Raw genomic sequence first — 125,989 nt, forward strand, 5'->3', positions numbered from 1 at the left:
GTCTGACTCTTTATGACCCCATTTGGGGTTTTCTTGGCAAAGATCCTGGAGTGGTTTGCCATTTCCTTCTCCAGTTCTTTTTACAGATGAGGAAACTGAGGCAAACAGGGTTAAGTGACTTGCCCAGGGTCACACAGCTAGTAAGTATCTGAGGCTGAATTTGAATTCAGATCTCTCTGCCTCCAGGCCTGGCATTCTATACACTGCACCACCTAGCTGCCCTTAAAATAGCTTGCCATTTCTTACATTTTCTCTGGCTCTCTCTTACGCATGGAATACTCTCCCTCCTCTATTCCATCTACAGACCTCTTTAGCTTTCTTTAAGTTCCAACTAAAATCCTTTTTTTTTTTTTTTACTGGAAACCTTACCCAATCCTCCTTAAGGCTAGCACCTTCCTTCTGTTAATTAATTCCTATTTATCCTGCCTATAGCTTGCTTTATATATATTTGTTTGCATGTTCTCTCCCCCATTAGATTGTAAGCTTCTTGAGGACAGAGACAGTCTTTTGCCTTTTTTTTTTGTATCCGCAGTGCTTAGCACCATGCCTAACACATAGTAGGCACTTAATAAATGTTAACTGTTTGATTGAATAAATAACTAAGAATATCAACCTGAGTTTTTACTGAATGGTAGACTCTTCTTATTAAGATCATCTTCATATTTTATATCACAAAAAGAAAGCTTCTTTCATACCCAATTTTTTTTTGTTATGACTTACAAGTATCTTCTCTCTGTAGTATCTAGAATGGAGCCTAGTAAAGGTCATAGAAGTTTAATGCAGGAGAAGTTGGATATAATGGATAGAGAGCCACCTAAGGAGTTAAAATGATCTGAGTTCAGAACCAGCCTCTGACACATACATACTGCCTGTGTCATCCTGGGCAAGTCAGTCAACATTTTAGTCCCCTTGCTTAGGTCACTCTCTCAGATCAAATGTATTTGGAGGCCTGCACTTGTAGAGGGAATTTCCACATTGGGAACCCTCTGAAGAAATCCAAATTCCTCCACTTACCCTCAAAATAGTAAAGTCTCATTTATGCTATATTATTTTTTACTTTGGATCATCCTAGCATTATAGATATTATTCCCATCACCCAGTAAACTTTTTTTAAAATAGCATTTGAATACACTTAAGTTGAATTTACATATAGATTAAAACCATTTCGTCTTTTCTAAAATACATTCACAATTATTTCACAAGGTATTGCTAAATTCCAGCTATAAATCTATGAACTCCCCTCGACTTATCTAAGTCAAGGGCTTGTGATGAGTTATGTGGGTGGAGGGAGCCCCCTTTGTAGCTGAAATCATGGCACATGTATTAGCATTTACAAAGGATGAGCTCCTCTCATCTATTTGATGTAACTGGCTGTGTTTGCTGAGTAGGGCTTTAGTGTGTTCAGTTTAATAAAGACTGGATGTGATCCAAAGCCTATTTTAGAATTTCAAGAGCATCAAATTCATGATGGACTGTAGTCAGTGATTTTCAGATCTTCGTCCTTTGATGCATCTCCATTTTCTCAAAAAAACCAGAACAAAAAGTTATCACAGCTGGTATTGCTGTGCTGAAGAGGGAAAGGTGGGAGACCAAGTACAAGAGGTGAGCATGACCATAGGAAGGAGGTGATAAGGGGCATTGTGTTGGTGATCATAGGAAACAGAGCAGCAGAACAGGGAAGGGCAGACATAAAAGAGGAAAAGGAGATTAAAGTTCAAAAATACTTGTCATACTTCTTAAATTATTCTGGCTTTCACATCTTCAATCTCTATGATTTTCCCCTTTGAGAACTGCAAACTGTCACGATAGATCTTGTCAGAATATGATTCAGCAATGTACTAGTTATGTGACCCTAGTGGGCTGGTAAATATTTTCTTCAGGAAAAAAAAAAGTTCAAAAGACATGCTTTTAAGTTTAATCTGAATAATTAACATTTTTCTCCATCAGTTTCTTAAATCTAGACACCACAGTTCTGATCGAGACGAGCAATAGTGCTAATGGGAACTGTGATAAGGGACTGGAGGAGAAGGTGATTAGAGTGGAATGATTGATTTCCGGAAGGGGGCATTTAGAGGCAATGAAAAAGGAAAGTGAAGAAAAAGAAGTCAGGGGGAATGTGGGTAAAGGAGAAAGAAAATGAAAACAGACTGGCAAAAAGAAAAAAGAAGGTTAAAATATTTGAAGGCCCCCCAAAGGGATAGCACAGAAAACAGGTCACTCTATTAGAGTGGAACAATGGAAGACCAGACCGCAGCTCAGCTGGTGCCAGGAGGCGCTGAGACTCCATGCTAGCACCCATTAGAAAACTCATATACACCCTAGTAGAGACGAGTGAGGGTGCAGCTCTCACCCGACTTTTATGGCCTCCCGTTGGCTGTATTTTCTCATGGTTCATTACATCCACACAACTGAAGAATCTAGTACAATCGTAAATTAAAATCTGGGTAGATGGAGATTTTTTTCCCCACGTGGAAAGCTCTTAAGGGTTCATTTCTTCAACAAATGTTTGTTAAAAATCTACTACGTGCAGCAGATGCTTAACACTGTGCTAGTTTCTATGGGGGCTTCGAGACTTTCTCCCCATGGGATTTATAATCTATCCAGGGAGCTGATAGGCATATGTCATACAAAAAGGCCATACCTAGGGGGCAGCTAGGTGGCACAGGGGATAGAGCACCGGCCCTGGATTCAGGAGGACTTGAGTTCAAATTCGGCCTCAGACACATAACACTTACTAGCTGTGTGACCCTGGGCAAGTCACTTAACCCCCATTGCCCAACCAAAAAACAAAACAAAACAAAACAAAAAAACAAAAAACAAGGCCATACCTGTCAAAATGAGAGGAACGAACTGAGGAGTGTGGCAACTAGAAGTGCCACAGGGAGAACTTTAAAGGAAGGCTCTCTACTCTGAGCGCTGTCCTTCTATCATGTACTCGGAATATTCTATTTAGTGTTACAGCTATTCAAGTGCATGTCCTACCTCCCCTATTACTCTTTCAGTGCCTAGCACAATGCCTGGCACATTTTTGCTATTGTTCAGTTTGTTTTTCAATCACGTCTGACTCTCTGTGACCCCATTTGGGGTTTTCTTGGCAAAGATACTGGCATGGTTTGTCATTCCTTCTCCAGCTCATTTTACAGATGAGAAAAGTGAGGCAAACAGGGTTAAGGGACTTGCTCAGGATCTCACAGAGAGTAAGTGTCTGAGGCTACATTTGAACTCAGGAAGATGAGCTAACTCCAGGCCCTGCACTCTATTTACTCTGCCACCTAACTGCACATACATGCTACTTAATAAATCTTTGTTGAATTGTGCTAAATTGTGCCACTTAAGACACATGACAGTATAATTCTGAAATATTTATTAAGTGCCTTCTTTTTGCACCTCAAGATAACCTCCTTGAGGGCAAAGGTGATGTCTATCGCAGGAGCAATGTATACCAGGGTCCCTGCCATATAGGCTGAGCTAATTTTTTTTTCTATGAAAGGCAGGGAAGCCATCCCTAAGACACAATTAGTCCAGGATGCTAAGGCTCCAATCGTTGACAGAGCTTCTCCATAGCTAAAGACATAGCCAATCCATGAGAAATCAAGTGCCTCTTAAATTTGGAGGATGTCTCCCTGTGGTGGGGAACCACACCACGCTGCTCAACTGTGTTTTCTTTGGACTTGTTTCCCCAGCACCTCTCACAGTGCCTGGTTCATAGTAGGTGCTTAGTAAATATTTGTTGATTGGTTAATTGATTTTTGTATGGACACAAGGGGAACTGCACCACCCTGGACCATTAGGAAAAGGAAAGTGAAGAAAAAGAAGTCAGGAGGAGTCAAGGCAGTAGCCTTGCTTTCCATTCTATGGCTCAGCCAATGTCTTTCTGTTACCTGTTAGAGAGTCTACAAATGTCTCATTTCATTCTAGCCTTGAACCTGAACTGCCAGATTGACCTGAGTCCAGACTGGCTCACAACAGCATATAATTTAATTTTGCACAAGTCTAACCATGTCACTCCACCTCCTCTTCCTTCCAGGGCTCACCCTAACCTCTATCCCACCCCCCAACCTCAGTGTCTCTCTCTCACTGTGAGGATCAAATGCAAACTTCACTGTTTGTCATTTAAAATCTGGTTCCAACCTATCTTTCCAAAATTATTTCCCATTACTCCCCCTCATGCATTCTACATTCCAGGCAAACTGGCCTACATCCTGTTTCCCATACACAGCATTCCATTTCCCGCCTTCTCAAATTTTCACAGACTGTCCCCCCATGTCTGAAATGCTCTATCTCTTCTCCTCTACCATCTACCCTTTGGAATTTATGACTCATTGAAGATTAACTCAGGTACCACCACCTTCTACACTAGGCCTTTCCTGATCCACTCCCACTTCCCAATTAGTCCTTTCTATCCCTGATAAAATCTCTTTGAATTTGCATCGGATATATTTTGTATTTGTTTCTCTTAACACTCCTTGCATACTTCCATGTCCTCCCAGTAGAATGCCTGCCCTGTGAAAGCAGGGAATATCTATTTTCATTTTTTTTTTTTAATCTGGTCATTCTCAGGATCTAGCACAGTCCTTGCAGTAGCAAATACAGGCTTCCTTGTTTTATTGTGCTTAGCAGATATTGCGTTTTTTACAAATTAAAGGTTTGTGGCAACTCTGGGTTGAGCAAATGAAGCGAAGCTCCATTTTTCCAACAGCATGTGCTAACACTGTGTCTTTGTGTTACATTTTGGCAATTCTCACAATATTTCAAAACTTGTCATTATTATTATATCTGTTATGGTGATCTGTGATCAGTGATCTTTGATGTTACTATTGTAATTGTTTGGGGGTACCATGAACCACACCCATATAAGACTACAAACTTAAACAATTAATTTGTGTGTGTTCTGACTGCTCCACTAATTGACCCATTTCTCTCCCTCTTCTCGGGCTTCCCCATTCCCTGAGATGCAACAATATTAAAATCAGGCCAATTAATAACCACATAATGGCCTCTAAGTGTTCAAGTGAAAGGAAGAGTCAATTGATAAGACAAACTTCATTGTTGTCTTATTTTAAGAAATTGCCACAGCTGCCCCAACCTCCAGTAATCACCACCCTGATGAGTTGGCAGTCATCAACACCCAGGCAAGACCTTCCTCTTCACCACCAAAAAGATTATCACTCACTGAAGGCTCAGATGATGGTTAGCATTTGTAGCAATAAAGTATTTTTTGATTAAGGTATGTACATTAAAAGATTGTAATATTTTCTTTTTTTCTAATTACACGTAAAGACAACTTTCAACATTCATTAAAAAATTTTTTGAGCTCCAAATTATCTCCTTCCCTCCCTTACCACCCCCTCCCTAAGACAGTTAGCAATTTAATATAGGTTTTATATGTGCAATCAAGTACATTGGTTTTTTTAGACATAATACTATTGCACACTTAATAGGCTACAATAGGGCTTCTTAAACTTTTTCCACTCATGACCACTTATCGCCCAAGAAATTTTTATGTGACCTGGGTCATATGGGTATATAAAATAGGTATGCAAATCAAACATTTACTGATAATAAATCATAAAGAAATTTATTTTAAAATAATTCTTTGGTGTACATATAATTTGTCATTTATTAAAAACAAAAGCAAATGTGCATACTAATGAGATGGATATGCTTGTTTATTTTTATATAAAGAATTAAATCTTGGCGGAATATTTGATATTGCAGGAAAGAGCATCTTCAACATTTTTCAGAGTTGATCGATATTTTGATTTTATAATTGTCAATACTGAGAAGGCCACTTTGCATAAATATGTAACACAAAATGGCAGAAGTATGTTTAGGGCCATTTCAGAAATTGGTGGAAATTCTGTCCTAATCCCAAGCCAAAATTCATTTAACAATTTTTTTTTTTTTTTAGGAAACTCAAGAGACAGAGAGAGAGAGCAAGCACAACCAACTGGAAGGGCAGCTATGCGGCGCAGGGAATAGGGCACTGGGCCTGGAGTCAGAAAGACTCATTTCCTAAGTTCAAGTCTGGTCTCAGACACTTACTAGCTGTGTAACCCTGGCCAACTCACTTAACCCTCAGTTCCCTCATCTGTAAAATGAGCAGGAGAAGGAAATGGCCAAACCACTATCTTTGCCAAGAAAATACCAAATGCGGTCAAGAAGATTCAGAACACACCTGAACAACAACAAAAGACCAGGTGGAATAGGAGATGGCATCCGGGCTGAGCTGGGATTGGGGAAGTTTTCCTGTAGAAGGTAGGATTTTAGTTGTGATTTGAAGGAAGGCAGGAAAGCCAGGAAGTAGAGATGAAGAGGGAAAGAATTCCAGGCGAAAAATGCCTGGAGTGGGGAGAGGGCGTCTCTCTTTTGTAAGGTGTATCAGAGGCCAGTGTCACTGGATCCTACGTGGAATGGAGTAAGATATGAGAAGACTGGAAAGGTAGGAATAGGTCACGTTATGAAGAGCTTTAAAAGCCAAACGCAGAATTTTCTATTTGATGCTGGAAATAATAGGGAGCCACTGGAGTTGATTCAAAAAGAGGTGCCATGGACAGACCTGTGTTTAAAGTAGATCAATCTGACAGATGAGTGGAGGATGAACTGCAGTGAGCAGAGCTCCCTGAAGCAGGGAGACCAACTGGCTTGTACCAAGGTAGTGCCAGCATTAGAGGAGAGAAAGGGATGTATATGAGACATATCATCAAGGTAAAATCAATAGGTCTTGGCAGCAGATTTGATATGGGAGTCAAGGGAGTGAGGAATCAAAGATGGCACTTGGGTTGCAAGCCTGGATGACTGGAAGGACAGTAGTGTGCTCCCCAATCATAGGTAATTTAGGAAGAAGGGAGGGTTTTGGGGGAGGGGAAAAAGAATGAGTTCACTTTTGGATGTGATCAGTTTAAAATGTCTGCAGGACATCTGGTTCAAGATATCTAATAGACAGTTGGAGATGTGAGCCTAGAGCTAAAAGGAGAGATTTGGTCTGTTTAAATAGATCTGAGCAAATCATCAGAGTAGATATGATAACTAAAGCCATGGAATGGAAAAGATCACCAAATGAAATAACATTAAGGGAGAAGAGAAGGGGGCCCAGGACAGAGCGTTAGGGGACACTCCTGGTTAGCAGAAGTGAGCTGGATGAAGAACCAGCAAAGGAGACTGAGAAGAATAGTCATATAAGTAGGAGGAAAACCACGAGAAAGCAGTGTCATGAAAATCTATAGAGGCAAGAATATAAGAGAATAGAGAGTAATCAGTAGTGCCAAAGGCTTCAGAGAGGTCCAGTTGGATGCAGATCAAGAAAAGGCCGTTCGTGTTAGCAATTGAGAGATCCCTGGCAACCTCGAAGAGAGAAATTTCAGCTGAATGATGAGGCTGGAAATCAGATTGTGGCAAGTTAAGAAGAGAGAAGCATCAGTTGTGGGTGGCCTTCTTAAGGAGTATGGATGGCCAAGAAAGGGAGAAGAAATATAGGATGAGAACTAGCAGGGGTGAAAGAACCCAGTAAGGGTTTTTTGAGGATGGGGAAGACTAATGTGTGTTTGTAGGCAGTAGGGAAGCAGCCATTAGACTGGGAGAGATTGAAGAGGGCTGGTCTATGATCTCTGTGATCCCATGACTAGATGCCCTTTAGATGCCTTTTAGCTTTAAATGTATGATCCCACGATCCTGAGAAGTAAAGACCTGAACAAAGGCAGTTGTAAAAGGAAAGGATGGATGCATGCAATGAATGATGGAGCTAAAACCATCAGAACATGCCAATTAACCGAATGTGTGAAATGAGAAAGAGAAGGAAGAATAAAACATAACTGAGGTTATGAGCCTAAGTAACTGGGAGAACATTCCATTCTTACTTAGTAAGAATGAAGAAGTTAGTGGAAAGGTCAGGTCTCAGGGGAGGAGATAATAAGTTCAGTTTGGAATTATATCAAAATTGAAGTACAGGAATGTACTCAAGGATGACAGGAAGGTCATCTAGGTGGAGACAACAGACAAATGGAAATGACACTGGGTGTAGAACAGTCGAGTTAAGCTCAAATAGGAACAGATCCCTGTGGCTAGCAGCATACTGACTTAGAAAAAATACAAATTAACATTATCTGTGTTGTATTGTACTTTAATTTATTTCGCCAAATTTTTCCCATTGCATTTTAGTCTGGTTCCAGCAGCACTTGGGAGTTTTGCAGGTCCAGAATCTGACACCTCTGGTGTAGAGGGTGGAGATACAAATGTGATTTGCATATCTAATTGTACGATATTTTACCCATAGTATTCATTTAATGAAGCTCTATCGGATTTTTGAAATATGTCACTCCACATTGTAAGCTTCTTGAGAGCATGGGCTATGTCTTATTCTTTTTTTTTTTTAATCCCCTATTCCTTGGTAGCATGGCACTTTGAACAGAGTAGTGGGTCAAGAAATACTATTTTGAACAAACATCTATTAAGTATCTAGGGCAGCTAAGTGGCACTATGGATAAAATGCAGGAAAACTCAAATTTGGCCTCAGACACTTACTAACTGTATGACTCTGGGAAAGCCACTTAACCCTGTTTGCCTCAGTTTGCTCATCTATAAAATAAGCTGGAGAAAGAAATGGCAAACCACCCTAGTATCTTTGCCAAGAAAGCCCCAAATGGAGTCATAAAGAGTTGGATGTGACTGAAACGACTGAACACTAACAAAATTAAACACCTACTATGTACGCTAGGTACTGCACTAAGTACATTGCAAATATCTCATCTTATAATCACAACAATCCTGGGAGGTAGTGCTATTATCCCCATTTTTAAAATGGGGAAACTAAGGCAAGGAGAGGTTGAGTGACTTGCCTAGGACTGCTCATAGAGCTAGTAAGTGTCTGAGGCTGGATTTGAATTCCTTTCTTTCACCCCCAGGTCCACGGTTCTATCTACTGCCCCACCCAGCTGGAGCTTTCTGAGCTGGAAAATTATGGAATGCTTTGGCACTTGAGCTCAGCTTTGAAAGACAGCTAGGATTTCAATAGATGGAGATGTCCAGAGAAGGCATTCCAGGTGCAGGAAATCAAATGGACAAAGGCAAAGAGCAAGAAAAATGAGGGACTGGTGGCTGAACTTGGTATAAAGCCATGATCCTTAGACTGTGCTTCTGTAGTCACAAATGTCCCTTTCCCCTGCAACTTAAATTCTTCAAAATCTCACATTTTTATGTTAGAGTCATTTTAAAAAGCACTAAATTTGAAGTGCAGAGGATCTGGATTCAAATCCTGGCTCTGCCACTTACTAAATAACGAGTGAATCTGACCTTCCTATGCTTTATTTTCCTAATTTTACAGTTGGACTATTAATGCCTATACTACTTCCCTTGCTGGGTTGGTCAAAGAATCAGTCAATCAACAAGCATTGGTTAAGCCCCAGCTGTGTGCTTAACATCTTTAGGCATTGACAATACAAAGACAAAAATGAAATGGTCGCTGCCTTTATTAGGGGAGACACTGTGCACGTAGATAAGTTTACATAATATCCCCCCAAAATTACAAGGTAAATTTTTTTAGGGGGAGGCACTAATATCTAGAAGACGAAGGATTAGGAAAGGTTTCACGTAGAAGATATCACTTTGAGGGAAATTGAGGGATTGTCATGAGCATAAAATGCTATATAAACATTAGCTATTGTGGCTTTTCCCAGGAGCCTTATCTACTATCACCTTCCCCTCTAAGACTACTTTCCACCTACTCTGTATGAATCTTATATGTATCAATTTATATTTATGTGGGCTTGTCCTTTGAACTTAGCACATTGCCTGGCACATGGTATACACAATAATGCTTGTTGATTGACCAACTGTTGTCTCTTACATTAGAATTAAAACTCCAGGAAGGGCAAGAATGATTTTTGCTTTTTCTATGTATCCCCAGCCCTTAGTCCGGTGGCTGGCACCTAATTAATGCTTAATAAATACTTGTTGATTGATTAATTAATTATGATTATATTTTATTAGACTATCCTCTGGGGAATTAGGAAGGTAATGGAAAGTTGCATAGTAGACCTGAATAGGTAATAACAAATATTAATGTTGATTTATATACAAGAAATGGTACAAAAGATAACCAGTAAATATATAGTTGGAGGAGGAGGTAGGCTAATCATGTACTGTGAAAGTAAACAGCCAAAGAGCTGCACTATTACCCATGAAATGTAAAAAAGGCCTAGAGGAAGGCTTTCAATGTAATATATCCTCTATGGAGATATGGAAAGGGCAGGGACAAGAATCCCATAACATAAGATAGGGATGGATTGCAAAATGCACACTTGAATGTTCATACCGATGAGATCGCAATACCTAAGTATTGAAGTCCCAGATTTTAGAGAACATACAATACTCATATGACTCTTTTGGTTAATGTTAGTAATGTCCATTCATTGTGAATGGCCCAAAACCACATAATTGAGTCCTGCTATAGACAGTGGTTTACCACCAAAGAGAACAAAGTGATTTATATTGTGACGTCAACTCCCTAACTGAATCTATTAGTGGGAAAGCTCTGTTACCCACAGGAATAAATGGTATCCTTGTCTTTCACATGCCTCCAGATGGTTCAGCATAAAAGATATTATTTCAGGGATAATTTCAGCAAAGGGTCTAAATTTAGGCCATACCCTTTACCCCCAGGGAGCATTGTTTTGAGCTTCCAGGAAAATAGACTGAAGAGGTACCCAAAGCAGGAGGCCTCAACCAATTTGGTGAGGCTCAAAAGGCTCTGGGTTTGGTTTTAGTTTAGATCCTTAAACCAAGTGTAATGTAAGCCTCTCCCACCTGCAGAACTGGCCTAAAAGTCTTGTAAATGATTGAGTTTCCCTCAAGACATCCGGGGCCACCAGGCCAGTTGGGCTTCTTGCCAGCAGAGGCTCTCCCAGCATGCCTGGCACTAATTTGAACCAGAAAAAGACAATAAACAAACACTTGAGAAATGTTCCTGAGATTCAGTGTCATTCCAATGGTCTTGCCATCAACTTCTTCTCTGACTTCTGGCCAAGTTTCTTATATGAATCAACAATATGACAAGATAGCCAAAAAAAAAAATGTCCAAAATGAGAGAGGCCAGATGACATCCAGCATATTGTGTCCAGCTGGAGCACAACTAGAGGAGAGTGACCAGGAAGGTGAAGGGACTTGAAACCTTGCCAGATAGCCATTGGTAAAATGAGCTGGGGATATTTAGCTGAAGAAAAGAAAACTTAGAGTGACATACTAGCTGTCTTCAAGTATTGCAAGCACAGTCATGAGGAAAAGGACTTAGGATTGTTTTACTGGGCTCCAGAGAGGACTGGGAGCAGTGAATGGAAGTGACAGAGAAACAGATTTTTGGCTCAAGGTAAGGGAAAAACTTTCTAACTCCTGTAACTGTCCAAAGCTGTAAAGAGCTGCCTCGGGAGATCATGAGGTCCCTATCACTAGAAGTCTTTGAGTGGAAGTTAAATGACCATTGCTTAGGTTTGCTATATAGGGCAATACTGTTTGGAGATCACTCAAGCCCCTTTTTACCCGGTGTCCCTTCTGACTATGTTTCCACGATTCTACCATTGATCTTCTTTGAATCCCAGTTTCATTCTCTTCAAAATACTTTCCCATAAACCTGTACCAATTGCTAACCATCTCTGAGAGGGGGGAAGGAAGAGAGTGAGGGATAGAGTTTGGAACTCAAAACTTTTTTTAAAAAATGGATTTTAAAATTGTTTTTACATGTAATTAGGGGAAAATAAAATATTATTTAAAAATAAATGTGCAATATTAAAAAAATACCCTTTCACATTAATATGACCCAATTCAAAATGTCTGAAAACTGATATATAAAAGGAAAACATGAAATGCATGTCTATGAGAAGTCTTACGGGATATCTCTTTTAAGAACAGGTCTCATATATTGCTTTAGATGTTGTCCCAACCCAAATAGGCCGTGTTCCTAAAGTTCATTTTAAAGTCAATCATTCGGCACTCAGGTCCATTAATCTATAGGGGAACAAGTTAAAATGATGTTTAGGTTCCCAAGCCTTTCCACAAATATCTATTTAACTTGTAGCATACCTGCCTTAGGTGAGAGAATTCCCATGGTGATGAATCATAGATCCTTCACATGTTCTCGTATGTGAATTGTGGCACTAATAGTTGGCTAAGGATGGTACTAGATTGTGATTTCATTGGAATAGGGACTTCCTAATAAGGAATCTCCCTCAAATAGTGAAGACTAGCGCCTTCTCTGTAACTTCTAGTCTTAGAGAATTGAATGGGGCACTTAGAGATAAGAGACTTTTCCCGGGTCACACAGTCAGTACATATCAGAGGTAGGACTGGAATCTGTTGTTGCCGTTTCTCAGTTGTTTTTCAGTCTTGTCCGACTCTTTCATGACTCCATTTGGGGTTTTCTTGGCAAAGATACTGGAGTGGTTTGCCATTTCCTTCTGCAGCTCGTTTTTGATGATGAGGAAACTGAGGCAAATAGGGTGTAAGTAGCTAATAAGACCATATTTGAACTCAGGCCTTCCCTGACTCCAGGCCTATCTACTCACCACCTAGCTGCCCTCAGACTTGAACCTAGATCTTCCTGATTTGGAGACTAATCCTCTATCCAATGTTCTCCACACTCCCTCTCATCATGATAGAACCTTACAGAGTTTCTATGAGAAAATATCTTCAGAGCTCCAATTTGGAATGCTTCATTGGATTGTAGCAATGTGGTGGTAGCTGGGGAAAAGAGAAATTGGAGGTAGGAATGGTGAGAGGAGTCCCACAGCGCCATAGGATAGGACTTTGTCTCCTTTCTTCCCTTTTGGCTCATGTAAGTGGTACTGGAACAAGGGGGAATGGTGGCTTTAGTGAGGTCCATATATGTGTACATATGTGTATAGTCTGCTATTAGTTTTTGTTATAAACACAATGTTTTATTGCAATCCTCTTTCTCTGGCTCCATTTAATAAGCCTATATATAGACACATCTTTAGCATTTCACCAGACTAGTTTTTGCTCTTGGTAAACATTTCTTTGTCCTTTTATCTGATAGATGAGGAAAGTATGACTGTTTGATCTTTTAAAGTTTTTGTTTGATGTCTTTCCTAGAGAAACTTTGGTCCTGAGCTAAAGGACAATAAATAAATTGTGAAGTTCATTTGTATAGAGAAAACAACTTTAATTATAGCTAAGTTATAATAGAGCCTATATTTAATGTAATAAATGCCTATTATTGTCTTCAATAGATATGTTAAGTAACATATCTGCATATAATAATAGCTAGCATTTATAGCTAGCACTTTAAGGTTTGCAAGGCATTTTATATTTGTCATCTCGTTTATTCTTCACAACAACCCCATAAGGTAGGTGTTATTATCTTCATTTTTGAGATAAAGAAAATGAGGTTGAAAGAGATTAAATGACTTGCCCAGGGTCAAACATGTTGTGAGTCTGAGGCAGGATCTGAACTCAGGACTTCCTGACTCCAACTATAGTGCTCTATCCATTGTGCCATCTAGCAGATACATGCATATCTGCATGTGGTCTGGTGCTTGATGCTATTTAAAGAAAGTGGGAAGGAAGGGAGGGAGGAAAGGTAACAAGTATTTTAAAACACCTACTAAGTGCCAACACCATGCTAAATGCTTCACAAATATTATTTCATTTGATCCTCACAGCAATCCTGAGTGATAGGTGCTATCCTTACTCCTATTTTACAGTTGAAGGAACTGAGGCAGACAGAGGTTAAGTGGCTTGCTCAGGGTCACACAGCTAGTAAGTGTCTGAGGCCAGATTTGAATTTAAGTCATGCTGACTCCAGGCTCAGAACTCCATCCACAGGTCTTATCCATTAGATTGGGAGCTCCTGTAAAGCAGGGATTGTCTTTTGTCTTTCTTTGTATCCCTACATTTAGGATGGTGCCTGGCACATAGTAGGTGCTTAATAAATACTTAGGGCCACTAGGTGATCAGAAGTCAGGAAGACTTATCTTTCTGACTTCAAGTCTGGCCTCAGACACTTAATAGCTATGTGACCCTGGGTAAGTCACTTAACACAGTTTGCCTCGGTTTCCTCATCTGTAAGATGAGCTGGAGAAGGAAATGGCAAACCACTCCAGTACTTTTGCCAAGAAAACTCCAAATGGGGTCATGAAGAGTCAGACACAACTGAACAACAACAATAAATGCTTATTGACTTACTGACACTGCACCACCGAGATGCATAGTTGGCATAGCCTCTGCCCTCTAGAAAGTCTGTGTTCTCAAGACAAATAATACCCTGATGACATATTTATATTCTTTCTACCCTCAACCTCTTTGCAGAGTTCCAGTTCTATATTTCCAGTTGCTGGATAGATATCTCCACTTGGATGTCCCGATGTTATCTCAAATTCAACATATCCCAAACTGAATTTATCATCTTTCTAGCCTCAGACAACTCCACTCTTGCTTAACATGTATTATATATGTAATATATGTATATATGTAACATATATGTATATATGTAACATATGTGTATATATGTAATATATGTGTATATGTGTAATATATGTGTATATGTTTCATATATATATACATATATATATGTATATATAATTGTTCCTTCCCTTATTTGTCTCTATTTCTATTGCTGGTGGCTCTATTCTCCCACTCACCCAGATGTATAATTTCAGACTCCTATTTGGTTCTTCCCTCTACTTCATACCATAGAAGTGTCAAACTTGGAGGCCACGGCCCTGAAAAACTCTCTAATATTTCCCCAACCATGTCAAAATATAATTTGGGAATGTTTAATAAAAAATAAAAGTACAATACAATACAGATAATGTTAAGTTGTGATTTTCTAAGTCAGTATGTTGCCTGTTTCTATTTGAGTTTGAAACCACTGACCTCAACTACCGCAATAACCTTCTGGTAATATGAAATGTGTGCCCAGTCAATATGTTTTAACTTAATCAAATGATCAGTTCAGCTAAACAAATGGTTAATTCTTTTTTTTAATCAACCAGATTCATTGTTAAATTGACTAATTATTTGACTACTAGCTGTGAGACTATAGTTTAAGTCAAAATATTAAACAGTTTTAGTTGCTGACTCTGAGATCCTTGGTGTCTCAGGCAAACTCTCTGAGTTGAGGTTAGAAAATTCCGTGTGATTCATTTTAAATCACTGATTGCAATGAGTCTCTCTTCCTTAAGCCTACTTCAAAGATTCTACAGGCATCTTAACTTTCCCTTCGTTCACCATGGCCACATGGGTTCCTGGAATGTATATTTTCATGCAAGTTTCCTGCCTCATATGTTCTCTTCATGCATGTCCTTTCCTCTGATTGTTTGGTTAAATTGTGAAAAAGTGTCCTCAATATGTACTTGGAGAGATATTTTCTTTTTGCTTTATTTGCTATGCTGTTTGATGAAATGTCTTGCCTTGAATTAATTTATCCTCTAACTGGAGAAAGTAAGCACATTGGTGGGGGCTTGTGAGCTTTCAAGTGGGTGTTGACCTACAGAGTGACTTCAACCTAGAACAGATTTTTAGGAAAGGTTGGAGCAGAGGGTGCCCCAGGAGCTAGATAAAATTCTTATCCAACTCAATCACAAAGTTTTGAACATACACATAAGCAGTCCCAGAAAGTGAACAGATGTGGGATAAATACCAAAAAGATACATGAGGTTAGTGCCTCATTGCAGTAAATGTTGTAGTAAAATATATAGTAAACATCATAGTAAAATATTTTAGAGAACTCCCTTGAAGCTCTGGTTCTAGTTGTGAATATAAAAGGAAATGTCTCTGGTTAGCTTGAAAGAACAGGACTTAACCACTAAGTTTAAATTTTCTTTGGTGGTGGTGGCGGCTTTTTGTTGTTGTTGTTTTTGAGTGAAGGAGTGCAGGACCAATGTATTATTGGATCACGCTTCTTCCTGTTCACTCTGCTACTCATTCCCCACGTGTGAGTCTGGATTATGCGTCCCCCAAATGGGGTAAGCAAAGCAACCTAAATAAATATTTCTTCCCCAAGTCTGGGAGAAATGATCTCATTCTGGCTCATTTCTTCCTGGCCCCCTTAACCGTAGAAAGTAAGTGCTTAAGAAGCAAATGAATTTAATGGTATCTACTGTATTCTGCTGGCAGGGCTTTGGGAAAGGTGAAAAAGACAATTTGGATTGGGGCAGTCTGTTTTTATAGAACAGTCACCGTATCTTCTCTTACTTCGGTTTCAGACTTCACATACTCCTTATTGCAATGTTTCTTTAGTCTCATTGTTTTCTGTTTTCATCTATAAAGCCAATTGCTTTTAAAGAATCATTGAAATATTTTTTTTTCCAAATGGATAGAATTGTCAATCAGTCTACAAGCATTTTTTAAGTGTCTACTTACATGTAAGCACTGAGTGCTAAGTGCTGGGGATACAAAGAAAGGCAAAAACAGTTCCTGCTCTAAGTGAGTTCCCATTGTAATGGGAGAGACAACAGTTGATCTTTACAACATTTGATCTTTACGATACCCCCAGGGAGATAGATAGTTGTCATAGACAGATATCATTTTACAGTTAAGGATGAGGCAGACAGGGGTTAAATGACTCAACCAAAGTCACACAGTTAGTAAGTACCTGAGGTCTTCCTGACTCCAGATCCAGCATTCTAGTTACTGTACCACCTAGAGAGGAATGTACAGGGTAAATGGAAGGTAGTTTCAGAAGGAAGGAAATAGAGACATGGGGAACATCTTTAAAAATAATATATTGAATTTATCATATACTCTAAAAAGAAAAGCATGGAGTAGAACAAAATAGAGATTTGTAGCTTCCTGTACAATTCTCATTTTCCGTTCTACTTTGTATATAAAATACTTGTTTTATTTTTGTGTTTGTTAAGCCCAGAATGAAAAACACACAACAGATTACTTTTTAGCATAGCCATGTTCTTCACTGACAAATTTCTAAATCCCTACTAGGAAAACATCCTATCCAACTTTCCTCTTTCTTCTCACTTCCCTCTTTCTTTCCCCCACTGGGCCCAGCCCTTAACTGAAACAGTGAATTCCCAAGCAAATGTCAAAATCAAATAGGTTTTCGATCTTTTTTTTTTTTTTTTTTGACCCAACAGCTCTTTGTGGGTGGAAAGCAGCTTTCCTTTTGTTCAAATGCTGGCCACTAGGGGATGCACTGGTTAAGCATACGCTTGGCTCTGCAAATCCTACTTGGAATCATTTTTATCGGAAAGAGGTAAACAACCCAGGAACAGCCTCTGATTTCATAGGATCCTAGATATAGAAGGAGAATGGACTTAGGGGACCATCTTAATTTTACAGATGAGGAAACTGAGGCCCAGGGAGATTAAGTGACTTGCCCAGGGTTCCACAGGTAGCAAGTGTCAGGCAGGGTAGGAACCCTGGTCCTTTGATTCTAGAGCCAGATCTCTTTGTATTGGACCATCCCTGCTTAATTTATTTCAGAACGACAGACGTGCACCTTCATTTGAATGCAACAGGGTTTCCCTTGAATTTTCTGTACCAAAGAAAAAAATAATAAGCCAGCTTGAAGTGCTATGATTCCAATACTCCCCCTCGCCGCTAATGAGTGTGTGTGTGTGTGTGTGTATGTGTGTCTGTATACACATGTACATTTGTATGAAAGTCAAACCAAATGACCGTTGTTCAGCCTTGACCAGGTAACTGCTTAGTAGTCACTGGATGTATTTGCCAGAGTACTAGAGAGGCCAACCTTTCCATGCAAAATGGGAGGCTTGGACTAGAACATCTCCAAGGTCCCTTCCAGCCCGACCATTCTATGATCCTGTGTGTAACATACTTACTTATATGTTAAGTGCCAAATCCTGCCGTGTTGGGAAGGGGAAAAAAAAAGAATAGCATATGTGCCTTTAGATGAATGATTGATCACAAGCTGTCAAAGAATCTGATTACTTGCTTTGACCTTCTTCTCTTTTTCTTGCTGAAGAAACAACTCCTTCTTTATTCTCTTAGATGTTCCTGTCATGAGTAAGAAGTTGAAGAAGTTACCTGTGAAATAATTTCTTCTGTTTAAGAACAACATTGGGCTAAGCAGACACTACGAGGAAGTTTTTAAAAGATGTGAAACAGAAGTTATAGCGTCACCTGGAGTGTTATTATTAGAGAAACTCTGAATTGAGCACCAGAGGCTACTTACCTGGGGTGGGGAACCTGTGGCCTCGAGGTCATATATGGTCCTCTAGGTCCTCAAGTGCGACCCTTTGAACAATTGAGAACAAATCAAGGATTTGTTCTGTGAAGTTTGGATTCAGTCAAAGGGCCGTACTTGAGGACCTAGAGGGCCGCATGTGGCCTCGAGGCTGCAGGTTCCCTACCCCTGATCCTAATCAAACCTGTTCATGCATGTGAATCCTTTTAATAGCATTCTTGACAAAGAGGCTTCCAGCTTCTGCCCAAAGACTTCCTCATGCCTTCTAGAGACAGCTGTTAGGCCAATGGATAGAGAAATGAGCTTGGAGTCAGGAAGACTTGAGTTCAAATTCAGCTTCAGATACTTGCAAGTTGTGTGACCCTGGGCAAATTACTAAACCTCTGTTTGCCTCAGTTTCTTCAACTGTAAGATGGAGATGATAATAGCACCTACCTCGCAGTATTCCTATGAGGATCAATGCACTTAGCAGAATGCTTGACACATAGCAAGCACTATATAAATGTTTATTCCTTTCCTTCGTTATGAGGTAACCATTCCACTTGTGGAGACCTTTGACTCTTAAAAGAATTTCTTTCCTTATAACTTAAATCTGCCTCCAATTTTCATGTCTTTACACTGGCTGTTTCTTATATCTGGAATATATTCCCTTCTCACTTTTGTCTCTTAGAATCTGTGGTCTCCTTCAAGCTCTAGCTCGCGCAGGCATTGCTTTCTGTAAGAGGCTTTTCCTGATTACTTTGCTCTCTCTCTCTCTCTCTCTCTCTCTCTCTCTCTCTCTCTCTCTCTCACACACACACACACACACACACACACACACACACACACTCACACACACACCTTCCCCAACTGCTAAATCTCCTTTTATGTCTTTTGAATATACCTAAGTAACCACTAGGGGTTGAAATAATGGAGTTGCTACTATCATAAGGCTAGGCTCCATGTGTCCAAGTAACTCAACTTTCTCCTCTTAGTGTGACTTCTTCCTTTCTCTTCAGAGCTACTTAAAACTCCAGCTGTCATGAAAAATCCTACCCTCCTCCAGGCCTCATCTCATGTTAGCTTAAATTTACAAGTTGGGAAGAAATAAAACTTCCAGGATCTTTAACAACCTTAGGACCCCTTGCAAGACAGCCAGTTCAAGCCTTGCCAGGACTATTAACATTTATATACACACATGTTGTCTCTCTCTATGGAATGTAAACACCTTTTAGGGGAGATACTTTCTCATGTCTGTCATAACATTTCCCATCACTTTGCACTGTGCCTGGCACCTAGAAGGTTCTTAAGAAATGCCTGTTGGGTAATTGATTGATTCTACTCATTACTCTCAGTTCAGTCCTAAGAAGAACAAGTCTAATCCCTTTTCCACATGGCAATCCTTCAAATATTTGAAGACAGCTGTCATTCATCCCTTGCCCCATGTGTTCTCTTTTGTAGACTAAATATCCTCAATTCCTTCAACCAGTCCATAGGTCTCATGGTTTCCATTAACTTCACCATCCAAAACATTACTTTTTTCTAAGTGTACTTCAGTTTGTCAATATCCTTTCTAAAACTGTAGCACCCAGAAGGAAATGGATTACAGATATGGATTGATCAGTGATGAATACAGTGGGACTATCACTTTCCTCAGTCTGACTGTTTATTTCTATAAATCTGGGCTCTCATAGATATTGATATAACATAACCTTTTTCAGGTCACAATTCATTCATGCACTCACAACCTATGTTTCTTGTCCAGGGTCCTTCCATAAATCATCCATAGAAGATCCATTAGGGAACTTCCTTTAGGTCTACTAATATTTCATAGATACCAGTGGCATACAATCATCCTTCATTCTCATTACTCAAATGGTTCACTTCCTTTTCTAATCACTAATGAATGAAATACCTTTTTTTTTTTCAGGAGCATATACTGTGCTAAGTACCGAGAATATAAATACAAAAGCAAAGACAGTCCTTGACCTCAAGAAGCTTGCCTTCTAATGGGAGAAAAAAAATACCTATAGCTGAGTAGTGGCCAAAAAGTGGAGTTTTAGTCCTGGAAGTTACAGAGATAGTGAATGGAACCAAAGGAGGGTAGGTTGACACACCCCATCCATGTCCTCGGTGAGGTATTTTATGCCAAATCGCTTGTCTGACAGGTCCTATTGAACTTAGTCTAGAGAGGTTCATTACCAAAAGGTTGACTGCTAAGTGGTGATTTTTTTTTCATTCCCATAGCAACTCATAAACCAGAGACTAAAATGGAGAGCGCTCCAGGTCTGTATCACTGAAGGAATTGCTCACATCTTTTGAAGTCTTGAAAACATTCTGCCAAACTACTCATCAGAACCTTGGTGCTCTTCACAATGTGAATGGGCAATCTAAGGGATTGCTGGTGATATTTTAGCTCAAACATGAAATACAAAAGTTAGGTATCAAGGATACTTAGGATATAAAACAGATCCCCCTTCCCCCCTAGGGTAGAAGTAGGGTAGAGTACTTTATTCTAAAATTTTCCCAAACTCGCTTTATTCTGGGGATATTTAAAATCCCTAGACTCCCCAAACATTTATTTGCTAATTAAAAAAAATTTCAATCCAGTAAACGTTTATTAAGCACCTACTTTATGTAGGCACTATGCTATGTGCTGGGGATACAATTAACAAAAAGTCAGTCCCTAAATGGAAGAGGATAAAATTTGCAAAAATCTAGGACCATGAGATTGACTTTAACTCCTGGCAAAATTTTAGTCAGTCAGTCAACAAGCATTTATTAAGTGCTTAGTAGGTGCCAGTCATTTCGCTAAATACTGGAGATACAAAGAAAAGTGAAAATAGCCCTGCCCTCAAAGAGATTTCATTCTAATGGAGACACAACATAAAGGGTGAATAAAAGGTAATCTCAGAGGGGAATAAACTAGCAGGAGGGGAGACAGAGAAAGAAAGGCCTTCTGCAGAAGGTGGTATTTGTGCTAAGTCTTTTAGAATACATTATTAGAGATATTTAGTGGACATCCAGAAAAGTAAATGGTAACCGCAGAGCCAGTGTGGTTTTTATCAAGAATAAGTCATTCAGGACTAAGTTCATTGTCTTTTTTTTTTGACATAGAATGGTAGAAGGGAGAATTCTACAGATAGCTTACTGAAAATCAAATCATTCTACAGTTGCATGCTTTTCTTAGGAAAACAATGTTAGCAAACAGCAGAGATATGGGCTAGACAGTAATCCAGTGCAGAACTGGTTGAATGATTGGACACAAAGAGTAGTTCACTCATGGCAGAATGTCAATTTGGAGAAAAATCTCTAGTGGAGCATCCTAGGGCCCTGTGCCACTTAATATTTTTATCAGTGGCTTGGATGAAGTTATAGAAGCATACTTATCAGATTTTCAGATGACAAAAAGTGAATGTATTGGATAACAGAGTGTCAACAGGCTAGAATTTGGGCCCAAACTAAGATGATGCCATAGAGATATTTGTAAAGTCCTACACTTGGGTTCAAAAATTTTATTTCATATGTTCAATATGAAAGGGCTATAATTAGGTAGCAGTCTATCTTAAAAAAAAGAATATCAGTGTTAGGGAGTAAGACTTGAAAGGTAGGAGGGGGCTAGGTTATGAAGGGCTTTGAATACCAAATGGAGGATTTTGTATTTGATCCTGAAGTTTATTGAGCAGGCAGATGACATGATTAGACCTGAGCTTTAAGAATATGGACACACCCACTGATGTAGATTACAAGTCCTCTAAGGCTTAGTAAATAATTTTATGAGGTTTTATGGGTATAAAATTCATTGCTTGATGGCCAGTCTGATGATGGTATAGAACTGGCCCCAGGTTCTCAAAGGCTCTGTACCAGGGTGCAAGATCTATATTAGGATTGTGGACCTAGAGCTGGAAGGGCCTTCAGAGTCTCACCTCTTTATTTTTCAAATGTGGAGACAGGCTGAGGAAGGCTAAGTGACCTGACACAAATCACACAGACAGTGAACGTCAGATCTGGCCTATTTTCAGTCTTCAGTTCAATTTAAAAAGCACTTATTAAACTATGTGCAACTACAGACTTGGGGAGAAACCATCTTCCAAAGACAAGCCTGGCTAAATTCAGACAGACTCATCTTGCTGGAAACTGAAGAAAATGCATATGTATGTGGCGGTTGTGATCAGGGCAAACTGCCATGCCCATTCCTGATCAGCTCCAGCTGGAGTGCACCCTGTGGAGCCGGCCTGGAGATAGATGCTATATAGTGCCACACAGGCTGTCCCTGGAGCTGGATCCCTTCCTAGGACAACAGTCCTGGCCCCTTCCAGGGGACCATGTGTGCTGGCTTAGTGCTAAAAGGCTAAGGGCAAATGTATTAGCAGAAGGGGCCTAGTTCCAAGTACAGTAAATGAGCCGGCTCCAGGCACAGCATGGGGTGCACTCTAGTCAAGAGGGAACAGGAAAGGAGGAGGAATCCTCCTGGTCACATGTCATACATGCAAGGAGGCAACAGTTAAGCTTGCCTCCCTCTTCCCTTACAGTTGGTATGTGTACTAGGAAATTAAATTAATACCTTTAGAGAAATAGTTTGTTACAGATGTAGGGAAGGGAGTGAGCAAGCAGTTCCCACATGTGGAGTGAGACTGCACGTGTGGTAAGGATGCCCATTGTTGTGTGTGACTTGAAGGGAGGCAGAATATACATCTTCAGCCTCTTCTGTGCCCACCCCTCCTTCTCCAAGGGAGACTTTGATTCCTGACAGTAAGGGAAGCAGGAGGTTGGGGCCAGAGTCCACTGCTCTATTCACCTCAGAGAGAGAGGGGTACCAAGCTAGAAGCACATCTATCTGCTCCCTTAAATATTGTTAGTCTAGGGGAATGATCAGGAATGCTTTGTTGTTCCTGGAGATAAGGGGAACCTTAAGCTCTACATCTATTCCTTTCCCACCTAATACCAGTTTCACAATGAACACACAGACAACAGCAAAAAACAAACAAACAAAGAACACCTATCCAAATCATAGCAAAATATAAATCAGACGAGGTATCCATGGGAGAATATATACCAGACAATACAGAATGAAGGAGCTCTCCCATTGGGAGCAAGATCACTCAGTTCAACCAAGAGAGAGATCCATGATCTCAGCCAAGGGGAAACTCCTCAAAGTCTCTAGAATAGCATGCTGAGAATAGGGACATGATGGAGACCTCCCACTACCCTTTCCTCTTTGGCTAACTAAAAGTTATACAGAATTTAAGCTAGCTGACTCTAGTCAATTATTGGGGAACTGCTTATCTGGGAGCACAAACAATTGTAATTTTTATTGGGGATCAGTGTTTTTGTAAACTCTCTGAACTAGCAGAAAATCGATGTCCCTCCAGTCTCTTCCTTCAGTCACCTGAAATGGAGTTAGACTCTTCCATCTTCTCTCTCAAAGCTGGAAGTCAGGAGTACCAGAATGATGAGTCCCCAAAAGGGCACTGTGAGAACTGAAGCTCTGAGTTTCTTACATGAAGGGCAGGGTCTTCATCTCTACTAATAAGGAGAAAGTCCTGTACCAAGAGGCTTTGAGACAGGAGTTACATTCCTTTCCTGAGCCAAAACTCTTTACAATCCCTTGCAAAGATCAGCTGGGGCAAATTCAAAACCTATTAAATATACAATGTAAGTTTTCAGGATATATTTACCAATATCAAGGTAAGGAAAGAACAGCAAGTGTTTATTTTGTAACATGGCTAATATGGAAATGTTTTTCATGACTTCACATGTGTAATTGATATCATATTGCTTGCCTTCTCAATGGTGGGAGAGGGGTTGAAGGAAGGGAGAAAATTTGGAACTCAGTTTTTTTTTAAAAATGAATGTTAAAGTAAATTTGCTGTTAAGTCATTCAAAATATATATATATTTTTTCAAAATTCGTTTCAAAATAAATTTGCTGTTAAATCATTCAATATATATATATATACATATATACACACACACATACACACACACACACTATATATATATATATATATATATATATATATATATACATATATATATAAGAATAGCAAGTGCTCTCTTGACATCTCTGAAGTCACTCCGGTTAATTCATAAGCCCAGCTCCAATGGAACCAACTCTTTTGCAGGTGAAGGAAGACAATGCCAAGAGCTAGTTAAGAATCTTGGAAATTGTAGTCCAGTGTCTTAATGAACAGACTCCTCAGCCCAGGCACTTTGTGACTTGGAATGAATGGGAGGAAAGGCTTAAGGCTAGCTCACTGTAAGCTTTGGATGGAGTTGAGGGAGGGATAGGAAAAGTCAAGGAAAGATGGAGTGGAGCTATGGCAAGGGAAAACCATCATACCAGAAGTGTTAGACTGAGCATAGAAAGCTGACTTCAGTACCATGTCTTTACTTGTCAAGAAAAAAGAAACTCAGACTATTTCTTACAGGAAATGACTGTCTAGCTAGATGGATAGAGCTCTTGGCCTGTTGTCAAGAAGATTTTGAATAAAAGTCCTGCCTCAGATACTTACTAGTTGTGTGACACTGGGCAAGTCACTTAACCCTGTTTACCTCAGTTTCCTCATCTGTAAAATGAGCTGGAGAAGGAAATGGCAAACTATTCCAGTATCTTTGCCAAGAAAACCCCAAATGGGGTCATGAAGAATTGTATATGACTAAAATAACTGACCAAAAATGAAAAGGACCTACTAAAGATTACAAAATATTTCCCTCTCAATAATTTAGTTCAATTTGATAAACATTTATTAAGTAAGGCATCAGGTGGTGGGAAAACAGAGGCAATTATGAAATAGCCCCTGGCCTTAAGGAGCTTATATAATGGTGTAGGGGGAAGGGGAGGATAGAATACATACACAAATAAGTATATATGTTATTTGAGGAGCACCAACAAACCTGTAAGATAGGCAGTGAAAATATAATAAGCCCCATTTTACTGATGAGGAAACTGAGGCTCAGAGAGATTAAGAGACTCAGCTATCAAGTGTTAGACAGAGCTAGGATTTGGCCCCAAGTAGCTCTACTTTTGTTATATCATCATGCCACTAACCAGCAGTGTGACCTTAGGCAGCCGGTTCCCTATCTCTGCTTTAGGCAAATCATATTATCTCTCTGGTTTAAACAATTGATAAATTGTGTCAGCTTTCCTTTAGGATAACTCTATGAATATTTCTTTTTTAATTTAAATTTTTTTAAAGTTTTATTCTGGACTTAAGAAATAAAACAAGTATTTCCATAATGTGGTAGAATAGGAAAAAATGAGTGTAAATGAAACTGCAAATCTATTATGTATAATTTGCTATTCTTTTAAATATATGATAAAGTTATCATGTAACCTTTCTTTTTTTTCCTTTTTTTCTTCTCTTACCCCACTCCCCGCCATAGAGATGGCTGCTATTAGACACAAATATGTGTGTGTGTGTATGTATATATATATATGTATATACACACATATATATATGTGTGTGTGTGTGTATATATATACACACACATATATATATATACACACATATGTAAAACCATACTTCTATTTATCAGTTCTTTCTCTGGATACAGATAGTATCTTACTTCATAAGTCCTTTGTAGTTAATTTGGGGGATGATTCTATGAATCTACAGGATTATACTTTGGAAAATGGCCCTTTTGTGAGGGATAAGCCAACGATTTTTCAGTTTACTGAATGACTAAGCAATTTTTTTATGATTCATTTATGTCACATTAAATAGCACACAGTACAAAGGCTGCTCATCAGAGACTGCATATACACTGAGGCTGAGCACAACCACTTCTCTGGAAAGTAATTTTGCAGGAAATGTGAAGGCTCTGTACGAGGTTCTACAGAGTGACAATTTGCCTTTGTTGTTATTGTTGCCTGTCAGGTTAAATAAACAGTCTTACAAAAGATGCTGCAATTGCCCCAGAAGATCTAGTAAATGTACTATTTAGCCTTTAATGTCTAGAGCTGCTTAATGGCTCCAAAATTTAAAAAAAAAAACAAATAAACAAAATGTTTTCCACACACCCAAGCCTCCCATTGAATGCTGCTCAATATTGAGAACTCACTGAATTTCTGCCAGATCACTGTATTATTCCAGCTCAGGTTTGCAGTGTTGGGGATTTGTGTTTTGGTTATGTAATTTGGCAGACACTAACTCATTCTCCACTATTCTGATAAGAAGAAAGTAGAACACAAGTGAATGCATTTTTCACAGGTCTAAAAAGTCTAGCAAGGGGCAGGCGCAGCTAGGTGGCACAGTGAATAGAGTGCCAGGTCTGGAGTCAGGAAGACTCAGCTCTCTGAGTTCAAATCTGGCCTCAGACACTTACTAGCTGTGTGACCCTGGGCATGTCACTTAACCCTGTTTGCCTCAATTCTTCATCTGTAAAATGAGCTGGAAAAGGCAAACCACTCTATATCTTTGCCAAGAAAACCCCAAATGAGGTCAGAAAGAGTCGGCCACAACTGAAAAATGACTGAACAACAACAAAAAGTCTAGAGATTAATCCTGAGACCTTGTGCTGGGTCTTCTCCAAGGAAGTTGCTATTTCAGCCTTCCTGATTTCTAATCATTGGATTATCGATTTAGTGTTGGACAGGACTTTAAAGGCCATCAACTCTAACCCCTTCATATCACAGTAGTCAAGTGACTTGCCCAGTCTCTGAGGCAGGATTTGAACCTAGGACTTCCTGACTCTAAGTCTAATGCTTCTTTTACTGTCCCAACTAACTACTTCTGTAAAATAGGTATGTCCACAGGGGTTGTCTAAATGTGTATAAGTAGCTTGTGTACAGCATGGATAGATACAATCTAAGACCTGTCCAGCTCCTGCAGAAAGGAGGAGAGCTAAAACACAGTGCCTGTATTGCTAACATGATAGTTAGGGGGTGGAACGTGAGGGAAGGAGAGAGGCAGGAAGTTCCCAAGAGTACCCTAACTCACTCTTGCCTCCAGTGTCTGGAGTATAAGACTAGAATCTTAACTGTCTCCACTGCTCAAATATCTCTGAACTGGTGAGCTCAAAAAGTCATTTCTCTGATCATTCCTAAGGGGAAGGACAGCCCTTAGTTTACACTTACCAGCTTAGGTTCTTCCCACCAAATGCTAGTTACACAAAAGACCATTACAAACAGTGAATAGGAAGTAAACCCATTTATCCAAGCAAAGAAAACAGTTGTGGGCATGGTGGTGGGGGAAGGCAAGGCCCAGCAGAAGGACATCATGGAAATGGTCTTCACTCTTCAGACTTTTCCACTATACTTCAGCTGCCTTCTCCCTCCACCTCTGAGTCCCTCTTCTCCCCTTGGTTTTAGGGAAGAGTCCAGAGCAGCCATGCTTCACTCTCCAAACTTTACTGCCATGCCCCCTTTCTATCTTTTCCTCACCCTTTTATAGTTTCTTGTTACAATATCTTCCCCCATTAGAAGGTAAGCTCCCTGAAGACAGGGACTGTTTTCCTTTTTGCATGTATTTTATATCTCCAAAGCCCGGCACAGTGCCTGGTACATAACAAGTGCTTAAGAAATAAGAAAGTGCTTCTTATCTTGCTATAGGACCTAGTGGTGGCTGGGGGCTCATGGAATAAAGACAGTCATACTATTTGTGGCCTGGGCTGCCTCAGGGAAGACTTCTCTTCCCCCTTCCCTACCTCCCTGCCCCCTCCATGTTTGCCCCCTGGATAAAGCCCTGATCCTTCTACCTTAATTATAGTTGTGGGCACCCTGGTGGAGTGGTAAGAGCATTAGACTCAGAATCAAAGACCCAGATTCAAAGCCCGTTTCTAACTCTCAGCTTCATTTCTCCATCTAAATAATGGGAATGATAATTCTTGCCCTTTTACCTCAAAGTATTGTTGTGAGGCAAGCCCTTTGTAAATCCTCAAGTGTTCTATAAATATGAGCTGTGATTATTGCTAAGGTGTAGGTGGCCTGTTATGTTGGGGTTCTCTTTCTAGTGGCAAAACAAAACAAAACCCTAACAGTCTTTAAATTGTGAATTAAAATAGAACATTTTTGCATCAGTGTCTCTGGCAATAATAATAATAATAATAATAATAATAATAATAATAATAATAACTAACATTTGTGTAGCACTTACTATATGCCAAGCACTATGCTAAGCGCTTTATAATTATTATCTCATGGGATCTTCCCAACAGTCCTGGGAGGTAGGTGCTATAATTATCCTGATTGTTCAGATGAGGAAACTGAGGTAAACAGAAGTTGTGACTCACCCAGGCTCATAGAGCTAGTAAGTATCTAAGGTAGGATTTGAACTCAGGTCTTCCTGACTTCATGCCCAATGCTCTATCCCATGAGCCACCTAGCTGCCTAGGTGATAAAGAGAACACAGTCTATCATGAAATATGGGTTGAATTTTTAGGACCTCTGAAACTATAAAAAAAAATCTCTGTAATGGCATAAGTACAGGAAAAGGTTATAAAAATATGCACATAATATTATACAATGAAATATAATAAGTAATACATATAATAAAATAAACATATTTAGCACATAATTAAATATATTTAATTTTAATTATTTTTCAAATGAATTGTTTGTATGTTTATGTTTATATTCATAAATTATTTAATATTTTAAATGTTTACTATATTTAAATATAAATACTATAATAATTATGATACTAATTTAAAATGAAATATAATTTATGCTTTGACATTACCAAATCACTTTATTATATTTTTGGCCCTCCTTTTTCATTGGTGTAGGGAACTCTTGGTGAGGAAAATACCTCCACTAATGCAAATTGATACAGGCTCTGGAACTGAGTCAAAGGCTTACCTGGTGCATTGAAAAGTTAAGTGACTTGCCCAGGATTATACAACCAGTGTATTTCAGAAACAGGACTCAATCTAAAGTTTCTCTGGCTTCACTACCAGGTTTCTATAAACTGCATAAGTGGTTTCCAAACTTTTTTGATCACATGCCCCAGTAGGAAAATATTTTATGGGATATGTATTATATGTGTGTGTGCATGCACACTTTCGCATGTGTGTATATATGTATATGTGTATGTGTATGTATGTATATATATATGTGTGTATATATACATATATATTTTTATATAGCCAAAACATATATAGCAGTTTAAGATTTGCAAAGCATTTTATAGATATTATTTCATTTGATTCTCTCAACAAACCTGAGAAGTAGATGTTATTATTATTCCCATTTTACTGATGAGAAAACTGAAGTTAAGAGAAGTTAAGCAACTTGCCCAGTGTCACACAACCATCAGAATTTGAACTCAGATAATCCTGTCTCCAAATCCAACCCTCTGTCCATTGCACCATCTCACTGTTTGAGTATATGTATAAATTTCATATATATATGACTATACTAGCATATTATTTGCATTAGAAAACATTCACAAAATGGAAATTAAAAAGAATGCCATAGAGGTGAAATGAACACAATTTTTAACTGATTTAAATTTTATTTATCAATGGCACAAAAAAACTCCCCCCACCCCAGTCAGGGGACTTTGCTGTGGTGGCCCTGAGGGTTAGTTTAGGTTAGGTGGGCAATGACTAGCTGCCCTCCTAACTGGGGGTGAGTAGGTACATAAGATGGTCCAGCACAGCTGGTGGGGAAGGAACTTGGGCAAGGGAAAGAGGGCAGGAGAGGTGACTAGCAGCTACAAGTGCACTGAACAGTTGTGCTTTTCTCTTTAGTTGTAATATTTTCTTCACGAAACCCCAGGGATCATCTTGTCCACTCCACTTTGGAAACCACTGCCCTGCACCACACTGTGTCTTAGGATGCTAGGATCATAGATTTAGAGCTGAATGGGACCTCAAAGGTCATCTAAACCAACCTTCTCATTTCTTACATAAAGAAATTGAACCCCAGAGATTGTGATTTGCCTAAAACTATGAGAGTGTTTACTTTCAAGTGGAATTGCTAAATCATGGGCTAACCACCTCCTCCTGACACACACTTGCACCCCCACCCACCAGGAGAGATTCTGTGGATCTGTTTTAATTAACACATATTTTGAAACTAGCATATACAGACTGATGTGTAAAGTGACTAGCAAAGTGGCTTGGAGTGCTTGAAAAATTTGATTGAAGTCTGCTAAATATTCCTCCCATCAGTCTCTTTATACTTTTAATTTTTTTTTTCACAAAGGAAGTACAGGTAAATTAGTGTTGGAATGATCATAAAATCTGAATTACTATAGTCTGAATTTAGTGATAACTTTAGCCCAGTCAATACTGGATTAAGAGAAACCATGCCTAACTATCCACTGGAAAATCTTACTCTTTCTGCCTACTTATCAACAACTTGTCAGTAGGATCATCTGACAGTTGTTGTTATTAAGTGTTTTTTTTTTCAGTCGTGTTTTACTCTTTGTGACTCCATTTGAGGTTTTCCTGCGGAGATACTGGAGTGGTTTGCCCTTTCCTTCTCCAGCTCATTTGACAGATGAAGAAACTGAGGCAAACAGGGGTAAGTGACTTGCCTAAGGTCACACAGCTAGTAAGAGTCTGAGCAAGCATTTAAACTCAGGAAGACTCCAGGCCTTACACTCTGTCCACTTCACCACCTAGCTGCCCTCATCTGAGAGTTATGAAGCCGAAGTTATTATTAGTACTTACATGATGGTGGGGGTCCTGGATTATCCCATCTAGAAAATGAAATGTTAGATTAAATTGCATCTGACACCACCCTCACTCTAAAAATCCATAAGTCTACGATTCTAGGCAAAATGATGGAATAGGAGATCTCTAAACTTCAATGTCCCACTTCTGTACTTTACCCTACCTAATTGTCTCAGCACCCTACCTACCCATCCACTACTTTCCATAGGCCAGTAAAAATGTTTTTCTTTTTAACAGCAGCACCTACTTGAAAGTCTTGTCCCTTTGAAATAGCTAGCATTTATATAGTGCTTTGAGATTTGCAAAGTAATTAAAAAATCTCATTATCTCCTCACAACAAATGTGTGAGGTAGGTGCTACTATTATCCCCATTTTATAGATGAAGAAACCGAGGTACACAGAGGGTTACATGACTTACCCAGGGCCACACAACTAGTAAGTGTTTGAGGCTGGATGTGAACTCAGGTCTTCCAACTTCAAGTCCAATGATATATCCACTGTGCCACCTAGCTGTCACTGTCTCTCCCAGTACCCTCTATTTCATTGGAACAACATACAAACATAAAGTATGCAGATTTTTGAAAGAGCCTCTAAATAACTTACCCATGCAGAGGTCTCGTTAGCATGGGAAGGAACTGAGAAATTCTCAGAAAGTGGGTTAGGGCAACCAGGAGTTATTCTTTTGTGTGTGTGTGTTTTGATTTTTTTTGGAGGCAATCAGGGTTAAGTGACTTGCCCAGGGTCACACAGCTAGTAAGTGTTATGCGTCTGAGGCCGAATTTGAACTCAACTCCTCCTGAATCCAGGGCCAGTGCTCTATCCACTGTGCTACCTAGCTGCCCCTCAAAGCTATTTTTTATAATATTAAGATGTCTGAATTTCTAGTATAGTAAATGTCAAAAGACATAACCCACATAAACAAAAACCCTCTGGGGAGATTCTCAACATTTTCAAGCGTATAATGAAGTCCTGAGACCAAAGAGTTTGAGAATGCTGATCTCCTTGAAATCCTTTATTTTAGAGTCTGTCAGTCAACAAGCATATAGTGAGTGCTTCCTCTGTGCTGGGTATTGTGCTATGTGCTGTAGATGTAAAGTAAAGGAAAAAACGTGGTCCCTGCCTAGAGGAAGATAACATACAAATAACTGTACATAAGGGATACATATAGTGTAAATGTTAGGTAATCTTAGAAGAAAGGAGCTATGCTGAGGGTGCAAACTGGTCATCTGGCCTTGGATCTAGGAGTGAAAGATCAGACCAATGACCCTGTCAAGAGAGAAAATAAGGTGTCGGTAGCAGGAGCTGGTCTTGATGAAGCCTGTAACTATTGTAACTAATGACTGCATCCATTTCTAGACAGTAGGAGACCATGCCTTTAATAAATAACACATCTAGAATGTTGGTACGAATTGTTGTCAGGCTCCCTAGCCTATTGTTTAGACTCAACTCCTCTTCCTTCCTGCAGAAGGGAAATTTGAACTGAGTCTTGAAAGAAGCCAGGAGGTGGAAGTGAGGAGAAACTTAGAGAGGCTATACAAAGGCCTACAATTCTCCAGGGGCATGTCAGCCCAGGGGATGTGATACTTTCAACAATGAGATTTTGAAGGTACGAAGAAAAAAACAATTTCAAAAAGATAGAAAAAAGTCCGTTGTCTAAAGAGATTGATGCTGATGCATAAGAAACCTGTCCACCAATTTCTATTTTAAAAAGAGGCAAGGTTGTATAATGGTTAGAGAGGCAGCCTTAAAGACAGGAAGACCTGGTTAACACATTCTGGCTTTTGGACCTTGGGCAAGTCATTTAAGTCTTCAATGTTCTAGGTAAACTCTCAAAATTGAAGCAACTTTCAGGTTGTGTGTTTGTGTGTATGTATGCATGTGTTTTAAATAAGTATTTTTTGAAATGTTTCTTTTCAATGATTGATTCTGTAAAAAGCTCTAATTTAAGTTTCTTCTAAATGTGTTTCTTCATGATGCCAGAGTAGAGTCAAGCTTAACAAGGTCTTCTTTCCCAGCTGATTTTACCAAGCCCTTTCTGTGGCCCTAGTTTCACGAGGTTGTAAAAGAGCCAACGGGAATCTCATTCATCCATTCACATGCATCACCAATTAGATGATCAGACATTTGGCTACCTTAAGAGGGGTATAGAAAGTTATGTTTACTTGCATTGGTAGAGGGGAACTCCCTACATAATAGCTAATAGTTAGCTATTATATAAAAACAGCTTGCTTTTATCTAACACTTTAGGTTTGCAAACTATAGGCTAGGGAGCTTACCAACATTCTAGACGTGTCATTTATTAAAGGGATGATCTGCCACTCTCTAGAAATGGATGCAATCATTAGTTACAATAGTTAAAGGCTTCATCAAGACCAGTTCATACTACAGACACCTGATTTTCTCTTTTGACAGGGTCATTGGTCTGGTCTTTCACTCCTAGATCCAAGGCCAGATGACCAGCTTGCGTGCCAGAACCTCTATGATCTCAGACATTTCCTAGCTGTATGACCTTGGACAAGTCACTTAATCTGTTTGCCTCAATTTTTTCAACTGTAAAATGTAGATAATAATAGCACTTACCTTGCAGGGTTGTTGTCAGGATCAAATGAGATCATATTTGTAAAAAGCGCTTAGCACAGTGCCTGGCACATAGCAGGTAATATAGAGGTGCTCATTTCTCCCTCTTCCCTCCCTTTCCCCTTCCCTGCTCCCTCCCTCCCTTTATGGATCTCCATCAAAGTTTCCTCTGACTTTTTCTCACCCAGGCAGAGTTCACCATCTTTTTGGGTCCTAACACAGTCTCTCATGTTCCACCTCCCTGGGACAGTTAATGAGACAAGCTGAATAGCACCTGTTGGAAGCCAGGGAAAGGCCTAGGCCCTTCATCAGGTTGTACAGAGTTGATACAGCACAGTGGGAAAAGTATCGGGTTTAATGTGGGGAAGACTTGGGTTTGAATACTGCTTCTGACACTAGCTATATGATCTGGGGCAAGTTACTTGACCTCTGTATTCGTTAAGTAACTCTCTAGGATTCATTAACTAATATCACTTATAGGCTATGATTTTCATTAGTGGAGGGAAATCTCTTACCTGAAGTCTCCTATGCTTGCTGATGAAATAATAGATCTTTCCATATAGTGAAATGGTAGGTTGAGTATAATATATATACATAGTTTACCCAGATTTTTAATGAAGCATTTGACAAAGTCTCCCATGTTATTCCTGAGGAAAATATAGAAGGAATGGGCTTGATGATAGTATAATTAGGTATCCTCAGAACTGATGGAATGGCTGGATGTAAAGACATTAACAATTCGATGACATCTCAGAAGGAAGGAGGTCTTCAGTGGAATACCCCAGGAGCACACGCTTGGTACCATTCTGTTTTAATATTTTGGTCAATAACTTGGATAAACTCTAAGGTCAAATTTAATAGGGCTAAATGTAAAGTGTTATATTTTGGTTTGAAATATATCTCTCCTGCCTTATATCTATGAAGTTACTGTCAAGTCTAAATAACTTCTCTGATAGATATGGGGGTTTTAATGAACCATAAGATCAGTTACTCAACATTATGATATTGCAGCCCACCAAACTAAATGTAGTCTTAGGCTGTGTTGAGAGGAATAGCATGCAGAAGGAGAGAGTTAACAATCCCATTGTACTCTGGTCGGTCCCACAATTGGAAGATTGTTTTCAGCTCTGGGTACTACATTTTAGGTAGGGCACTGCCCTCTTCTGGGCAGTCTCTTGTTTATCAACCAGAATGAGAGTCCACAAGCATTTATTAAGTACCTACTATGTGCCAGGCACTGTGTTAACCACTAGGGATAGAAAGAAAGTTAAAAGACAGTCCTTGCTCTCAAAGACTTCACAGTCTAACGGGGAAGAAAACATGCAAACAACTATCTACAAACATGACATATACAAGGTGAACTGGAAGTAATCAGCAGAGGGAAATCACTAACATGATGTCACACAAGGAGGATCTGTCAAACGAACTAAAATTTTTTAACTTGGAAGAGGACATAAAGGGGGTGATGAAAAGTTGTTTGGACGCATTTAAAGGTCTATGATTTGGAAAAGGGATTATATTTACTCTGCCTGACCCCAAAAGGCAGAATTAGGAACAATGGATGGAAGAGGCAGAGAAGCAGATTTTGGCTTCGTACAAGGAAAAATATCCTAGAAATTAGGCTTATCCAAAAGTCGGAGCAAAAATTGGATGTCCCCCTGGATGGGGCTCTTGTTCATAGCTGGGTTGAACTAGAACAAGAGTTCTTAACCAGGGGCCCAATGAACTTGTTTTTAAAAATATTTTGACAACCACATTTTAATGAGTGATTTTCTATGTCTTTTATGCATCTAAAAACATTATCCTGAGAAAGAGTCTGTAGGTTTTACCATACTGCCAAAGGAGTCCATGACACAAGGTTGAGTTCCTGCACTAAAGACTCTCTGATGTCCCTTCCAACTCCTAAATTCTGTGCTTTTGAGGCTCAGTGGGGTTAAGTGATACCTAAAATTAAAGTTCGTTAATGGAAGTTCAGGTACTAGAACTCAAAAGTCTTCTGTCTCATACTACGTCACTCTTTCCAAAATGCCACGTTGCTACTTTTAGCCTTATTTCACTCAAATGGTGCATCAGCAGGTCCAAGTTGATTTGAGTGGATCTATTAATAGTCTTCTAGAAAAGTATGTGCTCTCAGTGTACAAGGTTAGACAAGTTATAAAAAGCTACATTCCTCCAGCAGAATGTAAGCTCCTTGAGGGGATGGACTATCTTACTTTTGTGTTTGAATCCCTAGCACCTAGCACAGTTAGTGACACATAATAGGCATTGACTAAGTACTTATTGATTAAGTCATTCATAAGCCTAAATATAAATGAAATGTATCCTCTAAGAATTGGGGTGGGGGAAGCACACTCTTGGACAACTGTTTGGTCAAATCTATTATCTTCTGTCTCATACTACAGGTGGAAAAATTACTGTCCAAAATTACTCTGGAAAATTTTTATATTAAGTCTCGAATATGGCATAGTGGAAAGAGTTCTGAAGTGGGGGTGGTGAACTTGATGTCATTGGACCTCAGTGGTTCTGTTACTTAACTGTATGACCTTCGACAAATCATTTACTCTCTCTTCTACCTCTTTTCTTCTTTCTCTTCCTCCCTCTCTTTTTTTTTCTTTCTTTCTGGGCCCATTTCCTCAGCTTTAAAATAAAGAGTCTGGATTACATTACCCATAATAAGATCCCTTCCAAATATAGGTCTATTTTGAACAAACACATGGTTCTTTTTATATCATTTAGACAGAAAAAAATGGGAAATACACATTTGAGTGTTTTTTTTTACCTTAATTTTTGTATTCTTTCATTAGAATGGCATAAGGTACTCTTGACTTCTTTTTCAAAGTTCCAAATAAGCAAAAGCTAGTCGTACAGCTCATTTTAATTGGTTATTTTAACATCATGAGAGAATAAAGCTCATCTTTTAATCTGATTCTATTACAACCAATACTACAATACAGGGATTCTTACCTTAGGATCCACAGATCCCCAAGGAGCCCATGGATAGATATCAAGGGGTTCTATGAACTTGGATGGGAAAAAATTAACTTCTCTATTTTCACTAACCTCTAACCGAAATTAATCATTTTCTCCAATTATGAAAGTTAAGTGTAAATCATTGTTCTATAAGGAGGTCCACAGATTTCATCAGACTGGCAAAAAGGTCTATGCTACAAAAAAGGTTAAAGAACTCCTGCTATCACATTATGAAGTAACTCTTCAGAGTGGGGAATCTTATGATCATAAGTTCATGGCTTTAGGGTTAGAAAGGATCTTTGGAGTCATGTAGTCCCAACTCTCTCATTTCACAGATGAGGAATTTAAGCTCAGAGAGGTTAGGTGACATTGGAAGCAACAAGGCTAGGAATTTGAACTCAGGTCTTTGGACTATTAATGACACAGAATACACCTTGTCCACCTCCTATAAGCATATATATTGTATTCTGGTCTCTCTTACTCTAGTGAGGAGAATAGCATTCCAAGATGTGCCCTCTCCCCCTATCAAAAATTAACTCCAATGATTAAGGTAAACACAAGACTACTTTTATTTTTGTTTTTGCAACACAGAGAAGCTCACACTCACAAGAGAAATAAGCAAATCAACACAAATATTGAGTTCCATTTTCCCACCGAATACATAATACTTAAGAGTAGCGATCAAGAGATAAGCAACATTTTTAAGCAGTTTTCCTTAAAAAGCAGTTTCTGACAGAATCCATAAAACCAGGTCTTCAAGCAGGAAAGTGACAGACAGATACTGCCACTGACCCCGGTATCAAGAAGCACCTTAGTTACCTGGGTGTTCATGGGCACAGTGGGAATGGGGAGGACATCTTAAAATACCTATTTCCTTTTCATCATTGATTTTAAAGGTCAATTTTTGACTTCATGAAAACAGGTTAAACAGGTTTCACCCTCAGGATCTCTTACCTAGCTTTAACATTTAAGATACAAAGGGGAAAAAAGGTGGGGGGAGAAGAATAAGTAGAACAGAAGTAGGATTACACCTGAAAGCTCTTTATCATAATAAATGTTAGGATTTGAAAAAAATTATTTAATGTTTTTACATAATGCTTTTCCCCTGAAGACATGAAATTCAGGGGCCAAACCATTTAAATTCACCACTGACTGAAATCACATTTGATTTAGATCACAGAGTCTTTTTAATCTGCTCTTAGTCTTTGAACAAGACACCAATTATATACCAATTAACTCTGCTCAGCTTAAAACTAATGTGAAGTCACTGGTCTTGGAAGATTCTGTAGTTACCAAGGAGACAAGGTGGTGTGATGGAAGGAACACTGCCTTTGAGGGCAGAGCTCTTGGGTCTGATTCTTGCTTCTGTGATTTATTACTTGTGTGACCTTGGGCAAGTCACACCAGTGACTCGGTTTCCTTATCTATTAAATGAAGACAGTTGGACTTGATGGCCTTGAAAGGTCCTTTTGGGCAGCGAGGTGGTACAGAGCACTGGCCCTGGAGTCTGGAGAACCTCAAATCCAGGCTCAGACACTTAACACTTAGTAGCTGTGTAACTCTGGTCAAGTCACTTAACCCTGATCGCCTCCCCCCCCCCCAAAAGAAAGAAAAGAAAAAGAAAAAATAAATGTCTTTTCTACCTCTAACTTTATGATCTTATGATCTTTATAAGTGAAAATAATCTCAATCTTGGAAAATCCCAGAGCTTGGGTAATTATCATTGGCTTTAAAATTGAGCCCTCCTGAAAGGCTTCCTGTTAGGATCCATCTGACTGAGACAGCACAATATGCAATTAATACAATGTGCCATCCTGCCTTTTGGGACAAAAATCTTGGAGAGGACTTTTGGAGAGGAAAGTAAAAGGAAGAACCAGGAGGGAGTGAACATTTAAAACATGCTGTGGGATCACATATCCCTAATCTTGTCCTTTCCTCACAACCTCCAAAGACATTCATCAATGTTGGCTGACTGATGGTTTCAAAAAAACCACTGAGGATTATGAGGTAGTATTTCTCTCCCACCACTATTTGTTCTGACTGTGGAATTTCTATTTATATAAGAGAGACTGTTGGGTTGTACATCCAAAGGATTCTTCCTTTTTCTGAAAGAGATAACAGGAGATTCTACTCCTCTGTGTGCTCCTGTATTCTCTATTCCAAAATCTGTTACATTTAAACCTAGAGAAAAAGGGCTGGAGACCAAATATAATAAAATCATAAAAACAATTTAATAACTCATAACATTTTATCATCACCCCATCTGCTTCTCTGCTCAGTCTACACTATGGGCTATAAAAAAAATAACATCTGTACTCTTTCCAATTTGTCTGCCATAAATCATATTCTTCTTAAGTTGAGAAGCTTTTAAAAAATCTGTGCTTTTTCATGGAAACTTTCTGTTTTACATTTAAATGTCTTTTAACCTTTTTCTTTTCCTTCCCCAAAGCAGTAATAAGCAAAACACAAGCAATTCGTGGGTGAACAAGACTGATAGTTTTTCTATCTTATACATCAAGCTCACATTCATAAGCCTTGTAATCTGTTTCCATCTCAATTTAAAAAAATAAATGTCCTTAGCTTTATTTTATTTAAAAAATAAAAGTCCTTATACTTTCAAAAGAAACATCTTCTGCCCTCCTGAATTTAATCTTAGGTTTGAGAGGCAGGGGATAAGGTAGAAAGGGATGTGGGAAGACCGTCAAGAGTTAGAATCACAGAGCTAGAGAGGTCCTAACACATCACCTAATCTCTTCATTTTATAAACAAGTAAACTGAGGCTCCTTAAAGGTGATGTGACTTGCTCTAGGCCACCTCGCTAGTGAGGGGCAGAGCCAGTGCTAGAAATGTGACAGCTTGTACAGAATATGTAGCCGGGGGTGGGGGGCGGGGGGCGGGAAAAGCTCTGGACCTTTAGTCAGAGATTCAAATGCTGCCTTGGACACTTATTTTCCATGTGACCTTAGGCAAGTCACTTAACCTCTACAGCTCTCGTATAGCATGACAGAGGTTGGACTAGATGGTTTCTGAGGTCCCTTCCGGCTCTAGTTTCGAGCTCCTTTGACCCCCTGGCCAGGGGTCTTTCCACTGCCCCATACAGCCTCTCAATTCTTTATTACGGACGTTGTTTCTTTCCTTTATTATTCGGGACGACGAAACAAGCCTCGGCTATTTATTTAATGTTTTCATACTCTGGTTGCAACAGCATTTTTGCGGTGCTAGAAGAGCAACATCATTCCAGAAAAATGTATATCTGATTAAAGAGAGAGTCAGGGACTCTCCAGTAATATGCTGGTGTGTAATCTGGGTAGGGGGGTGACAACAAGTATGCATTTTTCAAAAAGACTCGCTTAAGATCACTGTCGTAACTCCTGCGTCTGTCAGAGAGGAAACATTCAACATCAAGTGACGCCTCGGATTGGCTCAGCGTGCTGCTGTTCCACGATTCATGAAAGCTTTTATTATTAAATAGTTAACCAACATTAGGAAAAGAATGTTTCTAAGTGTAGAACTTCACTTGCCACACAAGCAGATGCAATGTACAATAACACTTTTCTTGGAGAAATAAAACACAAAGAGTAACAGGTTCTGGGAGTGCAGGGAGGTCAAAGGACATTAACGTTTCAAGCAGGTTGCTTAAAAAAAAAAAAAAAACCAACTCCATAGCATGATAGTGGTGGAAGCAACCTCAGAGATCATCTTGTCCAATACTCTCATATTACAAATGAAGAAACTGAGGCTCGGAGAAGGGGCATGACTTGCCCAGAGCCACACAGTAATGGCAAAACTGAGATTCAAATTCAGGGCTCCTGACTCCAAATCCATTGTTCCTTCCACTAGACTATGCTGGTCTTAACATACCATCTGGGAGAAATTTAACATTTAACATGCTCACCCACCGTCTCTCTCCCTTTTTTCTTTGCTATATTGTCATTTTGATTGCATGCTAATTCTAAATATCAATGAAAAGTCAATGATCCACATTTAAATTCATTTACTATTCAGACAGAAAAAAGTGAGGTGAACAAGAACACCAACAGTGGCTAGGAATATGCTACTGTGGCTTGGGACTGATTGTTCATCTCCCATAAGCACTCATTAGCCTATCCTAACTTTAGCAAGGAGGTGTGAACTAGAGTCCAAAATACCTCTTAGAAGTAGGGACAAACTCCACCTGGCATCTTTGAAATTTTGGAAAAAACAGACTTATTGAGTTACTCAATATCTCCAAATGCTTACCTAGTGACCAAAAAAAGTTTTATCTTTAATGTGGGATGAAGAAACAGTTCATTCTAGGAAGGTCTCTGCTCAGGAAAAGATGGACTTATGGAAGACTTATGGAAGTCTTATGGAAGATGGAAATCTGAAATCAGCCAAAATATGATGGCTGAGTAAAATAAGATGAATATATTTCAATGAATTTTCCAAAATAGCAGACATTTTATTGATGAGATCCTATCTTTAGTTACAGATATGTATATAAAGTTCTTCAATGTTAGGGGTTATAAAACAAAACAAAATTAGCCTATGTACCCCAAATGGGTACTTGCTTACTTGGAATACTGAGATTTTGGTTTCTTCCTGGCTATAGGGTTTTCTAGGGCCAAAATGCACAGGTATGAAAAAAGCCATAATTTTTATAAAATTAGCAATGAGTTATAGTCCATAAACAATAATATTCAAAGATTTATTACAGAGGCAAAAATTGTTTCCAATTCTAGGATATGGCAAAGGTGCTCTTAAAGCTTTTGTATCCTTCTAAATATGAAACATTAATTAGTCAACCAGTCAACAAGCATTTATTAAGCGTTCTCCATGTGCCAGGCACTGTTAAGCATTGGGGATACAAAGAAAGGCAAAAACACAAAAACAAAAAACCAGCCCTCAATATGGAATAAATCCAATTAAGATGAATTTTAAGATAGTATCTAAGTTATTTATTCATACCTAAATAGTGTTGGATTGAAAATTTATTAAAATAAATGGGAGTAAAGTATTTTCAATAGACAAAGGATTGTCTGCTTTTAAGGGAGAGAGAGGGTCTTTTTTAATGATACCCATTAAAAGAACACTTGAGGTGTATTTCAAAATGCCAGCTATTACTTGGTATCAGCATTTGAAAATCAGCAATTGTGACTGATAGTGTGGATAGAGCTTGTCTTTAATAAATGGAACCTTTCCCAGGTAAGGCTTTGATCAATAACAGTTTTCATATTTGTATGAAATGATATAGATTTGGTGATGCCCACTGGTCTTCTCTGTCTCTGCAATTTCCAATCTGTAGTCTTGCGGATAACACTACTTCAAACAATCTGTTTCCATTTTCTTTCCAACAGTATAATTTTGATAGATAACGACACTGCATGGTTATAATTTAAGGTGTTTCAGGGTACTTAAAAATACTCCTACTTGTGCCATGTAAGTGCATTAATAATAGTCCTAAGAGACCTTTAAAAAGCCATTTTCCAGCTTTCAACACACATTTACAAGCAAAAACTATCTTAATGTAGCATTTAACATTTTGTTTCCTAAGTTTCATCCAAAACAAAGCCAAAGAACAATAGCAAAATTTCTATGAAGTGCAAATTTCAGTAAGTGCAAATTTCCAAGCCCACAGACCTACTCTGAAATCACATTCTGAAATTCTGCAACGTCTCTCTTAAAATTTGTATGCTTGACATGTAATTTTCAAACATGAATTACTTTAAGTGATCTTCAACATTTCTTTTCACACACTTTTTAAAGACTTCTTTCTTCATTAAGATTTCCCCACTAGGCAATTTTCAACTTTGTAGTTGAAAATTTTCACATGTGTGCTCAAGATTCATTTTTATAAGAAAAGCAACTTTGTCTTTCTTACCATGGAATTGATTTGACGTTTCAAATTAATAAAGTAAAGTTTATCTTTGAATATGGCCAAAAAAAATCTCAACAGCTCAAAGGGTAAATTTTTCACATATATGAAAGCCACCCAACCCAGGAACCTAAAATGATCCCTGGCTTCCCTCTAGTAATTTCTCAAGTGGAGGCTCTAATTAGACACAGAAACTTAATAGTCATTCCCAAGAAGAAGGTACTATATTTTAACCAACACTTTCCAACTCCGCCTGGGCTGAACAGAGAGATGCAGAATCATCAGTTATCCCAGGAGAATGTCTTCAGAAGCCTCGTGGACCTACACGGAGCTTGAAAATGGAACCACTTGCTTGCCGCCCACATACACTTCGTCAATATTTCGATCATCTCCTAAAACAAGAATTAATCCATTAATACCTAGTATGAACCTGGCACTGAACTGGATGCTAAGGGAGATACAAAGAAGCAGATGACACGGCCTTCTGTGTTACATGACCAGCATTTAAGGGTAAGGACCCTTCCCTTGGGATGGAAACCAGAATTAAGTTCAGCTGGTACAATTCACATAGGCAGTGCTAGGCTAGAGGTGATCACAGCTTTCAGTATCATTCAGGGCTTTGGAAGGGCAAAAGCCATTAAGTGTGGACTGATAGACAATTGTGACCAGTCCCTCTCAACCATAACGTGAGGTGAAGCAACAATAGCTACTGTATCGATGTCAGCTTCAACCGTGCTGTTTCACTTATGAGCTAGTTTGATCCAGTTTACAACAGTGCCTATCCTACTATATGGCTCCTCTGCGGAAATGCAAGCATCTTCAGCTGTTGCCAATAGCCCTGGAACTATGTAGAGAATCCCAGAGAAATTTCCAATGAACTACACAGAATATGACTTGCGCCCTCTTCTGTTCCTGAGCCTGGCAGCACCCCAGACTCCTGACCCTGCTTATAATCTAGCTGGGGTGACAAGACTAAGACATACATAACCACTGGGTGGAAAAAAGTGTGAAATGAACTAGTGTAATTGAGAGATCAGGGTGGGATGGAGTAATGGAAGAGTTGAGACTTGAACTGGATACTGAAAGAAGGGTAGACAAAGAGATTTTTAAAAATGGGAAAAGGACCCACATGCGGAAAAATATTTATAGCAGCTCTTTTTGTGGTGGCAAAGAATTGGAAATTGAAGGGATGCCCATCAATTGAGGAATGGCTGAACAAGCTGTGGTATATGAATGTAATGGAGTATTATTGTGCTATATGAAATGATGAGCAGGGTGGTTTCAAAAAAACCTGCGATGACTGGATATGAACTGAAACAAAATGAAGTGAGCAGAATCAAGAGAACATTATACACAGTAACAGCAAAATTGTATGATGATCAACTATGAATGACTTAGCTATTCTCAGAAATACAATGATCTAAGACAACTGCATAGGACTCATGATGAAAACTAAAATTGCTTCTCCTCCCATAGAAAGAACTGATGTTGTCTGAATAGAGACTGAAGCATACTATTTATTTTTCTTTCTTTCTTCCTTCCTTCCTTTCTCTTTTTTCCTTTCTTTCCTTTTTTGTTTGAGTTTTCTTTCACAAAATGACTAATATGCAAATTTTTACATGATTGTACATGTATAACCTATATCAGATTGCTATACCGTCTCAGGGAGGAAGGAGGGGAGTGAGGGATAGAATTTGAAACTCAGAACTTAAAAAAAAAAGAATGTTAAAAACATTTTTATGTGTAATCGGGGAAAAATAAAATATTATTTAAAAAAGAAATAAGAGTAGGTTTGAGGAACATGGAGACAGAGGGAGAGCATTCCAGGTAATAGAAACAGCATGAGCAAAGGCATTGAGGCCATATTGAGGCTGATGGAGGCAAAAGACAGAGAGTTTGGAAAAACTGGGGAGTAGTAAGGAAACAAGGCACAGAGGTCTCAAAAGGCAGAGAAGTTTGAACTTGATGCATTTGGTAATAGGAAGTCACTGAAAGATACAAAGCAGGGACATGCTATGATGAAAGTCTAACAGAGATATGTAAGAAGGATTGGAAAGAGTGAGTCTAGAGGCAGAGAAACCAATGAGGAGGTTGTTATGGTAGTAGAGGCCAAAGCTAGGGTGGGATGTACATCTGATGATTGTGTGTGCCCTAAATCTTCTTTAAAAACTAAAACAGTTAAAGCCTGGCAAGAGTCTCCATAATGGGATTGGAATGAGCTAAGATTAAAGTGAAATTTATGCAATCTGGTGTAACAGATAACAATGGGTAATAAATACCAAGGATGAGAGAAATCCAGGGACCTACCTAGATAGAAGAACTTCTGGATAACAGCCTAAAATGAACAATGAAAGACAATAATTAGAAAGCAGAGTTTGATATCTTCTATAGAAAAGGACATTTATAGGGAACCATAGGATTTACCACTGAAAGGACCTTGGAAGCCATCTAGTTTAGCCTCCTTACTTTACAGTCAAGGAAACTGACACCCTAAGATGTTGTGATTTACTCAACATCACACTGTTAGTATACAGCAGCTAGGTGGTAGGGTGCATAAAACTCTGGCCTAGAATCAGGAAGACCTGAGTTCAAATCCAACCTCAGACATTAGCTGTGTGGGCAAGTTACTTAACTGATGCCTCAGTTTCCTCAACTGTAAAACGGGGATAATTATAGCATCTACCTCCCAGCATTGTTCAGAATGCTAATTGAGATAATATTTATAAAACGCTTGGCACATAGTAGGTACCTAATAACTGCTTATTTCATTCCTTTCCTTCCTTCAAACTTGGATTTAAACTCAGAAATTGATTTAAATCCAGTGCTTTCCACTCCACCAATACATAGACCATAAGCAATTAGCAAGGCCAAAAGACATGAGTTTGTTTTTTGGCAGTGAACTTTTATTTCCATTTTTTTTTTAAAAAACTAGGGATCATTTGTTAGAACGGTATTTACTTTTAAAGTGTTTGACAATTTTCAGAGAAAAGATGCTCTGAAAGTTTAAAAAATAAGTATGATAAAATAATTGACCCATTACAGAAGTTGTATATAATAACACCATGGATTGGATGAATAGGGTTTGGCATTAGGAAGTACATTCTGGTGTGAGACTAAACAGTTAACAAAATAATGAATTATACCAACGTCAACTTACATAGATCTTTTCTTTAAGGAGCTCATAATATGTTATACTTATTCTAATCAGTTCAATTTATTCTTGGCCCTGTCTTCAAGGAGTTTATAATCTAGTCATCTTGCTATTATATTGATAAACAAATACTAATCCAATGTAATCCCTCAAGGCCCTCCCTAATGCAAAGATTTTATCATGCAACTTATGCTTTGAATGATTGTTTTTAAATAGCATGATTAGAAGGTTTTAATAGTAAATCCTTAAATTAAGCACAGGGTCCTACACTTAACTCTCCAAAGACTTTCTCTTGGCTTACCTCTGAAAGCTCACCAGGCAGATCACCACAGAAGACATCGATGGGAGAGTCTGAAGCCTTAGGGTTGATCAGGAGGGCATCAAATTCCTTGCCGACTTCAAAGTTTCCAATCACGTCATCTAGTCCCAAGGCTGTAATGGGGAGCAAAGGAGTGAGTTTATGGCATTTTGGAACCCCTAGAATGCTCAAGCGTCCCAAAACTTATGTTTAATTTGTGAAAAAATATATAGACTGCTGACAGTTATATCAGGGGGGGAAGCAGCCAAGTGTTTTAAGTCAAGCATAAAAGAAGTTAATTTTTGTGCACTCATTTCAGATAGTTACAGGGACAGTAGGTAGGTTAAGTACATTGAAAGTGAAGTCTAAGAATGAAATGTCTATGCCCTTTTTTCACTCAAAGTGGACTAACTGGCTGTGATTCCTGGAAAGTCACTTAATCTCAGTTTCCCCACTATAGAATAAGGAAGTTGGACTCGAAAGCCTTTAAGGTCCCTTTTAAATCTCAAATGTGTTTCTACATTTTGAAATTTTTCCCTTTGAACTACGCCAGTGTATTCTGCAGGCTGGTTTACTGCCTCCTGCTAAACACACACACACACACACACACACACACCATTGCCATAAACTACCTAAAATTTACTAGCTAACTGCATCCTCCTTGCAACCTCCTGCTCCCAACTTTGATTTCTCCTCTGTTCTGTCACATACTTATCATTTTGATCCCAAGGTCTATTTTCATGGAAGTGACATTATCTCTAGATGCAGTGTGGTATGGTAAAAAGAATGCTGAACCCAGAGTCAGAATACTTGTGTTCAAATCTTACCTTGGATGCTAGCTGTGAGGCCATTGTTGTTACCCTTCCTTAGCCTCAATTTCCTCATCAGTTAGGCTATCAGTAACCAATAAATTGGGTCAATGGCCTCTCTCAATGACCAAAGACTTCTGCAGTGCCTTTTGGTGATTAGTATTGAGTTTCATGTCCAAATATCCCTTACTACTAAGAGTTTTACCTTGAGCCTCAAAATGTAGTTTTTCCAAAACGTGGTTCTCCTGCCCAATGAAAGTACTAGGTTCATATTTAGAACTGAAGGAGACTTAGAGTTGCCATCTAGACCAATCCCTTGTTTCACTTATAGGAATCTAGGGGGCAGAAAGAGGAACTGACTTGCCCTGGGAGTGCCAGGATTTGAACACAGGTCCTTTTACTCCAAAATCTGGTATTCATCCCACAGTGCCATGCTGCCGAGAACCATTCTTTAACACCAACCTATAAATTGGTGGAGATGTACACACCAAGACAACTGGAGAAGTCTGGATTAAAAAAGTGAGCTTCTTTATTTCATTTGTAAAGGTAATTTCAGGAAACCAATACCCTCACGGCACTGCGCAATTATCTCTGAAATAACAAACTCCCAATGGGTGACTTTTGATCTCCAAATGCCTACTATGTCTGAGAATAATTTTGGCAAAATTACTGGGCAATGACTTTGTCTTTTCTTTTTTTTTTAATGATTTATAGAAAAGGTAACTTTTTCATTCTCAGAAATAAAAGTCTGTAAGCCAAAGAAACACCACAGCAAAAAAGGGGGGGGGGGGGCTGGTGCTAAAATGGTTAGAAATGGCCATTGCTAGATGACTTCAAATTGGGTTTTTCTTTGTATTTTTGTTGGTGTGGAGTTGAAAATAAGAACATTGGAGAACTGTGGAAATTCTTCCCTTGCTGAGGTATGTGACATCTGCCTCTTGGGTTCTAGAAGTATCTGTCCAGTACATAGAAAAATAATACTGTAAGTCAAGTCAATCTGTAAAGGCTGTAGACTCAATAAGCCAGCAAACAAGAATAAGGATGTTTCTGGTAATACCGATTTGGATATTTCATTAATACCTTCCTAGTCCTAGTAGATTTGGATGTGGTTAAACCATCTCTACATATGGTCAAAGAATCCAGATATTCTTTTTTTTTAAAAAGGATCTGATTGGTTTTACTAGATTTATAAATAGACCCAAATGTAGATGAATCAAAAGGCATTTATTAAATGCCTACTAGGGGTGGGTGCTCTAAGGTCTGCAGAAGTACCTAAAGGCTGGTAAATAACTCTAATCTATTTACAGAAGGTCTGTTTTACTGCAAACTACCGCCCTCTGGAGGAACATCTCAATTCTTTGGCTATATGTATAGATAATTTAACCATATCCAAATCTACCAGGAATTTTAAGCACTTGGGATGCAGATAAAACAAAAAGCATTCATTAATCACCTACAAGAGGCCAGTCACAAGAGGCAGAGGTATACCAAAGCTGGTAAATAATTCCAATCCATTTACAGAAGACCTGTTTTACTGAAAACTACTATTCTCTGGAGGAAAACCTGGATTTTTTTGGCTGGAGCTATAGATGCTTTAACCACATCCAGATCTACTAGGGAATTTAAGCATTGGAACAATGATGAGAAGAGTCCACCTTTAAGAAGTACAATAGCTTCCATTTACCCTCATTTCACTTCAAATTATAGCATAACAACAACCTAGGAAGAAGACATCATTCAACAATGGCCATACTGCCCTAAGAATTAGAAGTGAGAACCACATAAAAACAAAAGAAATGATCTGGTATACACCCCATGCTGGCCAGCTCAGAAAGTGGGAGAGTCCCTGATGAAGTAGCATCACAAGGAGCCTAGAGTGAAAGAAGCATCATTTAAAGCAAATTCAAACATACAATAAATTGATCTTTGAAAAGTCAGCCAATCTAAGCTGAGGTTTTTTTAAAACATGATTAGTGATAACCAATTAAGACATTAGGGTTGCTGAAATTTCTAAAATTTTAGATAATAAATCAACAATTTCATTCACAATTGATTGGCAGGGAAACCAGAAAAGCAAGACCTTTCTTTCTTCAAATGTTCCTCATGGTTTTCTGCATTCCAAGATATTCTTGGAGTGGAAGCTAGCAATCTTATAGGACCCAAAGTAGTCACTGACTCCTCACCACCATTCACCACTGAGACTCAGCACAGCAAAGATGTCGCATTATATTTATGCTTGTTTGTCAATCATATGTACAGGGTTCCCTGAAAGATAACATATTCACCTTTTATGCCAAAAATAATCACTTATTACTTTTAGGATGTGCCACATGAGGTTTCAAAGAATAACAAGACCTTCATGAAATTATGTTTTTCTTCTCGAATCAAGAGAATTTAGAGATTTAAAAAAAATTTTTAATTTAAAAAATTTTAAAGATTTCTGCTTTCCACACTTTATTTAAGGACTTTCAAGTCAACAAATATTTGTTAATTAGCTCATATACCTAGAGAACTGTGCTAGATGCCAGGGGAAATAAAAAGTTTGGACAAAGTTATATGCCTGCTCTCATGGAGATTATGGTCCACATAGGGATATAAAGAGATATGAAATGAGATAGATACGAAACGCCCATTACCTTGGCTTCCTCCAAGAGTTGCTAGTCTGAACACTTCTTTCAGAGTGAGGCTTTTCTCATTTGCTTTTTTCATGTAAAGGATGTTGGCTACCATGATTGTTTTTCTGATAGCATCAAGCATGGAAGATGAATAACCACCAGCAACATCTATAGAAGATTAAAAAAAACATTAATAGTAAACTCATGCAGATAAACAGGTGATTAAGTATTATGAATAAAACACGGTGTTTCCTCGAATTCTACCTTCTACAAGAAGCATTTCCCAGTTCTCCTTAATGTTAGTGCCTTCCCTTTGATGTTTATTATGAATAAACAAGGGAGTGTCATGTAATAAAAAGTGCACTGGCCTTGGAATCTGAAGTCCTGGTTTTGAATCCTGGCTCTGAAAGGTGTGTTGCTATGGGCTAGTCACTCTCTTTGGCTCCCTAAACACCATCATAGCTGGCTTATCTGCACCTGTTCAGCCAGCTGGCTTCCTGGACTCCCAGGGCAGCATTTGGACTGCATTCCAGACACTTCCTCTAGCCATTTAGGCTCCAGGGCAGTTGCGTTGCCTGGGTACCATCACCACCGCCCCTTTTCCCGATACACACTGCTGCCTGATGCCCTGGGACAACTCCACCCCCAGACTGAACATCTATCTGAACTCATTCCTTAATGATTAATATAACTCCACCACACCATTCTAAACCCATCTCAGTGATTTTGAGCCCCCGGCTGCCATTTTTCAAACCCTGTTCTTGGTCCCCCACTGACACCTCTCTCTTCTGCCTTTTGTGGCTAAATACCTTGAGAAGGCTGCCTATAATTGCCTAACCACTCTCCTAACCTCTAGTCCTACACTTCCAATTGCTGATAGACATATCCAACTAGATTTCCTACAGACGCTTTAAACTCAACATGTCAAAACTGAACTCCTTATCTCCCTCTCTCCCTTCCCTCTTACTAACTTCCCATCATCCTTTCTGTTATCCAGGCTTGTCACCTATGTGTCATCCTTGACTCCTCATTCTTTCTCACCCTCATATCCAATCAGTTGCCATGGCTTATTGATTTTACCTTCATACCATTGCTTATACATGCCCCTTTCTCTCCTCTGACATTGCCACCATCTTGGCGCAGGTCCTAATCACCTCACCCCTGATTACTGCAATAGCCTCACTACAGTCCATCCTTCACTCAGCTGTCAAGTCCAAATGTGTCATCCTCCCACACCCATTCAATAAGCTCCAGTAGTTCCCTATTACCTCCAGTATCAAATATAAAATCCTCTGTCTTTTAAAGCCCTCCATAACCTGGCCCCTTCCTTACATTTCCAGTCTTATACTTTACAAATCTCATGTACTCTGCAATCCAGTAACACTGGTTTCCTTGTTCCTCACACACAACACTCCATGTCTGGATTCCAAGCCTTTTGACTGGCTGTCCCCCATACACCTATGTCACATTTCTTCCGTCTCTAGCTTCATTCAAGTCTCAGCTAGAATTCTACCTTCTACAAGAAGCATTTCCCAGTTCTCCTTAATCTTAGTGCCTTCCCTCTGGTATTATCTCCAGTTTACACTGTCTATATCCTCTCTGTACAAAGTTATTTGTAGGTTGTCTTCCTGCTTAGATGGTAAGCTCCCTGAGAGCAGAGACTGTCTTCTGCCTTTCTTTGTATCCTAAACACTTAGTATCTACTTAGTATAGTGTCCAGCACATAGTAGGTACTTAAATGTTAGTTACTGACTGACTTAGTCTCAGGTTTCTGATCAGTAAAATGGAGTTAATACTTATACTGCTTCTCTCAAAGTATTATTGTAAAAGGAAACACCCTGTAAACCTTAAAAACACTATATAAATGGAAGTAGTTTTCATTGCAGACATTCCTGAGTAGTATATCAATCTCTGGTAAGTTAATGCAAAAATCCTATGTACAAATAACGGCCACAAATAACATACACTATAACATTCACTTTGAAAATAATGGTGTTAAATATGTTCTAATTTGGTTGGTAAGGTAAAGAGAGGAAATCATATTTATATATGTCCTTGGTAGAACTCCCAGGGAAAGCTTATAAATGTAGCTTTAGAGCTTTATGGATAATTTAGAGGGTATAATGAGTTTAAAACAGATCCACCATTCTTTAATCTAGAAACTTTTCCAAGTCCTATTCTGAGTACAATTTATAAAAAATTAAAATCAAAGTTCTAGAAAGTTAATTTTCAAGAGATTTTCTTTAGAAATGAGTATATTAGCACTGATAATAGATAACTATTTCATATGTACATCAGCATTCTAATTTGATTAACAAAGCATTTAAGTTATTAAAACAAAGTACTTTAACATAATTGAGTTGAACTATCTTTGACAAAAACTATTTAAAATATTATTTTAAGTTAATTTAATAAAGAAATGGTAGGAAAGTTAAAATACTGCTAGTGGGAAGAATATCTCTATATGTAGAATGAAGTATACTTTATAATTCATTGGAAACTTTGTCATTTGTAGCCAGAAATGTAAAATTGTGAATGCCTTTCCTCCAGCACTACTCCAGTGCCTTCTTGGGCATGGAGATAACTTTGAGTTCTCAAACATACAAATAAATGACAGGTCTCAAAGATTTTTTATTTACTTGTTTCTCCTTCTTTTGTGGAAATAAAAAAAAACAGAGAAAGTAGGTGATAGCATTGAATTATGAGGGATGGAAGACGGGAAGCTCACAATGAAAGTTAAATCATCTGCTGTACATGTCAGGGATAAGTGCTATGATTATGGAATTGGGAAAAGAAGGTAAAGCTTGGGACAGCTGTTGTGGGGAAAAGCACAGGAAGTTAATAAGAGTAGAGCAGAAGAACCGTCAAAGAACAGCACAGGTTTGGCTGAGGCTGGTGACCAATTTGTAAGTGAGCGAAACCAGCCTGACCTTGTTCAGTGACGATCAGTAACGACTGAACAGGAATAGAGAAATTGGATGGTGGGAGTTACCCAGGGATAAATCTTTGCCAGTCGAGAATGGCAGATGTTTAGGGGACCAAGGGATTCTAGGACAACTGGTAAAACAGTTATAAGGTAATGGAAGCAAGTGGAAGAGAGAAACGCAGAGAACATGGATCCGTGAAGGGCCAGAAGGTCACAATAAGGGCAAAGAGGTTTAGTGTGACTCAGATAGTGGGAAAAGTAGAAGAGAATATTATATTGGCTACAATACTTACATATTTTATATAAATTCTTACATAACCAATCATTCCATCACAAATTGGTCTTCTTAACTTTCTCACAGCAGGATTTTGCAAGCTTTCTTGTTTCTCTTTTTAAAAAACATATTCTCCTAATCTTGTAGATATTTGTTTCTTTCTCTGCCTCTCCCTGGACTTGTTTTACTTTTGCCTTAGGTTAAATCACATTAACCACTCAAGACTTTGACTTTGGTGAAGGTGTCACATAAACCAACTTTATGTTAAAGTATCAGCCTATCAACCATAAAGCTCTAAAGCTACATTTGCCATCTAAATAAAGTGAAGTGAATTGTTTGGTAATTTTTCACTTAATCTGGACACTACAGACAGGAAGGGCAAAAAAATTTTAAAACAAAAATCCACTTGGGTTTTTGTTGTTTTTGGGTACCTGGGTGGTACGGTGGGTAACAGCCCTGGACTTGGAGTAAGGAAGACCTGATTTCAAATCTTGCCTCAGACACTTACTAGCTGTGTGACCCTGAGCAAGTCACTTAACCTCTGCCTCAGTTTCCTCTTCAGTAAAACAGAGATAATAATAGCATCTACATCACAGGGCTACTGTAAAGATCAAATGAGATAACATGTAACAGCACTTTGCAAACCTAAAACTGCTACAGAAATGCCATTACATATAGATAGAGGGCACTGTGGAACAATTTCGAACTACGCCCAAAAGTATAAAACCATGCATACCCTTTGGGCTAGCAATACCACTTTATACTGTTTGTATCCCAAAAGAGATAAAAAATAAAAAAGGAAAAGGACCTAGATGCACAAAAATATTTATAGCAGCTCTTTTCTGGGGACAAAGAATTAGAAATCGAGGGGATGTCCATCAACTGAGGAATGGCTGAACAAGTTCTGGCATGTGATTATGATGGAATATTATTGTATATAAGAAATGATGAGCAGGATGCTCTCAGAAAAACCTGGAAAGACTTGCATGAGCTGATGCAAAGTGAAATGTATTGTATACAAAGTAACAGCAATATTGTAAGATGATCAGCTGTGAATGACTTAGCTATTCTCAGCAATACAATGATCCAAGACAACTCTGAAGGACTTATGATGAAAAATGCTGTCCAACCCCATAGAAAGAACTGATCATGTCTGAATACAGATTGATGCATATTTTTTTAACTTTATTTTTCTTGAGTTTTTTTGCCTATGTTTTCTTTCACAACATGACTATTATGGCTATGTTTTGCATGACTACACATGTATAACCTACATCGAATTGCTGGCCTTCTCAATGATGAGGTGGTGGAGGAGAGGAAGGGACAGAATACGAAATGTTAAAAATTGTTTTTACATGTAACTGGGGAAAAATAAAATACTAAATATAAAAAAAAATGTAGATAGAGTTAGAGATAAATATTAAGAATGATAGGTTTTGGGAGGCCATCTAGTCTACACTCCTCATTTTAGAGGTGAAGTAGCAAGCTAAACATATTAAGCAGAGAAGTCAGGATCTGAACCCAAGTCTTCTGACTTCAAATGGATAACCCAAATGCTATGCTGCCATGCATGAAAAATTAAAAGAAGGAGAAGTTCTCCAGTATATTGGTAGATAATCTATAGAGGATTTACAGGAAGATACAGACAGGAATCACAAAGAATAAGAAGATATCAAAGGGCTGCAGTTTGAGGCCATGGAAAGACTCTACTCACATCAATGAGATGACAAGTCCGTCAAAGTATCAGTACTATTGAAATGTCAACAAAATAACAGTAATACTATTAAGTCTAAGAGATTTCTGTAGAGATTTGGGTTAGACAGAAAAAACTTGGATAAATATCAGCAGAACAGATCCTAATGGTTTTATGCATGTGAAAAACAAATGCTTGCCCTCCTACTCATTCTCATTGTAGGTGGCTGGAATGGAACACAACAGCATTCTAAAAATCCTCCAAGCTTTTTTCCTTCCTTTTTATTTTTTTTTTTGAGTCACTTTCAATTGTAGAATTTTCAGTTTAAAGCCATACAGAGTAAGACAAAGAGGTGCCGATGCACTTTGCACCCAGACATCTGGGTATGACGCATGCTTCCTAAATGAACAGCTCAACACACAATTAGGAGAAACAACTAAAATGTACTGTTCAAACCAGGAGGCATCAGTTAATCCATCAGCCACCTAAAAGGTCTTGTCAACATCCAGACTGGTGGAGGGAATACAGAAGAGAATCTTGTTTTGCTGAATCTGTCAGTTGTCTAAATGCTTTGTTTGTTCATTCTGATAGGGTCAAATAAAACAACTTTAATTTTTCTAGAGTTAGCATTTGTGCTTAGACATCTACTGAGAAATAACATAAATAAAAACTGTTCAAACTTAAAAGGACAAGATAAAATGGAAGCAAAAGAAAAGAACAATTCCAGGATGTTTTAAATTATTCTAACACTAAAGGAATAGCAGCCTTTTATTTATTTGTTTGTTTGTTTGTTTTTGAGACTTGGTCTCCCTATCTAGCCTGGGCTGGAAGTGGAAAGACCCAATACCACATCTGATGCACAAGGACGCTCAGACCTGGACCAGTTCAACCCTGGTTCACTATATTGGTGCCAGACTAAGACTGCTCTGAAATCTTGAGCTCAATTGATCCACCAGCCTCAGACTACCTGGGTAGAAAGGATTTTAGGCATGTGCTACCATGGCCAGCTGAATAATAGCCTTTGAATGTCATCCTCTTTCAAGTAGTACTGTGAAGTCAAACATTTAAAGGCACTGCGGTATAATGGACACAAATACTGGACCTAAACTCAGGAAGACCCACGTTCTAATCCTTTCTCTTTCACCTATGAGCTATAAGATGATGGGCAAGTCCTTTAACCCCCACCCATCAGCCTCAGTTTCCTCGTCTATTAGTACCAACCTCACAAGGTTGTTACAAGGCTCGGACAAGGTGATGCATATAAAGTGCTTGGAAAACCAGAGTTAGTGACTTACTGACCTGTGCCTAGTCCAAGCTTCACCTTATGTTTCAGGACATTCAACACATTTAGTAATCCACTGGAGAGCCTAGAGACAGGAGAGAAAGGAAATCTAAGGAAAGAGTATATAATCTGTTCCTCCTTCCTTCCTTTTCTCTTTCTCTCTTCCTTTCTTCCTTCCTTCCTTTCTCTCTCTCCCTCCCTTCCTCTCCCCTCATCTCTCCCCCTCAGTCTCTCTCCCTCCCTCATCCTCTCTTCCCCTCCTCTCTCTCTCCCTCCTCTTCATTCTCTCCCCTCCTCTCTCCCACTGACTGTCTCTCTCCCTCCCTCTCCCCTCCTCTCTCCCACTGCCTGTCTCTCTCTCCTCTCTCTTTCCCTTCCTCTCCCCTCATCTCTCCCCCTCAGTCTCTCTCCCTCCCTCATCCTCTTTTCCCCTCCTCTCTCTCTCCCTCCTTTTCATTCTCTCCCCTCCTCTCTCCCACTGTCTCTCTCTCTCTCCATCTTTCCTACTCTCTCTCCATCTCTCCTACTCTCTCTCTTTGTATGTCTTTCTCTCTGTCTCCCCCTTCCCCAACATCATCCAGACAAAGCTACTGCTATAATGTTTAGGTAGCAAGAAGTGCCCAAGTTAAATCAATCATGGGGAAGCTTTCCAGGATCCAGGAGAAAGGAGGCTGATCAACCACAAAAGTCTTGCTCTGCTGCTGGGCCATTTTGCTAGTTACCCTTCAGGAAGGAAATGAAATAGCACCTTAATAGTAAGAGGAGAAGGGAGGGGGACTGGGTGAAGGAGAGAAGAAAGTCACTTGAATGCAAGAATAAGTAAATAAGTTTTGAGATCAAGCCCCCAGAGCTAACTAGCCTATATTGATTTGTTTCTTTGGGTCAGTCCATTTGTCCTAAGATATAAATGGAGGAATATAAAAACTTAATTTTGTCCTGTCTTGGCCTTGGGTCCTGAGGGTCTTATTTGACTATATACTGTTCAAAATGATTCAAAATTAATATATAGCCTTTAGTTGTGGAGACCTGAATGGGGACAAGCTAAATGAACTAAGGCTCACTTTGGGGCAAATCTTATATAAATCAGCATCAAGAAGGGAGGGGAGCCTCTTCAGAGTTAATGGACTATTGGGAAGGAGTCGTTGTTACCATATTTTCAAGGTTACGTGAAATAATAAAAGGGAGCTAGGTGGCACAATAGTTTTGGACTTAGAGTCATGAAGACCTGAATTTGAATCCTTCTTCAGATATTCACTAGCTGTGTGATTTTGGGCAAGTCACTTAACCTCAGCCTCAGTTTCCTCATCTATAAAATGAATTGTGAAGATCAAGTGAGATACTCTATATTACAAACCGTAGCTATATACATGCTATTATTATCAATTCCTTGTATATATTAATGAGGCATTTCTCTAAAGTAATTTTTTGATCTTGCCTCTCAGTAAAGTTACTGACCTGGATACATTCCCATGAATAAGAACCTGGGGAGTTGCACCTGTATATCCTTGTGAAATGTTTGTTATTTACTAAGAGGATTTAAGAACTTTTTTGCCTTATTGATTCATTCTCTCTAGCAATGGAACTTTCATTTGGAGCTAGTCTGTGCCTGGTCTAAGACACTTGTTATAAAGTATTGCAGACTTGGAATGAAATGTTATTTGCCAAGTCAGGAGAAATAGGGAGCCAGCGCATCTGAGCAGCAGAGTAGTGATGAGCCAGGGATTGAGATTTCTAATTATTGCCATAAGGAAAATCTGTAGTAGCAAGTTACAAGGGTGAAGGACCAGATAAAACAACTCATAGGCTGAATTCTGGAACTTATTACCCCCATTTTAAGTGGGATATTAATAGGTTCTAAGAGGACAAAGTAAGATATAACTAAGAAATAACCCTCGTAATCTTTAATAGATTATCTAGGATAGGACAGAGAGAAAACCTGGAGAAGTTCCAGATGCATGGGAGTTGTAGGGTTCCGAAAGACACTGAGTTGACTTAGATTAGTTGACTCGGGAGAACCACAATAGAGTCTAAAGTCTGGTGCAAATCAGTCCAACTGCATCACATACAATGTCATCCACACCATTACCCACAACAACATTTTCTGTCTATATAACCTTACATTAAAATAAGTAATATTTATCAAAACTGTTACTACCATTGTTTTTTTAAATATATATTTTAATTTCCCCCCAATTATATGTAAAAACAATTTTTAATATTCGATTTTTTTTTTGCTTTGAGTTCCAAATTCTATCCCACCCTTCCTCTCTTCCTGAGATGGTAAGCAATCTGATATAGGTTCTACATACATGTGCAATCAGAAATCTGTTACTACCATTACTACTGGAAAGAGTAGGAACTGATCTAGGGCTACAAACACCATCCCTGTAAACAGGTCAAACCTCCCTCTGAGACAACTCCTCTACAGTTTTGTCTCTCTTCTATTAGAATATAGGCTCCATGAAGGCAGGAAATGTCTCATTTTTAAATTTGTATCTCCAGCACCTAACAATGTGCATTACACATAGTCAGTGCTTAGTAAATGTCCTTTTCTTCCATTCACTAATCCATTCATTCACTCATTCATATATAAAAGAACAGGACGTTAAGCACCTCCCCTTTGTACTGAGAATTCCTCAAAAACACTCTCTTATCTACTTACGAGAAGTTTGAATTGGGACAATGGGAGATTGAAGCTCCTCGCTGTTGAAATACTTGGAGCTCTTCATCAGAGAGGTAGCAGCCATGAGCCATCACAGTCTAGACAAGAAAACAGATCATGTAAGCTTTACCACTTAGTTGCTGTGATGTTAATATCTGACAATTCAGCCCAGAGACACGGTATGGAGTTCCTATTTTTATTGTTATCATACTGGTAAGAGTATGTTTAAATTACTTGCACATTATTAACAAGGAATTTTTTAAGTAATTTTTTTTTTTTTGGCTAAGTCTTGCCTCACAGTAACTGCAAATTATGACAAGCAACTGAAGGCCTCCTCATCTGTGAGATGATGGGGCAGGACCACAGAATTTCTTAGCTTCCTTTGAGCTCTGAATTTTATGATCCAATTGCCTCTACTGCTACATAGTCAGGTTCAATTATTCACCCCAAATCACCAAATGAATTCCTATAAGAATTGTGGGTTTCTTATCTTAAATGGAACTTTCTTTAAAAGAAAAAGGTCACTATTCAGCAGAACTATCTTTTAGGCCATTGTAGAGTCATAATTTGATTTGATTTCTTCATTTTGCTTAATTGAGGCTCCAAAGGTTTTGTGACATGATGCCACTTCATGCTGTTAGCTGAAAATAATTAAATTTCTTTGAAGAAAAAAAAGCAGCACGGGATAGAATCTCTGATAATCTCTGCCTTTGTATTTTACTTAAAAGAAACCTTGCTGTATAAAGTAGGCCCTGTCTAGCATTTGAAACCCCTGCTTATCTCTCCAGATTCTTGCAAAATCTGTATCGTTTTCCAGAACAAGCCCTTTCTCTTCAACAACTCTTATACAGAACAAAATCCACATCAAAGTAGTTTTCTACTTGGAGCTGTCATGGTGTAGTGAGCACAAAACTACTGCTGCAATCAAGTTTCCACAATTTGCATGAGAAGAAACCACAGTGGAGTTTAAATCCATTTGCAATCTTTACGTTACTTATGCAAAAAATTAGTCTTTTCTTCTTTCAATGTTCACGTTCCCATAAATTTGAAATTGCCATTGAGTTTTTGTTTTTATTGGCTGAGAAAGTAATGATTTGCTCTGTGGGTTAAACTACCTTGGCCCTTTTTCTTTGTGGTTTAAAACACATTTAACCTGACTCTCTAAATGGGTCTGATGCTGAGGTGGTAAAAAAAATAGGTGTGGTACTCAAAAGGTTTATTTCAATCCATTAATCAATAGACATGTATTTAGCACCTATAATACATGTTAAGCACTGTGCTAACAAATGCTGGGGATACAAAAAGAGGCAAAAGATAGTCCCTGCCTTCAAAGAGCTTACAATCTATTGGGGGAGCCTACAACATGGAAATAAATATATACAAAACAAGCTATACACAGCTATAAACAACAATATATAATCCTATATAAATTGGAAATAATTAACAGAAAGCACTAGAATTAAGCAGGGTTGGGGCCAAGGAGGCTAGTCGTTGGAGCAGAAGCGTTTACTATTCAATTCGTTTCAGTAGTTCCAGGATCAAATATAAAATCCTCTATTTGGCTTTTAAAGCTCTTCTTACAATCTAGGGCCTCTGGCCTCCTTGCTGCAAGACATTCCATCTCTGGCTCTAGACATTTTCACTGACTGTTTCTCATGTCTGGAATTCTCTCCTTCTTCCCCTCAACCTCCTCGCTTTTTTCAAGTCCCAGCTAACATCTCATTCTACAAGAAGCCTTTCCCAATCCCCCTTAATGTTGGTTCCTTCCTTCTGAGATTATCACCAATGTATCTTACATCGATCTTGTTCATATACAGTTATTTTCATGTTGTAGCTTTAATTAGACTGAGAGCTCCTGGAGGGTGAGGTCTGTTTTTGCCCTTCTTTGTATCCTCAGCACTGAGCACAGTGCCTGGTATGTAGTAGGTGCTTAATGAATGTTTGTTGGCTTGATTTTTCTCCTTTACGTGGCTTTGAACAGAGTATGAATAGCATAAGCAGAATATGTATGGATATTCATTTAACATGTGCACACATGTACTGACAAGTCACATTACTACTTCCATACTGTATTCTGGGAAACAAAGGTTATACAGCCCAAAGAATATTAAATAACTTCTATTTAAAATCTTATTATTATAGTCATTTTTCCATTAGCTACATTAATGGCCATGACAGAAGCAATCTAAAACATCATATAAGGCAAATTTTGCTTTGGATTGAAGTAACATACCTTTTTTTAAACAACAGTAATTTAATCTAATATTCAAAGTGGTTTAAATTCTATTAGAACATACCAATAGTTAGTGCAGTACAAATTCAGAAGTATACTGTTTATCCATGGTATATCAGACTAGAACTTAACATTTGCAGATAATCCTCATTTGGATTTTTGAGAATTGACTATATACCTATGCCATCCAACAACAGATATTTAATTTCAGAACACTACAGAAAACATGTCCTTATTTTTAATAAAACCCTGGGTCTAAAAATGGCATCATAGAGCCTCACATTTACGTAGGGTGGTAAGGTTTAAAATAAGCTTCCCTCATAGCAAGCCTGCAAGGTAGGTAGTTATATTATTATCTCTGTTTTACAGATGGGAAAATATAGTGTTAGAGAATTTAAATAACTTTTCCTCAATTATGCAGCTAGAAAGTGTTAGGGCCAGGACTCAGGTTTTCTAAATCCAGTATTCTTCCTATTTTGCATGGTTGCATCTAAGCACAATTTTTTTTGTTAAGAATTACATCCTCATAATGAGGGAATCTGACCTGAGAAAATTTCAAATCAAAATGTCTTAATTTCCTAGTCTGAAGAACATAAATATTAAAACTGTGAGGACCACAATGATTAAAATTTTCAACACATTTAGTCACATATACTGTCTAATAAATGTCACAGAAGCCAGTCTTTTACATTACCTTGTCTGTCAGGAGACTGTTTTTGTCATATACATCTGTGTAATTCTTATAATTAGGAAATTGCGTTTTTACAGCTTCAACTTCATCAGGATTCTCACTTATGTGGCTCTACAAGAAATAAGATGGTACTTTCAAGGTTGTTTACAACATAGTTTACAAAATTAAACTTTCTGTACAATAATGGAAGGGATGGTTTGGCCTTGAATATACAAAAGGGTTTTTTGGGAAGTCAGGTGATAGAAATTATGTCCTTTCATAGTCAATAATCACTTAATGAGAACAAATTAAAATCTGTTCAAAATTGAACTCCAATCAAAAATTTTAAAATTCAGAACCTCACCAGAATAAGTAAAAAGTTTTCCCTAAAGATAAAGAAACCACCTTTTCCTAGTAAATTGCCTCATCAGAGGTGAATAGAATCTATGCTACCAAAAAGTTGAGCAGATATCAGAGAATACAGGTGACATTATTTAGTTGAATCAGGCATTGAACCGGAGATCTGGATTCTAGTCTCACCTGTTTCCGGAACATTTTATGTGACCTTAGATTAAGTTCCTTTACCTTTCCAGTTCTCACTTTCCTTATCTGTAAAATGATGACATTTAAGGTCCTTTCCAATTCTAATATGCTATAGTTCTATGGCCCATAAGGTCTTTTATTTAGTCCCTTCTGGGGAAAGAGGCCTCACTCACTTGTGATAAGCTCCCTACCTTCAACCCAAACAACTCTCTATGTTTGCCTTTCTCTAGGCCACGAGACAATGTAAAGCACATTTCTTAGGAAGGAGATTGTTGCGCAGTTTCTAGACTACAACTGGTGGTGGGTGTGTGTTATGGGCTAATAACCCAGTGAGCAGCTTAACAATCTCAAGAATGGTGTTGTGGCATCCCCCTCATCAGTAGTATTTATAGTGTGCATAGTTACATCAATGAAATAGTAAGTGAGTGAATGAATCAATTAATTGCATTTTCATCAAAGTAAGTATAATACAGTAAATACAGGTCCCACTCTTTCAGGAGATTCCTAAGCAAAGGGGGTAGAAGGTTAGGAAAAGATGAAAAAGAACCAAACTATTTATATTTTGACAGATCGGTGCTAATCACTCTTTCACAGCTGTTTTGGTGGTTAGCCTTCTTTCTCAAGGCATAGACGTAGCAATGATTTTATATTTGAAGTTCATCAACTGGACAGAATTGTGTAGGGTGTAGGAGACAACTCAGGTAACACAGCTCACAAAAATGATAACATTCAATGCACAAAGATAAAAAAGGAGACGAGTATAAATGGTAGCCAAAGTTAATGGGTCTCAGGAAGGCCAGACTTTAAAAGAAACTACCACCATAAAAGTGGTCAAGAGCCCTTACACTGCCTTTGTCCTACCTGTCCCTTCTGGTAGCATCACTGAATTACTCTTAAGTGGAGAAAATTTTAGAACAGTGTGTAATTAAGGCTTGATATTGGTGGGGGGGGGGAAGCTCCCAATTTTACCACAGCTGTAAGCTTTTAAAAGCATTTTATCTCAAAATTGCAGCAACTTAATGATAAAGTAAGATGCAGGGTGTTTTTGGTTACTGCTGTTAAAATAAGACACTTAGAACAAAAAGATTTTTAAAATGCATTTTTGTAAGGTGAAAAATAGGTCCTTTTAGCTTTTCAAATGGCAGTGACTTTTCTCCTAAAAAGACTGAGTATGCTGGAAAAGTGTCATATAAAATACAGCTAAGAAAGAAATATAATAACAATCTAAGTCTTCCAAAGACAATAGCTAAACAACCTCTCTTATGATCTGCCTTAGTGGATTATGAAAAATGTCTTTGTCTATAAGATCGTGGTGGGTGTATATTTCAAGGTAATAACCCACCTAACAGATCAACAATTCCAAGAAAAGACTAGTAGGAAGAGGGGTAATAATGAGAATTCACATTTATGCAGTGCTTTAAGGTTTATGAAGCAGTGACGCCTGGTTAATACCTCAGTTTCCTCACCTGTGAGACAAGGGAGTTAAACTAGATGATCACTAGTCTTCTACTTGTAAACTAGCATGACTCTATGGGGCCCTGAAGGGATCAAGGACTAATCCAAGGATGTGCAGTCCAGAGACAGCAGGTAGCCATTGTTATAGGTGAGACCGTAAATACCTACCTGAATATGCAGTTTGTGGTCCTTGGCTATGTCACCAAGTTTATGTAACAAAGTCTCAGAGCAGGAAAGGACAAAACGTGGAGTCACTATGGGCTTCACCCTAGTATACTGGAAACAGCCAAAAGACAATTGATATGAAAAACATGAGGACTCAGCCCAAGAAAACAAACCCAAGCTTATTACTACAAAATGAAAGGGATGACTTTGGAGTCACATAGCTTCTTGCTTTTTTCTGTAGTTTTCAATTAGAAACCTTGATTTTAAAACCGGTTTCTAACACAGGACTAGGTATGGACATTACTGAATTAACTATAAGGCACTAAGACACCTGAACTCAGTGACCCTCCAAATTTAGGCCGGTAAATATATTCTGGGGTGAAACCGTTGATCTAATCAATTGTTTTTGTTTTTTACCTAAACATGATCAGTTAAGAATAAGCTATACAGAAAGAATCTACTCATGAAAACCAAAATCAGAACAATGCTGCATAATCTTAGAACTCAAGTGATTATGTTTAAAGAAAAGTTGTTAGCTTTATTATCAGAGACATAATCATAAGTATGTTGTTTTATGGCATTACTTACTTCCTTTTTTAGCACTTCTTCAACAAACCTAAGACAAAACAACAAACAGCAAATTAGGAAATGCAAAAATTCACAAGTAAGCCTTCTTTTAAAATGGTAATGGGTCCACATGCCAATTTTTATGCAAAAAGCCATCTAACCTCACACAAATTTTATCACTGATAATTAAAGAAAGACAAGTGGTAATTACTACGCTTTTTCTGTATGGAACCAAAAGCATGCTGAATAAAATCAAGTGAAAACATAATTATATATTCTAACATCCACAGAAAAGTCCTTCTTCCTTTGGGCTTCTCATGAGTGTTTCCACAGGACTAAATCCATTCTAGTATTTGAAGCTCTATTTTTGGAACATTGCAAGACGTGACGTTCCACGTATAATATGGTCGTAGAGATTGTCATGTGTTGAGACTTAGAAGTCAGGGGGCTTTCCATCTTCAATTCATAGCAAGTGGACAGCTGCAAGTCAATTTTCTAGTGCATCTCTTCACAGAGACATAAGCTGGAGTAGAGAAGATTGGTGGATTGAGGAAGCAGAGATTGGTGCAGGGTGGTGGGGCTAAGAAATCCCGTGTTTGTACTAAAGGCACTGGTGACAGGTTTAGCTGCAGGTTGCGGTGAATGAAAGTAAATGAAGATGTTGGTAATGGAAGCCGGCAATGTATAAACTGAAGCCACCAGCTCTGGCTACTACTTTCATATCTCCCTCCAAAGGGCTGCTAGGTGGCTCAGTGGCTAGAGAGAGTGCTAGGCCTGAAGTCAAGAAGACTCATCTTCCTGAGTTCAAATCTGGCTTCAAATACTTACTAGCTGTATGGCACTGGGCAAGTCACTTAACCCTGGTTGCTTCAGTTTCCTCATCTGTAAAATGAACTGGAGAAGCAAATGGCTCCAGCATCTTTGCCAAGAAAACCCCAAATGAGGTCACAAAGAGTCAGACACAACTGAAAACAATGGAAACAACTCTATATCCAAACATGCCTTATACAATGCACAGGATTTAATTCACTTCTATTCAATTCCATAAGCTTTTATTAAGTGCCTAATACATGCAGAGTATGGAGATTAAAAAAAGGTAAAACCTCCTGCTTTCAAGAGCTTAAATGGGGGTGGACAGAGGGGCAAGATACAACATGTAGGCTGATGAGTCAATATAAAATTTATACAAAAGTATACAATGTATTTACTTAATTCAAGAATGATCTATGTATTGCAAGCATGGAATATATATTCCACATCAATGTATTAAACAATAGCAGGACCTCGGGTCACAATCTACATGTGAAATTCACATGCATAATAGCTGAAAAAGCCCTACCACTTATGCCAAATCGTTGTATGGTGGTCATTGGTTTGCAAAGGTTATTCCAAAAGCACGTAAGCTCTGGGATGTCCTATCAAGCTAGACAGGTTTTGCTCACAAACCTAGAAATACATTGAGTCCTTGTTATTCATGACCAACCTTAAGTCCCGATAAGTTCATCAGTAGACAATGAAAATTTTTTGATCATAGAAACTCAAGAAGGGAGTTGAAAGTGCTGAACCTAAAGTCAGAAAGACCTGAGTTCAAAAGGGGCCTCAGTAACTTACTTGCTCTATGACCCTGGGCAAGTTTATCTGCCTCAGTTTCCTCAGGTATGAAAAGGAAAATAATAGTACCTATCTCCTAGGATTGTTGTGAGGATTAAATGAGTTCATATTTGTAAAGCACTTTGCAAACCTTAAAGTGCTATATAAATGCTATTTATTATTATTATAATAACTATCATTATTATTGCGATAAGAATAGCTTCCACAATGTTTCTCTTTTCTAGGGGCATTTAGAAGCTGGCCATCCTCAGCTTTACCTGCTATAACTGGAAAAAGAATTACTTTGGGGAAGAACTGGCAAATTTTAGACTCCTACAGTGTACAGTAATTCTTGAAATGGGTTACTACTTCTATGTATTTTGAAAAAAAATATGCAAATCTCTTTAGTCCTAAAGGGAGATTTAAGTTAAAAGAACTTTCTTCCATATCCTTTGGGGAATGAATACAATAAAATGATACCCTTGTCAAATCATCAGTGTATAGTGGTGAGGGCTCTTTTGGGAGGCAGCCTTCATTTAGCAGATAGCGTGCTGGCCTCGGAGGTTAAAAAAAATACAAAAATAAAAAAAAACAAAACGCAACACAACAACAACAAAAACCCAGGGTTCAGGACCTGCCTTTGATTTGTATTGGCAGTGTGACCCTGGACAAGTCATTAATTTCTCAATGCCCCAGGCAATCTTCTAAGAGTATAAATTGTGGATAAAATGATGACCTGAAATAGGCAAAGGGAGTTTCTTCATCCAGAAGATTCCTATGTCAATGAAATCATGGTATATTTTTTTTATATTTTTTATATATATTATTTTTTTTTATTTATATATTACTTTCTCTACTATGGACACTGGAATTAAGAAAATGTTGGGGGGATTGTTATGCAATCCATGGGGTACCCCAATGTCATCAGAAAGCAGAAAATTATGCAAAATCTGTTATAAAGTGTGGCAATATTACTCAGTTATGTTTTTTTTTTCAGTTTTATAGACTTATTTCTAAGACCCAGGCTTCCAAACATTTTAGTATACCTATGAAAGAAACGCTTAACAAATTGCACAAAGAGGGCACAAAGCTGGGAGGGATCTTTAACATATGGAGTAATCCACCCACAAAGATCTTGAAGGGCTAAGTGCATTTATGAAATGCATACATAGTGGTCAGTTTTAAAAGACCACTTCCCTACTACATTAAGTAGGGTCCGTTTGAGCCACTGTGTGCATGTTTCTGTGCACTATGTGCGCATAAAGTATATCTGTAAATGCTGTGGGGCACGCTTGCCCGGGTTCTAGATAATGGACGATGCTGTCATGCTTTCCCAGTTACGAATGGAGTGAAACAAGGCCATGTGCTTGCTCCCATGCTTTTTAGCATGATATTTTCAGCCATGTCGTCAAAAGCCTTCAATGAGGATGAACATGGTATCAAGGGCAGCTACTGCGCTGACGGTAAATTCTTCAACTTGAAAAGGCTACAAGCCAAGACCAAAGCGGAAAGAGTTTTGGTGCATGATTTTCAGCCTCTGAAGCTGAGATGCAACAAAGTATGGTTCGTTTCTCTGCCGCTTGTGCTAATTTTGGCCTACCAATTAACACAAAGAAAACACAGGTACTCCATCAGCCAGCACCATACCACCCACACTTGGAACCACTGGTTACAGCAAATGGAGAAGTTCTGAATGCTGCGGATAAGTTTGATTACCTTGGCAATATACTTTCTAGGGTTGTACACATTGATAATGAGGTTGACGAAGGCATTGCCAGAGCTGGTTCAGTGTTTGGGAGAAGCAGACAAAGTTACTCCCCCCTCCAGATGAGTCCCAGAGACTGACTTCAGCAAGTTTCCTGGAGTTGGCACCTTCTAGTAACTCCTTGACATCCTTGCCTTAATATCCCTTACCAGAATCCCTTAGTATTGCACCATGAATTTCTCTGATATATTTGGGTAATACAAAGACCTCCCTCTCCCCAGATTTCCCGCCCCCGCCCCAACCCCTCTTCAGCAACAGCTCGGTATGAAGGCACACTGACTTCAGCTATTTTATCTAAGTGAGATGAAGGACAGAGCTATGGCTGCTTGCGTCCTTCAGTGTCTCATTCTTGCCTCTTATCTGTACTGAGAGACTTAGCTGCTAAAGGTGGAGGATTCTGGCCTGGCAGGTAGATTTCTTTGATTTACTGATACCAACTACATTCAGAAAATAACTCCCTTATCTATCTCTTGTAGCTAAGAATAAACATTGTTCTCCAACAAGTATACAATTCTTTTTATATAGCCACCTGTGTTTTATGAACAGCTATCTTTCTTTTCTTTGTTTCACACATCATTACTTTGAATAATATTTAGCTTATGAACGCTACCCTAAAAAAGTGCGTATCAGAAAACTCTTACGTCAGGCTCAGGGTAGATTGCCAACCACCTGGCAATTTGCCCCCACCACCCGGAATAAATGGGCTACTTACGCATAGACTTGCTACTCTTAATTGACTCCTTATTGCTGTTATCCAACCCTGACTTCAATAACCCAGAATGGTGAGTGACAACCCTCTTAGGTCCCTAAAAAAAAGTCCACTAAAATACATATTGTTTTGGTCAGTCGTATCAGTATTGTCAGATTCTTTGTGACCCCATGGAACATGCTGTCCCTAGAGTTTTCTTGGCAAAGATTGCTGAGCCATTTCCTTCTCCAGTGGATTAAGGTAAACAGAGGTTAAGCAACTTGCCCAGGGTCACATAGCTAGTAAGTGTGAGAAATTATTTTTTCTCTCTTTTTAATAACTATTTAATAACATATTATTGAATCAAGACCAAGATTTTTCCCCTTTCCTACTTTCTCATCCAAAAATCAACAAGTGTGGGAAATCTCTCTTATAGATTTACCCAGGCCAAGATCTTAACAGACAGCAAAAGAAATTCTAAGTGGGGGCTAATGGGTATGTGTATTCCTGCACAATGTGTTTCCTCAGCAGGTCTAGGGAAGTGCTGATTCTCTCTTTTGTCTTAACAAGTGAAACAGAAATTGATGTCTATCAGCCAAGATTTGGGTGACACCTCTCATTATAATATTCATTCTCTTGTTGACCAATCAGAGTTGATTTTTACCCTCAAGTGAACTCCTTTTTCAAAAGACTTTATAAATATCAAAGGTTCAAGAGGTTTGATCTCTCTAGCTACTGAGGGGACATTGAGCCTCTTTTTGTTGACTGATTTCTAGATGGAGTCAATAAACTGATCTTAATTTATCCAGAAACTCGGTCTCTCAGGAACTTTTTAATCATCGCAAGGCCAAATTTGAACTCAGGTCTTCCTGACTTCCAAGCCCAGTGCTCTATCCACTGAGCTGCCTTACAATACATTTTATGTGTGTGTATATATGTGTGTGTGTGTGTGTGTGTATAGATATATATATATATCTATACACACATGTGTAATATATATTACACATACACAATGCATAGACTATAGATACACACACAGTAATGCATGTATATATGTAAATAAACACATATATGCAGGAATATATGTGTATATGTGCATAAACACACACACGTGTGTCTAACAGATACATAGATGGATGGATAGCTGGAAAGATATTGAGAGGTTCCCCATGTCAAAACAACACCAGCATTTTACCTTTCCGTCTCTTTAACTGACTCCTCAGTGGTTTCCTTGTACTCTGGAACAGTGTCATTCATATCCATGCAAACTTTGCCCACAAATGCTCGCTGCCCAAATTTATCTGCAAAGTGTGAACAAAGAAAAAAGTCAATTCAGGTTTTATGTTTGTAAAAAAGTATTTAACCCAAATCTTAACTAGTTCAACAATTTGAGGTTTAGGAGTGAGAAGACATGAGTTAAAATTTACTCCTTATTGTTGTGTGACCTCAGGCAAGTTATTTAACCTCTATGGGCCTCAGTTTCCTCACCTGTAAAATGAAAATTATACCTGAACTGCATAGCCCATAAGGGGGATGTAAGGTACAAATGAGATAATGCATTTAAAAGTGCTGTGTGAACTATAAAACAGTAAATAAATTAAGCTATTTTTAATGTCCCAATTAAATTATCCAGAAGTGCTAAGCAGCCTATGACCCTGAAGGGCATCTATAAGGAGCACTGATTATACCCTATCATTTCCCACCATGGCACCTCTTTTTCCTCCTTTTCTTCCCCTCTCAATTTACTATTACATCTATTTTTTCACTTCTTTTTTCCCTTTTCCTTTTCTTTCTTTTTATATAGGTTGCCAGTCAATCGTTAATGCAGACTCAGTCCCATGGATGGAACTAAAGAGGAAACTTAAATAACTCAGGCTATAATCCTGATTTTGATGGAATTTTAATTTCAGCTAGAAAGCTAAACAGACACAGAGATATTTTTTTTTCAAAAGTATCCCTCTTTGCTATTTGTAAAAATCTTCCTACTTTTATGGGGTGTTGTAAGAAAATTACTTTGTAAATATTCAGGTCCGCCATAAAATGAGTTATTATACTGGAGTCAGTTCAGTTCAAGAAACATTAAATGCTTACTATGTATAAGGTATGATGGATACAAAGATAAAATTGGGGTGGGCAAGAGAGACATATCAAGGGTATGTGAGTAAGTTGTTTTGTTTGAAAAATCTATTTTCTAGATTCTAGCTTCTACATCCTGGAAAGAAAATCATTGCAGAAGAGAGAAAGTGCTAATATCTGGGGGAGGAGGGAAAGAGGGAAGAACGATCAAGAAAATATTTCTAAAGGAGGTGATCCATGAGGACCACTTCTTATAGGAATACTATGAGGAAAATGCTTTGAAGGAAACTAAAGATTCTATAAAGTGCAGAGGGAATGTATTTCAGACATGCATGTGAGACCAACTTAGGCAAAGGCATAGAAGTATGGACTGCCCTATATAAGGAACATCTAGTAGGCCAGTTTGAAAGAACAGTGAGTGCTGGAAGGGCAATAATGTGAAATAAGACAGTGAAGGGACATGAAGGCCGGACTGTAAGGGCCTTTAAAGGCCAGTTTGAGGATTTCATATTTTATCCTAGAGGCAATAGGGAGTCATGGATCCCTCTCTACCTTCTGTCTCCCACCCTTTTTTACAAATTGCTGCTGGATTATATTTCTTATTGTATTTATACATAATTATATTATATACATATATTATATCTCTTAAAATATTGCTCCTCTGCTCAAAACCCTTCACTGGCTCCCTAGTAAATGATGAATTATTCAGCCTGACATTTTATGCCATCTGCAATATGGCCCCAACCTACCTCTCCAATATTCTTTCTCACTTCTCTCATACCCTTAACAATTCAAAGTGTCATCCTGTACATACCATGCACTTTTACCCACAACATTGCCCCTGCCTGGAATGCCAACCCTGTACAGCATATATACTGTACCAAAAGTCTTAGAGAAGTTTTAAGCTTAAATAACTTAGAGACTTATCAACAACCTTAAGACTTTTGGGACAGTCTATACTATTACTATTCGAGATAAGGAAACTAGGGATTGGAGTGCTTGAGTGACTGGCCTAGGTCATACTGCTACTAAACATTTGAAGCAGTTTTTAAACCCAGATTGTGTTCACAACAAATTTGGGGCTCTATTCACTACATTAAACATACTGTCTACTGGGAATACAAAGACAAAAGTAAAAAATTACATACCATAATCGATACAAGTGTGCCCATGATTTTTCAATTACCAAATCTAATGGCCTTTTTCCAATCCTCATCTTTCTCAATTTCTCTACAGGATTTGACACAGTTGACCATCCTTTCCTTCTGGATACTTCTCTTGGTTTTCATGACACTGCACTGTCTTGCTTCTCCCCCATCTGTCTGACCACTCCCTCCCAGTTGCCTCTGCTGGATCTTCATCCATAGCAAGCCCACTTTACCATGGTTGCTCCCCAAGGCTTTGTCCTGGGCTGCCTTCTTCTTTCTCTTTATACTCTCACTTAGCTCTCTTAGGTTCAATTAACATCTTTATGCAGATAACATTCAGATCTACCATTCCAAGTCTAATCTCCTTTCCTAGCCCCTATTCTGCATCACCAATTGTTCACTGGACAATCTGAACTGGATGTTTTATAGGCATCTCAAATTCACCACATCCAAAACAGAATTCATAATCTAAACTCCTCTGGCATTTAAACTTCTTCATAATCTAGGGCCACCCAGGGTTACTGTGCCTTTGTGGAGGTCTGAGAGCAAAGCTATTTTCATAATATTAAGATGTTTGAATTTCTAGTATGGTAATTGTCAACAGACATAAACAAAAGCTCTTTGGGAGGTCCTCAACAATTTTTAAGAGTATAAAGGAGTCCTGGGATCAAAGAGTTTGAGAATGTTGATCTTCAAATCCAGGAATGCTCTATATAGTGCCAATCCACATGGTAGACTAGTGAGCCTGCTTCCAGGTATGTGTAAAAGAGCAACCCTTCCCCCTACTTTATAACTTGCACAGATATCTTCTGACCATTTCCTGATAGTTTACTGCATGGTGCTGAAAAGCATTTAAACTGTCTGCTAAGCTAGAAATGAGGTATGTACAGTATTGTTCTCCTTGATTAGGAACATCTTCAGCAAGCCTCCAGGTACAGAAAGAAGCCGTTTCTGTGAATATGTAGCTTCTTTATTCCTGTTGTGTTCCTTCTTTCCTCATAATAGGTAAATATTGATATGGGGAATGCCAAGGCAATCAGTGAGACTGAGAGATTCACTGATAACCAGAGTCCTGGAGCACAGGGTGGAAACAATACTGGATGTGGTAAGGAGACAGCTCTGAGGAATGACATGCCTGATCCAGTTCAGTCAACTAGATACATCACACCCAGAAGTGAATTTGCTGGGAGCTCTGTAAAGAGAGAAAAGAACTCCCAGGGCCAGGAGATGCTCTTTTGCCACACGTACTTTCCTCTATTTGTGTTTCAGAACTTTTGTACTTCAAGTATGAGCCTACTCTCACCAGGTATTGATTGAGTGGGTAGAAGGGAGAGTATTCCCCCCTGGTTTTTTTTTGGGGGGGGGAAATGTTTGTCAAATTGATTTGAACGTAGTTAGCATTCAGTATTGTATTACTTTCTGCTGTTACTCACCTTTTTATGAAGAGTCCTTCCAATTAGTCATAAAAACCTCCAAGAGGAAGAAGGATGTCTTAGGGGAAGGGTATTCCAACCCCAAACATAGTCTCTTTGCAGATATTCAATAAATGTTTATTGATGAAGGTGGGGCTGCTAGAAACATTTTTTTAGGCAATTAAAAATGCTTCTAAAAATTCTCACCTGAGAAAATTTGAATTCAGTGGTACGTAATTAGCCTTAAAAGCCACAAACATAAATTAAGTTTAAAAAAAATCATAGGCCATTAGAATATAAGGACCTTCAATTTCATGAACTAAAAGAAATTTAACTCTGAGGTTCTTGCAATTTACATTTAGAATTCTTTTCATGTACAAATTCCAGCCAGGGAGAAGATGTCAAAAACTGGTCTGAGCTGGCAGCTTCTGCATGACATATCTTATCAGACTCTGAACTGCTCACCTGTAATATCAGCAAGGCGGAGGGATGCATCAGTGTGGATTGTTCCAAAGTAGCATGCTGTGGTTGTACCATTCTTTAAAGTTCTCCTCTAAAAATAGACCAGAAAAACCAAGGTTCGCTCGTGCCCCCAAAAAGCTATGTGACAGAAAGGTCTGAAAGCTTAAATTCTAATCCTTTAATCTTCAATCCTTTTTATTTGGAGCTGATTTCTTAGGAGGCAGAATTTAACCAGGGGGATAATAGAAATATGAGTATATTCTGCAAATATCAAATGTAAAGAAACTATGTACCACTAACTCCTCAATTTTATTTCCTTCACCTACACAGTTCAATAGTTCTGATTTTATAAGATATCTTTTTAATGAATCTCATACTTAGGACTGGGTAATAATTTCCTCTTTTTTTTCTTTTTGGTGAGGTAATCGAGGTTAAGTGATTTGCCCAAGGTCACACAGCTAGCAGGTGTTAAGTGTCTGAGGCCACATTTGAACTCAGGTCTTCCTGACTCCAAGGCCGGAGCTTTATCTACTGTGCCACCTAGCTGCCCCCCAATAATTTCCAAACTATACTGAATTTAGGTATGAAAAATTGGAATTTTAACATTTCCATGTGACACACAAATGTATCCAGTAAGCAAATGATTTACCTGAGGGAATATTATCTTTGGTCATAACTGATCAGTCGCATGCAAAAGAACTGCTCTAGGTTCTAGTTCCAGCTTTGCCATTAACTTGCTATATGATTTTGGAACAAAAGGGAGGTAACTGTGGAACAGTGGGAAGGCCATGGATTCCAGAGGACCTGGGTTCAAATCCCACCTCAGGCAATTACTGCTTGTGTGAACCTGGGCAAGTTGCTCAACCTCCCTGGGCCTCAGTTTCCTCATCTGTAAAATAAATAGGTTGAATGAAATCAGGAGTTCTTAAGTTTTCATATGTCATGAACCCTGGTGAAGCCTAATGCCCCTTCCCAGAATAATGTTTTAAATAATTAAAGGAAATGCTAAGAGCTCAGTGAAAAGAATGATATTATTTATAATTATATATAATATCTATAATAATGATAATTATTGGTTTCCTCATTAAAGTTCATGGACCTCCTGAAATCTGTCTACAGACTGTGATCTGTTGGTCCCAGGTTAAGAACCCTAACCCTGGGAGGCGTTGTGGGCCTGGAAAAGTTCTTAGAAATCATTTAGCCTAATTACTCTTATTTTAGACATGAGGAGTCAGAGGTCCCTTCCTGTTCTAAATCTCTCATTTAACCACTGTGGGCCTCAGTTTCCTCACCTGTAAACTGAAAGAGTCAGACCAGATGATCACTGAGGACTTTCCAATCACTTCAATCTATAACAATTATGCGTTTGTCCTGTCTCCTCTCCTAGCCAAAGACCCATCTAGCTAATGATGAAATCTCAGGACTTCCGGCATAGGTCAAGTTCTCTCAACTCCCTTGTTATTTCAATATTTCTTTTTTGCCTCATGGGGACAAACTGCCAACAGATCCAGACGCACTGACAACTCTCTGGCTTCAATCAATCCCTTCCAAAAGGGCTCCAGCTTCACCCACAAGCGGGAGAGCAGAAATTCAGAAGCCAATCGGAAAGCGTACAAGAAACGGCACTCGGCCAATGGGCCACTTCAGATCTCCAAAAGGGAGCTTTTAAACAATTTGCCTAAGAGCACAACAGCTTCCGCAGAGTAATTTAATAAAGAAATATGGGTGTTTGTCACAGTTTCCTGCTAACCAGGGCACAAGCATCCTAAAAGCATGGTTTTATCCCTCCTCAGTTTTGTTTCTCTGGTGTCTCAAAGACGTGTCAAATACACCTAAATAACATGTGTTAAATGAAAAGCCAATATATAATTAAGATGTGCATGTGTATACACTACTATATCAAAAAATCAGAACCTGCATTTACTCTTTTCAAGGCTTAAATTGACAGGGCAACAGAAAGTCTGCACTGTATCTAAGTACCTCTATATAATGAATGACCTCAGAATAAAATGTTTCTTTCATCGCTGCAGAATCACTGTCATAAGGGAGAAAAGTTTTCTAATATCCTTCTTCGTCCCTCCCCCTCTCCCAAGCTCTTCTCTCTCTTATCCCTCTCTAACCTTAACACAAGGCAGCTAGGTGGTGCAGTAGACAGAACACTGGGCTTGGAATCAGAAAGAATCATCTTCCCAAGTTCAAATTCAGCCTCAGACACTTACTAGCTGTGTGATCCTGGGCAAGTCACTTAACCCTGTTTGCCTCAGTTTCCTCATCTGTAAAATGAGCTGGAAAAGGAAATAGCAAACCACTCCAGTATCTTTGCCAAGAAAACCCCAAATGGGGCCACAAAGAGTCAAATACTACTGAAAATGACTAAACAATAACAACAATAACAAAATTTCAACACAGAGAGGCCTGTACTCATTCCTGCTCAAAAAATATGATGGGACTCCCACCTATGGGATAAAACAGAAACTCTTTGACTTGGCATTTAAATCTCTCCACAATCTGGCTCCAAGCTACCTTTCCACCCTTCTTCATATTGTTCTCTTTCATATGTTACCACCCAACTAGCTATTCCCTAACATCATCATGCCCTTGTTCTCTAGTTTTTTCTTTTCCACAAAACATTCAGAGAAATATTATGGAGCTGCAGAAAAGCCAGAGGCAAAAATCAAAGACATGCATCCATAAGGCCTACTTTAAGTAACATAAACCCATGGACGCCAGTATGGTATAGCAGAAAGAGTATTAGACTGAGTCAGCAATCCTGGGCTCTTGTCCCTGGTTCTCTCACCTACTGGCTGAGTCACCTTAGAAAGTCATTTGCCTTCTCTGAGCATCAGTTTCCTCATGTGTAAAATAAGGGTAATTAGGCTAAATAATTTCTAAGAACCTTTTCAGTCCCGAAACACTGATTCCTTTTGATTAAATATGAGAGACGATAGCATGCATATATGATACTCACAACCACTCGGGTATAGACTTCTTCAGCAACATCTTTATTGCTGAATTTGTTTTCTGTTGGAAATGTGTACTTTGTTAACCACTCCAGGAGGGGGAGATCCACATTACTTCCAGCAAATACATATTGTGGTGCATGGATGTGTGTATCGACCAGTCCAGGAATGAAGAATTCACTGGAAATTAAGATGAGAGAAAACAGGTTAGCTGCACATGAAGTTGTTTTCCATATCCTTCCGGCTTCTCCTCCAACAATATCCTAACAGCTATATATGTCACTGATCGATGACCCAGACAATCACAGAGTTGTGAAATCCTCTGTATCATCATGGCCTCTATTGTTAGAAGGGCTGAACTTAAAGTGAGGCTACGTACAAAGAAAGAATGTAAGGGAAACAAAGAAGACATCCAAGAAAAGCAGTGAAAGAAAATCTGAGGAGAGATCACTTTTATTTGGGAGTGAGGGTGGATGAGAATCAAGGAAGACTCCACGGAAGGGGTGACACCTCGCCTCAATGTTGGACTTCAACAGGTAGGGATGTGCAGGGAATGCACCTGTGCAAGAGGGATGCCCTGTGCAAATGAATGGAGGTGTAAGAGAAACAAAGTGAGATGGGTAATAGCAAAGGAGGTAACAACACCCACAGATATAGCACTTAAAGTTTACAAAATGGTTATGGACTACTTCATGTTCCATCATTCTCATCGTAACCCTATATATATCCCTCTGAGGAATATTACTGTATCTATCTTATAAACAAAAACACTGAAGGTTAAGCAACTTAAATAGTAAATGATGGAGTGGGGATTCACACTTTGGGCTTCTGACTCCAAATCCAGACTTCTGTTCACTTCCCTACTGCAATATACCACAGCTAACTGCTTAGTACAGCTGGAGTCTAGATTATGTGAACAGGAGTAGTGTGAAGTTGATGGAAAGGCAGATTAGGGCCAGATTGTGGAGGGCTTTAAATGTCATAACTGTTGTTGTTCAGTCATGCCTGACTCTTTGTGACCCCATTTGAGGTTTTCTTGGCAGAGATACTGGAGTGGTTTGCCATTTCTTTTTCATTTTACAGATGAGGAAACCGAAGCAAATGGGATTAAGTGACATGCCCAGGATCACACAGCTGTTAAGTGTCTGAGGCTGGATTTGAACTCAGGTCCTCCTGACTCCAGGTCCAGTGTTCTATCCACTGTGCCACCTAGCTGCCTGAAATGTCGTGACTAGGAGTTTATATTTTATCCTGTTGGCGAAGAGTCACTGTTGAGAGGCTTTTGAGGATAAAGTGTGAAAACATCAAAACCCTGTACTGACTTACCAATACCAGTAGAATAAAGTAAAAAGCTCTCTAATCCTAATATTTTAAGGCCCTGAAGAATTTTACTCCATTCTTATTTCATAAATCTAGAAATGGTTCCAAAACCATCTAGGCCAGCCCCCTCATTTTACAAATGATGAAACTTAAGTGACTTGCCCAAGATCACACTAGCATTAAGCATCAGAATCAGGACTGGAACCCAGGGCTTCTAACTTCAGGGATAGTGTTCCTTCCACTGTATCAAACTGCCTCCCTACCATACCATGGGTTGTTCACTCTTTCTTATTCACATTCTGCCCTCTCCCACCTCATGGCCTCTTTGCAGGCTGTCCTTCATGCATAAAAAATTCTCTCCTCTCCATGTCCACTTTTTGATAGTCTTCCCTTCTTTACAGGCCCAAATACAATGCCATTTCTTTCTCGAAACTTTCCTGATTTCCCTAGCAAAAGTGATTTCTTCCTTCTTGAACCATTCGAGGTCATTCCCACTTCTCTGATGCAATTAATCATTTTCCAACTTCTGTGATAGTTTTTTATGTACTTCACTCATCCCCTCCACTAGACTGTAAGGTATGTAGGGGTTGGGCCAGCGTCATTTTTCATCTTTATCTTCCTAGCACAGCTGCTTAATAAATATATGTCAAATTGAACTGAAAACACGTGACCTGATAAGAGGCTATTTCACAAAACCAATCACCTGAAGGTAACTAGCATGGTGCTGGGCATGCAGTATGTATCATTTGATCTATGACTTCATCGATGGAGGTTCTCCTGCAATAGCATACACTACAAACCATCCACACCTTCATTTCTTTTTTTTTTTTTTTTTGGCAATTGGGGCTAAGCAACTTGCCCAGGGTCACACAGCTAGTAAGAACACCTTCATTTCTTATATGACTCTTGAACATATGCTTCCATGAATCCTCCACAGAGGGTCTGCCCAATAAGCTGAGGACCTTTCTCTTGAAACAGCACATGGGAGGTCTTTTATCCTTCCCTTCTGCTACATGACTGCCTCATTGCCTTTTCAGGTCATCTCTTTGATGATACTTTTACATCATTTTGTGTATGTAATTCATCACTGATAACATATACAATACACACATTCACTTATATGTCTGCCACTCTTACATGATTCCTATCATGCCCATCTCCCCCACTGACAGCATGTGAATTTGTAAAAGAATGTGCCCAGATTCTATTGGAACTTTTCCTGCCATTCTATTTCATTATAAATGTCTTTGAACTAAGTGTGTCCTCTGGCTGACTAGAAAAAACTGAACACATCAGTGAGGGCCATATGAGTTACGGTTTTGTGATATTACATATTCTGAAGTCAAATAGCATTATTAGAAGAGTATTGGTATTAAAAAGGTGAGATTTTTCTTCTAAGGAAAAGCACTTCATAATTCCCCAATTGTAATCTAACTCATCCTTCTATTCAGTTTTGGGCCCAGTTCATTGTCCATCTCTGGTGTCCATCCTAATCAGACAGATCTAAGAGATCTCCATCAAAATGCACAGCATTATTTAGGCATAGGTGTTCTTTATCTATATGATTTTTCCAGGGCGAAAAAAACTAGAAGAATGTTTAAATAAACTCTTTTGAGTGATTGTGGATCTCATTTAGGAGGCTCTGCAGTGTTCTAGGGATTAGTGAAATTACCACATCACCTACAAAAAAGTATCTGGAGATTTTTACAATCTACAGGAAATCTCTTTCATTTGGGTTGAATATGTTTCCCTCTTCTATATTTCACTTGATATTCACAGTCAGAGGAACATCAAAATTAAAATAATTGGTGTACCAAAGGAAAGCTGGATAACATTAACATAAGCCCAGTAGATATTTTCTTGGAGGAGAGGCTTTAAGGGAGCATTTTGTCCTACTGAATCAAACACCTAACAGTCAAACAGTAAGCATACTGGGATTACTTACAAAGTGTACCTTTCAGTCAATTACGTGACTATAAAGATGTTTGTCTGCTCCAGTGCAGAATACTACTTGAGAAAGCCTCCCTCTTTTCTTCTCATATTTACACCAAGAGTGACCTCAATTTGTATGTAAATTCCCTCCAAAATTTCTTAAAGATCAGAAAGTAAGTTATGAGTCAAAGTTCTTGATATTATTCTCTCAATCCCTTTTTTAAAAAAAAGTTTTTTTCATCTTTTCCTATCTTCCTTTCTTTCAGAGAAGTTTAAAATTGTTTCCCTAAGCGCTACCCCACCCCCACCCCAATTATATTGCTTCCAAAAGAGATCTCTATACATGATCTGGTCCAGCTGCTCTTTCTATCTTTGTCTTGTTTATTGTGAGTTCTTCTTCTCCACACAGCATATCAGGGGCCATAATGACAGAGTCCAAATGTGGTGTGCTAGCTCTACTGTCAGTGCGGGATAAAAGGATTTGTTATAGAAATAGTGACAGATCTTTTCAATTTTTTGCCTTTTGAATTTTATGGCTTCCTTTTACTTTTATTCTTAAATGCTCTCAAGAGGATCTGGCTTAATCGTGTCTTACATTAAGCTTTCTGTACGCTCACTTTCCCCCTTTGCTGTCTCTGGCTGTTTTGTGAGGTGACACTTTTCATAATTTTCCACTGTTCATCTTTGTAAAATTTTACAAATAAGTTTATAGTCTAAGTTGGTGTTGCACTTGGCTGCCATATCTATCTTCTTGGCAATGAGATGAAGTGTTTGTTGGCTGAGATGGTGTCTAGGTTTTCTTGGTATTCTCGTTGTACCCACTGCTTTACTTCAGTTAAATTTCTGTAAAAAATGGTAATAATCCACACGGATGTCTGTTCCTTCAGCCATTTCCCATGTTTTTTCAGCAACAACAGCTTGCTTAAATAGGCCAGGTTTGAAATGTTTTGATTATATGCCACATCTTCTCATTTTTATTCTTTTTTTAAATTTGCTGTTGACTTTGATCTCAACTCTTAATATGTTGACGGTATGAGTTAGAGACAGATAATTCAGAAAGTACTCCTATATTTTTAATAAGTTATTTTCTGTCCATTAAGATTTGGTCAGTTTCATTTTTGTAAACTTATATGGATGCCTCAAGGGCCTGCCCTTCTTCTTGAAGAAAACATTAATGATATCTAAGTTCGTGGCTGCTTTGAAGTCTACAGGCCTTTGGCCTCTCATTTCTTGGTTTTCAACCCTATTTTCCAACGTCTCTTTTATCCATCAACACTGTGCCCACATTTCCATTGAAATGACCAAGTATCAAAGTATATGTTGACTTAATTTGGAGGGTCTTACTAAGCCCTTTTAGAATTTCTCTACTTCTTCATTTTCTGTAACTCATAATTACATACTTAAGCTCTATTTAGATTACATAAGTTGTAATTCTCTTCATATTGATCTTTTTGTTTATTCTCATCATAAGCATATGCAAGATGACTAAGTATTCTGTGAAATTGTGTTCCTTTTTGCCTTTGGACATATAATAAAACCAACTCTAATAACTCATTTATTTGCCTCCCTAAGGAAAACTTGTGACTCATCCTTCCACTTAATACCAACCTCATTATGTCTTTTGGTTTCTGACAGGGAGTCAGACATGGAGTCATACTAGCTGTGGTCCCTGGGAAAATCACTTCTCAATGCTCTGGGCAACTCCAGTGTCAACTCGCATTGAATATAAAAGGAATTTCTTCATTTGGGATCAGAAAGATTAATCTGGAAGGACTGTACAGGATAGACTGGAGAGAGCAGATTCTGGAAGCTGGAAGACCCATTGGAAAGCAGTTATATTAATAATATCAATGAAATCACAGGTCCAGTCATTGTCACTGTCATTCTTTTAGTGAGAATATCAATACTGCTATGATTCAGTTCTTTGAGCAGTCAGATGACTTGTTGGTCATTATCCAAGGATCTCACATTTAGAGTACAAATAGTGAAGTTCATGTTTATAGCTAGTCTATAAAGTGACGCTATTTAGCACCTTCTGCTCCCCTTTCAGCCAGTCTGCCACCATGACTGTGGAAACAGAAGGTGGCTACATAAGACTGAGGGCCATTTTGTGTTCTTCCTTGTTTCATGGGTTTCCAAAGATGAAAAAAAAATCACTACCAAGAAGCCTGGCTATTTGTTGTGAACCTTTCTATCTTTAATCAAGGCTGAATCCCAGAAAGCAGATATGATCTGTTACTAGCCCTGTACCCCAAGCCTTTCTAGCACATAGCAGAACCTGCCAGAGCTTGTACTCCAATCACCTTTGACAACTCAGGGTTGTCCAACCTTCGTGCCATCATAAGGCACTGGAATAGGACTTCTATGGAATGCACAAAGGAATTTAATAAATAATTATTGGCTTGAATTTGATTTGACAGCCTTAATGCAGACACAAAAAGCTTTTCCACATCATTATGGCGATTCACTTTTAATCTAATACTAACCCTAAACTTCTCCAAACTGATCTGCTTAACTGTGAGTATGCGGACACAGGTTCCCAGACATTCTAATGGAATAACCTAAGTTACTTGAGCTTGCACTTCAACAAAAGAAAAAAGACTGAAAAATATTTATCAATTCAAAAATGTACTATTTGAAGGAAAGGGAAATATGGGGTTGACAGTTGTGAAACTCTAGCACAATGATTTTCTTTTAAAACACACCCTGCCAAGAATGACAGAAATATGACATAGTTGATAATTCAACCAAAAAAACTCTAGATTCAAAGTCTGTGTTTATCTGCAAATGTCTCAAAAAGGAAGTAATAGATGGTACCAAGAACAGTACCGAGAGTCATAAATACGTGAATTTTTCTGTGTAAGCCTGAAAAGGTACTTACTTGCATTTCTCTAAATAAAGATGAAAAGTAATAGGTTCTGAATATCTAGGGTCTTAAATGCCAGTCTTTATCATGCTGACAATGGAAAGCCTTTGAAAGCTTTTCAACAGGGGTACAATATGATGGGAACAATGTTTCAGAAAGATTAATCTGGCAGGATTGTGCAGGATGAATTGAAGAAAGGAGAGTCTGAAATTTGGAAGACCCACTAGAAAACAGTTAATAAATCTAGATATGAATAGCTATGGGCCTGAATTAGGATGTTAACTCAGTAGAAAAGGAAGAGAAGGGACAGATACCAGGGATATTTAGAAAATATCTCTTGGAAAGATAGGACTTTTCTCCATCTCATTTTCACTCTGTTCCACAAGTGAGATAAGGCCTACTAAATATCTTCAACCTAATAAAGAAGAATCTTAGAATTTTATTGTAGTGGCCAAGGAAGGAGGGTATTGGGGGGAGGGGAGTAAGTCAAAGACAAAACTTTTTAAAGCCTAAGTGATTGGAAGAATGATCATTGAAATAGGTGGTGAAGATGATTTAGGGAGTGTGGAGGAGATAGTTAAGTTTAAGACAGGCTGGCATCTGAGATAGGCAGTTGGAAATAGAGATGTGGAGCTCAGGAAAGAAGGCAGGAAATTAGATATAGACTCAAGTATCACTGACGGACACAGATGACTGCTGAAGCCCCAGTTAGGTGGCAGTAGAAGAAGAAGAACCACTGACGATGGAAGAGGAGCAGTCAGAAAACAAGGAAATGTAACAGGATGAAGGAGAATCCTAAAGCCTATGGGAGGGAGAGTTTCAAGAGGTACGGAGCTGCTTAACAGTATTGACTTGAGCGCAAGGGCTAAGAAAAAGCAACTGAATTCAAGCATTAGGATATTGCTGGTGATTTCTGGGGAAAGTAGTGTTGGTGCAGTGGGGCTGTGGGGCCCAGTCACTTCAGCCACTATCCAGGGAAACCACTGTTGTCAGGGTTTGACCTGGCAACAGTTTCTGCAAGTGCTACATAACTCCTGCCTCCTCAGCAACCACAGCTATTGAAAATCTGGAAAAGAAAGTCTTCATCACTAACGTCCTTGGCACTGTCAAATGGTTCCACATCAGAAACACATATGATTTTATCAGTAGAAATAACATCAAAGATGAATCATCACGATCCTCTTTGCTGATGCAGACTAAGGACCATAGGGCTTTTCCAGCTGACTTGAGGCTGAAATCTCCCATATGTATGTATTGTCTCCCTTTGTTAGCAGGGACTTGTCTTGCTTTTCTATCTGTATCCCCAGCACTTATCCCTGTAATTTGCACATAATAAGTACTAAATAAATGCTTTTTTCATTCATTCAATAAGGAGCAAGTGGGTGATGTGGTTGTAAAGGCATCAAACAGATATACTCACTGGGCTTTCCAATGAAAGAAGAGGGATTGGACAGCTATCCTGCTCTTCTTAGAGCAGGGTCAAGTGAAAGCACTTTTCCTTTTTCAAAGACTCCTATACTTGTGGAAGTATGTGGACAGTAGGGAAGCCAGTGAAGAAGTTCAAGATGCTAGAGATCAAAGCATAATTGAGAGGGCAATGTCCTTGAGGGGGATAGACATGATACAGTGCATTCCCAACAGTACTGCAAATGGCACCTGTTATAAGACAACAGATAGGTTAGGGAATAGAAAGTACAGTCAAACTGCTTATTAATGTGAAGCTGAATAAATAGCATTCTGTTGACTTTGTATGTTCATATTTATTAACTATGCTTTGTATATATATATATATATATATATGTATAGATATACATACCCACACGTGTGTGTGCATGTGTGTGTGTATTGTATATACTACATACTTGTCTCTCCCATTAGATTATAATATTTCTATGAGCAGGGCAGATTTTATTCTTGGTGCTTGTATCTCCCGTGCCTGGCACATAGTAGGTGCTTAATAAATATGTGTTGACTGATTGACTTAAATAAAGGTAGTCCCGTTGGAAAGACCTTGTCTAATATCTCAAGAAATGGGCTTCTGGTATGAGGTGGGATGGCAACGTGTAGAGTATATGTCTTTTCTATGTGGATTACAGTATACAAGACTACTGGGGCATGTGTGTGTTTGGAGTTTTCAGTGTTTGTCTGCCCATGAGGAGTAAAGCAACCTCCGTGTTGGGAGATTGTATTAGGTTGAAGGTTTCTGTCAGGCTGTGTCTCATGTGTGGAGCAGAATGATGATGAGATGGAGACAGGTGGCAGCTATACTGAAAAGCAGGGGAAATGCTAAGGGCACTGTATGATGATAGAAGAGAAAAGAGAGAAATGAGGGCCTTTCCCTTCTCATCTCATTTCTGCTGTTGTGGCTTGGCTTATAAGTAGCTGAGTTTTCAACACAATCCTCCTTTCGTAAAATCAGAGCTCTAGAGCTGAAAGGGACCTAAGCAGCTGCCATCTAGTCCAGCCCTATCATCTGACTGATGAACAACCTGTAGCCCCAGGGTTGTTATTTACAAGCAAGTGGCAACACTGGGATTTGAACCTGGGTCCTGTGACTGCCAATTCAGCATTCTATTTATTAAGCTTCTACTCAATACTAGGCATTATGCCAGGTACTGGAAATTCAAATATGAAAAATGACCCCTTCTCTGCTCTCAGAGAGTGAATAGGAGGATTAAACACCTATACAAATAAGGGAGAACATGAAGGAGGCTGCAAGTCATTCCTGAGAAAATCATGAATTTAACAGGCTCTAAGTATTAGGCATTGAGCTGGCTGCTAGAAATTTATTTACTTTTTTTTTTAAGGCAATTGGGGGTACTAGAAATTTAAAGCTAAACCATGACATAATCTCCACACTTAGGGAGTGGGCACGGACTGAAGGTGATTAAGTGTGCTGCAACGGTGAGTGTGGATAAATTACAAGTAATTCCTCAAGGGATCAAGAAAGCATAGGAGCTTACCCTGAACTGTCACTGTTTTGGATATGGAAAAAAAATCCATACTAACAAGCATTTTAATTGCACTTTCTACTTGCTAAGCTATCTGCTGTCTTGCAGCAGGTGTCATTTGCAATATGTTTGGGACACACCCCATCATTTCTATCCCCCTTAAGGACTCTCAATTCTCTCAATTATGCTTTGATCCCTAGAATCTTGAACTTCTTCACTGGCTTCCCTTCTGTCGGTACTCCACATGTCTCTAAAGTCTTTGAAGGCATATACTATAAAAGAGTCAAAGACAGAGGGAAAGGACCCGTATGTTCAAAAATATTTATATAGCGCTCTGTGAGGCAGCAAAGAAGTAGGTGTTCATTAATTGGGGAATGGCTGAACAAATTATGGTAGATGAATGTAAAGGAATATTATCACAACCTAAGAAATGACAAATATGAAAAATTCTGAGAATCAAGGGAAGACTTACATGATATAATGAAAAAGTGAAATGAGCAGAACCAGGGATACAATTTATACAATGACTACAACAATGTAAAGGAAAACAATTCTGGTAGACTTCTGAATTCTAATCAAAGTAGTGAGTGACTAATCACAACTTCAGAAGACTGTTGTTGAAGAAAATACAGAAGACAAAAAGGAATTCAGAAGGGGACACGAGTAGGGCAATTTTGTCACTACCTTGTTAAACTTATTAGAAATAAAGAGAAATTCATGGTTTCATAACAAATACTCTTTTTGTTCTTTGTATATTGAAACATCCAAGCTTCTTGGAAAAGATGAGGAACAGGGGCAGAGACTGGAACTGGGATTTCACTGATAACAAGGAACTCCCATTTGGGCAAACTCCTTCTACTGATGTAGTTTGGAACAACTCAGAGACCTAGCATTAAGAGGTTAAATGATTTGTCAAGAGTCACATAGCCATGGGTAGCTAAGTGGCGCAGTGGATAGAGGTCCGGCCTTGGAGTCAGGAGGACCTGAGTTCAAATCCAGCCTCAGACACTTGGTACTAGCTATGTGATCCTGGGGCAAGTCACTTAACCTCAAATGCCTCACCAAAAAAAAAAAGTCACAAAGCCAGTATGTGTCAGAAGCAAGACTTGAAGCCAGGTTTTTCTTGCTTCAAGACCAGCTTTCTGTCCAGTAGATCAAAGATGTCAAACACAAAAAGAAACCAATCCCTGCATGTTGACTTAGAAAATCACAAATTAACATTATATATGTTTTAATACATTTTCATTTATTTTGTTAAATATTTCCCAATTACAATTTAATCGTGTTCTGGCTACTCTCAAGAGTTTTGTGGTTGTATGTTGCAGGCCAGGAATTTGATATTTCTGCCCTGTATCACACTATCTTTCTAAAGGTACAAAAGAAGATATATATACATATATATGTATATATGTGTATGTGAATATACATATATATGTATATATTAGATATGGCCAATGTGTTGACTTTTTGTTCCTTCTATTTGTGCAAGAAAGAGTTAGTGGATAGTAATAGAGATGCAAAAAAAAAATCAAAAAAAGAATCTGGGATTTACTCTCCCATATCCACATTCAGTATCAGTGGGAAGAGTTGGTGCATACTGCAAGTAATCTAGTAGGGAAGCACACACATAAAAAACACTCATACCTGTGGCACTCAGGCAGCCCAACATCCTTTCCTTTCTTGTGGTCATGCTTCTCCCACTGGACATAGCATCTCCACCGGATAGGATGCTGAGCTGGGTTTTGTGCCTGTCTCTCAAGAGCTCAACTCCTAATGACCAGATATGACTCTCTTCTCAACTCACAAGTCCATTCATTCCTCAGAGCTCTCTTCTCCACTGACTACGCCCTACAGAGTATATCTTGCTTTTTGAAGAGCTAACCAGCAGCATGGCCACCAGGACCAACGGCTAGCCTCCCTCTAGTGCTGCTGCTTGACAGAACTTTTTCACATTTCAATGTGAAACGGGGATAGAGACTCTTCTTTGCTCTCCTTTTTAAGGCTTCAACACTTCTTTGTCTCTGTTATCTGCCCCTTAACATCTGTAATTTCATCAACTGGGCTAGGGGAAATGAGTTGATCAAAACATGTTGGATAGAGAGTACCAATTTTGGAGTCAGGAAGACATGAATTCAAATCATGCTTCAGATACTTACTAGTTATGTGACCCTGGGTAAGTCACTCAACCTCTTTGTGCCTCAGTTTTCTCATCTGTAAAATGAGTATGATAATAGTACCTACCTCACAAGGTTATGAGAATCAAATGAGATTATTATATATGTGTGAATATACATATGTGTATATATATATACATACATACATGTATATATAATGTTTTGCAAACTATATAAATGTTAGCTATTATTATTTTTATCCTTGGCCCCCTACTACAAAAGAAAAAAAAATTTAATTTCTTTTAGCCCACTGCTGAATTTCTTTCAGGTCCTAGCCAAATTGTACTGAGAGGTGGCAGATAGTCTAACTTGATTTTATATGGATTACCTTTTTTTTCTAGACTTTGGCAAGTCATGGCCTTAGGAATAATAACATTTATTCTGCATACCTATTCACTCTTCTAAAAAAATTCCTGGAAGGAAAATGATGGGCACAATTCACACTACCTTAGAAACATACTTCTTTAGGAACAAGATGAAATAGCTATTTGTTTTCTGTTTCTATAAAAATAGATCAATTTGTTCATTCAGAGAGATTGTGGGCCAACCATAAAACCAGTTCTGAAAACAAAAAACAAAAATCATCACCACTATTAAACCCTTCTGATCAATAAAGAAATATTCAATATTTTCCATGAAAATACCTCAATATTTCATGCTGCAGACCACTAATTCTCAAATATTTTTATCATTCAACTCCATACTCTCCTCTACTCTATTTTCTCAAAAAGGGTTCTGTGTCCTAAGGGAGGATTTCTTATAATCCAACTCCAATGAATGACATCAAATCAAAAAAGTACTGTTTATAAACCATTCTCTATGCTGATTCTAAACTAAAGAGATTTTTGCAATCTTTAAGCTCCCTCTTGGTATGTGGGCACCTTTGAAAACTAAACACTCTCCTTTAAAGTCACTGGAATATTTGGGGGAGGGATAGAGCATATCCCAAAAATCTTAGTGCAATTTAAACATTAAAACTGTAAAACTTTTGGGACACCCCATATACAGCTATCAATGAAAAATCCAAATTATCCACGTCCAAAAGTTCTCTTGTGCGTTTGTTTTTGACAGTTCAGAAAAGAGTCTGAAGGAAGAGGACACTAACCTAGAAAAACACCCTTCCTCTGAAGATCTCTCATCAACTTTTCCATTGCTTGTCTTAGCCTTCCTAGATGAATGTCTCATTCCCTCCCATCTCCCCACAGAACCATATTCCTCTTTCCAATCTTCCTTGGTTCCTAGTAGAATATGAGAAGTGGGGCCAGTAGACCTAAACCCCAGTCAGCACAGTGAATCCTCCACAGGAGTTTTGGGGTAGGGGATAGCTTTGGAATAGTGGCCTATTGGTCCAATGGGAGGAAAGGGGGAGGGAGATTAGAAACCTACAGAGAGAGTACAAATAAATCCAATAAAACAAAACAAAGTAATATTTTCTGGGACCTGAAGATTTGTGGTCAACAAGTTTAATTGTTCTAGGTAAAAGGACTTACTGGATATTGAGTTCTTTCACTTCAATTGGTGTGAAGCCCCATTCTGTTGCCAGTTTTTCTTGCTGGGATGCATGTTCCAAAAACACTATCTTTAAGGGAAGAAAAAAGAGTCACGAAGTTAATATACATATACACACACATACATACATACATACACATATATATTTGCTATTTATTATATGTCTTTTGAAATGAGAATTTAGTTTAGTGGAATTAAATTAATAAGCTAGTGACAACTGTCTAGGTAGATTTTTTTTAATAAATAAAAATGTATTTCAGTCATTCAGCTATATGTATATGTATATATATGTGTATATATATATACACATACACACACACACATATATATACACATACATACATACATACACACATACATACATACATACATACATACATACATACATACATACATATATATATATATATATATCAGTTACTATGTGCCAAGCACTGTTCTAAGAGCTGGGAACACAAATATAAGTATAAAGAAAAACAGTCCCGGTCTCCAGGAGTTTACATTATAGAGGGAAAGATACCATATAAAAGATGAAAAGTGGGAGGGGGAAGGAATGGGCAGGGACAAAGGTACCCCGACCTCCTGGCATGTCAGAGAAAGTCCTAGAGGGAGTCCCAAGTGCAGCTTGGAACCAGGAGAGACACGAGACATGGCTGGCCTGGATGCCTGCCTTAAATGGAGGTTCTGTGAAGAGTCAATCAATTGGTAAATATTTATTCAGAGGCACTGTGCTAGTAGCTGGGGACTCAAAAACAAAAACAAAAACAAATAATCTCTACTAACAATGTATTTACTTTCTAATGCAGACAGTAACTAAATATAAATATACAGAATAAATATAAAGTTAATAGATATATACATGCGTAGATGATGCAATAACAAAAATGCTGGGCCTAGAGTCAGGAAGACCCAACTTCCTGAGTTCAAATCTGACCTCAGACACTTACTAGCTGTGTGACTCTGGGCAACGTTTGCCTCAGTTTCCTCATCTGTAAAATGAGCTGGAGAAGGAAATGGCAAACCACTCCAGTATCTTTGCCAAGAAAACCCCAAATGGGGTCAGGAAGAGTCAGACGTGACTAAACAGGTGGTAGCTATGGATAATTATACTTCTGATAGTTATATCTTGGGTTTCCTAACCAGACTGCTAGCTGTTCAAAACACCTGAAAATCATAGTTCAAGTATTCTTTAGGAAAGGCCAATCAAACATTTAACAAATATTTACTGAAACAACACTGTTCCGTAGAAGGAGCCCTGGGTTAGAAGTCAAAGGTCCTGGGTTCATATACATTCATATAATGTTTTAAGAATTACAAAGATTCATTACCTCCTTTGATCCTCATAAGAACCCTTCAAGATAAGAACTATTATGTCCATTTTACAGATGAGGCTCAGAGAAGTTTCTCGCCTAGGGTCACTCAGCTAATATGTATCTGAAGCAGGATTTGATATGTAAGGGCAAGTGACCCCTTCTTCATGGGTTTTCTGCCATCAGAAAAATATTATTACATTTGGGAAACAAATGATAGTAAAATAGGGAGAAGCAACATGGCACTGTAAATAAAAAGCTGGCTTCTAAACCAGGAAGATCCAGGCTCAAGTCCTGTATCTGACATATCCCTGGGCAAATCATTTAGCTCCTCAGTGGTCTTGGCAATTCCATAAGACAGTAAGTTCCAGAGAAGATACTGAGTAGCATTGGTAGAATGAGTTTCCTCTTTTTGAGAATTCCCTACTTGATTCCAATCAATCAAGTATGTATTGACCACCTACTATGTGTCAGGTCTTGTACTTGGGGATGTAAGAACAAAGAATTAAATTATCCCTACTTGCAGTGAGCCTACATTCTAATGGAGGAGACAAACAGACACAGAAATATATGTACATATTTATTTGCATATATAGTTAATAAATAAAAATATATGGAGTACTTAAATACAAGTGGCAGTTGAAGGGAGGGGAAACAGGAAAGACTTTGGGTAGAAAATGGTGCCTGAAGTGTTTCTCAAAGAAAGACAAGAATAATATCAGGAAGAATTGAGGAAGTAATGCATTCTAGGCATGGGAGATGGCACAGGGCAAAGGTATGGAGAAGGAGGTTGCATGTCATGTTGCATAAGAAACAGTGAGAAGGCCAGATTGGCCAGATCAGAGTATGGAAGGAAGAGTAATGCATATACCCTTACAAACATGTAAACTTGCCATGACAGCAAACTAACAACACAACATGCCACACACAGTCCCACCCTTGAAGGCATAGTTCCTTCTCGGTCAGAGATGCATGAAGCATGTATTTAGACAGTTAAGTTATTCCTTTAGTCAAACACATCCATGCGTTCTAAAACTTGAAATTAAGAATACTTGGGATGAGCAATAATGAAAATGTCAGAAATCCTAATGCCAAAAATGAATGAGAAATGGCTGTCGGCTAATGAATGGGATCTTTGGAAGATGAATCCTTGAAATACCAGATGGAAGATTTGGGCAACTAGCTTGTTGCTAAGGAACAGTATACAGCCATCCTCAAACCATAGCTCCACTGCTGAAATAGTTCGACTGTCGAATCCATCCCAAGAAAGTTGCCAGAGGAGTCCAAGAAGGTAAGACCAGAAGGATTAGTGAGCACTGCACAAGAATGAAAAATGCCACAGTATACCACTTCACATCAAATGATTTAAGACAAAACTGATCCTAGACAGATTTAGAGCTCAAAGAGACTTTGGAAATAATCTGTGCAGACCATCCACTGACTTGGAGTAATTCAATCCAGTAATTTAATAAGGATAAGTGTATACAAAAGAAGCATTAACCATTGCATTGTAACATGTGTTAAGAATACGAGGACAAAAATGATCGTTCCTGCCCTCAAGAAGCTTATGTTCAACTAGGGTGGAACAGCATATGACAGATAAGTAAATGGAAATATATATGTTTTAAAAATGTAACTATTAGGGAAAGCAAACACTAATAACTAGGGGAAACAGGGAAAGCACTTGAGCCGAGCTTTGAAGACAGCCAGGTTGGAGAGGCAGAAGTGGGAAGGGAAAACATTCTAAGCACTGGGAACAGCCCATGCAAAGGCATGATGGCAGGAAATGAACTGGTATATATCTGAGGAATACCAAGGAAGCCAGTTTGGATAGCCCATAGTGTGTGAAAAGGAGTAATGTACAAACATTCTGAATAGATATTCAGTGTAGTGGAGCTACGCTGAGGAGGGCTTTAAATTCTAAGCAGAGAAATTTGTATTTTATTTTCAAATTTTTTTTTTTTGGCTAGGCAATGGGGCTAAGTGACTTGCCCAGGATCACGCAGCTAATATAATAAGTGTTATGTGTCTGAGGCCAGATTTGAACTCAGGTCCTCCTGAATCCAGAGCCGGCACTCCATCCACTGTGCCACCTAGCTGCCGCTGAAATGTGTGTTTTATTCTACAGATAATGGGGAGCCACAGAAGTTTCTTGGGCAGGTGAGTGACACAGTCATAACTATGTTTGTGATTCTGTGATTAATTCTGATTTGGCAACTGGGTGGGGAATGGAATAGAGAAGACAGAAGCTAGAGTCTATCGCAGTAATCTAGGGGAGAGGTGTTGAGGGTTTGATTGTCACAATGCGATGGTGTGAATGGAGAGGAGATAGATGTGAGAGGGAGGAAGTAAAATTGCTAAGATTTGTCTAATGATTGGATGTGAACGATAAGGAACAGTGAAGTGTCACAGCTAACTCGAAGATTGTGAATCTGGGTTATTGGAAGAATAGTGATACCCTGACAAAAATAGAAAAATAAGGACAGGTAGATTTGGATGACTAAGAGGAAGGTACCAAGTTCTGGTTTGGACAAGTGAAAATTAAGATGCCTATGGAACAACCAGATGGAGATGTTGAGAAGGAGGTTGATTACATGGAAACAGAGAAAGACCAAGATTATCACAAAGCTAGAAGAAAAGAATATAAATGAGAAAGAGATACAGCACACAACTAAAGTAACTCTAACAGGAGCTATTGCTATTGATGCTAAAAATGAGAAATGGATGGAGGAAAGGACACTGACACCTACTATGAAAATTCCACACAGAAGTTTAACGGATTTAAATCAGCTGCTATTACAAGGAAACTAAAAATTTCTAAAGACCGCCTTCACAAAATGCAAAGAAAAGAGAACAAAACAAGAAATGATACACAATTATATATCTGAAAACGTTTAATTATTTGCTAATAGCAAACTCCTGAACAAAAGGTGTACACACTGACTCTGTCTAGCTCACCTAGAACTAAATCTTCCTTCTTGATTTTGTGACCTCTTTAGAATTTTGGGAAATTAATGTGATTTCTGTCTTTAAGTACATAGCTGTCAGTGTATATAGTGTTCTTTTGGTTCTGTTTTCTTTAATGAACAGTGTTTAAACGCAAGTTTTCTCTTGTGTTTTTGAATTTCTCATATTTCTTATTTATTGCAGCAAAACAATATTTTATTTTATTGATATGCCATAATTTGTCCAACCATTCTCAATTACTAGGCATCTAGTTTGTCGTGAGTGTTCTGCTATCATCGGTAAGGCTGCCCAGAATATTTTTGCATAGATAAGCCTTCTTTACCCTGCCTCCTCCTTTTCTTCCCCCAAGCTCAGCTTCTATGTCGAGTAATAGAACAACCAGGTTAAAACTTGTTAATATTAAACAAAAATTCTTACTCTACACATAGTTTTTCTGAAACGTTGAACCAATTCACAACCCCACAATGAGTATATTTTCATGGCTATTTTACCATAATCATACCAGAACTGAACTTGATCATATTTCATTATCTCTGAAAGTGGCAACAGGGCACAGTGAATGGAAAACCAGCCTCAAAGCCAGGAAGACATGCGTCCAAGTCCCACCTATAACACACTTGCTGTGTGACCCTAGGCAAGTCACTTAACCTCTCAGTACCCAAGGCAACTTGATAAGAGCAGATGCTGCTACTTATCTGCACTGGTACAGGGAGTTCCCTACATCACTGAAATCACAGGTACAGTGCCTGGTCCTTATCCCTTAATCATCTTTGTCAATTTCGCTGAAGGTAGAGTCATAATTAGGGGCAGCTAGGTGGTACAGTGGATAGAGTCAGGAAGCAATTCTACCCCTCAGTGGGACTTTATTTAGAATTCTTTGTTATTTCCATAGTGCTTTCTACAAATATTTGGTTATATATGGAACTCTATTGTCATTATCATTATTATTGTTGTTGTTATTAATTATAGTTCACGTTTACATAGCATTTTATGGTTTGCAAAGCACTTTACATATATTATCACATCTTCTCCTCACAACTCTTTGGAATAGGGGTTTTGTTATAATTTTCGTTTTACAGATGAGACAATTGAAGCATACTGAGATTAATGACTAGCCCAGGATTAGACAATTAGTAAGTATGTGATGCGGGATCTGAACCATAAGCTTCCTGACCCTAGGTCCAGCACTCCATTCTAGATGCCACATTCCTCACCTTCTCCACATTGTTGGCCATCTTCTTTTCTTTTTCTCATTTTTTTTTTTTGCTACGGAAATTGGGGTTAAGTGACTTGCCCAGGGTCACACAGCTAGTGGGTGTCAAGTGTCTGAGGCTGGATTTGAACTCAAGTCCTCCTAACTCCAAAGCTGGAGCTCTATTCACTGCGCCACTTAGCTGCTCCCTCCATCTTCTTTTCTTATCATACATTCCCCTGACAATATCTCTCATTCCTTTGAGATCTTTAAAATTCCTTCTTCTTCCTCCTACGTTTCAGCCTCCTCACCCAACCATCCTCCACTAGGTGGTATTCATTTTCAATTCTCCAGAAACCTATTTTCTACTCTCCTAGTCAAACAACAACTCAGGTAAGAGTATTTGCATTTAAAAGACAAGCCTTTGTTTCCAAGAGAAACTAGCAGTCATTAAGGGAGCTTTGCAATTTCTGAAAGGCAAGCCAGCCCACTCTCTTCCTCCTATTTAATTCCCAACTCATAGTCCATTTGTACCATGGTATATGATGTACGAATGAATGATTTTTAACACGGCTCTTTTGATTATTCTCAGTCACTGTGAAGCTTTCTGCCATCTCAAAATTACATAGAGCTATTTTATCTTGCTATTTAAGAAGAAAGGTCCTTTTTGTTTCTCAGAGCTGGAAGATGCATTCCACCCCCCACTCTCCATTTCTTTGTATCTTTAATGTTGAAATTGAGGGCATCTTCATTTCAATTTCTCTCTGTCACATTAATTACAAAGTCATTCCTAGTTTCCCCCCAGAAACCAAATGTTTGGCAGAATCTAATTCAAGGGTGTGCTCACAGAGCCTATTTTGGGTCTTTCTTGACTGTATTCAAGAAGTTGTGTGAGACGATCAAGGCGGACTTTGAGTCCTGAGTCTGTGCATCTGCCAAACAAAACCAAGGGCTTATTTCTTTAGTCTGGAGGAGCTTCATAAATTAACAAAAGTGTGGTGATAGTTTCCAGGTTAAATTTATGAAGTCTACCTCTAATAACCCATTTCACTTATTCAACAAGTATTTCCATACAAAATACCTATGTAAGTACATGTGCTCATACATGTGTATGAGTGCATGTGTGTGCAAAATACATTCTTGCAGTGTTGGAATGTTTGAGTATAATCATTTACTTGTATATCTTATACCATAATAGGTTCCAAATAGTTTCATTATGTAAATATTTGTAAATCACACATGTGGGCATGCATATATAGATATACATACATGTATGTGTGTATATATGCGTATACATTCACACACAGGGGCAGTGTAACATAGTGGATAGAGCTGGCCGTGAGGCCAAACATTTTTTAGTTTAAGACCCACCTCCACTATGAACTAGCAATGTGACCCTGGGCAAGTCACACAACTTTTTAGTGTTATAGGTGATTTTCTAAGACTATAAGTTGCAGGGAAGATGCCAATCTACATTAGTAGAGGGAATTTCCTTATTTGGGAACTCCTTATTCCAATGAAATTACAGGTCCAGTCCCCAGTCCTCTATCCCCATCCATATGTATATATACATACATTCTCTCTCTCTCTCTCTCTCTCTCTCTCCCTTCCTCCCTCTCTCTGTCTCTTTTTCTTTCTCTATCTCTCTTTCCCTCCCCTCTCTGTCACTGTCTCGCAAGTGCAGGCGTGTGCACACACACACACACACACACACACACACCTGTGCATGCCCACACACAACCATTAATATTTTAAGAATATATTATTTCTATTACCACAGTTTATAATCCTTTTATGCCTAACCTTCTTGGGTCTCAGTTTACCCATCTGTAAAATGAGAGAGTTAAACTAGATAGCCACTGGGGTCCCTTCCAGCTCTACAACTAATATCTTATGAAGACAGACTTGATGGATTGTTATCCTCAGCCTTTTTAGAATAGAGTTCTCCCTACTTAGCTAGGCTGGCCTCCAGATAACAGGCACATGCTAATAGCCGACCAATTCTCAAAGTCCTTCCAGCTTGGGAGAAGCCACAACAGCTTATATTCTGCTGGTGTGGCTTTTCAGACCTATGGGTCATCTCCATGCAATGAGGCATCAGAAAAAAATGTTAGTAGACAATAATACACATACACACATACATATATATACATATATACACACACACATATGTGTGTATGTAGTATTAATATAGAAACATTTGAGCATTTTTTAAATAAACCAAATTAACAGGAATTCTGTTCTTATTTTCAGAAGAGTATTTAAAAAAAACTGAATATATAAATATGGTATGTTCTGGGTGACATAATACTCCTTCCCTTTTCATTTGGCTCTGTTTTCTTATGGTAGGTCTAAAATAGCTATGACATTAAGCTTATATGATGAACATATTGTCAACTTGGGTTGAATTCTGTTGAGTTACCCATCACTTCTGGTGTTTATGAGGAGAGTGGAAGAGTTATTTCTATGAGGTTACATGTAATCAGATTTAAAGCTGGAAGGTAACCTAGTCAAACCTCCTTATTTTACAAATAAGGAAACTGAGGATCACAGAGTTGACTTGCTCAAGTTTGTTGTTGTTCAGTTGTTTTTAGTTCTGTCTCACTCTTTGTGACCCCATTTGGGTTTTTTTTGGCAAAGACACCTGGAATGGTTTACCATTTCCATCTGCAGCTCATTTTATAGATGAGGAAACTGAGGCAAACAGGGTTAAGTGACTTGCCCAGGGTGACACAGGAAGTATCTGAGGCCAGATCTGAACTCAGGAACATAAGTCTTCCTCACTCCAGGGCCAGCATTCTATCCACTGCACCATCTATTTGCCCTGTGGTCATATATGTGCGCCCAAGGTCACACACATAACATAGCAACTAGCAGAGCTTAGGTTCAAATTTTCAAATCCAACTCTTCCAAGACATCACACTAGGTATGAACAGTTCATATACATATATGCTAGCCTACTTCTCCCCCATTCTAAAGATAGGACACTCATTAGATCAGGGTTCCTGAGAACTTGGGTGTGCTCTGTCACTCAAAACCTTTTCAAATACAGAAAAACAGTAATATCTAAAGAGAATGCTTTTCATGGTCACAACTGAGGTCTTGAAAACCCTTAAGAGCTCTGCTTAGGTGCCAAAGAAATACAGCATACACTATAACATGGTATTTTCAATGATTATCAACTGTATAGCACTGCAAAAGCTTTCCTTTTTAATGGCATCCTCCTAGTGACGCTCAAGGGCTGAAACATGGAACATAATTCACACAACAATCTTGGAAGAATTAAAATTTCAAAAAATTTAAAAGGTGATGAATAGATGCACAATGGCTGTATGTAAGTTGCATACTAACCATGACTTACAAGTCAGAAGTAAGTGGAAAAACATCTTTGAGGATCCACATAACTAGAAAAGAAATCTGATCTCACATAGGTGGGAGGAATACCCCCACCAATGCAGAACACAAGCCCTACCTTGTCATCCAAACTAAAATGTGATACAATAATAATAGCTAACACTTATATTTATATTAGGAAGCTAGATTTCCCAGTAGACAGAGTGCTGGCCCTGGAGTCAGGAAGACTCATCTTCATGAGTTTAAATCTGGCCTCAGACACTTACTAGCTGTGAGACCCTGGGCAAGTCACTTAACCTTGTTTGCCTCAGATTCCTCGTCTGTAAAATGAGCCGGAGAAGGAAATGACAAACCACTCCAGTATTTTTGCCAAGAAACCCCCAAATGAGACCATGAAGAGTCAGAAGTGACTGAAAAGGACTGAACAGCAACAACATTTACATAGTAGCCTTATGGTTTGCAAAGCATCTTCTTTATGTTATTTCATTTGCTCTTCAAAACAGCCCTCTAAGGTAGGTGCTGTTATTGCAGACAAGATAACAAAGGATGCGAGCAATGAAGTCACTTGCATAGCATCACACAGCTAGTAAGTGACCGAGGCAAAATTCAAACTGAGGTCTTTTCTGACCCCAAACCTAGCATTCTATTAAGAGAGAGAAGGAGAGAGAGGGAGGAAGGAAGGGAGAGGGGGAGGAAGGGAGGGAAGGAGGGAGGGAGAGGGGGGGGGGAGAGAGAGAGAGAGAGAGAGAGAGAGAGAGAGAGAGAGAGAGAGAGAGAGAGAGAACGAACACGTAAAACACTTGTAAAACCTTTAAGTGAGGGGGCAGCTAGGTGGCGCAGTGGATAGAGCACCAGCCCTGAAGTCAGGAGGATCTGAGTTCAAATTTGGCCTCAGACCAAACACTTGACACTTACTAGCTGTGTAACCTTGGGCAAGTCATTTAACCCCAATTGCCTAAAAAAACAAACAAACCAAAAAAAAACCTTTAAGTGCTATAAAAATGCTAGCTACCATTATTACACCACAAAAGTGACTCCCAACAACAACAAAACTCAATTAAGCTCTTAATGGAGTATTTATAGGAAATAGGAAAAAAGTATGGCCAAAAACTGCACACGAGATGAGGGCTATTATGATCAGTATTGGTGGAGATAGTACCGCTATCACAAACCACTCGTCATTTGTACAATAACAAAACTAGAGGGCAGTTAGGCGGTGAAGTAGATAATGTACTGGGCCTAGAGTTGGGGGAAGACCTAAATTCAAATCCAGTTAAGTTAGTGTAGCTAATTCACCGAAGCCTTTGTCTGCCTCAGTTTCTTCACTGTAAAATGGGGATAATAATAGCAACTACTCTGCAGCATTGTTTTGAGGATAAAAATGAGATTTGTGTAAAGTGCTTTGCAAACCTTAAAGTGTTATGTAAATGCTAGTGGTAATTATTGTTGTTACTATACCTCATGATCTGGCAAATAAACAATGCCTAGTTCTCTTCTGGAAGATTATCTAAAGTAAACCTAATGCTATTATTCCAAGCATTAAGTTTTTCCTATTTTGTTCTGAATTCTTCAATGGACCTACAATCTCACGTAGGTAGGGGTAAAACCCACCCCACCGTGCAGAATACACTCCCTAGATGTCATCTCATCTTGTGTGATTCTTGTCCATTTTGCTGGAAATAAATCTGACATTTCACTATCGACATTTTCTCCTTCTTACTACTTAACTGTCAGTACCTAGAGAAAATTACTGAACAGAATTCTATTCATATGAAAATTGTGGCAAGCTTAGCTTGTCAGCTATGACAAATTTCCCTTGTACAGACAGATTGTTCACCAAGGCAAGGTGGGTTTTTAGTACAGTCTTAGGCACAGCAGTGGACAATCCAAATATGCATTCTTTCTACAATACCACACTGTCAATCCACCTCCAAGAACAATTCATCTTTGTTCGTAGCTGCCTGACTTCATAGCAGAGATACTCATTTCACAGCTTGGCTGTCTATGGCACCATGAAATCGAGGGGATTTTCTTAGATTTTTTAAAGAAAACTTCCCCAGTGCAAATCAGAAGCTCATTTTTAACATATAACCTCTAGGAAATTGCCTGAAGGCAATGAAAATCTAACTTACTTATCTATCATACCACAGTTAGGATGTGTTCAAGTCCCAGGTCTTCCTAACTCCAAGCCCAGCTTTATATACACTATGAAACATTCTGAAGAAAAAGAAATTGAAATATCTATTAATTTTTTTTTGGAGGCAATCAGGGTTAAGTGACTTGCCCAGGGTTGCACAGTTAGTCTGAGGCGGAATTTGAACTGCAGTCCTCCTGACTCCAGGGCTAGTACTCTATCTACTTCACCACCTAGCTGCCCCACTCCTTTCCCCCCCAATTAAAGTAATTTTAAATTTTGCCTTGAGATCTACTTACTAAAATACAGAGACATCCTGTCATAGTGGAAGCCAAAAGACCTGAGTTCGAATTCCAGTTCTGAGACTCAAAGCAAGTCAATTAATCTCTCTGCACTTGAGTTGCCTGTATCACAGGACTGTTGTGGAGAAATCACTTTATAAAGTAGTGTATAAACAATGGCTTGCTTTTGTTGTTACTACTCATTTTGTGGCAGCACAAAAATTTTTATGCAACTTCTAATAAAAACTAACTAGATAAAATCAGAAGTTTGGAGAAGCTGAGGAACTCTGCATTACGAATGAAAGCATCAAGAATATGAAACGTGAACTTGAGAATAGCAAAATTTTAACAAGCATTATGTATTGAGATTATGTATTTCTAAGTAGTCTATAACTTAAAGATTCTTAAGAGTGTACTTTTCTAAGAGATTCAGCACATTCACTGAAAAGCAGTCGACTACTTGAGCTCCATGATCTTCAACATTCACATGTGGTTATATAAAGCACTTAAAAACAATAAAAGTGTAGAAAAAATGGTCGTTAGCTTCTCAGTATTGTGTTACGGCCGCTTCTGTTGTTGTTCAGACGTTTCAGTACTGTCTGACTCTTTGTGACCTCATTTGGAGTTTTCCTGGCAAAGATACTGGGGTGGTTTGCCATTTCCTTCTCCAGTTCATTTTATAGATGAGAAAATTGAGGCAAACAGGGTTAAGTGACTAGCCCAAGGTCACACAGATAGTAAGTGTCTAAGGCTGCATTTGAACTCAGGAAGATGAGTCTTCCTGACTTCAGGCCCTGACTTCTATCCACTACACCACCTAGTTGCGCCTACAGCCAGTGTTAGACACCCTTATATCCCCACCCCATTCCCCAATATGCAAAAACAGAGGCTTTGATCTTTGTGTGTGAAAATGCCACTGTTTGTATTGTCTCTGTCTGAATGGAATAGTGCATGGTACCCACCAGGTCAATAGTCCTCTATTTTGAGAAAGACTGTACCTTAATTCCAAGTTATTAGAATTTTATTTCTTAGGACTTATAACCACCTACTTCCAAGAAGGAATTGAAATGTCTTTGAAAACAATCACATACAAAAAAAATATATAACAAAAACTAGTTCAAATGATGTAGGGAAATGGATGGTGCCAGGTTTCTGGGCTAGTAATGGCTCCCATGCACATAATGTTTAAAGGTTTATGAAGTACTTAAAACAATCCTGTACGACAGAGCTATTATTATGTACTCCAATTTAAAGATTAGGAAATAAGGGCTCTAAGAAGGTAAGTCACTTGCCCATGCTTCCACAGCAAAGAGTCAGAGCTAGGTTTTGAACCCAGGGCTTTGCTGACTCTGGGTCCAGTGCTCCAACCACTAGACCAGAGGTGTTAAACTCCCCAGTGGGGGCAAAACTCCCAAGTACAACCTGAACTGGATTAAAATGTACTTGGGAAATGTTTAACAAAATAAACAAAAATATAATACAACATAGACAATGGTAATGTGGTTTTCTAAGTCAACAGGCTGCCTACAGCGAGATATTTCTATTGGATTTTGACACCCCTACATTAGACCAGGCTGCTTTTACTTTCCTGATCTTCTCTTTACCATCTTCCCTTCCTTTTGTCACCTGTATCCCAGCCACTTCTCTCTGTGCTTATTACAGTTAAGTCCTGAATTTAGCTAAAGCAAAAAGGGAAACATAAGTCCTAATTAAAGCTTCCTGTCTGAGGGTAGAGATTTGTTTATCACCTCCCTATAACAAAACATTGTCTGTATCTAACATCTAAATCTGGAAAACAATAATAAATTTTTTTTAAATCAAACAACTGGTTACTTTGAAAAAATATTCTTAAGGGACTAAATTCAGTTTGGCTGGAACAGTTGGTGAATTTTTAGAAATTATTTTTCATGTGTAGGAAATGTCATGAACCCAGTTTATAGCTAAAATGGGGAGGCAGAGGGGTAAGGACTGGCCCAATAAAACATTAAAACAATAACAAAAAAGAGAATGCCATCAAATTAACCCCAATTCTGTTGTAAGCAAGAGATCCCAAAGTTTAACATTTTCACATTGCTTCCCTTCTCTGGAATTCCTTTCTTCCTTGGTGAAATGAGTGAGTTTGCACCTCTGAGGTGACTTTCAACTTTAAAATTTAGTAACTTGATGACCCAGGTCTGCTTTCATTAAAGGATCTGACTGTTCACATAGAAATCCTTCCACCTATTATAGCACTTTTACCCTACATACCTTATGTTTGGATTACTGTATATACCTTGATGAACTTGGGGAGGAGGTGCAAAGGGGAAGAAGGGACTGGTTTAGAATTCTCTGCTTTAGAGGAAGAATTTTTTTTTTTGTCTTTTTTCGCTAGGCAATGGGGTTAAGTGACTTGCCCAGGGTCACATAGCTAGTGAGTGTTATGTGTCTGTGGCCGCATTTGAACTCAGGTCCTCCTGACTCCAGGGTTGGTGCTTTGACCACTGCACCACCTAGCTGCCCCTAGAGGAAGAATTCTTAAGCAGGAAAACAACCATCAACTTGGTCAAAACATAAATGGACATGACCAAGGTTAAGTGATCTCAGAACTGTATGTGGATGACCAACTAAAGGTCAGGAGTCTTGAGACATGCCATGACTTATAATAATCTCAACAAAGTTTCTACCTTGACTTGCACCATAAACTCTGAGCCGTGAGTAGTTCTTTCTATGACAGTCATAAAAGTACACAGAAGCCAGGCAATTGAAGGTTTTGAGTGACACACAAAGGAATTAGGACTTCCGTTTTTCTGAAGCCTAAGAATTGCACATATCAGGTGCCCCTAACCTTTTTCTGGAAAAAAGCTACTAATCATTTCCTGAAAGCTGTATTAACTTAAGGGAATGGAGGAGAGACAGGAATGTCTCTAAGTAAAGGAGATCAGTTGCCCCTGCTAAATAATTTACTCTTCCCTGATGGGAATCCTGACGAACTTTGGAGAAGGGACAATGGTGTTGACAACCAGCTTGGAGAACTACTAGTTAAGGTTTCAAGAATTACTGGTGAATCCCAATTCACTGGTCATGGACCCCTATAAAGGGTGTCCCAAAAGTCTTGGTGAGGTTTTAAGCATAACTATTAAAGCTTAAAACTGCTGTAAGTCTTTTGGGACACCCTGTATTCTAGATTTTCAGTAAGGAGACAATCTCCCAGGGTCTTCTATCTGCCCTAACCCAAGTCAATCCTATTGAATACTTTTGTCATACTCTGGCTTGGTCCAATCACATCTGAACTATTGTGTTCAATTCTGGGTGCAACAGTCTGACAGAATCATAGGATCAGAGAGACATAATTAGTTATTTCACTCAAACCATACCCCAAATAAATTCCCAATGTAACATACCTGTCAAAGAGTCATCCAGAGAAGGGAAACCCACTACCTCCTAAGGTGATCCATCACATTTTGACGAAGCTCTAATCATTAAAAAGTTGTGGGTTTTTTTCCTGACATCAAGATTAAATTGTCTACCCATTTTTCCTGGTTCTGCCATCTTGGGCCAAAGAGAAGAGGTCTAATCACCTACCCACATGATAGCTCTGGAGAGTCTCCAGAGGTGTATAATCAAGATGCTGAATGGGCCTTGAAATCATGCCATACAAGGATTGCTTGAAAAACTAGGGATGAAAAGAAAGAATATTTCAAGGGAGACAAGACAGTTCTCTTCACATAGACAGTAAGCTATCTCATGAAAGGGGCAACTGCTTGTTCCATATGGTCAGAGGGAAGAACTAAGGTCAGTGGGTGAAAAACTTCCTAGAGTTGTCCAAAAGTAGGATAGGCTTCCTCAAGAGGTAATGGAGTTTCTCCTCAATGGAGGCCTTCAAGAAAAGGCCAGATGATCAGTTGGTACAATGTAGAGAGAATTCTTGTTCAAGTGTGGGTTGGATTGTAGATGACCTCTAACTCTCCAACTCGGAAATTGTGAGAAGTCACCCTCTGAGATTATCTCCAATTTAACCTGTATTTTTCTTATTTGTACATAGCTGTTTGCATCTTCTCTCCCTTACCTCCTATTTAGATCTTTGAGTTCCTTGAGGACAAGAACGGTCCTTTCTTTGTATCACCAACACTTAGCACAGTACTTGGCACATAATGGATGCTTAATAATTTCTAATTGTTTACTTGAAATTCTGATATTCTATGATTCTTTTATTACATCAAGATGGTAATGAGGCTAAAGGTAAAACAAACAGCACTCAAGGAAGTGTGAAGTAGAACCCCAATCAAATGACTGATCATTAGGCTGTCTTATACCAAGGGTTTAGTCTCTAGAGCTGATAATACCCATACCAGGTAATGACTTATATATATTTTATGATCATATACTTTTTTCATTTTCTAGACTGATCAAATTCAATTGTACCCTTGCAGTGGGTAAAAGGTGGCTTTAAAATACCCAAACTTTGGAAGGACAGCTTAAAAGAAATCAGCCTGTATTTACGCTGAAGTGATGAATGTCTTTTTTGTAGGTATGTGTGATCTCTCCATGGAAGGAGATTATAACCCTTCTATAACTTATTCCATAATCTTCAAGAGATGCTGGAGCCCAAAAAATTCATGACCCTGCTAAATCTCTGAAATGAGCTAAGCTGTCTTCAGATTAGTCATGTAGTTTGTTATGAGGCCCATGCTCAGAGCATTTCCATCTTGGTAGAATCTGGCAGACGTTCTGTTCCATCAATCTAACTTTCAGGAACTCAGGGTCACTTCCATGTCACTACGAGGCAAGAAAGAAGAGCTACGGTGTCAGGGTGAGCTACATATTTCAAAACAGTGTCATCAAGGCTCTGTATGCAAAGGGTAATCCTTTACAAATTTTAATGCTCAGCATGGACAGGATTGTTAATAGACACATGACTGGAATGAAGTTCCCTACAAGTTCACTCTTGACCCCATTCTAAAGCATGTTATTTCAACGCAATGAAGCTCAGAGTGGAGGGAAAAAAATCATCACCAAGAACTGTCACCAAAGGAGTGATGACCTTGCATGAACTGTCCACTCTCCATCCTCATTACTTACCAGACCAAAATACCCTGCTCTGTCCACCACTCCCTTACCTTATACCTATTGCCTCCCCCATTCAAACATAAACTTCTTGAGGGCAGGAACTGTCTCAATTTTTTTTTTTTAGTACACTGTCTAGTACAGAACATATTAAGTGCTTAATAAAGACTTTTCCACTGATTCAAATATTTTTAAGTGCCTACAGTATGACAGGTACTGTGCTAGGCACTGAAGACAGACAAAACAATCCTGTTTTCTCTCTCTGTATATATATATGTGTGTGTGTGTGTGTGTGTGTGTATGTATATATGTATATATATGTGCATACATGTGTGTGTATATGCACACACACATATATATATACACATACTCATATATACATATATATGCATGGCACTATCACACAGTGGGCAGATAACATGCAACATATAGCCTCGGCTGAGAAATTTTGTGTACTAAAGAACCATCAAAACAGAACAGGAGGCAGAAGAAGAAGGTTCCTAGAAATTGGTGAGATGTAAGAGAGAGAGAGCCACAAAAGTAGGAGGGACATAGTCAATCTGGTAATCCAGCCTTCTCAGTTCAATTATACATGCCAATTAAAGGATGTGGCATTATTTACCAGACAGAGATCAACCAATTAATAGTGACATATTAGAGACTCACATCCGCATAAAGAGCTGAAAGGAGGGGCAAAAAAGGAGGGAAGAAAGAAAAGAAGGAAGCTCTCTTCCTGATGTACTCACACCACTAAATAAAGGGCAATGCATCTGGATAGTGTTGAGACAGGGTTAGGAACACTTATTCTATCAAAAATAAACCTGGACATACAAACTGAGAGGGAAAACAGGACTATAATTGAATTCAACAGGCACTTTAGTACCCGCTACACCCAAATAGTGTGAACTAGCTGGCAATAAATGCAAACACAGAAACAAAAAGTAGCCATCCTTGAGGACCTCATATTCCGGCAGAAGCAATGTGTTGCTTACTACCAGTGTGATCTTGGGCAAGTCAGTTATCCTCCCTAGACCTCAGTTTCCTCACCCATAAAATGAGGATTTGGATTCTGTGGCTCTTGAGGTTCTTAAAGCTGTGAGCCTACGTACACAGGATAAGTAAGTCCAAATAAATCTGAAGGGGGAGAGAATACTAACAACTAGAGTATCAGGAAAGGTTTCTCATAGGAAGCTAAGACTTAAAGGAAGATGGCAGATTCTGGGAAGCAGAAATAAAGGAATACATCCCAGGCTTGGGGCAAAGCCTGTACAAAGGCAAAGAGATAAAAGATGGAATGCTGAATTAGGGAAACATCAAGGAGGAAAGGCTGGCTGGAAGCAGAGGAAAGTGAATTAAGTCTGGCAAGGTGGCTGGGAGTCTTGAAATGCCTCACTGAGAACCTTGTTGTGAAATGTAGTGGGGCTAAGATTTATTGTGAAATGGGATAAGGTAACAACACTCAGGAGGCAGCTAGGTGACTCAGTGGATAGAACACCAAGCTTGGAATTAGGATAACCTGAATTCAAATCCTGCCTCAGACACTCACTAGCTGTGTGGCCCTGGGCAAGTCACTTAACCATTTGCCTCAGTTTCCTCATCCGTAAGGTGAGCTGGAGAAGGAAATGGCAAACCACTTCCAGCATCTGTGTTAAGAAAACCCCAAAAGGGGTCTTGAAAAGTCAGACATGACTAAAATGACCAAACAACAACAAAAGGAGTACCCCAAGGCTGGGTTTTGGCAAGGGGTGAACAACAGCATACAGAACAAATTTCAGAGTACTAGATCATGGAATAACAGTTATAGGTAATTATGAGATCAACAAGTTGATCATTCTTATGGGTGGCTGAGGTAGAATGAAGACACAGTTCAAGGAAATTGGGGTTAAATAAACTAGAAGATGGGGGTGTTGGGGGGCATCAATGTACATATTGAAGACCTTGAATAGGGCCCCTTGAAAAAGAAGGGATAATGGATAGGAGGCTGGCAGATGATTGCACAAAGGATCTGAGCCAGTGATAGGGAGGGATGGAATGAAACTTAAAAAACAATCTGCTAAGTGATGGCACACAGGCAGTGATAGGAGGGAAAATCAAAAGATGAGTCCGCTTTAGAAAATGTGCTGTCTATAGCTGCCTTTACTCCCATTCCTGCCCCACCCTCCCAGCTCCTCCCCTCACTCTCCACCCCACCCCACAATGAAAACAGCAGTGCCTGCTGGTGTCTGAAGGAAGGAAGCCCACCCACACTGGCAGCCAAGATGCTGAGGAGGAAGGTCAATTCTGCAGATGGGAAAGTAAAGAGAGGTCTAAGAGAAGATCAGGGAGAGGGTGAACTAAACAAGTCCCTGCAAAAATTGAACCTAAGCCTCCAAAACAGCAGACAACCATAAACCAGTTCACACAAGGGGAAAATAAGGAGCAAAAGGAGTACAAGTGACTAATTACGAGAATAATGATGCAGAAAATAGACAAACTAAAAAACAAGGAAGTCCCAGCCTCAGATTCAGCTGTAGAGAAACCAAATCTAATTAACATCTTACACCAAGGTCCTGTTACCGCCGCTGCTCTCTTGCATAATTTTTTTAACAACTATTTTATAAATGTAAATTTTTAGTAGCTCTAGAAATATAACTTTAGGAAGGAGGGAGTCCTACTTCATCCTTTTTTTTTTTTTTAACATGTTTGGATACCTGTAAATGCTTTTTAAAAGAGCTTAAGTCATGTACTGGTTGCTTATTTTCCTATAAAAACGGAAATCAACAGAATGTTGATTAAAGTAGGTATTGTCAGATTTAATACTCCATTGGTATTTTTTAAATTAATCTAGTTATTTATTTCTTTTTAGTTTCAAACAATCACTTCCATAAGATTTTGAGTTCCAAATTTTCTCCCCACCTCTCCCTTCCCCCCACCCCAAGACAGTGTGTAAATTGATATAGGTTCAACATATAAATTCATATACTCCATAGGCATTTTAAAAATGTTACATTAAATAAAGCTGACAGGGATTGTGATTTGGAGTCATGGTTGTGAATTTTTAAAATCTTAATATTTTAATCACTTATCTTCTGTATCCATCCTGTCTTTCAGAAGGACTGTTTACTAAATAAAACGGCTCCCTGATGTCGGATCTCCATTTCAGAATCATGTGCTATAACACCACCATCTTTGGGAATGTAGGTATAATTTACTCCCAGAAACTTTACTAATGTGTTTTAAAAGACTGGAAAATGTGTGAAGTGACTGATTTTTATTAAACATATAACCTGGGGGACTTTTCTTTGTAAAATGCCTATGTTGACTGGTGCAAAGTGGTTTGACTGGTATGGCCCCAGCTCCCCATTTCAGCCTTTTGTAAGAATGATACTGCTAGGCTTAAGATTCCTATTTCCCTGCTCCCCATTTAAGAAAATCACTTTAGCATTTTAAAAATGTACAATTGTTCACAGCGTCTGTGTGGTTTGTGATTTACCTGGTTGTCAAATAATAACCCCTAAAATCTTTGTTATAAAAGAAAAAAATAGGGAGGGGTGGTCCAGAGGACACTATGGGATTAGAGGACAGAGAGTTATAGAACACAGGAAGTTGTGGCGGATATGGAGGGTAAGGGAAGTAGTAGCAGAGGGAAATGTTTTTTTTAGTCAGCAGATATAGACTCTGAACCACAGAGGCAGAGGGGCAGGACTAGGGAGTTGGCCTGCTACACTTAGCAAGAGGGAAGAAATTTGCTCATCAGTGCCCCCGCCCTGAAGCATCTTATGATGACTAAGAATAGTGTCAGTGAAAGGACGGGCCTCAGTTTCAGAGTTCCCAAACACTAGAAAGCCAGGGTTTAAAGTGACAGGGGAGTTGTGTCCAAGCAATTGAGTGGGTAAATAACTGGTGCTCCAATCTTGGGGTCAACCCCACAGTCTCATCTCAAGAGCTGGGGGAATGAAGGTGATAAAAGAAATACTTGCATATGGAGCAAGAACTCAACAGCCAGTCTCTGAGATCCAGGAAGCTCAGGCCCTCTAATATTTTTGGCACCATAAGGCTCAATTTATCTGGCAACTCAAGCATCACTTCCTACAGGAATATCTTCTTTGTATTATACTTATCTGAGTATACGTTACATTCCTCCCCGTCCCCCACTCCTTGTTGTCTTCTTGAGACAAGCTCCTTGGGGTCAAGAGTGGTGTGACTTTTCATTTTTCTATGCTCAGGCCCTAGCACAATGCTTTGTATAGAGTAAGTGCTGAATAAACATTTGTGGAATTTCTGCCTTCGTGCAAGTCATTGACAAAAATATCGAATAGCAAGAAAATGACAGACCTTTGGTGCTCTACTAGAGTGTTCTTGCTACAAATCCATTAACGACTCTCCATTCTATCCCCTTGAAACCATCATCTAGAGAATCAATCCTTGAGGAGATGGGACCTGGCAACTATTTCTGCAGGTGCTAGCTATTGAAGATTTGTCAGTCAAGAAGCATTTATTAAGTGCCTACTATGTGCCAGGTACAGTGCTAAACACTGGAGATACAAAGACAAAAACAGTCCCTGCCCTCAAGAAACTCACAATCTAAAGGAATAATTAATGGGAGTTAGATTTGGAAAAGAAAGTTCTCACCACCGCAGACTTCAGCACCATCAGAAATGGATATGATTTTACCAGTGGAAATAATGTTATAGAAATTGTGTTACCATCTGCTTTGCCACTGCATCCTACAGACCAGGAGGCCTTTCCATATTACTTATACCTGAAATTTATCATATGTGTTTTCTTTCATTAGAATTGAGCCCCTTAAGAGCAGGCACTGCCTTTTTGGTAACCCCAGCACAGTACTTTGAACATGGAAAGTAATTAATACATACTTTTTCATTAATTCATTCATCCATCCATTTACTGGATCCAGTTATTCGAAATTATAAATACACATAAATATACTAATACCAAGCTCACATCTTTTTGTTCTGCCCATAACATAATCCTGAAATACTGTTGTCCAATACTTTGCTGAAATCTAGAGATATTGTCTTGGCATTCCCCTGATAACAGTATATGAATGCCATCCAAAAAAAAAAAAAAGAAGAAATGCAATTATCCAGGCATAATTTTTTTTGCTGCATTATCTTTTTTGGATGGAAAGGGGAAGGAGAGAAACAGAGAAGAGAAAGAGATGAAAGGAAGAACAAAAGAAAGAAAAGGAAGGGAGGAGGGAAAGGAAGGAAAGAGTAAGGGAGAAAAGAAGAGAGGGAGGAAAAGAGAAAAGGAGAGAGGAGGGAAGGAAAGAAGGATCCTTGTCCTCAAAGAGCTTATATTAGTGTGACCTGGGGCAAATCCCTTCCCTGAGCCTCAGTTTCCTCATCCGAAAAAATAAAGGCATTTGAGTAGGCATTCTAAAGTCCCTTGCAACTCTAACATACTATGATTCTAGGAGTGAGTACTGAATTGATGGGCTCATCTCAAAGCTGCTGAGCCTTGAATTACTTTGTGAAAACAAGGCCAATTCAGCAGAGATAGCCATGAGTTTCCCAGAAGAAATAAAACTTACTGCACATAAGTGGCACCTAGCAAGCTACCTCATCAGTCACCTCTGAATCATGAAGGGTACATGTTTCAAAGAATTAATTGAGAAGCTCTCCTCCATCTGAGAAGCTGAATGCCTTTTCATTCCATTTCTCTTGTGGGCAATTGTTAAGTCTTTGGAAAAAACAATCTGAAAGAGCAATCTGACCTGACTAAGAAATAGACATTTCAGAAAATCCACTTTCAGCGCTTAGATATAGAGGCAAGAACATCTTAGCCAGCTAATATTAAACTCAATTTCAGAGGTAAGAAAAGGCAACTCAACTCAGTTCTATTCTTCAAGATGAAGAGTTCCTTATGTTGTCACTTTTTAAAATTAGAGGAGAGATGAGTATTGATACCCTGTATTTCTCAGATGGGTTCTCTCCGTCCTGTCAAATACCCCTGGAGCTCTTTGGCCTCTTCTTTGTCCCCTTCACTGCAACTGCTATATTTCTTCCATCTTGTAACTGTCTGCTTCTAGGTGTTTAAGCTAAGGGTACAATTTTACATTTATCCCTATTTAAGTCTGAATTATACTTATCTGATTACTATATATAACAACAGGTTTTATATATATGTGTGTGTGTGTGTGTGCATATATATACATACACACATATATATAACCACTTTCATATATATTTACAATATATACATATATATATATAATAACCTTACCGATTATAAATGCCTTGAGAACAGAGATGATTAGGTATTAGTCTTTGACAGCCTCAGTTCCAGTGCCTTGCATACAGCAGGCATTTAAAAAGTGTTTGTTGACGTGCCCATCTGAGGCAGGATTGTGTCCAAGAGGAGAGAATGGAAGAAAGGTAAATGATGACAGTCAGCAACTCAGATGGAGTAACTCACAGTGGAGAAGAAAGGAAACATCAGGTGTAACTGTCGTCCCCCACTGAGTTACAGGGAACACGGTGTGTACAAAATCATGCAATGTTAAGAGTTTTTGTTGTTCAGGCGTATGTAACTCTTCGTGAACCCAGCGTCCACAGCACGCCGAATGGAATTTTTCTAGTTTAGTCTCCCGATACATGAATGCCTTTTATAATATTTCTGAGAAGTGGACTTCTAACCTCTGCTCAAACACCACAGGGACATAGCCAGGGAACTCAATGCTATACAAAACAGCCCATTTCAATTTTGAAAGGCAAGAGGGGCGACAAGGGGTGGTACTTAAAAAGTAAGAGAGGTAGTAGAGAGCCAGCCTCAAAGCCAGAAAGATCTGGGTTCAAGTTCTGCCTCTTACATATACTATCTTTGGTTTTTGTTTTATCTTTGCGATCATGGGCAATACCTCAGTGTTCTAGGCCAGATGTGTCACATGTGAGACATCCAGATGAAAATATAATTGGGAAATATTAGACAAAATTTTTAAAAATGCAATAAAACACAGATGATCTTAATATGTGGTTTTCTAAGTCAATATGTGGCTTACAGGGATCTTTATGTAAGGTTCAGTGACCCTCATTTCTATTTTAGTTTGACACCACTGCTTAAATAACCCTCTAATACCATGAATTACAGAGAAAGCGCAGATGTTGGTAGAAGTTGGTTCCTCACCCGGAAGTTCCCTCCACCAATGAAATCATGATTCTAGGCCCTGTTCTCATCCCATATAAAAGCTAGAAAATTCTGACTTAAATTGAGTTGAAATCTGTCTGCCTATAAATTTCACCCATTGAGTCCCTAGGTCTGTCCTCTGGAGTCACAAAGTCACGTGGCCCTTCAAATCCTTAAATACCCCTTTGCCAAGAAAAGGATTTTGGGAAGATGGTGGAATAGGTCAGAAAATTTTCGGCTCTCCAAATTTCCTCCACAAAAAAAGACAGAACATCCCTCAGAGCAGTAGAAATAAAAACAGGGTAAAGCAGTTGTCCTCTTAAGACAATGTGAGAAGACCCCAGGAACTTCCAGGCCGAGGTTCTGTCAGAGTGAAGTGCAAACACCTCCAGGCCCACTCTGCAGAATCAATAAATAACAAGCCCTGGGGGCAGCTAGATGATTGAGAGGCAGCCTCAGCCTTAAAAACGTTCATTTTGCAGATAATGTGGGGGTCTGATGGCTGAGCAGAAGACTGAAAGGACCTTCCACTGTTGAGGGACAGCAAGCACAGCTGTGCTTACCAGACCCATCTTGGGCTGCTGCTGTAGGGAGGAGAAGCCAACACGTACCCGGTGAGTGTAGTAGCGAGGAGTGGGGACCCTGCTGGCTATGAGCACTTGCAGGACAGCAGAGTCCTTGGTTTCAGTTCCAGGGCAGACAGGACAGCTGTGGCTTGCAGACAGCTTAGGAAGCAAGATCATCTGGGGTACAGTGTACTAGGGGTCCTAGCCATGGCTTAAGAGTGGAGAGGAGAGCCCAAGGCTGGGCCCCAGGACAGACTTCAGAAAATAACAGTAAGAAGGACCTGAGACTTGGGGCATCATTCTCTACACCTTGAGACTAAAACTTGATTACACTAACGAAATAAAACAAAAAATAAATAAATAAAAACGAGTAAGCAAAGGAGAAAAAACCCAACCATAGATAGTTAACTATGGGGACAGAGATCTGGGTCCATATTCAAAGAAAGATAATGGAGCTTAAAAAGCCACTCCTTTTTCAATGAGAAATATCAAATGATCCCAAGCACAAAAAGAGTTCTTGGAAGAACTTAACAAGGACTTTAAAAATCAGGTAAGAGAGATTGAGGAAAAATTAGGGAAAAAAAAGAGCAATCCAAGAAAATCAAAAAAATTAGAAAAGGAAGTCAGCCAACTTGAAATAGAGAATCAAAAACTTATAAAGAAAATAATTCCTTGAAAACTAGAATCAGGCAAGGGGAAGCTAATGATGTTCTAAGACACTAAGAAATCATAAAACAAAATCAAAAGAATTAAAAAAATAGAAGAGAAAGTAAAACATCTCATCAGAAAAACAACTGATCTGGAGAACAGATCAAGGAGAAATAATGTAGAATAGTCAGACTACTGAAAATTATGATGAAAAAATACAATATTACAAAAATTGGCCTGAAGTTCTAGAACAATAAGGCAAAACATAAATAGAAAAAATCCACTGATCACCACCTGAAAGAGATCCCAGAAGGAAAACTTACAGGAATATCAGAGCCAAGTTTCAAAACTCCCAGGTTAAGGAGAAAACAATGGAAGCAACAACAAAAAAAAAAATTTTTTTTAGATATCATGAAGCTACAATAAAGATTATATAAGACCTAGCAACTATGCTGTTGAAGGACCATAGGTCTTAGAATATTATATTCAGGAGAACAAAAAAGCCAGGGTTACAACCAAGGGTAACTTACCCAGCAAAGTTAAGTATAATCCTAAATGGAAAAAAAAAAAATAGACATTTAAAAAAATGAAAGACTTTCAGGTTTTTGTGACAAAAACCCTAGAACTTAAGGGAAAATATCACATTCAGGAGAAATATAAGGTAAACATTAAAGACCAATTATAAGGGACTCAATAAGGTCAAATTGTTTACTTCATATATTCGAAAATATTAGCAGTACTCTTATGATTGTCATCATTATTTGAATAGTTTCAAAGTAAGGCTTGGGCTGAGCTGAGTATGGTGGGGTGATTCTAAAAAGTAAGAAAACTTTATAGAAAGAGATAACTATTTCAAGTTGACATGTTTCCCACCAAGAGAAATAATCTGTCTCTACTCCTGCCTCTCATTATAATCACTATGACCATTCATTTACCATCAGCTGCTCTGCTTCGTTTGGGCTCCAGGAACATCGTGCCTCCTGTAAAATGAGTCCATCACCTGAAATCCCACCAAATTGGAGACTGATGCAGCTTTGATACTCACCATCTCCTCAACACCCTCGGCTTCTACTCCCTTCTGATTAGAAGGCTGGAGGGTGGAGCAGTAAACTCCTCCCACAGCCTTTCTTTATAAAGGGCTCAGCCTTCAGCTAAATTCATTTATCTTCAGCTGCTCTGCTTGTTTTCAACTCCACAAACATCATGTCCAGGGTGGGCCAGGTACCCATAGCCTCCCTCATCCCTTTGCCCCCTATCTCCTTTCCAGTTTCCTTTTGTGTACGATCTTCACCTATTAGATTGTAAACACCTTGAAGGCAGGGACTGTCTTTTTCTTATATGAAGCCTCCAGCACTTAGCACAGTATAAACATGTAGCATGGTATATTTACTGACTACTGACTAAGCGTGAGAGGGTTCCACTTCAGAGTCAGGATCTGTAGAGCTACCTGCATACCACTCTAATGGGGGTTTTGGTTTTTTTGGGGGGGTCTGATGGCTGAGCAGAAGACTGAAAGGACCTTCCACTGTTGAGGGACACCAAGCACAGCTGTGCTGACCAGACCCGTCTTGGGCTGCTGCTGTAGGGAGGAGAAGCCAACACGCGCCCGGTGAGTGTAGTAGCGAGGGGTGGGGACCCTGCTGGCTATGAGCACTTGCAGGACAGCAGAGTCCTTGGTTTCAGTTCCAGGGCAGACAGGACAGCTGTGGCTTGCAGACAGCTTAGGAAGCAAGATCATCTGGGGTACAGTGTACTAGGGGTCCTTAAGGGGTACTTAAGACCTTAGACTTCATTTAGCTTCATCTGTACTTGATACTTGGGTGGCTTGGAGGTGCAGTAGATAAAATGCAAGGCCTGAAGTCAAGAAGACTCATGTTCCTGAAATCTGGCCTTAGACACTTACTAGCTGTGTGACCCTTAACCCTGTTTGCCTCAGATTCCTCATCTGTAAAATGAGCTGGAGAAGGAAATTGCAAATTATTCCAGTATCTTTGCTAAGAAAACCTCAAATGAGGTCTGGACGAATTAGACACAACTGAAATTACTGAATAAAAACAACTTGGTACTTCCCACACACGCAGGAAATTCCTGTCCCCTGATTCAGAATCTCCTTTTTGCCTGGGTGAAAATCCCTTTCCCTTGCTACTCTCCCCTTACTCTCATCCCTACACAACTTAACCTTAGTTCTCCCTCTTCTCTATCCTCCTAACTCTTCCCTTTTCACTATGCTCCTTGGAACTACCATCTACTGTTAACAAAATCAAATTCCACCTCCAGCATCTACCTTCATGACCTTGAACAAGTCATTGAACTTCTGTGATTCAGTTTCCTTATCTGTAAAATGAAGGAATTGGCCTAGATAGCACCAGGTGTCCCTTCCAGCTCTAGATTTATGATCATCTTACTCAAATTTAGCTTTCTGATGAAGACACCAGTCAGTCAGTCAGTCAGTTACCAAACACCACCTTTCAGCACCTCCTCTGAAGCTGCCTGTTATCTGACCCCCTCCCCACATGGCTAGGAGGGCGTGACATACTCTCCCTATTGCCACTTCCTAATGCCACTTTCAGACCTCTGATCTATCACCATCATTTTACATATGAGGAAAACTTTGGTCCAGGCCAGTTAGGTGACTTGCCCAATTTCACTTAGGTGGTAATCGGCACTGAGGAATCATTATAACCATGATGACTGGTGACTGGTTTTAAAAATTCAGTTATTTTTATTTTCTCTTCCTAAAACCTCTGATAAATATATATATATATATATATATACACACACACATATATACATATATATATACATATATATATATATAGTTGAGCAAAACAGATTCCCATGTTGTCCACAACCAGAAAACAAGCCTCATTCTGCATCTTGAGTTCATCACCTCTGTCTGTCAGGAGGTAGAAAGCATGTTTCATCAAGGGCCCATGGAATCAGGCTTGGTCATGGCATTAAATGGAGTTCTTAAGTCTTTCAAAGTTGTTTGCCCTTATAAGGCTCAGATTATATAGCATACTATAAATTCACCTTACTCAATTTCAACTGGGCCCTTATGGCAACAAGGAAATCCTTTTATTGTTCCTTAATTGGTTTCCTTATCTTAACCCCCCCATAGAGGCCATTCCACATCTTCTCTTTCTTTGAAAAGTCAGCCACATTTTCCCTTCCCCTTCTCTCTCACAAAAGGACCTCACCTCTTTATTGAGAAAACTGAGGTCATTCAACATGAATTCTCTCTTCTCTTCTTCTCAAAACCCTTGACATCAAACCCAATTTCTCCTCCTATCTCCCAGTCTCTTATGAGATGACCCTTCTCTACATATGCCTTTGATCCTATCCTCCACCCCCACCCCTAGTCTTCTCCAGCAGATTGCAAGCACGGTCATATTCTCTCTCCAACTTTCAAACTGTCCCTATCTACTGTCTTTTGAAACATGTCCAAGTCTGGGTCCCCATCCTTATTAAATCTTCATTAGGTCCTATATGGCCTCAAACTCTCTCTCCTTTTTCTCAGCTAAACTCCTAGGAAAAGCTGTCTACATCTGTTGCCTTCACTCTTTGCATCTCCAACATCCCTCTCATTCAACCCCTTCTCTCTACTCACACTGCCACCACCTTCATCCCCTCTCACCTGGACTACTACAACAGCCTACTAATTGGTCTCAATGCTTTAAAGTCTCTTTCTACTCCAGACTATCCTCCATATTATTGCCAATATTATTTTCTTTAAGTGCAAAATTGACTATCTTACTCCAATGGCTATCCAATGCCTCTTAGATAAAAATAAATTCCTTTGGTTAGCTTCTCAAGACCTCCACAACCTGGCCCCAATTTATCTTTCCAGTCTTACTGTACACTCCTATATCCAGATCCAGACAAACTGCTCTTCCTTTTGTTCCTCATGCACAACACTCCATGCCCCATCTCTATATTCAATGCCCGACACAAACCCTTGCCTCACAGAACCCCACTCTTCTATCAAGACTCAGATCAAGCACCATTTTCTACATGAAGCTTTTTCTGATCCCTCCCCCAACTCCTCTTTCCCAAACCACCTTCTACATAATTTCTTTGCATTTATTTGTATTCTCACTATATTTATTCTGTATATGCTTATATGTACTTATTGTTTCCCTCACCTAGATAGCCACTAGGTGGCTCACTGCTTTGGGCACCAGCCCCGTAGTCAGGATCTGAGTTCAAATCTAGCCTCAGAGCTACCTAGCAATGAGATCCTGGGCAAGAAAACACTTAACCTCTGTCTATCACAGTACCTTCCTCTGTAAAATGAAGGTAATAGCACCTAATTCCCAGGATTGCTGTGAGGATCAAATGAGAGAATATTTTTAAAGTGCTTAGCACAGTGCCTGACACATAGTAGGTGCTTAATAAATGTCAGTTTCCTTTCTTATTAATTAGAATATAAGTTATTTGAGAATAGGGCTTGTTTTAGTCTTTGTATTTTATCCTTAAGGCATGACACAGTGCTTGGCACACAACAGATGCTTAATAAATGCCTCTTGATTATTGATTGACTAGAATAAGATTTGAGCTCAGATCCTCTGAGTGAAGTCAGTCATTTCAGTACTTCTAGGCCACTCTGGATCCTCAGTTAGTATCCATTACAATCCTTGTTCCCTCTAAATACTCTGGCCTCCCAGCTCTTCACTATCCTCAACATGCTGAACTCCCATTACCTGTATCCTGTCTACTTCAACCACAAGTGGCAGTGTCCATACCACCCCAGCCATCCAAATGAATTTGCTCCAACCACCAATCCCTAAGCATATCTTGAAAGCACTGGATCTGGAATCAGAGGGCCTTGGTTCAATTCTACCTCTCATGTTTACTACCCATGTGACCTTGGACAAGTCACTTAGCCTCCTGAGGTCTCTGTTTCTTCTTTTGTAAAATGTAAGGATAGGGCTAGGCCTCTGAAGTCCCTTTCAACTTTAAATCTATGAGTCTATGATCTACTGAGCACTTTTTTATTGTTTAGTCATTTTTTTCAGTCCTATCCAACTCTTTGTGATGCCATTTGGGGTTCTCTTGGCAAAGATGGAGGAGTGGTCTGCCATTTTCTTCTCCAGCTCATTTTACAGATGAGAAACCTGAGGCAAATAGGATTAAGTGACTTACCCAGGGTCACACAGCTGGGAAGTATCTGAAGCTGGATTTCAACTCAGAAAGATGAGTCTTCCTGACTCTAGGCCCAGAACTCAATCCACTTCACCACTCAACTGCCCTACTATTTAAGTACTTACTATGAGCAAGATACTATGCTCATGGCTCCTGAGTGCTATATCATGTGCATGTATATGATGAATGTATATATCATATACATATATACACATGTGTCATATACATATTACATATGCATGCATAGATGTGTGTGTATACCCACACACACACATACATAATCTATATCTTAGTTCTAGAAAAGCCTCCAGTGTACACACACACACACACACACACACACACACACACACACACACACACACACACACCAGGCAGCTACAAAATCTGTTTCTGGCTTAGTCTAATATATAAAATACAAGTATGAAATGTAAGATTTTTTAATTAGCTTATTTAGCTGACTAGCTTTCATTTAGTTTTCTGATGAATTCACTCTGATTGACCTTTAATTACTATGGTGAGTCACTCTTTGGGCCTGAAAATCTCCATGCATACAGAGATACTCTTGCTTTGGCTTTCTATGACTGGGGTAGAAGGTACGGTCGCATGCTCTTTCTTCCTACTCTAAAAGTAATGTAATGCCCAGCTTAAGATTGAAGAGAAGAGGAGAGAAGAAATCCATGTGGAGGTGGGGCTGAGCATAGGACAGTTCTTTTGCTCCAGGTACCTCTCACCTTCTTTGGCTTAAAGAGAATTGAGCTCACAATCAACACACAAGCCTAGCACCTGTTCAGTGCTACTTACACACCCTCTAGGGGTTCTTTAAAGGATTAGTAGATGATGTGATTCAGAGTATTCGTGTGTTCACATGGGAAGACATTTTCTAGCCCCCCAGAGCTCCATGCATTTAAAAAAATTAATAAATGATTCATCATAGCAATGCTATAGAAGCAAAGGTATCCAGCAACTTAGAACTGAGGAAAAATACTAAAGATACATGATGCACCAAACATTATACAGAAATTCCTTAGCAAGAGCTCTAATTGGAGCTGTGCCTTGTGTCTAACAGAAGCTCACTAAACATTTGATCCATTGATCAACTATTTTAATGTACCAATCACCCTGACCTTACATTCTTACATTCATTCAATTTTTACTTAGCTTGATATAACACTGTGAGCTGTGAAATGCTATCTAAATATTGCTTTGAATTTTAACTGGTAATTACCAGTAGTGCTACTTAAGCCCTATCTTCAAATCCTTCTGTAGAACCTAGAAAAAATGTGACTAATTTCTGTAGATGATTAAATCTCTCTTCTCTATCCTTCTCAGTCACCATCCATCACCCTGAGCCTGCCCCATATTGAACCAAATTCTGAAAAAATGGACAGAGCTAAACAGAGGAGCTAAACAGCTAGTTGTGATGAATTAATGTAGAAACCACAGCTGTAGAGCTGGAAAAGGCCTTCAGAGATAAACTAGTCCAACTCCTTCATTTACAAATGAGGAAACTGAGGTTCAAGATAAGGCAGCTTTGAAACCAGCTTCAAATTTGGGCTTCAAATCCAGCACCATGTTGCATCTGACACATTTTTAAGTTTTCACAGTAACCTCTCACATCTATCTAGAGCTTAAAGACTTCCCACACAGCATCCCTGGGAGGTAGGTAGGGCAAGTGTAATTAACATTTTTATTTTACAGATAAAGGAATTAAGGCTCAGACATGTTAAGTGACTTGTCCAAGGCCATACAATACCTCAAAGGAGGGATTTTAACCCAAATCTTGCTCTTACATTTTTCAGTGAAAATTTCAGCTACCTCTTCCAAACTAGCTTAGTGCCAAACCTTCCCTGAGAGCATGAGGTGGTAGTCCAGTGTAATTAACCATAGCACAGTTTCAGTGGTTAATTCAACTCAATCACTAATTTAAAAAATTGGGGGTACCCATGATATGCAAAGCACTGTACCCGGGTACAAAAAAATTATCTTTTTTTCTCACATAAAGAAAAAAATTTTATCTTTCTACTCCAATCTGCATGATTCTGGGGTCAAACATCATGAGTCCATCAGTATCATAAACTTATTACCTCCACCTCCCTAAAGCAACCAACCAGTCCAGGGAGAGTGCATTTTATCTTCAAGTTTCTGGAAGCTGTGCTCCATCACCTAGGTAACACAATAGCAGATCTCCTAGAAATCCACAGCCAGGATGTTTATTTGTACGGTTTTTTTTTTAAATCATGTTTAAAACACTTAAAGGGATGAATTTTTTGGTTAATCATTAGATTTCAGAGGCAAGATTCAAAACTGAAAATACCCTTGCTAGCATTTATAGATATATACATTTTCTTAGGTTTGACAAGTCATCCAGGTGTAGCTCTGTTTTTGCTTGCAACACTAGAGATCAGGGGTGAACTTGGGGTACTCCCAGATTCATTCCTATTCTGTATGGCGACAGGGAAGTCTCCACTTCCCTAAACTTAGTGTAAACTATACAAGTGCGGTACCGATGAAAACAGTCATTGTTATAAAATAATTTCTTTCCTTCCCTTTTTTTTTTTTTAAATATTGCAAGTTGTTTTTCGGTTTACAGGAAGCACCAGCTCACTTCTATGCAATCAGAGCTGGTAACACAAGTAATTAGTCATTTAGTGGCGTCTACTCAAGCAGCCCAACGCCCTCTCTTCCCCTAGGTTTACACATTTCTTCCTAAGCAATGATCAAGTCCCAGGTTTTCTTTTTCAGCACCGGCCACTGCTACCTGTCCTCCAGCTTAGAGAAAACGGAGCCCGGGGAAAGTGACAGATGTTACACCAAACTGTGAGGTTTCTAGAAACTAACAAAACCCGGGGCTAAACCTGATGCCAGGGTAATCGGGGTGCATTTCAGCCAGACGTGGCAAAGAGGCAGGCTCGGTCACGTTCAACTCCCGCGTTGCTCTCATTCCGTCCTTTCTCAGCATCCCGGAGTTCACTCTCCTCCGCCTGGCTCCAGCCTGTCACGGACCAGGAGCGAAGTCCCAGCCCTCGACACCCAGCCCCCCCTCCCCCACTTCCTGGGGTTCTGCCCGTCCCAGACCACCTTCTCCCGCGCACCCAGCCCAGACGCTTACTTTGCCAGCTTCGCTCACGCCGAGGATGTGGTCGTGCAGCACCTCCATGGGAGAGGTCCAGGTGGAATGGACGAAAGTCCCTTTGAAGATGTGCGCCAGGGGCGTCATGTGGGCAGCGCACATGCCGGAGGCGCTGGCTGGGCAGGAGACTGAGGGAGCCTGGGTGGAGGTGCGGGGTCGGCACGCGGGGACCGGACCGAGCGCAGGAGCTGCGGGCGCCGCAGGGCAAACTGGCAAGGCTGCTGACGCCGCAAACGCCGCAGAAGCAACAGGGGCTGGGCTTGCACCCCGCTGCAAGTCTCCAGAATCGCCTGCCCCCTGGAGGCCTCGCCCAGCGAGCCTCGATTCTAATAGGCTTTCTTCCAGGCGCTAGGGGTTTCCCCCACACCCCTTTCCCCTTTGGGGAGTGGCCAACGCGGTTGCAAAGTCCTTTTCTCCGCCCTTCTCTTGCCTTTGCGATTTAACCCTTTGGGCCCTCCCTGCCCCGCCCCCCAAAATCAGCTTAACTTTTGGGGTTAAGTTTTGAGGCGGAGGATTCTGAGTCACTCTCTCAGGTTAAGGATGTGGGTAAATGAAAAGGGTAGAAGAAGGGTTTCCTGCCTTGATCTTTTTTTTTTTTAACTTGAGAACAAAACAAGCTTTCTTGAGCGCTTTTCTCTTTCTCCTCCCTTTTAAAAAGGTCATGCATGGAGAGATTTAGAGTCCAAGGTGTAGGATTTGACTCTCAGCTATGCTTTCTACGTGTGTGACCATAGGCAACTGCCTGAATTCCTGCTGATTCTAGATCTGATCCGTAAAATGAAGGGCTGGGCAAGATTACTTCTAAGGACCCTTCCAGCTCCAGATTCTATGACAGCGATCCAACCCCATAGATTCAGTGGTTACTGGCAGTCCCTCCTGTTTTTAAGACATCCTAGAAGTCAAAGTTCACAACCTTCGCCGAGAGTTGATGATGACTTGAGGGCTCGGTGATTCAGTTTCACTTTCATTTAGCTTTGAGGGTTGTTTTTATGCTTTGTAAAACTTCTAGGCATACTCATCATGTCCAGTGCCATGATGGGGTTACCCAGGATATCAGAAAAACCCCAAACGATTCATGTTTCTTTCATCACTTTGGTCCAGTCTTTGCTTCTGTTTTTGCTTTCCAAAGCAAACGTCCAGTCCAGTCACTCTCTGATACCTTTATGGTGTTGCCAGGAGTTGAAAGTCAGTTATGCCACGTTCTTACTCTTCCTTTTCACAACTCACAGCCCTTGGTTTTCATTTCCTGTTTAAAATAATAAGTTTCAGATACTCTCTTCTAGGAAAGTTAGGCTGGAATATACCCCATACCTCTACTTGCCACCTTTGAGAGGAGGGCTAAGCCAGTGCCAGGCTAGCGTGGTGTGAATCCATGTTTCAGTTCCTACTTAAAAAAGATGTTTTCAAAACCATGTATGCACAGGCATTCTCTGCATTGCTGTTTTTATGATACTAACTCGGGTGAAGGAGTCTTTGGATTCTCTGTTTTCAGGAGCACAAAATGGAGAACTCAAAGAAGCTAAACTGACCCCATTTGATGAACCAAAATTCTAGACTTGCAGTCTAATGAAGAATATTCTTTTTGCAAAGCCTCCTTAAAAGACACACTTCCTGATTAAAAGTGTCCTTACCCTTTGATTTCTGTTCTAGACATATATCCTTAGGAGGGAGAAAGAGAGGGAAAGAGGGAGGAAGGAAGGAAGGAAGGAAGGAAGGAAGGAAAGAAGGAAGGAAGGAATTTCTAGCAGCACTTTTTATAATAGCAAAGAACAGGAAAAAAAAAAAAGGAGATGCCCGTTGACTGGTGACTGACTAAACAAGTTGTGATACATGAATATAATGGAATACTATGGAACTGTAAGAAACAATGGTTATAAAAAGACAGAGAAACATGGGAAGACTTATAGGAATAGATGGAGAGTGAAGACAGAAAACCAGGGAAACAATATGCACAATGATTGGAGCAATGTGAAGAACAACAAAGAAAATTGAAATTGACTATTATGTAATTATAATGACCTAGTTTGGCCCCATAGTGAGGGTATGTGGATACATACACCTCTCTCCTTTCTTTGCATAGGCAAGAGATGATGAGTATGAAACACTGCATATAACGCCTGGCTTGGCTGATATATTGGTTAGTTTTCTTAAGTTATTTTTTCCATCTCTTTCTTTTTTATCCTTGTTTTAAGGTATGGTTCTCTGGATGGGGATGGAGAGAGGAAAATAGAGGAAATGACAATGTTTATATATATATACACATATATAACATAATTTAAAGAATAGGAAATATGATATAGCATGTATACTTATATATGTATGTGTGTATATATGTACATCTATATGTATGTATGTATATGTATGTTCTTGAAAGTGGGGCTGTTTTAAGAAAAAAAGCAAATGAACCATGCTGAACTTATAATGGTGATGGTGTTTGCCTCATGGAGAACAGGAAATGTTATCATTCCTTAGGGCTAAGCTTTAAAGGATTTAGAGCTGGAAGGGACCTTAGGGATCATCTAGGTCAATTGACTCACTATATAGATGAAAAATCTGAGGCCCAGAAAGATGAAGTAACACTTGTCCCCCTCTTCCCCTTTTCTCCTGACCACTACCTACCCTACCACTTCCACCCAGCCAAAACCCTGAGGAGATTCTTCCAGCAAGTACAGAGATCATAAAAGAAAGGTAGAAACTTGCTCTTTCACTATTGTGCTATAAGAAATGATGAGCAAGCAGACTTCAGAAAAACCTGGAAAGATTTGTATGGACTGATGCAGAGTGAAGTGAGCAGAACCCTCTTGGGGAGGGATTTGGAAGGGAGGGGGAGAAAAATTTAAAACTCAAAAGCTTATGGATTGTTGATAAAGTAAAATAAATCAATAAAAAAATAATAAATGAAACTTGCTTTTTCTATCCATATACTTCAAAATAGAAGATGATCTGCCATTCCCACAACATTTCTTGGTACTCTGAGAAAAAGATTAAAAATAAAAAACAGGCTCTTGGAGTGTATGTGTGGGGAAGGTGGGGAGCTGCAGAATTTGCTCTTCATGGCCTTCCAGACTACAAGTCATTCATTCTATTTGTGGATCTAGCCACATGCACATTTCCCTCTCAGATGGCTCATCCTTAGGAAAGGACCACAGTTCTGTTTTCATTCCCACACAGGCTGTTGCAAAGTCATGAGTGCCCAAGAACCCACATCTCCTAGTACTATTGTACTTTCTAGCCCAGGTCCCACACCACTGATTGTGAACTTCAGTAGTCTGTCTCCTTCCTTTGGCTTGCTTTCTCTACCCATCCTCAGATAGTGTGTCTCCTTTAGATTTCAAGGCATCAAGGAGGTATTCTCTTCCAGGCATTCCCTCCTACCCTCAATGGCTAGTGAGATTTTCAGGCAATAATAATACCTGACATTTACATAACACTTTACATTTTCCAGAGCCCTTAACATATGTTATCTCACTTGATCCTCAAAAACTGTAAGATAAGTACTATAAGTATTATTTTTCCCTTTTACAGAAGAAGAAACTGAGACTGAAAGACGTTAAGCAATTTATGCCTGGTAACACAGCTAGTCAAAGGTGATATTCAAACCCAGGTCTTCTGCTCCAAAGGCCAGAACCCTATCCATTATGCTGCACTTTAAAAAAAAAAAAAGTCCATTATTAACCACTAAGAAGTAGCTTGGCCTAACAGAGTTCTAGGCTTGGTGTCAGAAAGATATGTATTTGAATCCCAATCTGATGCCAAATCCCGTCATTTCTACCTTCACAACATCTCTTGTATATGTCCCCTTTTCTCCACTCACACATCCATCAGCCTGGTTCAGGCTCATGCCTGAACTATTGCAATAGCCTACTGGTTGGTCTCCGTGCTTCCAATCTCTCCCTACTCCTCTACAACACAATCAAAGTGATTCTCCTAAAATGCAGGTCTGACTATGTCACTCCCCTACTCAATAAATTCTAGTAACTCCCTGTTACCTCCAGGATCAAACAAATATAAAATCCTCTGTTTGGCTTTTAAAGCCTTTCACAACCTGGCCCCTTCCTAACTTTCCAATCTTACATTTTATGATCCAGTGACAATTGCCCTTCTTGCTTTCCCTCGTAAAGGAAACTCAAAGCTTTTTAATCTATGCCTTTTCACTGGCTGTCCCTCAAGCCTGGAATGCTTTCCCTTCTTGTCTCTGCCTCCTAGCTTCTTGCTTCCTTAAAGACTTTGCTCAAATCCTCCCTTTTGCAAGATGTCTTTCTGTCCCTCTCTCCAACACCCTCCCCAATACTAGGGCCTTCATTCTAAGATTACCTCTCATTGCAATTTAGAATATGCCCAAAGGGCTATAAAACTGTGCACTCCCTTTGATCCAGGATTACCACTACTAGGTCTGTATTCCAAAGAGATCATAAAAAAGGAAAAAGGACCCATATGCACAAAAATATTTATAGCAGCTCTTTTTGTGGTGGCAACATTAGTTGGGGAATGGTTGAACAACTTGTGGTATTGTGCTATAAGAAGTGATGAGCAGGCAGATTTCAAAAAATACTGGAAAGACTTACTTGAACTGATGCTGAGTGAAGTAAGCAGAACCAGGAGAATATTATACACAGCAACACTGTGAGAGGATCAACTATGATATACATACTTCTTCTCAGCAATACAACAATCCAAGACAATTCTAAAAGACTCATGATGGAAAATCCTATCCACAACCAGA

The 125,989-nt window shown here is 39.1% G+C and overlaps 1 protein-coding gene across 1 annotated transcript; it reads right to left on the minus strand.

Moving 5' to 3' along the window:
* Positions 1–40,991: 40,991 nt before the first annotated feature.
* GDA (guanine deaminase) lies at positions 40,992–121,463 on the minus strand. The gene is made up of 14 exons (XM_027839063.1): positions 121,246–121,463; positions 88,350–88,438; positions 75,625–75,796; positions 72,660–72,747; positions 68,754–68,859; positions 63,537–63,564; positions 62,952–63,059; positions 60,810–60,917; positions 57,883–57,980; positions 55,238–55,305; positions 49,067–49,213; positions 45,625–45,755; positions 44,480–44,507; positions 40,992–42,564 (listed from the first exon to the last, which is right to left on the minus strand). Exons 1-14 carry the CDS (start codon positions 121,366–121,368, stop codon positions 42,494–42,496), a joined length of 1,365 nt encoding a protein of 454 aa, XP_027694864.1. The 5' UTR covers positions 121,369–121,463; the 3' UTR covers positions 40,992–42,493.
* Positions 121,464–125,989: the final 4,526 nt, after the last annotated feature.

Source organism: Vombatus ursinus, unplaced genomic scaffold (assembly GCF_900497805.2).
Source record: "Vombatus ursinus unplaced genomic scaffold, bare-nosed wombat genome assembly UNPS02014832.1, whole genome shotgun sequence".
Classification (NCBI taxonomy): domain Eukaryota; kingdom Metazoa; phylum Chordata; class Mammalia; order Diprotodontia; family Vombatidae; genus Vombatus; species Vombatus ursinus.

What these genes read in the sequence shown, in the direction of transcription:
- GDA (XM_027839063.1), bottom strand. Translation starts at nt 121,368, where the DNA reads ATGTGCGCTGCCCACATGACGCCCCTGGCGCACATCTTCAAAGGGACT. An exon ending in AAGAAGTGCTAAAAAAGGAA is followed by an intron (nt 63,060 to 63,536) that starts GTAAGTAATGCC and finishes GGCTGTTTCCAG; the next exon opens with TATACTAGGGTGAAGCCCAT. An exon ending in TGCCTGGTGAGCTTTCAGAG is followed by an intron (nt 44,508 to 45,624) that starts GTAAGCCAAGAG and finishes TGTTCATTTTAG; the next exon opens with GCTGTTATCCAGAAGTTCTT.